Source organism: Sinohyriopsis cumingii, chromosome 4, assembly GCF_028554795.1.
Source record: "Sinohyriopsis cumingii isolate HCF-2022 chromosome 4, ASM2855479v2, whole genome shotgun sequence".
Lineage (NCBI taxonomy): Eukaryota > Metazoa > Mollusca > Bivalvia > Unionida > Unionidae > Sinohyriopsis > Sinohyriopsis cumingii.
The window spans coordinates 126480293-126624471 of NC_142964.1; the positions used below are offsets into that span (position 1 = coordinate 126480293).

Sequence of the window (144179 nt, forward strand, 5' to 3'; positions counted from 1 at the left end):
GTCTCTGAAGCTAGAAAGATTCACTTTAGACCATTTTTGTACCGGTGAGTCTCTGATTTAAATGTTTTCTTTAACCTTTGCCGTATGCCTGTCCCACGCATATATTGATCATGAAGCCATTACACAAAGCGACTATCAAAATAAGTGAATTTTCATCTAAAACGTTGAGGAGATGCGAGTTATTAAATATACAATAATTGTTTCTTGGGGACATTGTCTTGTTTTATCCCGCATGGAGCTCTTGTAATTGTAGAGGTATCGTTATTATAGTGTAGTATCTGTCAATATTTTTACAGTTTCCTATTTCCAACCGGTACATAATGGTAAGATTGTACTGGACTAGCAAGCACGTGCTGGCACGAAATTATTCACGCCCTAGGAGGCTAATATTTATATATCAAGGCTAACATTTATATAACAAGGCTAATGTTTACATAACACGGCCAACGTTTACAGAATAACGGCTAACGTTTATATAATAACGGCTAACGTTTTATATAATAACAGCTGAAGTTTACACAATAGGACTAGTATTTTCATCGTCTGGTGTGCAACAATGCATATTTCTAATTTAGCCAGGAAAGTGTACCCCTTTTTATTAAAACATACCAATGAGATGAACTATGAAGTTATTTAATTGACAAGAAAGGGAAATGACAGCCCAAAAATTTTTTCTTCGTTTAAACCGGAAATCAGCAATAAAGTTTAATCGTATAACAAGAACACTGCAATAGCCATCAGGATGGTGGTTGTTTCCAGGATCAAATGTTTCTGCAATACATACAGGGTTCAACGTATTGTATATTGTATATGACTTGATATGAATTTAAACTTACCTTTAGTGTCGTACCTGCAGTGGTGTGAGAAGAACAAAAATGGAGGGAAAGTCAGGTTGTTCTTTGCAACGTTTTGTGGGTAGGTGGATACGTAAGCACGTAGATACTTGGATAAGTAGGTACGTGGATACGTCAGTGGATACGTCCGTGGAGCTATGTCCCTTTTAAAATATAAACTGAGAAGCAACCTAAATCTTCTGTCAGATATTCTACTGGGAATAGATCATTACTCCCATCTCGTTATGTCAGATATCGGTCTATCGGAATTCAAATAGACCAAAGGCTATCTGGTCAAGCTAAACATGGCTGACCATAAACAGACCTATTTTCAAATGATTAATGTACTTCCTAATAGCTATTTCATCACTGATTCCTATTAACATTACACGAGACATAACGGTTCCGTTCTCGTCTCAATTACACAAATGAATGAATGAAATTCATTAAATTACTTAACTACGTTATTTTCAGCGAATACACACACTCAAATCTTTAGCATACGTGAAATAATCTAAGATCGGTTAATTCAAACGGTATCTCGTAACTCATATCAACTAAAGTAATGCAAGAAATTTGTAGATTCCTATAGCAAACAAAACGACAAAATTGAAACACTTCATCAAACTCATATAAAGAAGATCATTGTACGAATTCAGAGAGATTAACTCAAATACAGTTACACTCATTTCAAGAGAATTGATCTACGGATTTAAACAAATAAATTCATGCAAATATAAACCATCAAATTCAAGCAAATAATTATACTGGTGTCAACGAACTACATGAAATTGACGCAAATACCTGGTGCTTTCAAGCTTTGTTCGCTTCTACGGCCAAAATTGTGTCCGTTGACTTTCCAGACATCCGGTCCCTTTGACCAATGTTTAACGAGAGAATTTCTTCCAAATTTACTCTCGGAGTCCCTTATATTTTCACTCTTGCAGGAAAGATGCAGACTGACTAGATTTTTTTCGATGAGGGCAATTTAACCCCAAGAATTTTCGTGTGGGAACCCAGCCCTTTATTTAGCATAACCAATCAGGATTAAATTTATTTACCGCCCTTTATAAACAGGCACCAAAATTGCGGTCAGCATGACTTATAGAATTCCAAACAAAAGATCTGGAAAATTTCAAATCTGACAGTTTCGATATAAATTCGAATCGAAGTTAACCTTCCCTTTTCTAGTAACTAACGGTTAAGCAAACGAAGGATTAATTAAGAATCACTTCTCTCCCGACACAGACATAAGAAATCATTGCAGTATAGCAATTTGACAAGCACCTGTCCCCATAAATCTAATTAATTGTTCTCTAGCCCCAAGTTAACGCGCTCTTCATAGATGGACAGAAATTTGCATCCTTACAAATTCCAAAACAATAGCAAGCTGTCTTGCCCATGAGTTCAAAAGCAATAACAAGCTGTCTTATCATGAGTTTCAAAGCAATGACTGGCAGTCCTACCAATGAGTTCCAAATGAATAACAAACTTTCCTACCCATGAGTTACAAATCATTAACAAGCTGTCTTACTCATGAGTTTCAAAGCAATGACAGACAGTCCTACCCATGAGTCCCAAATTAATAACAAGCTCCATGATCTCTGACCTTCTGACCAAATTAATAGGGAAGCTACTTATAAGGTTTTAAGAAAAAAACGACCGCAGCAACATTCGAGTTATTTGTTGTACATTCGAGTTGTATGCGGTGATCTCATCCTCGGAGATACGAACGAACATACGGACATTTATGTCGCTGTATCCCCCATAAGATTTTGGTCGGGGAAGATAAAAAGATAAAACTAGGACTTACTGAAAACAGGAGTTTATGAGTGGAATTGACTTATTCACAACAATCGTATTCATCTTGCTACAGCTGCTGTTGTCATCGTTGATGCAGAAAGCCACATTTGACTGTTCTATCGATGTACATAGAAAGATAGAATACAAACATTAGATAACAGGATGGTGGTGCATATTAACATATGTTTTGGTCACTGGGAATAGCAAAAGATTTGGGAAACTCATTTCAGCATCCCATTTGAAATTCAGACAAATTGCGCCCCACGCCTCTCTATTCTTGATACTATCTGAGTTCGTCATCTGCTTATCAGATATGCTGAGTTATGTAAAAATGTTAAACTCCAAGCTTTTTCTCGTAGTTTTAAATAAAAGTTAGTAATGTTTCTGTTTTTCAGTAAAATTAAATAAAAAATATTGAAGTAGAGGAAAGAACAAGAGGCCGTCAACTTTTACCATGAACCATGAACTAGAGGGAGAGATGAAGGTGGGCAATATATGATTATAATATAGAGAGCTGAGAGATCAAAATAAGAAAACTTACAGTGAATTGTCACATTTATCACAGTGTCAATCTGAGTTTAAATTGTCGGAAGTGACATTAGTATAACACACTGCCAATTTGCATCAAAACTGACCTCCCGACCCCCCATCAGAGATCGTGATTTACAATAGCCCTTAATCCTCCTTCCAAGCATGATGTGTATCCGGCGATTTATTGAGAAAATATAGATTGATCATATTAAACTCTATTCCCGGGTCTATGTTATGCCCTTTATCTTTCTTCGTTTCCCATCTACATGCAACAGTATCCAGGCATATATAACATACACTGTATAAATGTAGTTAATATATTTTGCAAGCATGAAAATGAAACCACAATTTATTTATGTGGAGTATGAAATATCCTAAGTTGATCCAATTTAAATTTTTTAGAGGCTTAGTCACGTGTCTTTGAGGCCTGTTCAGTTGCTGTACTTTTTTGTTTACTTTTCTTTGAATGATTTTCAGTACAGAAACTGAATATGTATATATCTGACATCAAGCTACAGGCATTTCAAATATCAATATCCACACACCGTCTATACTCTCGAATAAGTGGAGTCCAACTGCGAACAGGATAGACCATGATCTGCCTTCACATAATGCGCTGGCAGACCAGGGTCTGTGTTGCTTGTTAGACTGATTCCTCTTAACAAACTGCACAAAACCAGTTTTAACCACACATTATGCGACGGCAGGTCTGTGTCTGTGCAATTTGCGCTTAAACTAGACTTATAAGCGAATAACAATATGCATAACTTATTTGTCATAAATACCTACCAGTTTATGTGGTTAACATGAATTTCATCGCAAAACGACTAGCATGTATTGATGCATGTACGTATGTGTACGCATAGATGCATATCAGATGGACTGATAGGAACATAGTGCACGATAACTGCACTATTTTACGTCATTTGATGATATTGTATACAGCTAATTATATTCCATCTTAAGACACTATATAGCTTAGAATGTGCTGATTTTACAATACGTATCAATAAAACAACCAATCAAGCTACCGCTTTACGTCCATGAATTAGACACGGTCATGGTTAAAATTATCAATTTTCAAGATTTTAAACCGGAAACGAAAACAATAAATGTTTCGAATGCCTTGGAGAAAAAAAAAATATGCCATTCGTTTTCACATATGGGATGGACTCAGCTTAACTGGACCACTTCATATGTTCTTTCGACAAATAGTATTAAGTTTGGTTTAGAACATCAATGTCAGGAATTTCATCTTGGAATCAGTTCGTAGAGTCTAAGAGTAGTCCATATGTAAACACAAGGGCTAAAGGCATCATCATTAGCTTACTGAATTTCATTCTTAGATGATTAATATGTCGATACCAGCTTGCAGGATCAGAATGCAGGATCAAAATGCTAAAAAGGCGAACCTCAATCAGGGTGCGTACATTCTTGTCAAATTTATCGACTATCACCCCGTAAGGCACAAGTATTAGATGTGACTCATTTAAAAAGTGATAGTAGTGGTTCGTAACACACACACACACACACACACACACACACGCACGCACGCACTGCAGTACTATATATTTATTTGGAATAGTTCAATTTCCTGAAGCTTTAAGCTGATTTTCATCTTGACACTTTTCGAACTGAACTTTTAATCGGCACTTTATAGATAGACTTGTGCTGACATTCCGTTAAGTCACATACATACATGCATACATACATACATACATACGTACGTACGTACGTCCGTCCGTCCGTCCGTCCATCCATCCATCCATCCATCCATCCATCCATCCATCCATCCATACATACATACATAACATAGCATACATATTTCATTTGGTATTATGGTGTTTTGCATGGACCTCACAGAAATTCTACGCCCAACAGAATCTGACCACGAGATATACTTGTAATTTAATTGTGTAATAATTATTGACATATTTTGGTTCTTAGTCAACGGAAAATACCTAAAATATCTATGTAATTTGTTAATGTTGTAGTGAAGATAATCACATTAAGCCGAAAATAGTTGGCACTAACTGCTCACTGATCAGCCCACGCGAACGAGGAATATATATTCTCTGGATTTCAGCATGTGCGATAATTACATATTTACATAAAGATAGTGCAGTTCTTAGTTAGCTCCCTTGGGATAGGCTTCAAAAATCTTCAGCTCTTAGTTAGCTCCCTTGTGATAGGTTCGAAAACGTTTGAATCACTTTCTCGTTAGAATTGACGCGTATTATTGCGAATGTACCAAATATTCTGTCTGTATTAATTTGTATACCGTGTACGAATTTAAACCAGTCGCTATAAGAAAGGTAATATCTGAATTACACCTACCCTTCCTTTCAGCTCCAAAGTGGAATAGCAATATGGGCATAAATTAAGTCCAGCTAAACAACGTGATTTTTAACTCATCCGAAATACACCCCCAAAAGAATAATTTCATTCTCTTTCAGTATATGGAGTAATCATTTGTATCCTTTAGTTTCAGAACTCAGTTGCAACTGTTGTCTCTCTCATCTCTGAAGTTTTTGATTGAGCTCATGACTCCAGCTACTTCTGTTGTGAGCAAGTGCTTCCAGCTGCCCACATCGAAGTCCAGATCCTTGATGTCTCTCTTGCATATATCTATGAAGCTCAGGCGTAGCGACCTGGCGGCTTTTTGTCATAGGCCAGTTCGCCGTAGAAGATGCCGTTTGGCATGCGTCCATCTTCCATTCAGTGTACATGTCCAAACCATCGTGGGTGACACTGTCTTCACAGTGTGTCCATGCCTGGATATATGCACGCTCCTGGGCCTCTCTGATAGGAACTCTATCCTTCCAGGAGAGGAGGAGTATTTTCCTTCGTAGCTGTTGCGAAAGCATCTTCCTTTTTCTGCCTTTGAGACCCTGCTTATCACGTTTATAAAGTCAGTATGTAAATAAAAGGACCTCCCTCACAACGTTTAACCCGACAGCTGACAAGGTTTACACAAGCAGGTAGTTGGTACCAGGAGTGAGAGTTGAATGTTGGGAGAGAACCAGTGCTTCCTTCCAGCGAGGGGTCCAGCTGCAAGAAAGCCAAATTACTACCTCTCCCCAAACACGCTACAGCAAAATAATATCACATTATCTCAGCATAATAAGAAATACACATTCATTATCGTTAAATGTTCACGCACCAGAAAATCAACGCCACAGCTGATGTCCGATGATAATGATGATTATTTAAAGCAATGAAATACATAAAGTGTAAGACTATAAACTGTAAGACCTAAAGGGAGAGAATACAGAGATAATGTGTTACTAACAAGGTTTATCTGTATACAACAAACACGATGGCATAAACAAGGCTGAACAGATTAAGAAAGAAAAACGTGTGGGTGGCATACATTACGTACTATACAAAGGAATGGATATGATGAATGGAAACCAGGCAAACCTTTGTTACAAAGAATTACAACACAAAGCTGACTTTCGCACATGCTTGAAACCTTGTTACACAGAATTACTACACAAAGCTGATTTACAATTTTAGTGCATCTATAAAACATTGTTACAATTACCACATAAAAAGTTGATTTACAATTTTAGCACATCCTTAAAACCTTGTTACACAGAATTACAACATAAAGCTGACTTTTGTAAATCCTTGAAATCGTGTTACACAGAATTAATACACAAAGTTAATTTAGAATTTTAGCGCATCCGTAAAACCTTGTTACAATTACTACACGAAGTTTTGTTACAATTTTAGCACATCCTTGAAACCGTGTTACAAAGAATTACTACGCAAAGTTGAAGGGTGGAGATATTTTACATTATATGGACGAGATAAGATCCAGTTCAGATTTTTGTTTATTACAGACAACTAATTCATTTCTCATAGACCATACTAGTAGTGATTCTTAATTATATTACCAAGGTGAAATCACCATGAACTAGACATAGCTGGTAATACTTTGATCCAAGCTTAATCTTTAGAGGTCATAAGAATTACATGTTGAGTGGTTCGCCTGACATCATATTAGCTTTGTGCTGTTACAATGACAGTATGCACCTAAGAGATTATTCATCGTTCACAGCAGGGGTCTCAAACACGCGGCATGCAGCTGCATCTGTGGTCCTCAAAACGATTGGCGTCACAATGTGTCATGAGTGAAAACAAAGGTGGTGCGGCCCTTGGACCGTTGAAAATGCCCTCATGCGGCCCTCAGAGTGGCTTGAGTTTGAGACCCCTGGTTTACAGTGTAGACAACATGTATATGGATTGCGTTATAATAATAAAAAGGATAACTATAATCAAACAATTACGTTGGCAGCAGTATTGCAACCCATATTAATTTTGAAGAATGAAATTGGTTTACATAACAATACATTATCGACCATTAACATTGGCTTATTTTATTTTGTGACATAAAATTTACTGCCACAAGCGAATTGGTTATATGTCACATGACTGATCAATCAACCTCATGCGAGATAATAGATCGCTGGATTTTTATCAACTTCTAGGATTATTACAACCATCAAATATCAAATGGAGCAGCAGAGGAGGTGAACAGACCTTTTGCTGGAACGCCATTTTTGAAAAAAATAAAGCTTTCTACGAAAATAAAAAATAAGGAGTTTCTCTAATTATGTTATTTTTTGGTTACTTTATATTTTTTTGTTTTTTTTTTGTTTTTTTTTCATTTAAATTTATATGGGCGTTCGTTTACCCGCCGAATGTTTCATTATTATATCAGTAATGAAATCTTACATTAGTAGATTAGCTAGAGAAAAATTAGAAGCAATCATATCTTCCTGTTCGTTACTCTCTCACACAAAAGCTGCAGGAACAACAAGAAGCACAAGTTGAATATGCAGAAGGTAAAGAATGATTTTTTAAACCTGTTACAAAGGTTACTGAAAGAGTTCAGAAGCTACTGAAGGGCTTCTTCCAACGTGAAAACAAACTGCTGAGCAAATTGAAAAGATAGAAAAAAGAACTAAAGAGATTTTAAAAAATCTTCAAGCTATAGCTGCTTCTCAGCTACAACCGGCTCTTCAATTTGAAGAATAACTCGAAGGCGCCACTGGAGGAGACCCAATTACAAACAAAAAAAGAAAATAAAGAAAAAATTCCATTGTTTAACAGATTTACCCAAAGGGCTATTGATGAAATAAAGGGATATCAAAAAGTAAATGATTTAGATGCATTTGCCGCTGAGAGTTGTAGTAAAAGAGATTGATATTTAAAACCTGAATATGCTCGTATGTTGACCGACTAGAAATTCTGATCGGAGGAAAACGTGCAGGAAATAATTCTCCAGAAATTATCAATGAAATATTTGATATTTGTCGAAGATTATTTACAGGTGGTGTTATAGATCGTGATGCGTATCATTCTCTCATTAATGAAATTGTTGATGATTATTACAGCGACTGAAAATAATTAAATAATCAGCATGTAATTTAAAAATGATTATACACAACGCTCAACGTAGACCTGTAATAGTTAGGGTAGTAAACTCTCGATTGCCAACGTACAAAGCGATTTACGGAGATGGACTTTGTGATGTTGTTTAAGGTTTATTTAAGAGAATAACTCCAAAAGCAATACCGATTGCAAAACAATTAGGAATGAAAGCTATTGACACTATTCGCGATGAAGGTATTGGTGCTGTTGGTTATGTTGCCGGTAAAGCATTTTCATCAATCAAAGAAAAATTAGGTCGTTTAGTACGAAGAAAACCACAGCCAGTAAAATTACCCAGTACTGAAATTATGCCTGCAAATATCAGTAAAATAATAAATCAAGATGTAAATCAAAAACTAACAGAGTTTGCTAATATACCCCAGTCAGAAAAACAAACAATATGAAAGCAAGTTTAATATCATGATGTGATTTTCGTGTTAGACGATAACAATTATAATAAAATGTATATCCGATCCAGCGATTGATATGGACGCATCAATTCTTAAAGATGAATCTATACGCGATTATCAGTACTATTCTTATGACGCACGACAACCAGATCAGCGTGGTAGAATCGAATTACATGTTCAAGATACAAACAGATATTTTTTACCTGCTGAAGCGTTTATTGAAGTAAAAGGTAGAATTTTGCAAGATGATGGTACAGGAGTTGCAATTGGTGATATAGCTGGTTTTGTTAACAACTAAATTATGACGTTGTTCGACAACGCTACGTATATGATTGACGTAAGAAATATTAAAAAATTCAAAAAGACCTTGTTGTTGCTACAACAATATTTGGTCTTGCAAGATAGTCAGTAGATTATACAAGATCAGCTAGCCCATCAATGATGTTTACTAAAGATACATCTAATCATCCTGAACATGTCAGGGAAGTTGTGGGTGATGTAGGAAAAACGCTGCAAATAATGCTGCTACACCAGCAATTGTATCAATCAACGCAAATTACAACTTAGGTTTTGCTATACGCAGAACAATGTTAAATGACGAAGAAGCTTTTTCATGCGCATTTCCACTATCTCATATCTTTGGATTTTGTAGAAATGTCAGAAAAGTTATTTTTGGAGCTAAATATACAGTTGTACTTGTAAGAAAAGCTACTGACAACGATGCAGTCTGGCGTCCTGCTGCTACTCACAATTGTATGGAAAGACTAACAAAACTTTCACCGTGGATTCCAGTAATGACTCCAACAATTGCTGAAGAAGAAAATTTAATTACTTTTATGAATTCAGGTGGAAAATCGTTGCTATCATGGTTAACAATGACCACAGACAGCACTCACAACAGTGTTTCTGGGGTATTTACATGGCATATATCATCACAACAAGGAGTTTCTGCACCGAGGTATATATTTATCGCATTACAAAATGCTGATCGACTAGATTCACAAGAACGTAGCCATATGATATCTGACACTCTTGCAGTTTGTGAAGTTTCTTTACTATAAAGAACCATCTGAGGATATATTGTTAAATTTTGACCGAAATCACGTAGCACGTGCATATCATCGTTTAATGACATTTATGGGACGTGATCAAAAATATAGATACTGGTTTACAAATATCGTGAGCGGGATTTTACAACACTGTATCCAATCTATTATTTTTCAATGGATCATATAGATTTATTCAAACATTCTGTTGTTTATATTCATTTTCGAGTAATCGCAGTTATACTCATCGATAAAGCAATGTTACTTGAAGTCAATGGCGGGCTAATGAGGGCTGTTGACGCACCGATAGAAAACATGCAACATTTTCAGTTGAAAATAACCTATTACTTATAAAAATTACATATCATCATGTTAGTGTTAGTCTGACTCCTGGTCAGATTAAAAAGCTTCAATCAAGTTCAGCAAAGAACTGCGGAATAAAAATATCACTAGAAAAAAGATCAGATCACAGGTGGTCAAAATAAAATATCATTGTCAGAACGTCAGCTCACACATTTCAATAGCGCCAAACAATCAAAAACAGGCGTTAAACCCAATCTTTCTGCTAGTGCGGTTAAAGACTCAATTAAAACAGGTGGCATATTTCCACTTCTTGCAGCTATACCAGCGTTAATATCCGCTGAAGCTCCAGCTGTTGCAAAAACAGTTGCACTTTGTGCTGTTGGAGCTGCTAGTAAAATGGCTTTTCATAAAGTAGTAGGAAGAGGATTTTAAAACAATAGGGAGAGGTCTAAGATTACCAGCATCTCCTTATCGATACGAAAAATGTCTGAGACTTCCAGGAACACTTCGTTAATCTTTCCAATGTCAAACTTTGATTTAATTTACTTGATGCTGCTAATAAATTCAATATAACATTTTTAGAGGTATTTTTATGCGTGATCAATTACCAGAGCGACCAAACATTATTGAAAAACGGTATCATTAATCTTGACAAAAGTTCCGGCCCTAGTACTCATTGGGTGGCATACGCAATTGATTCACGTGGAATTATTTATTTTGACTCGCATGACCTGGCTCCACGAAAAGAATTGTCAAATTACGTGAACACAATAAAAACTCCAGTCTGGCATTCAACATTACTAACACAAAGAATAACCTATCCGCAAATATGCGGGCGTAAAGCAATTGCTGTAGACGACGCTATATCTTTATCAACATTACCGCCTCATAAAATCGTACACGAGTATAGAAGTAGCCGCTAATCGTTTTAAACAGATCTTAAAGTATAATGAGAGATATTTACGAAAGATCTTCATCTAAACAAAACATAAATCCGACGGAATAACTCATAAAAATATAAGTAAACAGATTAGTGATGAAATATCTGAATTATTAAATCTTGCAAATGTAGATCCAAACGAAGTGGTTGTACTTCAAGATAACCAAGGAAAATTAACAACAAGCAATCTTTCATTGAAAGACATTATCGCTAAAATTAATTGAGTAACCGAAAATAGCATAGCTGTGTTTGATAATAATGAAAAAATTAAGCCCGGTGTTATTATGTCAACTATATTGGATAGTATTCATGGTGGAGTAAAACAAAACCGGTGATACAATGACTGGTTCTCTCAATATGTCTAATAATAAAATAACTGATATTGGAGAACCAGAATCAGACAATGACACTGTAACGCAGAAATATATCGATAATAAAAACCTTCCAATGGTGAACTCGTTAGTTTCGGTTAATAATGAAATGACCTCAGTTAGAATTGATTATGTTACTCACGTGAACACATTTTTGAATGTTCCTAAAAGAATAAATGGAATAATTGATGAGTTCTTTGAAAAACCGGCATCTGTTGGTATTAAACTTACCGAAGCCAAATACGTTACCGACAAAGTTGTATATACAGTAGCATTTGAACAAGCATTATGATCATCACTTAATAAATCTATCAGACATAGCGCTGAGGTTGCTGGTATATACAGGCTCTCGGTACTTATTGTTACGACATTTATAATATCAACCACAATTTCTCGGCGTTATCCACTAACTGGATCCTCTGGATTTTATGTTAGTGATGTTGCAGCAAAACGACGAGAAAACATTTACTGTGGAACCTGAAGAAAAAGACTAGGGCTTGATTGATTGATGTAGTCACCTGAAGTACTCAAGGTCCAATATGCGTTATCTGCTAAAGGGTTCAAGATTTAGAAAACAGGTATGTGCATGTGCTGTTGATAAGGGGTATATGAAATATACAAAATGGCCTGCTTGTAAAACGTTAGTGACTAATGTATGTCGTCCCAATCAATAGGAGGCATCAAGACGCCTATTCAGGATTTTCTTCCAGTTGATAAAAAAAAAAAACAATATGTACCGTATATACTCATTTGTAAGACGAGTGCAACTACAAACAACAAAGATCTTGATATGCCGTATGATTATGCGCCTGCAGATCAGAGTTTATGTTGTTTTTTCTACTAATTATTCCTAACAAACTGCACAGACCCAGATTTTGCAGTTGGATTCTACTTGTACGGTACTTACATTCTTCTGTAAAGACGCCGATTCATGACTGATGGAAAACTCGATATGTATTATATTGTTCTGTGGAGTCATTGCTCTTTATGAATTAAAGTTTCTAAAATGTTCTTTTTTTCAGAAGAATCGGAGATAAACACAAAATGACCATGCTGCATCATTCTGATTATAGTCATCTTAGTGTCCTTTGCCGGCTAAATAGATGAAGTTTCTTCACATTTTGAATTTTAAGACGACTGTGAGCCAACTCAGTCGTTAGGTCATGCTTGGATGAAGTGCTTCATATCTTCTATTTTCATTCTAGAGTATTTTTTTTTAATGCTTGCCTACTACGATATTAGTTCAAAAGCAGAACTTTGGAGGAATTAGCACGAAGACGGTTTAAATGCTTGCCTAGTACAGCATTAGTTTACAGACAGAACTTTGGAGGATTAAGATGCGGCTCAGTAGATTTAATAAGATATTGCCAATATGTGATTAGCTTCTAACCTAAATTATCCTTTCATGACGTGCATGGACTGTTGTGCTAGACGTAACCGTTGCATCGATTATTCTCCATGTTCAGCACATAGTTGCAATCTTTAGGTAGGGGTGTGTGTGTGTGTGTGTGTGTGTGTGATTTGAATTTTTTACGTAGCTTTAACAATTTTGCAGTCGTATCGCTACGATGTCTGTGGTGTGGCAGTTTATAACGACGTCTAACACTGGGGCATCATGCCACTGGAGTGGTCTGACTTTAGGTCTGAAAATATGTAACAGAAAGAAGTGAAACCAACAATTTAAGTAAAATCAACAAGTTATTTATTACTCTACAAGACTAAGTGAAAATTCAAAAGACACAGTATACGTTCAACGAATTCCACTAAAAGACTGATCCACTACAGATGTCAAGATATAAATAAATAATGTTATTTATCACTATTTTTATATAAAAACTAACACACAATAAAAGAAGTAAGATGAGGGTCATTATCCCATTAAATTCGTCAACAACATCACTTCTAGTAACTTCCAAGGTCAAAAGACCACGTAAACGTGTTTACCAATGCTATGTATATTTGATTTAATTCTATCAGATTTTATATATATATATATATATATATATATATATATATATATATATATATATATATATATATATATATATATATATATATATATATATATTTCAATTTAATTGTTTGTCAGTTTTAATTTTTTTTTCATTTTTCATTACATGCTATTGTAATGTAAATTTATTCACTAGAGATGATACTTTTTCCAGAAAATAGTTTGACCTTGATTGTTCGTTTTAGAAACACCAGGTCTAGACCCTGACCTTGATTCAAAATTAGTAGGAACCACATAAATTAGTTCTATTTTTATTTTAAAATGATTGGCTGTTGTCAGGGTCATGATGGGTATACGTGTTTAAGATGTAAACAATTGTTTTTAAATTTTATATTTTTTAGAGTAAAATGATTGGTTTTCGTCAGGGCCACACAGGGTATATGTGATCTTTAACAAGTACATAATTTCCACAAGGTTCCGGAACATGATCACGTGACCCCCTTTTTGCGTTTGGAATACGATATAACCATTGTTTTGGAGAGATATTCTCAGTGTTAGTTGGGCTGTTACACTGGAAGTTGTATGTTGTGCTGTTTGGAGTTATTTCAAATTACTTGGATTCAAAAGGATTAATTTTATTTCCCTGGAAAATACGTTTGCTCATGTGAAATTGTTGAACAAGGACAGTTTTTATAAAAATTTGTTCAAATTTCCAAAACTGGAGTGATATTTCTTGTTTCTACAAGGAACTGTAGATTTCAAGACTATGTATTACAGCATACGTCATCGTCTTCCATCTTGGATTCTTCGTCGGGACTCGAATTTAAAATCATTGAACATTTTGTTATTAGGACTTCTAAAATTTTATTCGTGGATTATTTTTGGATTTGTTTCTTTAAACCGTAAGTTCATATTTTTTCATTAATTACAAAATTTTACAGGGATATATATTATTGTATTTTTTTTAAAGCTTTTGTTTAAAGCTTGTTGTTTTCACTCTGTCTTGTGTTACTATTTATTCTATCGTAAACAAGTAACATAATACCAAAGTTATCTTGAAGTGCAACACACAATCATGGAGGTATGTGTGTGTGATTTGGATTTTTAACGTAGCTTTCAACAATTTTTCAGTCATATCGCTACGATGTCTGCAGTGTGGCAGTTTATAGTGATGTCTAGCACTGGGGCATCATGCCGCAGACATGTGGCATGATGTCCCACCCAGTCACATTATCCTGAGACCGGGCTGACCAGTCCTAACACTAACCTCTTAATGCTGAGCGCCAAGCGAGGCAGCTGTTAGTACCATTTTTGTAAGTCTTTGGTATGACCCGGCCGGGGATCGAACTCACGATCTCCCGCATCCGAGGCGGACGCTCTAGCCACTAGGCCACCGGAGCGGTTATCATGGAGGTATGTGATTTTCGTAATGAGTGTATGATATTGATCATTTGAGAGTCGATTTGAACCAGACCGTTGCCAAACGATAACAACTCAAATATATTTCAGAATTACAAATCGTATTACTTTTTTATTTCTTACTATCATGATTTTAGAAAAGCAGCTTTCTAAATTTCAGATTTTTATCGACAATGAATTCCTTAATTCCGAGAGCGGAAAAACCTTTCCAACCATAAATCCGACAACTGGAGATAAAATAACTGATGTTCAGGAAGGCGACAAGGTACACTTCTATCGCCTCGATTATTTTATTGCAGTATATCGCTGAAGTATGAACCATGGTAAATACATTCATATTTCTGAATGACCATAACATCTTGATTAATGTCAGAATAATTGGCGGGTTAGATGGATGTAAGACATATCTTCGATCATCTCCGGTTACAACAGCCGAATTATTAGTATAATGTCCATGCAGCCTGTTGTGGCATTCAGCATTAACTCATATTCTATCCAGTATTAACTTTTCGTGGCTATTTCTGATAATGTAGATCAATGATACCGGAAGTAATGAACATATAGACTTACCAAGAATAAAAACTTTGAACTTTGAAAGTATGTAAAAAAATATGTCACAACTGTTTCTAGTAATATGCCATGTTAGATCGTAGCAGAGCGTATTATGAAAATTGTTAAAATGAAAATAACCGCAAACTTAAGATCAATCTAAGTAAGCTATGCAAAGTGTTCATTATTATTGTGACACTCATTGCAGACACGAAAATTCCTAATGGCACAGAGATGGGAAATTGTTGTGTAACCGTACACACACACACGCAGAGTACTGTTGCAAAACAGTTTAATGTGTTTCCGAGTTAATCAAGCTTTTCGTCAGAGGAAGAAGCATTATAAATGAAGTAAAGAAACAATAACATAAAAGCAGAAGGAACACCTAACAACTGCGTATTTGGAAGTACGGGGTAATCTCCACCCCCATCCACCCGAAACAGTTAAAATACGATATAAAAAAGGAAAACGAAACACCCGGGTGAAAAACGGTTAAAAACGAATAAACGTCATGTACGTTTAGTGCTGTTGTCACAACAGTAAAATGTTATCTTTAAAATATATAATACTAATATAATACTAATAATTAATGAAGGATTGATCTGTGCCATAATATGCTTATCATACTGTTTGATCTGTGTAATACATGCTTATCATACTGTTTGATCTGTGAAATTGCGTGTTTATTGTACTGTTTGGACCTATCTCCAGATTCAAACAGACGAAAACCATGCTGAGCGAAAATCGACGCTGTTTAAGACCGCATACTACAAATACTAAAATATGTATTAAAGATTAGATATCCCTGTCAAGTTTTGCGTGGAGAAGTTAGTAACGGAAATGAGTCATGAGCGCGTTGCAGCGGAATACTGTATAATTAACAGGACTAATAATAATAATAATAATAATAATAATAAATCATGTTAAGAGTAAAGGAACATTTACTTTAGTAAATATTGTCACACAGATTAGAGTATCGGTAATAAATTGATACCTGATTAAAATTTTGATAAGATTGCATTGGGAAGGTTGTCGAATGTGGGAGGCGTACTTGGCGCATGTTTTCACGAGTACTGTTAAATTCTCGTACGAGTTCTTTTCACTTGTTAAAAGTTCTCGGTTTACTAAGCAGTTACAGCGTCATAATCTGGATCGATGTTCGTATGTTCGAATCACACTCGAAGAAAAATCATCTTTATAATGGAGGAAACGTCGAACTTAGTATGGTTGTAAATGAAAATAAAAGTTAAATATGACGATGCATGGTTGCTATCAATTATGATCATGAGCCAGCATAATTCTTCGAGATATAATCTGGTTTGAAACAATCTCAGAGCCTTCTAATGTGTCGTTAACACGCTAGGGGCTCGTCTGTGGTTGTAAATTGTCACCGTAATTGTCACTTATCAAAACACGTTTGTTTACTGTAAGAAATGAGTGTACAGCAGCTTAAAGTCAGCAGCGTGCTTATAATCTCCAATTAATCCTGTACCACCTGAGCGGAGACTCTTATTTTATAATAAGCAATTACTGCGGTATACAAATGATGTTGTAAACTTCACCTATTGAGGTATATATTACTTTGAAAGGATTTATGACCATCTCTAATGCGGGAATCACATTGCCCGAATAATGGCGTGTGTAATGTCACAGAAAAGAGTAAATCACTATTTCGCTTAAAATGCGTCATTTAGATTTGTTAAAGAGGCTCAGAAGATGAGTGTTTTTTTTTCAAATACGTATCCAGAGCTCTTGATAAACTAATCGAGTTAGGAATTTTATTAGAACAGGAACAGCTCACGCGATCAAGCTTATGATAAGTATGAAAAGTCCTGATATTGTACAAGAAACGTTCATGTCCTGCCACCGAACCAAGACATTTAAATGTCAAGTGAGAACTGTGATGACATTAAAGACAGCGACGATTGCTAAGAAACTAATTAGAGAGATGCTTACAGCATTATAATACAACCATGACATTCACATCCGACGTCTGTTATGATGTATATTATGAACTGACATACAACGCCGAAGAAGCTACTCAGTGGAAGCACTAGGAAAAAGTCTCCGAAGTCATTGCTAAAAACAATGGAGGAACAACTATAGAGAAAATTTGCAAGTACTCCGCCACTTTTGACGTGGATGGATATAAATAAAGTCTCGTTGTGTTAGAGTCAGCGCTGTACTCAATAACGGGTCATTTGAGCTTATATGAGCGGACACCATGATGGAATTTTTTTTTTATTTAGGCTCGCAAACCAATGGCATAACCATGGAAAGAACAAACATGTTTATTTGCAAAGGGCTGAGTTTGAAATTTGTATTACTGAAACATCAAAATATGTGTGGTCGCATGATAGACTCCTTAAATTCCAGTAAATGGCCTAGATTGTACCATCCTGATTCAGATACCATCATATGCTTATGAGGAGATTAAACGGCGGAGGCTGGAAAAATTAACCTTTTAAATAAAGATGCAGCATATACATAAAAAATTCAGTAACAATACGACGCAATCAATTCAAAGGCAAATGCTTGGGAAAACACGAACTCTGCGGCAGAACATGCCATTACGAATATTGTAAATCACAGCTGCTTGAGTCATGTGTTGATCACGGTGCTGGTCACTGTTGTAAAAGACACAGAAGTCAATGAAAAAATAGACAGGACTGAAATGACTGATCATGTTAAAGTTTAAAATATGACAAAAAGTTATTGACGGAAAAAGCATTTAGACAATGATTTCACTTAATAAGCCGTCATGCTGGCTGCGAATGTTTCAGGAAACTCGCGTGAGAATGTGGGATATAGATACAGAGAGGCACATCAAAGGCAGATGTACTAACATTATTATTACTCCCGCCGGATGAGCTGCTTCTAACAGTTAAACAGCTTCGCGAAATAACAGTGCAGTGCAGTATTATATTAAGATTTTTGCACGAAAGAAGCGGACCGAAATAATACAGATGGCTGGTGATGAACAAGAACGTCACCGCCGTATTGCGCGTACCATTAGTACTGGGACTACCGAAAAAGCACAATGACGAGTGTTACATAAACGTTGTTGTGATTTAGAAGAATATCGGGCAGTAATCCCGATCAAATACTAGCAAGGTATAGTCGCTATACAACTTCTTTCAAAAAGGTTCACACGAGCAACTATATCAACATTATAGCGCGCGGACGAGTATAGCGGTGGCTCAGTAGTTACTGCGCTGGACTCACGACCAAAAGGATGCGGTTTCGAATAAAACCATCGGACCAGTCTGGGTCACCTACTGCGGCGTGTCATTGGGGAAGAGATCTGAACTACAACTGCCTCGGCACTAAATAATCTATTTGTGTTGATGTGACGTAAAGCACCTAACCTCAACAGCGCGCGAACATCACTGCGGTCCATATGGATATTGTTTTGCATGAGCATTTGATTATGCCGCTTAACCGTGACAATGATGTGTTTAAAATCGCAAATATGTGGATTCATAGTGTTGTGATCTTAAACTGCAAAGACAGGTAGACCATTTATGATGAAATTCATAAACCTATTGCAAAGAGTCTAGAGTTGCTAGAAATACACTCAAATCTAGGATCACGATGTATTCTCGATAGATAAGTGGAAGTTCAATTTAATATTTCCCCGTTTGAGCCTTTCCACGAGTCGAATTATATAAAAATGCTAGCATATATTCCGCGGAGAACAGTGATTATCATAGAAAACAAAGACGATCGATGTTCAGAATAGGCGATTTTGTCCGCGTCGTATCCTACGAGCGAAAATACAGAGCAACCACGAAAATACGGACCGTAGCTGGAAACAGAATTCCCTCTACATGTTACTGAGGCCTTACCCAAAAGGTTTGAAGAACACCGTTAATGTATTTGCTTTCAACTATTCCCACATATGCAAAGCAAGCGGACCTAGGTCGATTTGTTATTTTTGACGATCATATACGGTTTGGTGGTGAGGTATCGCTACGTGTGGATAAAATATTTTCCACGAATGATATATCGGCACTGTAAGTACGAGAGAGAGGATATCCTCATGCAGACGTTTAATGGCTGTATATAGAACATAACAGCTGATTGACACTCATGACTTTACTTCCGTGTAATCAGTGAAAAAACTCAGCGAACAGTCATGCCAGAACCCGGAAGAATGTTATAAAATTCACTTTTGTGCAATGAAAAATGAAAATTCGTACGTGTAAGAGGACTTTTGATCCTTCAGTATTCCCGTTAATTCCACCACGGTGATTCAGTCAAATTCGACGCAAGATGCTTAACAAGTCCCATGCCGGCTTTGATGCGACGGATCCTCTGGGCCACCAATGTTGTATGGTAGCCAGAACTAAGTTGAAGTGTTTCTTAAATCGTTCAAGTTACAGAAAATGGATCCGACAACAGCTCTTCTTAGCAGCTGACATGAATATAACCCGTGACGACACAGGCGAGTATTCCGCGGGAACGCATTGATAGGTATGTAAAGGGTCTATAAGCTCCACCAATGAAAAAGTACGCGATCACTTCCACACCACTGTTGCACACAGATGAGCCGCACACAGCGCATGCAATTACAGTTCCGAATTTATTAAGTCGAATAAAAATCCCTTCATAACCTGCATAATAATTATGGCATTTAATAATGCAAGGAGTTTCAACGGTACGAAATACGCCAATAAGTCTCATCCCCAACAACATTGAAAAAATAAATGACATTTCGATGGGGACATCTGAAGTTAATTGACTCACTGATGTTACTCAATTCCAGGCATGATTAACTAGTTAGTAAGCTCGGTGCAGGAAGACACAATCATTTTACAATCATTCATCGATGTGGTGGCGCTGCTAATGAAAGTTCCAGGTTTGCCTTGCTCTCTACTTTATAGGTATTCTATCCCTACCAATAAATGAGCGATTGGGACTCAGTTTCCACACACTGAGGGATTCATTCATCGCTGTCTCGTGAAGGCATTTCTAGCTATGTCTACGCGTACGAGAACAATGTCTCATGTGCGTTTGATAGTAAAACCATTGGCGACTATCACGATCTGTATTTGCGTACGGATGTGTTACTGATCGCGGATGTAATCGAGATGTCTAGCAATACAGACATGTGGGTTGATAACCTCGATCCTTCGCGTTACCTTTCTTCTTCGGGATTAGCTTGGAACGCATTAGTGTACAAATAAGTATGGCCGAGCGGAACTGTTGACCGATCTTGATCCACATTTTTGTTAGAACGCAGAATCGTGGTGGTATATCTATGATGAGTCACCGCTACGCTAGCAGTCTTCTTATTAACATATACGACTCAAATAAATCAAACAGTTACAGAATGTGTCTTGACAAAACAATAACCATTTTTGAGCAATGATGCAGCCCATGCCACGTGGATATTTTACATAGATCGATGCCATAACTGTGGATATGCACAAATTATATGTGGGTACAAATATAAAAACGACATATTGCACTTTGATGAAATTTGAACTGGAGAATCAAGACGAGCTCTGCAACACCCACAATGATTGTCGCTAACCAGAAAAGCGCTGTCGCTGCTCCGCGAGTGATTTTCACCATATCAGTGTGGAATCGTTGATGATTCTGGACACAAGTTTACCGAATGTGTAAAGCTTGTACCAAATCTGCGTCGCAAGTTCAACTATGTGGTCCACGTACGGAAATACTGTTTTATCTGCGACTGGGTATAGATATACCACAAATCCGTCGGTTACACAGTGTTACCAAAGTGCGTGGATGGCTCCATGCATCGAAATAAATAGCGAGCTAACAAAGGCCGCGACAGATGACTTTAAAAAGATTTCCTTAAATACATGGACAATGCTGTTTTCGGAAAAACGATGAAGAGCCTGTGAAAAGTAATCCTCCTTTACCTTGTTCGGGACAGCGAGCAAGATAAAATTCGCAAGCTTATTTCTGACTCCGCGTTAGGGTCACGGAAGTTATTTGACAGCAGACTCATTGCTGTGCACGGTAAAAAAAATCCAAACTGAAGCTGACGAAAGTTATCTACGTTGGTGCGTCTGTTCGGGCTTATCCAAGTTAGAAATATACGAGGCCTATTATGACTAAAGCAAACCAAGATACGGTGAGGACATACGGATGTTGTTCACGGACACGGACTTATTATAAATGCACATTTCAAGCGATGTTGTGTACGGAGACATGGCTTAACCTGAAAATTGAATTTGATATCAGCGAATATCACTGAGACCACCCACTATTGAGGAATATTAACACAATAGTAGTGGGAAAATATAAGGGTGAATGCGCAGGCAAACACATAGAGGAATATGCGGACTGAGTCCCAAAATGTATTCAATCCTAATTGGCTCAGTCAGAAATATTAAAATCGCCAAATGAGTTCCTCGAGTCATAGTTATAAAAGACATAAAACCCACCATGTATGTAGAGTGCCTTCGGGAGGGCCGTAAATTCGTGCATATGGCAAATCTTCTTCAGTCTACGAAACATTGCAGGAGTGTATCCCAATGCACTAAATTAATTTTGTCCGCGATGGATACCAAGCGGTAAATTTTCACGGATGGCATCAATACTTGCGCGTGCTGGCAAGTGTTGATCGCCAAAATAAATCTTGGAGGTAATACCGTATTACCGTTGTCACGGAATTGTATAAATCCTTTTATTTATTAAATACATGTATTCGGTTTCCTTTTTTGTGTTCAGTGATACCCAAGGATGATTTATGTATATCGTACAATATTTCAAACTAGTGAGTTCCGTTCATCCTATGACGCACGTGCGAAGTGCTTTCAATGGGAAAAACTGAATGCTTCCAGCGCACAGATAATTTATGACGACTTCGTCTGTTATAAATGCCTCACCGTAAGATTAAATCTTCACATTACGGAACATGTTGTCAGTGAGCGGTCTACTTTGACGACTTGCACATCTTCAGCTGTAGGGGTATGTGAATTATTAATTTCTTGTGTACAAGTTATAAATATTGTACTACCAAGTTAAATTGTGTATGTTTGCTATGTAGCTTCGGTTTAGGTAGTGTAATACAAATATTTTCTATTCTGGTTTGTGACCGAGCAAGGGATTTATGTTAGCAATATAAAGCTGCGTTTTTAAGAAACGTTTAATACCTTAGGATTCTTGTCGGGCACAGTTAGGTTTACGTCTGAACCTGTTTGTTGTTTTGTAATTATTGTGCCGATAATGTAATCTGTATTACCTACCGTATATAACATCATTACGTTTTATCGTATATGTCCATGTCATGCATAATAGTGCACGTGCTAGATGTATTTTCAGCTGGCCCGAGTGACCGAAGCGATTCAAGTTATTGGAGTAATCAGAGTCGACGTAGTGCCAGCTGCAGAGCTAACCATATAAGTCGACCATAGCAGCTGTGAAGATTAACCATAACAACTGTAGATCTGAATAAACGGTGATGCTGGTCGAGTAGTAGGTGATCGGGCGTTGCTGATCGAGATTGGTGTGCGCGCTGATTGCTTGATTGACCAACCTTGAATACTGACGGCTTGATTGGCCAGTACGACTGGTAGCTAAGTGTGCTGGTAACGGAGTGTGTAATTCCATACATGCAATATTTTAGCCGTGGGCTAATTTTGGGGGTTTAAAACCCAGCGTGGTTTTGGAACTGTAAAAATAATTTGTATATGTGTCCCTTTTGTTTACATAATTTCATTATTTGAGTGAATACATTTAATATATGAATAAAATACTACGAATCTGCGATCTGTCGCATCCGAGGAGGACGTTCTAACCACTAAGCCACCGGAGCGGTCCTGCGGCTATTAAAGCGAAAATAATCTTTATGGAAGTGTGTTGTTGAATAGTTCCACTAAAGCCTGGTCTATGTCTATTGACATGTCCCACACGAACCCCGCACCGTATGTTTTGCTAAGAACACAGCAACAGCTCCTAGAAAGTGTGTGCTCGGGTACACCTTCAACAGCCGTTGCTATGTTTGTGGTGAACGTGTGTGAACATGTTTAGGCGCGTCTGCCACAATTACTGTAGTTTTGGACGTCCGTGGTTCGGCTTCCATCTGTTGACAACATCAAGAATGGCTCCCAGTACACGATCATGTCGAATAGCAAAAGATCCGCCTGATGAACTTCGCTGTAGGCAAGCAGATGTGCTCATTTTGGCTAACCATGTTCCAGTAACCCCGTGGGTGATATTTGCCTAACTCAGTAACGTTTCATTAGCAGCATGACCATTCCAATAACTACAACGACTCTATTGTATAATGGTCAGTTTCTTATCCATGTTTATTATATCGTGACTTGGCCTCCAATGATAATCTTAGCCTTCACACCAAATCTGATGATCCATCTGGCAATTCTTTCTCTAACACCTGGCTCTGCGATCGCCTTCAAGTCATGGCTGAGATCCAGGTCGGCGTATTGAACACACGAATATCAATTGATGCTTTGTACGAGAGATCATGCCGCTAAATGCAGCATCTACTCGGTTTGCATGTTCTCCTCCGTGCTTCGGTCGATAGGTAGAAGCAAGTTCAATATATATAAAAGAACTATTGTGTTATAAAGCAGTTGACATTTAACATGGCATTACTAAATACAAAATCTCCCACTTTACCGTCATTGACTACTCTGAGCTGACAAATCTCAGACCATCCAAGCAGAGTGACATATTTCCAAACGCAGTTTCCACGTTGATCATTGGCCCCACCAGACTGGGAAAACCTAATTGCTGTTGAGTCTGATCATGAGGTGGTTAATGATGGATCAGTTGTATGTGATTGACCCATGGGCGGACGACCAACAGTGTTATAATGTACTCGAGGGTTTTTCGAAAGCGCTTGCATCATCTAAGACGTCATCTTCGTCCACCATTGACTTATTTTCAACTATCTATGAAGCGTCTGCGATTGACTACCTTAAACCGGAACATAATAAATTTGTGTCTGGCAATGTAATGTTTAAACGATAAGACATCTGCGCAAGAATATTTTCATGACGCCGACATAAAAAAACACGTGACACATTGATACGCACATTTGCCTAAAATAATAAGAGACAACTGCAACATCTTGATGATATTTCGTGGCGTTGACATTCGTGGCCTTACAGTCATTGGACATGGTGTGCGGCTGATCACTCGTGGCACGAGTTTCGGAACTTGTTGGCGCAATGGATCCAGGTCCCATATAGTTTCCTCACGATTGACTGTAACAGCGGGGGAGGGTAATCAACCAGGTCTTGACACGAACATACACAACAATTTAAAAGACTATGATAAATATGTCATAACATGTCTGCTATACCATAGCAGAGAATGGTGAATGACATCTTAAAACTGCAAGAAAAACCTGAAACTAATCCGTAATATTATAACCAGCCGCAAACTCGCCAAAGATATGTTACATTCGCTACAGGCTGCATGGGAAGACATCAGTGAGGCTAAACGTTTGCACCACTGATCCAGTGCATGAGAGAAACCGCAAAAGAGGTGACGAAAGTCGTAGAACCATTGCATTGACCTGAAAATATTCTATTGTTTGCTGTGCTAGAAAACTATTAGTTGAAAATTATTTATGTACACACAGTGTTATAGAGCCGCGGAGACATCAGTGTTCTCCACGTTTATCATGTTGCACAACAATAGTAGATCAATAAATGGTGGAGAGTCAAATCGGACGATGTATTTTTCTCCAAGTATACTCATTCAAGGTAGTGTCAGATTTAAGTCGCTCAAACATTTCAGTTACAATCTTTGAGGCCTGTACTATAAATTCAATGTTACCAAACTGGAGATCGCCCAGGTTCTTTTTATATTTTCGAGGCCGATCCGTATTATCGCTCGATGGATGAAACGCCGACAAGATCGCACATACAAAACGCTGGTTTTCATTGCTATTCACATTTATTACTGCACGGGCCGGTTACACGTTAACGTTGAAATATTACTCGATTCGCGAAACACAAACGTCTGCGCATGCAGTATGAGTCTCAGGTGGACTCGTACAACTTTCTGAGTATCGATGTAAAACTTTTTTTCAATTTTATCAATGATAGTCTTAATATACCTACGATTTAAGACTGTAGGGCGCTACTGCGAAACAAAATGCGTTAGTGTTTGATCCTGTGATTGGAACCTTTAATTGCCGCGGAAAGCGACACAGTAAAGACTGCAAGAAATGTAATATTTATCTTAGATTCAGCGGTGTCTGCGTTTTGTAGTATTGATGTGATTCCCGGACAACTAGTTCAAAGAAACTTCTCTGCGTTTTTACCTGGAGCACATTCGATTGGAACATTTACCCGATAATCTAGTAAATAACGAATACGCATTTGTAACGTAAAATATGGAAATTTCCGGATTATCGATACAAGTTTTATAGTAATTTTACACTTTGGTCCCCGATTTTTATTTCCGGATCCGGAACGCCGATTTCTTGATTAACGGAGTAAATCAACGTTTAGGAAATTCCGTTCCCGTTGAATTATATCCGGGTAGAGAGATTTCCGGATAAATGGAGTCCGGATTAACTAGGCTCCACTGTATATACGCGTGATACTTTTACCGTTATGATGAAACTTTTTCGTTTTATCCTCAGGTTTACTAAATAAATTCTGTTCCGCCGTAATATTAATAAACAAATCGAAGTTTCACGACTTAAATTTCCTCCCCAAAGTTTTTTCGCAGAACATTATTTTTTAACATCTGAAGCTGAAATGGGTTATTTGGTATTTTAGATTTACATTTTAATACGTATCTTCCCTAGGTCATCATTCCTGCAGCAGGGAACGGGACCAACGTGCACAGGGTTCAAATGATTTTGTTCTTCGGTTTCTTAGTATTATTTGAGGTTTTTGCTCCAGGAATTCAGCACTTTCTAGCAATTAGCGAACTCAGCTGAAGTTCAAATACTGTACCCATAGTTACTGTACCTTAATTGTCTGGCTATATGTTGTACCTATTTAGTATATATGGTTCACAGTAAAAACCATCCGGTTTTATTAAAGTAGCCAGGTGGGCTTAAATTTAAGTGTCTAATTAAACATGTGTTCTGTATATTTGATTTAATTTAATTATTCGTAAGTTTTAAAATCTTTTTTTTGTGTTAAATTTCATTACGTCAAAGTAATGTAATTTTGTTTTCTAGGAATTTGATATTTTCCAGAAATTCGTTTGACCTGACTGTTTAATTGTAAACACCGAACATTGTATCTTTTGATGACCTCGTTCCTGGCCTTGATTGAGACTCAAGCAAACAACTTTTTGTTTAATTTTTAATGTGTGAATGATAATAGTGAAATCGAGGTTGTACTGTATGTAATACGTGACCTTAGACGTGTAGATACCTTCTAAACCATTCTGGAATATGATCACGTGACCCTCAAACCGGTATCTGTTTTGCGCATTATTTGTCTGTAACCTTTGTCTATAGAGAAATAATCTCAGTTGGGATTTTACCTTAGACACTGGTAAAGTGTTTGCGACTAGTTTAGAGTTATTTTAATTATTATTTAAATTGTTTGGATTCTAAAACATTCTATTATCTGGAAATATTTGACTGCTCATACAGGATTATTGGACAAAGACATTTCTTTAAATTTTATTCGGAAATTCAAAGGCCTGAATATTGTTTGCGAATCAACAAAAACTGTAGACATCCGTAATATAAAGACTACAGTATACGTCATCGCCTTCCATTTTGGATTTTTCGTCGGGACTCGAACTTGAATTCATCAGGACATTTCATTACCAGGACTTCTAAAATTTAATTCGTGGATTATTCTTCTACTATTTTTGGATTTAATTCTTAAAACCGTAATTTTTTTTTCATTTTTACATTTTTTCCCCAAGGAAATAAATTATTTGTTAAATTTTTCAAAGCGTGTTTTCACACTTTCTTTTGTAACTGTTTATTAGAGCCTAAACACGTAACACAAGGACACGTTTCTTCGAACGTAGGGGCCTTTCTAACCAGGCCTCAAATCTTGACATGGTTTCCTGAAGATTTCTTACTATGTCTGGATTTTAAGAACCTTCAACACAAGATTTTAGCGGTAAAATACTTTGTCTTTGTCATCATTGGTATCACTTTCCTCACCATCGTCCTCTGAGAACTAACATTCTGTCCAAAATATTGTTGTCAATGTCAACTGACTCGGTGGTAGTTACCGTGAAATGGCGATAAACTGCCCCAAAAATACTTACAGTTCTCCCTTGTTATCCTCAACGGTAATAGTGTCCATTTTAACCCAGTACGAGACAACTTGTAAAATTACAAATGTGTGTTGACATTTGGGAACAATTTAAATTGTGTAGCAAGAAATCATTCCCGGTATTTTATAAATGGACTGTTGTTGAATACTTAAAGTTGTAAAAGTTGTTTCAGTCTGGTTGTGAGGTCCGGAAAGTTTATGTGTGCGTCGATAGGGAATCGCATTACAGACTGAAGATCTGTATTGAACACCAGATTTCCTTGCTGTTGTTGTTGTGGGGTTTAACGCCATTTTTGAGCACACTATAGGCTATACATGGCGGCCAGTATTAATAGTGGAGGAAGAACCCGGGAAACCCCTGGAAAAAACCACCGACCCACGAGAATCTACCAGCAAGCTTTCTCACATACCCACACTGGCTGAATCCGAAACTCGAACCGGCGCAGACAGGTGAGATGGCAGTGATCCGTAACGGAGAGTGCTTTAGACCATTCGGCCACTCGGGGCCCCGATTTACCTTGTAAGATGAAATTTTGTATGCAACATATATATATATATATATATATATATATATATATATATATATATATATATATATATATATATATATATATATATATATATATGCACTGTCTTGACAGGCGGACATTGATAAAGCGGTGAAGGCTGCATCTAGAGCGTTCGACCACGATTCAACATGGCGGCAGATGGATGCCAGCAAGAGAGGCCTTCTTTTGAACAAACTGGCTGACCTGATAGAAAGAGACAGGCTTTACATAGCTGTATGTAAAATCAATCAGTGGATTGTATTACTCCATCAGTTTAACAAATTAAATCTTTTCACGACCACAATACTATGTAATTGCAGCCATCACTTTAGTGCGATTTTTCTTATACCTTTTCTTTTTTGAAAATAGAATAAACTCCCAAAATAGACAAAATAAAATTCTCATGATAAATTTCAACTTTATTGAATGTAAAATACATTGAGACAAACGTGATTCGCATGAAAGCGGCACCTACGTTAGAATAATTTGAGATCTCTAGTATACTCATTAACTTCACTAAACATCACGTTTATTAGTGGTAAATATCAACAGTATCTATGGTTTGGTACACATGGTTTTATTTTCTTAAATACTTGGATGTTATTTTCATTTTCATTCTTGAGCAAACTTGCAACGGTAGTTACAAATTATAAAAAGCGTAGACAGTAAATTTGTAATTTGTTTATTAACAAATGTAAACATTCGGAAGATACTTGAATTTGTTATTTCAGATTTACATATTTAATTATTATTTTTTTTTACAATTTTCGACCGAAGTCCTACATAAACAAGCATAATGTCTTGTGCCATTAAAGAGCTATGTCTGGTTTTAATTTATGAAAATTAGTTCCTCTGCCGTATGCATCAAGATTTCAATTTGTATTAACTGTATTGCTCGGTTCTTATCACATATACAAGGACATTTCTATATATTTTGATGAGAACGCAAACCCGTTAAATTTTTCTTTACATTTGTTTAGAACACAATTCACCACCCAATATTTCTGCAAGAGTTTGGAAGGTTCTATCTCTCAAAATTCTAATTTTTTTGTCATAACTCCCTGCATTTATTCCTGGTTCAAAACTTTACTTTCTTCCAGAGCCTGGAGACTCTGAACAATGGAAAACCCTTCAAGGACGCGTTCTTTGGTGACCTCGATATGTGTATCCGAACTTTGCGGTATTATTCTGGTTGGGCGGATAAAGTGTGCGGGAAAACTATACCAATCGGTAAAGCCATACTCGGATCCGGTAATAACCGAGTTTGTTGCAGAGGATAGAGAGATAAAGCGTTGTTCCAAATGAGGAGGACTGAAATATCTGATATGAAAGCATGTAAAAAGCTCTAAAGATACAAAATGACCCATGTTTATTAACGCGAGGGATATAACAAGCAAAGGTGTGAGTAATGAACCAAGTCAACAAGTTAAAAGGAATATTTTCATCTCTTCATAGGAACTATATTGTCAATGAAAAAATCTTTACATAGTGCACAGTACGGTAACGTATCATTAGAGCACAAACCATTAGAGCTTATCACGCTAGAGCGCGAAAAATACTTTTGTCCTACTAGAGATAATCTTATTAGGGCGCATCCCATTAGAGCGCGAACAATGAAAAACACATTTGTTAACTGTAACTTTATATTTATTTTAAATGGGTTGATTCAGAATATGGCTATTACCAGTTATCAGTTCAATAGCATCAATGCTCCCATCGTTGTACATTACCGTCAGTCTCTGAATGCGTTTTTCAATGTCCAAATATTTCTTGTTTGGACGTACCACTTCTTGTCCTGCAGTGATTTGCAGTCGTGTAACGGCGGAACTTTCCTGCTCATATTGTACATATTTATAGGTTACTGCATTTGTATGGGAAAATATGAACGAGTTTTTTTTTGATGGAATACTGCACGAACTTGTGAGTGCAGTATATCCTTCCGACAAAACGAGTTCATATTTTCCCATACAAATGCAGTAACCTTTTTATTATATGCTCATTTTTTTAATTCTACCTAAGGTTTAATTATATAAACAAAATACACTACAAGAAACAACGTAAATGAATGAATGCCGTATTCGAAACTAAATACACAAGCGCATATTTGACATTACAAAATGATATCATTATTAATGCGCACATATCTCCGCCCAGATAAACTTGAACTTAGTCGCGCGGTCGACATAACTTTCGAAAGAAAATGGCGTGTCTTGTTAAAATTGAAATTTGCAGTCATATTGTGAATGAATACGCATTGCAACGACTTTTCCATTCCATTTTATCTGGAGTGAAATATATTTTGGTATTTTGTTTCGATTCGACGAAGGTTTGTGATTTTGGACTGGATTCATCTGTGCAAATTATACATGAAATACATCGGATTGAAGTGGCGCGGGAGAAGCGTGTTTACGTCTGCAAATGTGTTTCTGTTTCTGTCATTGGATGTTTGAAATCATAACGTGGGAAAATATGAAGTCTTTCAATTGTAATTTTCAAAAAGACGCTATGGAATTTAATGTGTATTTCATTTTGAGTGCAGTAAGGAGGATGCAGTTGCACTTATCATCGAAATTACAGCACACTTTCGAAATGTGTAATCCAGATTGAAAACCTATGACATGACTCATATAATTCGGATTTGCAGAATTAAGAAAAAAACATTTTGAGGAAATTCAGGATGTAAAACTAAGTATATTTTATTTTGCCATTCTTATCACCAGATAAAGAATACAGTATATGCCTTGTCACTTGTATGGTATTTGTAAGGACATAATCGTCCGTCTTTTATATAATGTAGCTAGCCTAAATCCGTAACATTGTATCAACACGGAATGTGCCAAAACAGCTGGGGTTTTTTTTGCAGTCCACGAAACATGTTTTAGTTCATTCAGAAACAAATTTAAATAACCACAACGTAAAGAGCCTCTTACGCGAGTGTATACGATTTGTTTACAAATCAAAAGCGCTGGTGTCTACGTCATTGTTTGTTTACAGTAGGAAGTAGTTCCTTTATTCACGTGAATGCTATATGTGTATTGTCGCGCGCGTTCAGTATTGGGGAATATTTAACGATTCTGACAATGTAAAGTTAACGGGGAAAAAAATGAGCATATAATAACATCAAACGTGATGGCAATTCAATCTTGCTGAACTTAATTTTTTTCTCCGCGCCCTATTGTGAATGCGCTCTAGGGAGATTTTTCTGCGCTCTAATGAGAGTAAAAAAATTTCAGCGCCTCACTGAGCGGCACTCAAATGGGATGCGCTCTAGTGAGACCAAACCCACAGTGCATACTTACTAGATTTAGTATTTATTTCATCAACTTGAATTACTTGTAGAGACTTTTTGTCCTTAGACCCTGCAAAAGCGAAAGCCAGATGTGCCCTACTGTATGGAGAAATATTCGCATCTTCTGATAGGAAACTTTAACAAAGGAATTTGTAGCCAATTTACCGCCACTATGACGTCATTTATTGCACCAATAAATAACCAAGTCCTTAAATGCCCGGATTTCCGTCATTACGAACCTGTGTAATGTTTATCATCTTGCTTCAAAGCAGATATCATACTTTATCACAACTCTGTTGTGTAATTTGGGTTAATATATTCATATCATAGTTTTGCCTATATGTAACAAAGAATTATGGCAAAGGGATCAGGATTAATTTTGAAAGCCATTTCTCTACACTAGACTGCTGGTTAAGTAAATAAAATCAGTATTTTTCGTCATGTAATAAACAATCTTACAACTGTTTATTAAAAATGAATATTTTGAAACTTTTAGAAAAACTTGAACATTTTGCTCACCAAGGCTCGTAAAAGATTATCGGACATGTTTCATAATTTTCATACGAAATAAACACTAGTGTAAACGTCTCTACATTGACATGCGTTCTTTTGATTTCTTGTATGTGAAGACGGCACTTTCTTCTGCTATACGAAACATGAACCAGTTGGAATCTGCGGCCAAATTATTCCGGTAGGTCGCCTGTGTATCTTTGCTACCTGTCATAACGGAATAAAAAGTCAGGTCAAAATTATTTGCTTTGTTAATTAGATTGCTGCGTGATGGATGAATCGAAGACATGTGAGTTTAATTTCCAAGATATTCCTATGTATCATTAATTATGCCACGTCAGTAGGCATTAAGTACACGTTTCTACATGATCTTTGCATGCGTGAAATTCACTTTTAATATTAACCGTATGTGAACAACATATCTTCTATGGACACTTAATGCGCTATCAGATCAGAGTCTATGATGTTTGTTCTACTGATTATTTCTAACAAAACTACATGTACAGATCTGTCGGTGCATTATGCGACGGCAAATATGGGTCAATGCTGTTTGAGGTCGGATCCGACCTCTAAGCGAATACATACGGTACAAGCAATTGGTCATCAAAAAAAAATATTGTTATTACCATAGTTCCCACATCTCAAGCATGTAGTCTCTTCTAACTACTTCGGGTAGTTGTAAGTTACTAAGATTATTGAAGGCAATATTCTAGTTTCCTAAGTTCCATGTTTTTAAAAAAATAAAAAACCCACATTAGATTCATAAACTAAAATGTAAAGCTATCATCCTTTCAACATGTTTATCAACCGTCGTTTTCAGTGGAACTTTCCGATACTGATGGCCACATGGAAGCTGGCACCAGCCCTGGCGTGTGGGAACGTAGTGATCCTAAAACCTGCAGAACAGACTCCCCTTACAGCGCTGTATCTGGCCTCACTTATCAAGGAGGTATGCGTCCTCGGCTTATTTGGACTCACAATCACAATTTTCCTATATAGTCTCGACATTTGTTTACCAGTATTGAACTTTCCATCGTGTGACAGTCAGTACAGATTGTATGTAAATCTAAAATACCTTCAAAGATGACTTCACGGCGAACTTCTTGTCATAGGTTCATCGGCATTTCATTGAGGCTGGACTAGGCAAAACAATGTGCAATGAACAGAGATTTCACTTCCGGAACATCACCAAATCCTTATTACTCACTGTGCACTGTCGTCAAAATACACAACCAACCACACCATAAGTTCATTTCAAAGAATAGCAATTACCTTTAAGTCCATACAAGGTATGCTTAAATCGATTGTATCTCGAACAAAAGGAGGCGGGGAAAATGTTCTAAAAATAGACTGGGACTACATGCGTGGGCACTGAACCGTAACTAATAACCGATCCGATTCCATTTACTCCAAATACTGTTTTGAATGCTATAACGAATCGTTGATGTAACTTTTATTCCATGTGAAAGACCGGAAAAACCTACACTAAATCAAAATGGAGCAAACAAGTTGTGAAGATGGAGTACGTATGCATATATCTATATCTCATCTCTCTATCTCTGGTCTTTACTTTTTTGTCCCCCCCCCCCTTCGTATGGACGAATGGATGGTTTGGATGCTACTTATTTTGAACAGACACAACACGCACAAAAATTAAGATGCTTTAATGACGAATACATTTTTGTATTGCACAATGGTAAAATGAAAACTCTGTTAAACCGGTCTTAAATTCTTAACGTTCTTAAGAGCACTTAAGTTCACTGATACTTCTGCAATGAATTATTCACTGAGTATATACACCCTCCAATGGGTTATTCGCTGCATTGGTACGCGGCTTGTTACAAAGAAAATTAGGAGTATCCGTCTATGAATCGAGGGTTGAGGGGTCTAACCTTTAACAACATAACACAAGGGAAGACACTAGTTCTTACCGCTCGGTAGTTCCAACCCTGCTAGTTCGTCTGTTAATTTCCAATTTAAGCTTGCCTTAATCAAGAATAGTTCAATTTTCAAAACAACTCGACACAGGTCGTTCAGTGCATGGCATACTGGAGAAAATTCAACAATTGTTCGCCGATTTTGAAACCTGTACAAGCAGTGGGAAGGAAGTGCCATTTTGCATTCGGAAAGTCTTGGATTTCACCACTGACCGAGCGAGATCAAATCTCGGGCCATCTTCATAGAGCATTTAAGATGTCTTGGATTTCACCATCGACTAAAAGGTAAGATCCGAACAATCTCTAATCTAAACCTAGTTTTGTCAATGGTGAAATCCATGACTGTTTTTAAAATTGAACTATTCTTGATTAAGGCTAGCGTAAGCTGGAAATTAGCTGACGAAACTAGGGCAAACTAGCAGGGTTGGAACTACCTAGGGGTGCAGACTCGCGTCTTCCCTTGTTATATTTTTACAGGTTAGATCGCTCAACCATCGATTCATAGACATGTAGCATGATTGGCTGGCGCTATCTCCCGTGAGCAGTCTCAACTCGGCCTCAACTCTATAGGGTTGGAAGCGACTACAAAACAAAAATAGTGTCGAGTTATGGTATAAGGTTAATGTGTACATTACAATAAGTGACTTACGTATAGTGCCTTCGTGCTCTGGTTTATACAAGAGCTGACTTTATGTCCCGTCTACAACTATTTTTCTATACTAAAAGAACGCAAGCCTAACATTTTATTAAAGCAACACAATGACAATAGGAAATATTTACGTTGCAGCTGACCTATACAAGTAGATTGCAACGTAATATAGTATATTCAACGTACTAGCCTAGCATACTTGAATATAAATTACAATCAATATATTTGATAAAAATAAATAGTATGTAGGGTATAAACAATGACTTGTGCATAACAAGTAGTGAAAAACAATCTGCTAGAATGAGTGTGTGTGACTTGGACTTTTAACGTAGGTTTAACACTTTTTCAGTCATTTCGCTACGATGTCTGCAGTGTGGCAGTTTATAGTGATGCCTAACACTTGGGCATAATGCCGCAGACATGTAGCATAATGTCTCACTCAGTCACGTTATCCTCACGCAAGGCCGACCAGTCATAATGCCAAGCGAGGCAGCTGTTAGTACCATTTTTGTTAAGTCTTTGGTATGACTCAGCCGGGGTTCAAACCCACGACCTCCCGCATCCGAGGCGTGCTGGAATGAGTTCTAATGAATAAATCAGAATCCTTAAAGCAACTTCTATTCAACAAGAACAGAAAAAAGAATAAGCTTTACCTCCCAAAAGTATAATTTCCAGCTGTACGCAGTTCCAGCACTTTTCCCGATATTAGTCAAAATGCTAAAAGAAAACAAGAATGTTCACCTTAGTCTGGCCGCTCTAAATGTCCAGGTTTAGTTCTTGTCCACAGTAATTGTACATGTGTCTGCCAAAGTTTTACCTTGCATATGGTCACTTTATACAGACCCGTTGCAGGTATCATGAAGTGCACTATTTTCTCGCTTGGTGATAACTACCACACCACTACCACGGTCATATTGCTTATGCGAGTTTGTATTCTACAGTTAACTTCGGATAATGAATTTTTAGCACAGTCGACATCAGATAATATATTTTCAGGTTTTTATTATATTGAAACTCTAAACTTTCTTAATGCATAAATAAAAGAGGGAATATTTTTGTGACACAATGTTAATAGCAATCGTCAATTTATTTTGTTTTCTCATATAATGTACAACTTAATCTAATTTCAGGCTGGGTTTCCACCTGGTGTTGTGAACGTTGTTCCTGGCTATGGTCCCACAGCAGGTGCCGCTATTGGCAGCCACCCGGACATCAATAAAGTGGCGTTTACTGGATCTACCGAGGTAATGGGCTGCTGAAGCTTTGGATTTAGGTCTTATGTCGTATGCATGCACGGCTCGTAAAAGCTCCAAAAAACATTTAGGTCCCTAAGTTGCCACATAAACATGAATTCACAAGATTTTCATTTAGCTGCAGAAAGCTGCAGTAGCTTAATGGTTATCGTGCTGGAATGTATGCTAATGATCCCGGATTTGAATCCTGCCCATCAGCTCGGGTCGGCTGCAGTGACTTGTGTATGTGTAAGGCACTTTACTCACATTGCCTTGAAAGTATAGCATTTAATGTGTTGATGTGCTGTTAGCACCAAACAAGGCAAAGAAGTATTCATTACTGCTTCTCATTTCAGATCAAACGTAGTCCCATAAATCAGCTTCCAAACCTGTACTGATATTGGTGGACTGTTTAGGTATAATCTCAACCATTCATTAAATCGTGAAATTTCTTGCGGCTCTTGAGTTACGGTCGGTTGATGTGTGCTTTCCATGTTATGTACAGAATATTTCCGGATCAACCCTTATCCATGACAATTTGTAAATCCACATGGAATAATAGAATCCTACCCCTTGTCACCATTTCAAATTCCATCACATCCAGTAAGAGATAAAATGTCCTTCCCGCTCATTTGAAAGTTTCGGCTGCTTCCATCATGTGACTCAGGTTGAACAAGCTTGGATATTTCATGTGACTGTCACATGCAGCTAGGAAGGCAGCATATCTCTCTCTGTATATAAATATATCACAGGTAAACCTTGTTTAATATTATCCGTTATAGTGGATAGAGCGTTCACTTAATTTCAAACACGTGATTAGACCACCAAAAAGTAGCTGGTAATATTTGTCGACTCCAGTAACATGACCAAAGCAACCCAAACTTTCAAATGAGTGAATGTCCGGGTGATGAATAAAAAAAAAGTCCGGGTGATGAATAAAAACAGCTTGCAGTGAGCAATAACTCATTGCTTAAACTCATCGACAGGATATCAGATACAAAGGTTATTTTATTACAAAGCAAGCCAACCCCGGAAACTGATTTTGGATTTATTTAAGTGTGTCAATTTTTTTATGAAGTCGGCCGACATAAGCTAGCCAACTTTGGTTCCTTTGGATACTTTTAAGTGTGTCGATTTCTTCCTTCTTTTTTATTATTGCAAAGTCGACCGACATATGGAAGCCAGCACTGATTCCTTTTTACATGTATCAACGGGAATTTTAAAAATAAAATGAAACAATGGAACAGTTTTGGAAGCGACACAATCTAGTGCTTCGTGTACGCATATCGATAAGCGACAGAGAGGATGAACACACCACTTGCTTTAAAGTCCATTTATGAAAATAAAAACTCCATGGAGTTCTTTTCATTTTTATTGCATCCTCAACAACATTGACAGGAACAATATCATTCAAGACAAGATTCTGTTTTGTCAGGCGATCTGGAATTTCAACTTCAATATTTTGTTTACATGTATCTGCTGGTCGATAACACCTATTTTTGATGATATGGCAAGAAATCTTACAATGTCATTGTACATAAAACAGTTTTTTTATATTCTGAAGCCTCTGTTGTCGGTGGGGAAACGGGAACAAAATTAGTTCCACATCAGATTGATAAAAATTAACTGATATTTCCAGAATAACAAACTACAAGTTTCAAGGATAACAGACAGGGATTATTATTAAGAAAACAAACACTAAATAAGGAAAAAGTAGTTCAATGACAGAAAATCATGGGGAGGTAAGTATGTTCTGACCCAAAAAAGTAGTTCCTGTAGTGAAAAAATATTGTTATTTTTTCAATACAGTGAAATATCAATATTATTTTAATTAGAAAATCAAGTAATTCACTGCTTAGCATAAAATAATTAATAGATAATGCTAAAAAACGATTATTTTATTCTCAGAGATTATTATTCCTTGATAAATATATATTTATTAGAAAAATCGGTTTATATCAACAGTAGTAGTGAAGGGGGGCACCCTACGGACAATGGGAATTAGCATTACAGGGACCCCTGGGTCACTCTACGGACAAGGGAAATTTAACATGGAGAAAAATCGTGGGTCACTCTACGGACAAGGGGAATTAACATGGAGAAAAATCGTGGGTCACTCTACGGACAAGGGGAATTTAACATGGCAATAAATCGTGGGTCACTCTACGGACAAGGGGAATTTAACATGGGATTTTTTTTAAAAATTTTTTTTAAAAAAGGGGTAGGCAATTCAAAGACTATCTCTTTTCGAGAAATATGGCTGGCCCTGAAAAGGGCCTTTGGGTTTTCTTCTTCTTCTAATTTCTTCTTTTCCTCCACCAAGTTCTTATTTTATCTGCTACACTCTTCTTCTCTTTCTTTTTTTTCTTCTCCTCCTCTTCTTTCTTCTTCTCTTCCTCCTCTTCTTTCTTCCTCTTTTCATTTTCTTCTTCTTTTTCAATTTTTTCGTTCCAATTGCGTATTCTTATTCTTTCCTCTTCATCCTCCTTCTCCTCCTTGATCTCTTTCATGACACCACTAATCTTGTCCTTTGCTTTCCTTAAATTGTTAATTTCCATCTTTACACGATGGGGACTATAGGAATAATGGTCTTCAACCAGTCTTAATAGCATCTGTTCCATTATTCCTAAGTTGTCTAAAACGTCTTGCAAGGTTTGTAATTTGTCCATTTGGTTTGACGCCATCTTCTTTGTATTCTTTGCAGAATGGTTTGAACGACGAATACTGTGGGTTCTTATACGAAAAGCGCGAACGTGAAGGAAAACATCCCCCTAAAACATAAAATGGATCTTACCTAGATGATGACCCAACATCGCGCGGACGTGAAGGAAAACATCCCCCTACTTTCTCATTTCATATAATATAACCCTAACTATACTCTCCACATTTGCTAAAAAACCCATAATCTACTATTCACACAAACATACCTTAGCTCTTACAAACACATACACTTCCACTATTAATAAAGAGTTAGTGTTTATATACACACTACTCTACCTACACACATTGGCAAATCGATCGTTATTTCTTTTCTAGAGTATTGGGTAGCCCTGAAAAGGGCTGTTTTTTTTAAACTCCAGATGCACCTATCTAATGGTTGCACCGTCCTGGCCTGGCGCCGCACACGCATCTTCTTCCCCAGTCTTCTTTCACCTTTCTTCTGGGGAGCGCAGAGGGAGGATGATTCGCTTCAGCACCCCAATCCTCTGTTTCAGGAATATTAAACGACATCATCTCTTCTCTTTTCTTTTCCTCCTCTTCCCTCTGTCTTCTCTCCTCTTCTTCCTTCTTTATTCTTGCTTCTTCTACTATAGCCTCCGCTGATAGTTCGTTTACTATCCGCCTGGCATATTCCAGGTGCATCTGGAGTTCTAACAGTTTCACTATTCTGCTAGTCATTCTTCTGGCTGTGTTGATCAATCAACAAGGGTAGCTGGACTGCCGAACGAGTTTCAATTTATACTGAAAGCGCGAACGTGAAGGAAAACATCCCCCTAAAAACATAAAATTCATCTTACCTAGATCATGACCAAAAAAAAAACAACAACGCGCCGACCTAAAAGAAACACTCGCTCACTTTTTTATGCTACCCATCACTTCAATAGACTATCCACATACGCAAAGCAATCCAATCTAACCTAAAATATACACCTCAAACAGCCCAAAAAACAAACATCATTTTAATCTACTATCCACACCAACCTACTTTATCACTTACAAACACAAACACACAAACACATACCCTCACATTTTTTTTAAAAAAGAGTTAGTGTTTATTTTCACACTACTCCACCTTCACACATTGGCAAATTAATAGTTATTTCTTTTCTAGAGTATTGGGTAGCCCTGAAAAGGGCTGTTTTTTTTTTGTTTGCTATGGCATTCTTTTTTAGTTTCTAAGAATGCGATGTCCTCTGATTATAGACTTTCTGGCAATAGGTCTGCTTCTTCGGAAAGAGAAGAAGAACTCTTTGGTGTCGATACGGCAATCGACAAAGCCTCTGTCAGGTTCAGGTTGCTGCTGCTGTTGTTGTTGTTGTTGTTGCTGTTTTTGAAGTCTGTACTTCTCTGTCCATTCTTCTTTCTCCCTGTTCACTTCTTCTCTGAAGAGCTCTTCTATCAGGTCTTCAGTGATTTTTAACATTCTCACGTTCTCTATTTCTTCTGGCTTCGGTATCAGACTGTGTCTGACCCTATGCAAATTCACGTAGGCTTCGTTGAGCTTAGCTAGTTTGGAGCACATCTTCGTAGGAGGATGAGTCGACAATGGATGGTTAGACTGGAAACAACCCCGGTTCTTAAAGTGAAAGCGCGGACGTGAAGGAAAACATCCCCCACACGGTTTTCGATTCGCAACGTTCAGTGATTGTCATGAGAGGGATAGTAAGAAATGAAAGAGCATCAATTCAACATTCTTATAGCTAAACAAAAGACAAAAGCATTTTTTCAAAACACAACATTTTTTATTCAAAAATCACTTAACACTAAACAACAACTCTAACATTTTTAACAATAATCCAACACTATAACATCAAACAATTTTTTCAAATCACAAACATTTTTTTCTCAATGGACAATCTATTTTAAACAGGGCTGACAACGTTGTGAATGAAATTGTGATTTCCACTGTTGGAAATCATTAGGCCATTGATGGACACTACGTTTCCTAGCTTGAGACAAAAGATAAGCATAATGGTCACAAAACCATCGATCTACTTTCACATCGTTTCTAGCAGAAGAACGAGGATCAAAATGAGTCACTAAATGTTCTAAGGAATAGCCCAGGCTGCGATGATGCAGAAAATACACACAGTACTGTCCACACACCAAGGAATCTGTGCCTTGTAATTTCACGTTATTGAATCGGGTAGTCTGAGCATTTCTTCTCATAAAGTCGATGATATCGTCTTCCAAAGGGGGCAATCCGTACGAATCGAAATATTCCACACATCCTTCTTGAGGAAAGTAAACGGCTACCCAGTGGGTTCCTGGGAGATGACTTTCGTCCGTGTTGATCACGTAAGCTTGATGGTCTTTAGGTTTGCGATGAGGGAGTTCATCTTTAGCACAGACGACAGGATTCCAAGAAGCCGTATACGAACTGTGGTTCAAAAGGTAATAAAGTTCCCAGGTATCCATTGATTTGTGTTTGTTTTCTTCTTCACAGGTAATAATAAGTCGTCAATTCGATCCTGACTTTTTGCTTGAAAATGTCTGACGAATAAACGGTTATTCGTTCTGTTTCCTCACTCTGATTCAGGAGAGCTTCGATACGATGGATCTCTTGAGTGGTTAATGCTGGACAAGAATGTTCACGCAAGTCTTTATACCACTGGTGCAACACGTCTTTATTCGAGATGAGACTCCAAGCTTCGTCCAGATACTCGTCCAATTTTTCTTCTTGACTTAACATCAGGCATTTATCGTGTTGAATTTGACTGGGATGATCGTTTTGACATCCATAGCAATTTTTCTTGATCAATTCCGTCATTTTGTCGACCAAGTGTTTGGCAAAACAGGAGACTAAATGGGCTTCTTGTTCTGGCCATCTCGACTTCATCAAAACTTCTTCGTCTTTGTCTTGAGATTCTTCTCCTTCCACGGTCTCCTTACATTCCATCTCCAAAGTTTCTCCACTAGGTAAAGAGGGATAACAGTCTTCCATGGCTTTCTAATAATCTAGAATGACTTCTCTCAAACTGTTGATTTCTATGGTATTATCGAATTCTGCATACAGGATGACGTTCACTGTCTGTTTCAGTTGTTCTGCAAACTGAAGTTCCACACGAATCTGGCCGGATTTTATAGGGTGGAAATGTCCCTCGTCGCTGCCTTGGTCTGGAGTGAAATCGAAAGCCCACAAAGCATAGCCTCCTGCATAATCCTCATACTCAATGCCGTGACTGGTGTTGGTTCCTAACTGACCGGTGGCTTCGTACAGGGACAAGTACGATCTCAAGTAATTCATCTTCTTGTCACTAAAGTCAGGTTCGAAAGGTCGGGTACACAAGGTCTTGCCATCACGACTGACTTCGACTTTCTTCACGTTGAAGTGTTGAAAGTTGAAAGGATTTTCTTTGAAGGCTCCGTTGAAGGCTGAATTCGTGACCATACCAAGGATCAAACGTTTGGGTAACTGTCCTTGGAACAGATGATCTTCGGTTATGGATTGTAGTCCAGCAGAAATGGTGAACGTTTTCACTTCCACACGTCGGATGGGATACTTGGCGGTTGTTCTGCTCAACGTTTGACTGATGTCGTTACCCACTTTGGGTAACACTTCCACGCGTCGTACGTAGAGTTTGGCCTCCTGGATTATGCTTTTAGGAGCCTTAGCAGGATCAGCAGCTATCAAATGGAAAGCGGCACTGTTGCGATTCAGTCTCAAGCGGACATTGACCCCGTTCAGCAAATATTTCTCTTGCAACCACATGTCCAAATGCAAACGATCCATCAGTTCTAAACTCTTCTTCTCTAAGATTTTGCTTTCTCTTGCCTCAAAGCCGGAATTGCTTCCATCTGTTTTTTCGAACTTGCCCGCTTCGTCAGCTACCCACAGCACACAGGCATTGAGATGACTATCCTTGGCATCTATTCCGTACGTCAAGAGATTTTCCAAGTAGGCACGGTAAGGGTATGTATCCATGCTGCTGCTGACTAGTTTGTTATTCAAGTACAAATCCACTGAGCTGAACAAGGAATGCATGAAATTGTTGACGGGAGCTATTTCGTCAGCGTCATCTACTCCACTATCATCTTTTTCTAGAACTTGGACTTTCAAGTACAAGTAACTGCTATTCAGATCGATGTAATCTTCGGGCTGCCCCTTGATTTCAAACTCGATGGGAGCGGAATCGGTCAGTGAGGAGATGGGATTAAATTCCACCCACTGGGATTCTTGCATGGTCATCATGGTGGGGGGCATGGCAAACAGATCCAGTTCCGTCTTGGAACAGGCGCAAGACTCTCGGTGCATCATTTTTTGTTGTTGCTGTGTCTCAATAATCGAAAACGTCTAAGTCTCGAACGGTTCTTCTTTTCTTGGCCTTTCTCGCTTGAAGTCTGGTGAAAGGGTGTTTTCTTCGTCGTCTCTTTCTGCCTTGTCCTTGCTGAATGCTTGACTCGGTAGCGTGCAGGGCATTTATAGGTGTGTCTCGTCGGCCTAAAATGTCTTTGCCCGTTTGCAGCAAGACATTTTTGCCAGCCCTCATGAAGGCTTCTTTAGGGTTTTGTTTGTCGATGATGACATTTTGGAGAAATTCTTTGCCTTGTGTCAGTGCCGCATCTTTCAAGGCGTGCAATCCGCGTGTCACCATCGGTTTCAACACTGGGGCCACCGAACGAAAGGCCGATTTTAACATGTCTCCTAAACCGTGTCCTCGCTGTCGAGCCACCCCTCGGTACACTGGATACATGACTTACGAGTCGTGAGAGAACCGTTTTCGAAAATGGAGTTTCACCGTGACTTTTCCTTTGGTGAATGGAATATTTTGTCCCAGATCTCCTTTTATAGTAATGTTGACCGTGTCCAAGTACGACTTGCTGACGGGTAAATAGTGAGGATGGACAAATTCGCGGTGAACGTGGTAAGTGTTTCCACCTTCCTCGTCAGCGTTTGTGGCAGAATCCACTTTGAAAGGAATGACACGCAGTAACGGCACGGAGGTGTGTCCCACCACGTTGTACTCCACCACATCGGAATACACGAAGATCAAATTCAGTCCCTGGTTCAGTTCTACCGGGAAACGAAAATACCTCGCAAAAGAGTCGTTGTCATGAATGACTGCTAATTCGGGGCTTTTTTTTCGTTCTCCTATCTTCCTCATCTCCGTGTCACCGCCCAATATGTCAAACAATTCAGGACAAAATAAGAAAGACATGAATTTTTTGGACCCCTCAGAAAATTTCATCAGAAAGCGACGAGCTATTTTGTGGTATTCCAGGGTGACACTTTTTTGGACATTACTCAAAGCTTTATGGAACACGCCATTAAACCTGGAGGCTATGGCGCTGACCAAATGATCACCACTGAAATAATAGCCTGGGAGAATGGACAAGTTGTAGGTCCATGTTTTAGTTTTGTCATCATAGGTTTTATTGGTATATGTGCCAATCTTATCCAACTCATCTTGCAATTGTTTGTCATAAACTTCCACCTTAAACCAATTTTGCTGGGCAGTGATATTGTGGACTTGGGTTGGGTGAATCATTTCTACTAAAGCCACTTCCCAATGGGCTTCGTGATCTAAGGGGATGGCTTGAGGTAATTTGGCCGTGTAACAGCACAACGTGTTGTTGGGAAACACCTCCATGGAACTGTCACTGGGTAAGGTTAAGTAAAATTGGTTTTGGTGACTCATAATTCCAGAGTTCTGTGGCTGTCCGAGGGAATATTAGTGGATGTCAGAGGTGTGTCTCCGCCCAAAATGGGGTTCTGATTGTGGTTGGAGTTGTGACTGGCACTGGCACTGGACACAACGTTCCCGTTCGAGGAGAATTTCAGGGAGGGATTGGGAAGCAGGTAACCGATGCAACTGCTCAATAAAATGGTCCACAATTGTTTGTCTCCTTGTTGCAAACTCAAATTGGCGATGGCTGCCCCGATGACACAATACACCACGAAGATTTGGCAGAAAAAGACGATTTGCGTTTTAGGCACACGTTCTCCACACCACACCCACAAGGGTTGTTTTTGTAAATCTTGCACAGAAGAACTAGGGGAAGAAGGAGTGGTCGACGTAGCTGCGTCTGATGTGTGAAAGGGCATGATGGTCACTTCTTCTTTTTATAGTCGATGACTTGCGAAGCGTCGATCCAAGAATCGAAACTGGGTGGATATCCTTTCCAACGTACTTTGACTTCTTTGACACGTCGTTTGCCCACTTTACGGGTTCTGCGTTCGAGAATGCTTTCGATGTCGTACACTTCGTCTTCTTTTTTGGTGACACGTTGTAACTCGGGCAAATAAAACGTTCCTTTGAGTACTTCTCCGTTCATGTCTTCCAATTTATAGACGGCAGGATGACGGCCATGCACTCGTCCAGTGACGCGAAACAATTCGGTCGTCCAGTTAGGTAAGTAACCTTTGTCGAAAGTGCGTTTGGTTTTGCCAATGCGCACCCAATCTCCTACGGTCAACTCTCCACTTTTCTTGGGGACAGCCCTCGTCGGGGACGTACCGAACAGGCGCTCGAACACCAGCACTTCGTTGTCGGGAGTCACGTCTTGCGGGGCACGTCCGATGCTTCGATGGAAAGATTGGTTGTACGCTTGCACCAGGTGCGGTAAGATGTCGATGTACTTCAGAGTGTGGTGATGCGTAAAATATTTCCACATGCGTTCTTTCAAAGTGCGTTGAAAACGTTCCACGATGCTGGCTTTGGTTTCGGGATTCTCGGTGGTAAAAAAATGAATGTCACGTTTCTTTAATTCTTTTTGGAAAGCTTGGTTCAGAAATTCGGTGCCTTTGTCCGTTTGCCATCGAAGAGGGCGACGACCGCTTTGTTTCAACACCCGTTGCAGGGCTCGCACTAACTCGCTGCTGGATTTGGAAGTCAAGGGCACGACCCAGGCAAATTTGGAAAAGACGTCGATGACACAAAACAAATATTTGTAACCACGATTGTAGCTGGCCAAATGAGAGACATCGGCTAAATCGGCTTGCCATTGATGATCGATGCCTTCCACTCGGGTGCGACTTCTGGCAAACTTGCGTCGAATGGGTTTGTGTAAAGTGTAGGTAGCTTGTTCTTGTAACCATCGTTGCACTTGAGGTAAACGGAGACTTTTCAGTCGCGTTTTGGCAGCACGATACAATTTTTGAACTCCTGCGTAACCTGCAGGATGGGAGGGATCGTAGTAAATGCTAGCTAAGACTTTTTCCATTTTTTTTGTGTTGATTGGTGTCTTAATAAGGCACCCACTCTTGGAAGAGGCTACTCTTTTTCTCTTGGGGTATTTTCTTGGATTGCAAGGCTTTGCGTGTGCGGCCAGCAATAGGTGTCGAAGAGGAGGAGGATGTCTGAGCAGGGGATATCGGTTCTTGTTTCACTTCTGTCTTCACTTCTGTCTTCACTTTCTTTTTCTCTTGTGAGGAAGAAGGGGTGGCCATCATCTTTTTAATCCATCCAATTCTGGAGGTAGGTGGTGTTGTTAACTTGCGTACTTTTTCTGGTGGAGTTTGAAACCCTTCTTCTTCTTCTTCTTTTCCTTTTTCTGTCTTGGTCACGGGTACTGGTGGTACTGGTACTGGTACTGGTGATGGTGCTGGACTTTTCATCAAGGTCTTAAAATCTTTCAGAGTGGGTAAAGCTGTTTCGTCTAAAGCTTTCTGGTGAAAGAGTTGCAGTCTTTGCAAGAGGTGACCGTACTTTTGAGATTTTTCTGTTTCGGACAAATCTTGGCGATCCAGCAAGGATTGCAATTCGTGTTGTAACTGGGACATCTCGCTCAAATTGGGATTGGGAGGTAAATGCGGGGTGCGTTGTTCTTGCCACCGATGGTATTCCATCCATCGTTTGTAAGGCACTAAAGCTAGTTTTCGTCCTTCCATGGGGTTGTCAGGGGTGAATTCTGAGATCTTGGGACTTCCGAAGGCCTTTTTATCTTGCTCCCATCAGTCCTCCCAACATGGTTCCCAAGACTCCTTTCAGTATGGGGCCTAACAAGAGAGGTAAAATGCCTCCACGTTGAACCAACATCTTCTTTTTTTGACGAATGGGAATTTTCTTTTGAACCATTTTCCGAAGAACGTGACGATGTTTGCCTAAGCATTGTTTCTGGTGTTTGGACAAAGGGATCGTGCCTTTCAAAACGTTCAAACAACATTCGCACACGGTATCGATGACCTCTTTGGAGGCTGTTTGAATGAGTTTTTTTCGTAGGGGTGGAGAAGCTTTGGACAGGACAGATAACAGGTCCCCATGTTTGGCTAAACGTGGTGGCAGTCCTTTCCTTTTTTTTCCTTGGGGTTTTCTGGAGGGTGACATTTTTTTGCTTGTGGGTTCCGGGACATTCACCGAACAGACACTAACGTCGATGACTTAACGCACACCCTTTTATCTTTTTTTGGGACTATCGCTTTGTCATAAAGGTAACAATGTTTTTCCGAAAATCGCCAAGGAATCCTCCCCTTTGTTGGCGCCTCTTTTTCTTGGAACGACTGTGTCTTTTTTTAGGGTAACGTCGATGCTTGGCTAAGCGCTTTGTCGGATGACGCGTCTGCCTTTGTCTCTTTCTTTTGTGGCTTTTTGGAGGTGACATCTTTTACAAGTTCACTGATACCCCGACTTGGTCACAGGTCTTTTTATACTGGAACGCGTCGCCACTGATTGTCTTTACGTTTTATCAGTTTGAGGACAGGCATGACACGTCGTGCAGGGGTACGTAACGGACTAAATCGAGCCAGTTCTTGTTTGGACAAATCCAGTAAACTTTGTAACATGCCCGATCTTTCTTGGACTTTGATTTTGGGAGAAGGTACTTTGTGAGCAGCAGCCACTGCCGCTAAATGGGAAGGTCCTGCCACTGGGGAAGTTCTTTTGGGGGTCATCAACGGAGAAGTTCTTGGTGTAATCAACGTCTCCAAGTACTCTTCAGTTCCTGGTGACATCAACGGAGAAGTGGACAAACGTGAGGCTGCCGGAGACGCTGTGGCAGGTCGTGGCTTGCGAGTGTAAGGTTGCGTCCTGGCCGAAGTGCCTCTCTTGCGACTAGTTTTCTTCTTCTTCTGTGGACTTTTCTTTTTCTGGGGACTTTTTCTCTGTTTCTTTTTCTGGGGGCTTCTTTTCTTTTTCCGGGGTGATGGTGGTGGTGTCTGGTAAGAGGAGGGTCCTGCCACTGGAGAAGTTCTTCTTGGGGACTTGGTCTTTTTCTTTTTCTTCTTGGGGCTTCGTTGAACTTTTGTCTTAGGGATAACTTTGGGGGCATTAGGATCCCATCTTAAGAGTGAGCGAATGATGACCCCTCCTAGAGTACCGCTCCCTCCAGGTTTCAAAATGATTTGTTTTTTGGTTTGAGTGTCGATGCGGGGATCGGCCAGTTGGACCAAAGCGACTTTGTTTCGATCGAAAAAGCGTTGGGTTTGATGAGGAATCTGAATGATTCCTTGGAGTAATTGACGTGCCGTCACCGTGAACCATCGTAAGACTTCTTTGAGACTAGCTTCTAAGACACGGGCTCGTGTTTGTGGATCTTTTTCTCGACTGATGCCATACAAGGCACGAATCAATTTGACGGGAAGATGCGACTGAAGGGACGTCATGTTCACACTGTGTGAGACAGACGAAAAAGGGTCTGAGGTTTTTATAGATTTTTTTCATGGGAGGAGTGAAATGAAGTCGAGGACGGAGACGTGTACAGGACAGGCCCTCCGTCTTGGCACCAGTGGTGAAACAAGTGGGTACGAAATCGCAAATCCTCGGGGGTCGTAGGTTTCAAATCGACGAGTAAATAGGCGTGTGGCGTTTGAGTGGCATCGTCGTACGCCTGAGTCAGCCAAGGCGTTCCTAACTGTTTGGCTAAGACTTGCACTTGCGATTTATCTCGAGGGCTTTTAAACAAGACCACGTAATGCGCATTGAGACTGATGGTGCGATGGGCTTTACTTTGTTGAAACAAATTTTGGGTGATGTAAACGACACTGGCATTACGGTGATGCCCTTTGCGCGTGAACCACAGTTTAATTTCTTCTTCGTCTTCTCCTAACATGTCGTCGAAAATGACCAAATGGGTTAGACGGGAGTCAGAGACGATGCCATCGTCTTCTTTAGGAATGCCTTCCACAAACACGATGGAATCGCCTTGACTTTCTCGCAAGAGGCTGTACGCCGATTGCCACTCTTTGTAACACCACACGATCCGTTGAGGGGGTCGATCGATCAAATGATGTTTATGTTCGATCAAACGTTTGACGAATTCGGTTTTGCCTGAACCGCTAGGTCCAGCAATGAGCATGTTAAAGGGATGGCGAAGATACAAAGCCTCCCAACTGGCACGATCTAAGTGTTCGTCGATGACTTTGACAGTGGAGGAAGAGGGAGCAGAGACAGCAGAGGTAGCCATGGTATGAGAAATGTCACTTGTGACACGAAAAACAAACAAGACAAGAGTTTATATACTTTTTCAGAACACGTTTATTGAATGTTTTTTTTCAAACATGAATACGAAAGACAAAAATAAATACAACCCAAATAGTGATGTACAGGAATATAAAACACAGCAAAGCGATCAAAGTGAAATATAAACAAGTGTCTGTACAACATGTTTTGGTTAACCAAGATGTCCTAGGGACAGTGTGTAATGTTCTTACAGTTTCTACATGAGGTATTGTCACACAAGTGTCCTCCCGGAATGACCTTTCAGGCATGTCCATGACAGTTCTGTCCTGAAGCGAGTGGTTGTTCTCGGTGACGGGTTCTTCTGGCACCGTCACTAACACGGGTTGAAAAGTAACTTTTTTCCTTGAACAACTCTTGTGCATACTGAGCCACTTCTTGGGTCCAAACCTCAAAACCCCCCTTTTTCCAATCACGAACATCTGTCCAATGAGGGTGTAAGTCACAAGCTACACACACATCGTCATACACGTCTTGGGTCGCTAAAAGTTGACGAATCTTTTTTTCCTGTTGAGGTCGAGAAGTATCCAGATGAAAACGCAAGGCTTTGAACAAAAGGAGTTTTTCGTGACCATTTAAGGCCATGGAGGTGGTAAGTACTGATCGTAAAGAGTCCACAAAGAATCGGCTGGTAAACGAAATCCCAGAAAACAAGTCACTAAGACACACACCACTTGTCGTCCAAAATTGAATGGATAAAGTTCTTGTAATAATTGATGGTAATGATCCACGGTTTGAATATGGTCATTGAGTTCCTTCCACGGAATCTGTTGGATGACATGTGACATAAACCGTGGCATGGCAGCCTCTTTTTATATTCTCTTTTTTTCGGATGCAATAGACGTACTTTCTAGCCAGAGATCTTCGTTCTCCAGTAGGGAATCTAAATCTTGCATACTGTAACCGAAACGTCAGAGTTCGTTTAGGTGTTTCCTCTTCCTCTAAGTAGATTCCACGTAAAATATGTTGGTAATCCTTTAACTTGTCTTCCTCAATGCATTGCACTAGGTGAATCTCGAAGTAACCATAATCATGAACATGTCGATCATTAGCGACCTCAAAGTTTTGAACAATGTCTGACCATTGAAAGAATTTCTGACGAATCAGTTCTTTTATACCATTCAAGTACCAGTGGTTAAAGATCTGGTGACGTATCGGATGCAATTGTTCTTTACGTTTCACTTGTATTTTGACCAGCTCTCGGTAAATCCTTTCTCTCAACTCCACAGGCAAAGCACGAATGTTCTCTTGTAAAGTATCCATGAATAGGTCATACTAAATCCTCTTTGGTCTGACACAAGAAATGTACTCTTTGCACAAACATGGTTTCACTTCAGTGTCGAATTTAAATCGTTGAGTCACGAATCTACACATTACAATTCGTTCAGAAGTTTCCTCTTTCACCAAGTTGACATTGCGTGAAAGATGTTGGTAATTCGTTAACTCTTCCTCTGGAATTCGATGCAGTACGTTTACAATGTAGTAGATAGAATCGTCAATACCAAACCATTCCTTTTTATAACCAGGAGGTCGTTGATCAATGTCTGTCCAATGGAACACTTTCAATTGAATCAGTCCTTGTATAGCCTGAAGGTACCAGTGGTTCAAACACCGGTGACGTATCGGATGCAATTGTTCTTTACGTTTCACTTGTATTTTGACCAGTTCTCGATAAATGCGTTCTCTCAACTCCACAGGCAAAGCACGAATGTTCTCTTGTAAAGTATCCATGAACAGATGATTATGGTAAAAAGTTTCTTCAATGTCTCGGTCCCACTAAGGGTAAGTAATGACAATTCGGTGACCATCGAGCATGTTCAACGTAGGCCGAATCTTGCGGTTCCCAGTGGTGAAGTGACACACCGCAACTGAAGCACTTGACTTTATCTCCTTCGCCCAAGTAGAAAAATCCGGCTCTGGCTAATTCTTCGGGGGTCGGTCCTCCCAGATACTTTGGCCATTTTCCTTTGAACGATTGAAGACGATTTTCAAAGTCGCAGTATTCCGACAAACGCACAGGAAACGAATATTCGTCTTTCACAGGTTCGTTTCGATAAGGGTTGGGTGACATGAACAGGAGTTTGCTCAGGGCTGGATGACATCCGTAGGGGGGTAGACGTGAAGGTGAACATTCCCCTTTAAACCCGGTAAAATGTCTAAGAGGACGAGCGGCATCGCTTTCGCATCCCTCAGGTTTGACACGCACAGCATCACTTTCCATGACAGGGGCAGTGAAAACAAAGTTCCCATGATGCTTTACGGCATCACTCAGGTCACAACGTGCAGCATCGGTCCCATCGCAAGGCTCACAATCGCACTCGTCTGCAAACTCCGTTACGCAATTACAATGGTAACCACATGGACAATCGCAGTTTCCTTCCGGACATTTTCCGTCGCAATGCATGGGTCTTATCCATCCAGTATTAGTCACACTAGAGGAAGATACAACTTTTTTACAATCCCCAAACTGGAACGATGTCTTTTTCAAAGTATTCATCTTGTTCGCTCGGTCTTGGTAGTCACAATGAACTATCGATCTTGACCATAGCCCTTTTTTATACTAGTCTCAATGCAGTCTCCAACTTGTACATCTTTCCTTTTTTACGTTTTTTATGTCCTGTTCTGGAAGGTACCGTCTCTAAGGTACCGTCAACATTGTACCGTAGTGTGATGGATGGAAAGGCCATAGAAAGGTAAGGGCAATTCGGAGACCATCGAGTATGCTCCAGAATAGCTGAATCTTTATAGATACATAGATCCATTCGTAACTTCAGTCCGCAAGCGAAACACTGTACCTCGTATCCCAATCCTGACTCAGGTCCCAAGTAGACAAATCCTGTTCTAGCTAAAACATGCGAAGAAGGTAATCCTTCCCTATCCGTAGGCCATTTCTGAAACGTGTCCAATCGACGGGCACAATCACAATAGTCAGGTAAGAAGACTGGAAAATGGTAGGGTTTGAACTTGGAGTTCTCATCGGGTTTCTCACTCGATTCTTGCTGTGGCGAAGTCATCTTTCTGGTGGGTGGCTATCCTCTTACAACCAATGTTTTATACCAACGTGTCCATACGGTAAGGTGAAATGATTGGGAAGTCGAACTCGCTTCTGGTATACAATTTGATAGACTTTTTCCAAGGGTCGACTGACGATGTGGTGAGTGGGTAAACGTACAATCTTGTTAGGTTGATAGGTGGTCACTTTAAAGTTTCCATCCTCTCCCGATTGCAAGGCTTCTTTCATTACCCCAAAGTTGACCACTCGACTGGTACGATAATTCAGAGTCAGTCCTTTCACTTTGCACGTCGTGTGCACTTCTCCTTGTTTGTCACGGTATTCGTAGCCGTAATTTTTGGGACCGCCACTGACAAAACTTAGAATCTTGTCGTCGGGATGCTCGTCTGTCCAGGCTCCTAAACGGTCTCCTTCGATGCTAGGGTGATGTTGAATCGGGTGATGGATGTAGATGCAACTGTCCGTGTCAAAGTACAGGACGCGTTCTTCTAACAGTTCTAAAGCTTCGTACAATTTTAAGCGAGCATGGGCTGTCACGTAAGCCGCAATGATGACATTTCCAAAAGGGTCGTCTTGTACAAAGTCCAGATCTTCTTCGTAATTGACCAAGATCAAATTCTCTCGAACGACGTCCACGTGTTTCATGTATTTGGTTTTGTCGTGAATCATCTGGAAGTAGCGGGAAGGTTCTGTCAAATATTCCGTCTTGGGTAAACACGGCCGTTGTGCCATTTTACCCCACAAGCAATTTAACATCACTTTGGCAAACGATCGCCTGCCTTCGTTTTTCTCGATGTGGTCTAAAGTGATGCCTTCTTGTTCGTAATATTTCTCTTTGAATTTTATTTGGTCTTGGGGAGTGTGACACCAGGAAGGATAGCCGCTAGCTTCTTGCTTCAGTTTCAAAAAGGCATCCACGTAGTCTGCGAAAATGCCTTTCTGCGTGGGGTCACCCTTGCGATACTGTTGTGTCTTGGGAAAGTGGCAAATTTCGTACACTTCTAACAGTTGGTATCCCATGTCCAGAGCTTTGAACAATTCCACGCTGACCCAGGTTCCCGTCAAGGCCCGTTCTTCCTGGCTGTGCTGACAAGGCTGGTCTTGGTTGCACGTTTCGGCACAAGTACGGCACAAGGGAAACATCAGTTTGCCTTGACAATGGTGAGGTAAGACGGGATGGTATAGGTTCGTGGGAGGCAAAACTTTGCACTTGATCAAGCCTTCGTATTGTCGAATGTTTTTCAGGTCGATGTGTTCCGTCAGCAATTGCGGGTGCCCTACGGGAAAGCGACAATATTTGCACACGTAGGGATACAGCGAACACACGTCCAAGTATTTGATTTCTTCTCCTTTCTCTTCGTCGGCTTGGTACAGCAAACAGGTGGCATTGGTCCTTCCTCCGTACAAACTATCCCTCGGATTCAGCGGGTCCACGAACTGGTAACTTTCCACGGCACGTTTAAACTTGGGATCGGTTTTCATACGGTGATCGTACTCGTGTTCCCACATTTCCACCACTTGGTATCCTTGCTGTTCTAACTTTAGGCGTCGCTGACAAGTGTCCTGGTACAAGTCTTCCATGGTTCGTTGCAAAAACTGATTTTTAGTGCCACGGTCAGGGTAACAGACGGGACATCCGTGAAATAAGCAACCGTTAAACTCGTACACGATCTTGGGGTTTTCTAAGTCCCAGCCATCGACCGAATACGTTCCGATGGTCTTTTCACCCCCTCCGTTGCAGGCATGCTGAATCCACTTGTCTTCCTTGTCGCACAAGTAATGTAACCAACGTAGGGCTTTGACCGAGTATTGACGTTTGACAAAGTGGGTCGTTTGAGGACTGATGACAGCCACGGTCTTTTCAGGCATGAATCGTTGTCGATACACTAAGGAACACGCTTTGGCAATGGTGCAAGCTTCTTTCAAAGGATCGACCCCTCCGTGTTCCATGAACAGTTCTCGAAATTTTCCACAGCAACGCCGTAAAATGTCCACGTCGGAACGACAATACTTCAGCATTTCTTCCTGAAAGTCGAAAGGGTCCGAGGCGTGAGCCTGGTACCAAGCGTAGAAAGCTTCTCGTTGTTCGGTACGCATGTTGTCGGGGTCGTAATAGTGAGCCTCAGGTAAATGGGGTAGAACGGCATGTTGATTGGCTTCCGTATTGAAAAAGTGTGGAAAGTACCCTTTAGCCATTTCTGTCATTCCAAACGTTTTAGGCATTCGACTCAAAGGCATGGCCAAATAGCTCATCGAATCTTTAAACTGTACTTGTCCCACTTGCATGAAAATGATTTTGGCCCCGTTCAAAGTCACTTTAGGACGTTCGGTGCCTTGTTCCGTATAGTACCTCAAAAGAAACTGTCCATCGTATCCGGAGAAATTGTGAGCCATCACCGTGGCATGACGATGACAATCTCCGTAACGTTCGATGTCCTCTTGGCTCCACGTCTTGTCGACGGGGTCTAAGACCCATTGGGCAAAATCGGCTAACGTGTTTGGTCCCCGAAAGATTTTTTCACGCCCTCCAGGAATCTTGCTGCAGTGAGGGCAATGACTGAAGATAGGTTCTTGAATGCACTTCTCGCACGCTCGATGAGACACGCAGAAATTAGGAATGTGAATGCCAGTCTCTTGCATGCATTCGAAATCGAAAAAGATGAAATTGCCTTTCTTCTTGTGACCGTCCTCTTTCTCTGGTGGGGGTTGGTATTTTTGCACGTAACATTGGTGTTCCAAGTCCACGATGTGGTGACAAATGTGACATTTTTTCTTTCCTGAACATACGTGTGCCTTGGTATTATTGGTACGTATGACTTGTTCACACGTAGAGCACAATCTCAGCAGTTGACAAGCACATTTCTGCTGTGAACCTTGCGTCTTCAAATGTTGTTGGTAACATTTAGGGCTGACAAACGTGCGCAGACAAGTGGAACAAGGCACTGGTTCTTCGCTCAGACAGGGTGGAGAGGCCAAACATCCTGAGCATTTCCATCCACAATGTTTGTGTTGCTCTCGATTATTATAACCATGGTCACATTTCTCACAATAATAAACATATCTCAGGAATCCAGTGATACTGGTAATGGTATCGAAATGGTCATCGTGATGATAAAGGTGAATGTATTTTCCGTCCTTAAAGTCTTGGCCTCGAAACAACAGAGGTCCGCGCACTTCTTGAGGGTGCACTTTCAAGGTGTAGCGTGGAGCTAGGGCATCTTGCAATTTTTGCATCTCAGGAATGCCACAGGGTGTGTCTTTGGGCAGTCCGGCTTGTTGTAACAGGAGTTCTGCTTCGTTTCGTTGTTTGGCTCGGTCGGAACGTTGAATAGTGTCCCAGGTTCTTTTCCATTCTACCGTGTCGTTCTTGTTGGCATAGGTTCGTCCCACCACGATGGCACGGGCTAAACACATCTGGTCATGAGGGTTGTTAATTCGGACGAGACTCGTTTTGGTGTTGCGAAGGTCGTCCACCAATAACATCTTTTTGCGTCCTGTCCCTTGAGGAGGAGAGACGTGGGTCATGTCCAGTGTGGCTTTACCATCGGTGATGTCAAACTGATCGTTAGATTGTTGTACGTGTTGAATCTTGTCCATGACTTTGGAAGCAGTCAATTCTGCAGGGGTGCTAAACTCGATCCAAACAGGGGATTTCAAACCGTCGTGTTGTATGGAAAGTCTCAAGCGATCGTCTTCTTTGGGTTGACATTGCTGCTTGAGTGAAGTGAGCAAAGAATCCCACACCTCGGTGATGAACCCTTCTGCTTTCTCTAACGGCACTTCAGCCTTGAAATCTTTAAACTTCACCGTGTATTTGTAAGCCGTGGTTCTAAATTTTCTAGAGGAGCGCTTTTCCGTCTCTCGAATGGAATAGTACTTTTCAGGGTTGACTAAGGGTGGTGAACTTGGTTTAGAGGGTTCTGATTCTGGTTCACTCATGTCCTCTTCAAAATCACTGGCATGAATTTGTGCCAAGATTTCAGCCCTGGTACGAGGCGATAGATCACGTTTCTGCCTCTTACTTTCTTCTTCTTTCTTCTCGAATGAATGGGATCGTTTCATCTTGAAAGCAAAAAGTCAAATGACTCAAGTTCAAACACCATAAACTACTTTATAGTCATAGCAAACCAGCGTATATAAAAGGGTGTGTGTCTTGTCCTTTCACTATTCATTTCACTCTCAAACCAAGCACAACGATGGAAGAGACTGACCAGATGGAACGTTTCGTCAGAGCTTTGCGAGGGGTCATTAGAAAATTCTCTTCAGACCAGCCTACGGACTACTCTCCTTCCTTTAGAGATAAAAGTCAAGATACTTGCTATATCTGTCAGAAGAAAGGGCATTGGTCTTCAGAGTGTCCAGACCGTCAAAAAAGAAAAAAAACAGGGGATAAAAAAGACAAAAGTCAAGATACCTGTTATTATTGTAAAGAAAAAGGACATTGGTCTCCAGATTGCCCAAAAAAGAAACAAGAGGAGTCAGAAGAAAAGAGGAATTCTTCAGAGGAAGAGAGGGATTCTTCTGAGGAAGAAAGAAGACAGGTGAAGAAAAAGAAACAGGAGAAAAAAAGAAGAAGGGAAGAAAGCGAGGAGGAAGAAGAAGAAGAGGAAAAGAGTGTGACGGTGAAGAAATTCAAAAAACAGAGAGACTAAACAAGGAGAAAAGAAGAAATTAATGAACTTTTCATTAAAGTGTTGTGTTATAAATTGTGAATTGGATTGTAAAAAATGGAGAAAAGAATAAATGAATGATATAAGGTAAGTGTCTTTGAGTTGTGATTTTAAAATAAGAAGCTACACTCACGCACTCATACACAGACACGTACTAAAAGGGTAACATGGGTGAGTTTTTTTGAGTTATTGGCAAATTGAAATTGTATTTCTTTTCGAGAAATGTGGGTGGCCCTGAAAAGGGCCTTTTTTCTTCATGGTGTAGGGGTGAGTTTAAGCAATCAATTTTAACTGCCTTAAGCCTTTGCCACGGCCAAGGCCTACTTCTGGACTGCGTAATGTTGATGATGATGATAATGATTGGGTTGAAATCACTAAGGGTGGTACGGTAGGCTTAGTCACAGGGTTGACGTGTTTAGCTCGGGAAGGTCGTATTCTCTTCGGTCGTGATAAAGAAGTCTGATACATTTGTTTCAGACTTCTTAACTCCGCTAAAATGTCCAACAGTACCGTGACCGTTTGATTTTCACCCTCTTGTTTCTTTGCTGCTACTTCTTCTTGCTGTTGTTGCTGTTGTTTTTTTCTTACCTCTTCTTCTTGTTGCTGTTGCTGTAGGAGAAAAGTCTGTTCCGCTTCCTTTTGTCGTTGTATAAATTTCTCCAATTCTTCTTTCTGTCTCTGTCTAAAATTCTCCACTTGCGGTAATGAAGAAAGTAACGAAGGTTCCGGAACAAATTCTTGCGAGGAGAGAAAATCCACAAAATCCCAATTCACCTCTTCTGAAAGTAAGTCCGGGTTCCCTTGGGCAGTCTCCCCTGCTGGTGCACCCCACTGGATCGTTTTCTGAGTTTCCGTCATGTTGAATCACTGTCGCATAGATTGACTGCACACAAGCGCTAGCGAATCTATATTGACTACGTGACGTCACAGACTGCTCTCTTCGGATTGGATGCGGCTGGCTGAATTTTGTAACGCGTGTTCGGATTGGTAAATGAACTCAATCCGTTTCAATCCTTCCTCCGCCTATAAATAAGCGCCGTTGACTGCATTGATTCACCTGTTCTCGTCGCTTGAAGATGTGGACTACAGTTGAGTCATCCACCCTTGTGTCTTCCATGATGTTTCGGACAGACTTGCTCATGTATGTCCGATCGAAGTGGACCGTTGTCCACAGGACCAACACCAGCCTGTGGATACGTAGGATCTACGTTGAAAGACAAGGATGCCTAAAAAGAGTGCTGATGTACGGACCAACAGTGAGACGTAGCCTAAGAACAAGAAGAAGACCAATGCGGTGCCATTTATGTTAATGAATACATTAACATAAAACCCAAAGGCCCTTTTCAGGGCCAGCCATATTTCTCGAAAAGAGATAGTCTTTGAATTGCCTACCCCTTTTTTAAAAAAAATTTTTAAAAAAAATCCCATGTTAAATTCCCCTTGTCCGTAGAGTGACCCACGATTTATTGCCATGTTAAATTCCCCTTGTCCGTAGAGTGACCCACGATTTTTCTCCATGTTAATTCCCCTTGTCCGTAGAGTGACCCACGATTTTTCTCCATGTTAAATTTCCCTTGTCCGTAGAGTGACCCAGGGGTCCCTGTAATGCTAATTCCCATTGTCCGTAGGGTGCCCCCCTTCACTACTAACAGTAATCCAACATTTTAATTTTATATATTTGCATCTGATGATGATTTTGAACGAGCTGCTGATAAAGTTGATAATGAGCATTCAGTCACTGAAATTATACCGGAGTTTAGACTAAGATATCCGATTTTCGATATTGATTCATATTTCAAGCTAATACATACATAAACGATGAGGATAAATTAGGTACATGGACAATTACTGATAGACACTGATATCATTAATTATTTTATGAAGTTGTGCTATTGCTCGCGGTCACAAATCTATCTTTTCAAAACAAATAGTGGATATCATATTATATGTAAATCTACACCTGTATCATTAGAACGACAAAAAGAACTAACTAAAATAGCTAAAAATGATAATCCAGAATGGCGTGTAGATTTACAGGCTGGACTTCATAGTATAAACGAGATCTTATAAACCGAGTAAAATAACAAAATGCAAAAGACGTATTTCGCATGAAAATGTTTCTACATCTGAACTGCTTGCATGTCCAACTCGCATTCAGCACAAAGAAGTAAACTACACTGAAAAAAATAAATAAATTTTATAGTCATTATTATTCTGATGATATATCAGATGAAGACATGAAAATAATTTCTGATGAATTAAGCGGAAAACCTGACCAGTTACTGGGTATAGTTTCACGTAGCGTTAATTTGTATAATGTGAGATGAAAACCCAGCTATTATTGCAACATTTGCGAAAGAAATCATAGAATTACTCCTAACGGCTCAATCGATGGCAAATGTAATAATTGTATTATAATTGTAAATTTAGATCGTTATATTGTAATTTGTCCGAGTTCCAGGAACGGTTGACGTACAATAATTAATCGTGGCGAAGAATCACTCGATGAAGAAATAAAAATAATAATCCGGAGGTATCAGAAATTGTTGAGAAATTACATCAACATCAAAGAGAACATGATTATGTAAAAAAAAATTGTTAAGATTTAAGTGCAAACAAAATTATCCAGGGGTCTTTGTCACGAAAACGCCAGATTATAAATATACATCAAGTCCTGTTCATGAAGGTGTACCTATTTAACCTAATGGTAAACGACCTTGATCTCAATGCAGCCTCCACAAAAATAAATTTGTCACAATTTGCAGATGATAGTGGCATATGGAGGAATGGAAATCCTGCCAATAACACAGTAGTTAAAGAAATCCAGCAGAGCCTATACAGCATAGGGAGATGGGCGGACAAATGGGGTTTCAAAATATCTCATGAAAAAACTGTGGCAATCATATTCACCCCCAAACGAAATAACAACCTAGTCTATCCAAACTTCTATATACAAAATCAATTAATCAAATACGTACCAGTAGTAAAATTCCTAGGAATTTTCTTTGACAACCACCTCACATGGAAACAGCACATTGAACAACTCGCCCAGAATTGTAACAAAGATCTCCATTTACTCAGGAACATCACAGGGACTGATTGGGGATCCAACCAGGAAACCCTCCTCACGATATATAAAACCCTAATTAGATCAAAACTGGATTACGGTTGCCAAGCATATAACTCGGCTAAGCAACCTGTACTACAAAAAGATGACACTATCCAGAGAAAAGCCTTACTATTATGCACAGGAACACTCCCCTCAACATCATTAGAAGAACTACAAACACTAACAGGAGAACTACCCTTAAAATTACGTAGGCAAGAACTGCTCCTCCGATACTCCATTCGATTAGATACCCACCCAGACAACCATCCCACCAAAATAGCTATAAATAAGTGTAAAGTTGTCTTCAAACCCAAAATCAAACACCAAGTGGCAAAGTAATCCTTGAACTAAGAGAAAAGATACCTCTACTAAAAAAACAGGTAACAAACAATACAGACCAGAACAAATCACCATGGTTACAAAAACCACCAAGGATTAACATTGAAGCTACCAAATTAGGCCATAAAGAAGGACAAGAAAACTTACTAAAACCTGTACTGGTAAACGAAATCAACCAAAAATACCCGGACTATGTTAAAATATATACCGATAGATCAAAAACTGACAACCCACCAATAACAGCAGCAGCAATAGTCATCCCTGAATTCAATATACAAACGGGATCCAGATTACCTGACTACACTGGTCAACAGTGAAATCATTACTGACTTGAAAAGGCCCTAATCTGTAGTATTTTGGTGTGCCGAACACGAATATAACCGTGAAAAATTTGTATTGGCTCTCGTTTTGAAGATATTCATATACCTCATTTTCTATGTTTCACTGTGTAAATTTCTCCAGTAGGACTGCAGCAACATCCGGAATAATGATGTAACATTGCATAATACCATCATGCTCACATCATCCACAGTTGATTGCATCATTTTCTGATGCAATGCAATACTAATGCCATGCGGCTGCTGAAGTAAGTTGACGTCAGCAGTGTACTATACATGTGTAGGCCTATTATACTAATGCCAGGCGGCTGCTGAAGCTGACGTAAGCAGTGTACTATATAAAGCCCAATCAGATAGGTTCAGCATTTAAAATATTTTAGACGTTGTGCGAGACAGTTCAAGCTACTGTTACATAAAACTTATTATTTTATCCATTTACGTACAATAAAGAACAGTAATGCCTCGAAAGTGTGTTAATACCGCGGACAATTTTTGCTATATTTGTGGGGAAGTGACATTTGCCAACCAGAAGAAAAGTATCAATTCTCAAGTGAAGAAGGCATATCATCTTTACTTCGGATGCAAGGTTGGTGACCAAGTCAAGCCTTGGGCTCCGCATATATGCTGTGCTACATGTACAACACAGCTTTCACAGTGGTTGAATTGCAAAAGGTCATCAATGCCGTTTGCAGTCCCAATGGTGTGGAGAGAGCCAAGCAACCACCTAAATGACTGTTACTTCTGCTTGGTTCCTCCTCTTTCCGGCGGAATAACGAAGCGAAAGAAGTCGAGAATAGTCTACCCAAACATTCCGTCTGCATTGAGACCAGTTCCACATGGTGAGGGACTTCCTATTCCAGAACCTCCAGCAGAATATTCTCTTGATTCATCTGACGAAGACAAAGGTGAGTCGACCTGTTCTTCTCCTGGTCCATCAGCACGCAGTGATCCAGATTTTCACTGTGGTGCATCATCAACCCCACACAGAATAACACAGGAAGAACTAAATGACCTGATTCGTGATTTGGACTTATCAAAGAACAAGGCAGAATTGCTAGGATCAAGACTCCAACAATGGAATCTTCTAGAAGAAGATGTCACAATTACTGCATATCGAAAGCGCCACCAGCAATTGGAGCCTTTCTTCAGAAAGGAAAGTAATCTGATATTCTGTTCCGATATTGAGGGCCTCATGAATGCTTTAAAAATCACTCATGACCCACAAGAATGGAGACTATTTGTGGACTCTTCGAAACTGAGTCTCAAGGCTGTGCTTTTGCACAATGGAAACATTCTTCCATCTATTCCAGTAGCGTATGCTGTCCACATGAAAGAGACATACGATAACTTAAGGCAGCTACTGAATTCCATTGAGTATAACAAGTACAGCTGGCACCTCTGTGGTGATTTGAAGGTAGTTGCCCTTTTAATGGGACTGCAGCAAGGATATACAAAATACATGTGTTTCTTATGCGAGTGGGATAGCCGAGCAAGGGAAATGCACTACATGAGGAAGGAATGGACTCACAGGCAGAATGTAGCCATTGGAGAGAAGAATATCCAACACCCAGCTCTGGTTGAGGCTCAGAAAATCTTGCTACCACCCCTTCACATCAAACTAGGTTTGATGAAGAACTTCGTGAAAGCCATTGACCGGACTTTGCCAGCATTCCGATACCTGCATGAAAAATTCCCTCGACTCAGCGAAGCAAAGATTAAAGAGGGAGTTTTTGTGGGTCCTCAGATTCGAGAGCTTTTCAAAGATGACCGGTTCAACAACTTGCTGGAAGGTGACGCGAAACAAGCATGGAATGCTTTTCGCCTAGTTTCTACAAACTTCCTAGGAAATGTTAGGGCAGAAAACTATAAGGAACTAGTAGAAGACATGTTGATGAAGTATAAGAAACTTGGCTGCAATATGTCTCTAAAGATTCACTTCCTTCATTCCCATTTGGATTTCTTTCCTAGCAACTGTGGTATTGTTAGTGATGAACACGGCGAACGTTTTCATCAAGATATCGCAACAATGGAACAAAGATACCAGGGAAAATGGTCCACTACAATGCTGGCTGACTACTGCTGGACACTCCTCAGAGATGCTCCCGAACAGCTGTACAAGAGACAGGCGAAGAAATCTAAGATGTAGTCAATGACTTGATTTTTTATAGGTAGGCTATTACAGTTGACCTTTTACTATTGGAATGCATTTCGTTATGTAAACATTAATTTCTTGCAGATTACAAAAAAACTAGAGCCAATTTTGCAATTTGACTGTCATATTCGTGTTCAGCACATAAAAATTGATAAGAATTGACTAATTTTATTTCAGTAACATGACTTTTGTAAAAATTTGTTGTCCAGTGCTATTGCTCCATTTACACCACTGAATTCTGGGCTATACTTGAATCACTACAATGGATCAAAGACAACCAGATACCTAAAGCAGTCATTATAAGCGATTCCCTAAGCGTTATCAAATTGATCCAAAATCGCAATACACACTCTAGGGAACAATTCCTCGACAGAGCATGCCAATTAATCGACGATATCACCACAGCACATCAATTAGTCGAGCTCATGTGGATACCGTCGCACATTGGAATCTCTGGCAACGAAAACAGCAGACAGAGTTGCACAAACCAAACTAGGAGATCAAAACTCTATCAAGCTTAACTATAGCTCTACAGAAGCACTAAGCTTCGCACAAACATATATAGACCAAACATGGCAAGATTTTTGGAACTCCTCCACAAAAGGTAAAAAGCACCATGAAACCCCAAAAAACGTAGATAGGAACATACAGCTACCTAAGGGTACCTATTTAGAACAGAAAACCATAAACAGGATAATAACTGGAAAAACTAAACTAGCAAGCAGTTCTGGAAGGTTTATAGGGCCCATACCAGCAACCATTAACTGCTTTAACTGCCACACCACCGAAGATCTACACCACGTATTCAATATATGCCCAAAATATCAACCCTCTCGGAAAATATTTATCAAAAACCAAAAAGAGATTGGATCACCACACACATACCCAGAGTTACTTATGGACTCTAATAAAAATAAACAATCAGCATATAAAAATATAAATAAATTCATAGACTCAGCAGGACTTAGGAACAAAATATTATTACTATCCCCACAAAACCAAAAGACCCAGTAACTAGCTAAATAAATTTAGAAGCCACCACATAAAAACCCATTACATATCATTCAATTTTATAAAAAATATTAATAAATAATTCACTTACGAAGCACCTATCAAAAACTAAGGAAACCGCAAAATCGCATGTCCTAGATGTCTTTAACGAACCGAGTAATCAGCTAGGACTCCGGTCCTAGATGTCCTTAACGAACCGTGTAATCGGCTAGGACTCCGGTCTCTTGCTAAATACAGTATAAATAACATTCAGTCTCTAAAAACATTAATAGATAAATAACTTAAAGAGGCAATATCTAAAAACTTATAAATAACATAACGTAGGAAGCACACCCTAAACACCTCGACTAGTAATACCATAATAACCTTGAAAATCTCTCTTCATACATGATTTCTACTAAGAACCTCTATAAACAGCATAGAACATCCCCCCTTTTTAGAACATTTTGAAGAAGAACAAAAATCGACAAAATAAAAAAAAAACAAAAAAACAAAAACAAAAACAAAAAAAAAAACACCAGGCAAATGCAACAAGAAATCAGCGATGTAAAGCAAACAGGGCCGTCCCCGAACTCTCCTTCCCACTAATGACAGCCAACCATTCAAGTGTAAGGGACCTTTATGGACCCACAGATTGAGGCCAAACTATCAGGGTTCCTTGAATCCATAAAAGCCTGGGGGAGGTGGCACCATTCCCTTCCTCAGGAACAACTAGCAGGCTGCGGTGCAGTCAGAAAAAAGTGGCACATGCACAATTGTGCGCACGCCACTATAATTAAACTCCACAACAACAAGGTGGACCTGGATGTCAAGCAATTTACAACATAAACTACATTGATGGATCTGCATGTGGAATGGGTAAATCTGAGGCTGCGTGGAAATCTATACCAGAAGGTCAATCTGCTCTCGCCATTAGCTTTAGAAAAACATTTACTGAGAAAATAAAAGCAGATCATAACAATGAATCTTATATGGATATGACTGGCGATATAATATTCAAGCCTAGTGATAAGCGAAGAATTATTGTTCAGGTTGAATCATTTCACAGAGTAAAAGGTGTTCCAGATGCGTTAATAATTGATGAATGGCATGGAATACGACGACAACTATTTAAGAATGTTCAATTATACAAAGTGCACTGGACTAAATTTTCATCATTAGTAAATACATATAGTCTTGCTATTGTTCTTGACGCCGACGTTAATAAGGATGATTTAGATTTGTTAAGATGTGCAAAGCAAATATGAAATTTGTTATCAGTGATTATAAAACCGATCCTGATACAAGATTCATTGTTGAAAACTCGCATAAAGATACAATACAGTCACGAGGATTTCGCGTGCGATATTATCATCAGATAAAATAGTGAACAAAAGAAATTAGACTTCGCCGATGTGAATAATGCGTATAATGATGTAGATGTCGTTATTCATAATCATACACTCGAGGCTTGAGTTAGCGTAACAGATCCGAGATTTACTAGTATGTTTGTGTTTTCATACGAATTAGGGTCAGTAGAAGCAACAAAACAAGCATTATATCGATTTAGGTGTCTCGATGAAACTCATTATTCAACAGTAACAAAATCACATCAAGGTAAACTTCCTCTAAATTGTGCAGACATTACAAAACTAATAATTGATCGTGAAACATTGATCGCTGACGAAGTAAAATTACGAAGAGTATCAAAATTCTGATGAACTATCAACTCCATGTGGAGTCGCGTATATGATGGATATTGCTGAAGAAAATAATTCCAGGAAATTCTTTACCCCGAGATTAATTACGATGATGAAAGATACGGGATATGAAATTACACAAACTCCACCAGATGATTATGATACCTGGTTTTCAAAACAAAATACGAAAATCAACCATGTCGGTGCTGACAGAGTCGAGGTTGATGAGTTTCTGAAGACCAGTATCGGTGATCGAATGAAACGCAAACAACTTAATATTGATAAAGCCGAAGAAACCACAACGAAATGTTACAAATACAGTCCAGATGAGATGTCAGAACCATATGCCGCAAAGAAATAATATCTAAACAATCTATTTCAATGTAACGTTGGAACGTTACCAGCGGATGAAATTGAAACACTGTACAAGAAGTCCAATCGACTAAAACCGGCCCAAAAAACAATTGTTGATACATTTAATAACGGTCGTGTGATAGACAATAAAATGTTTCAATCAGATTAAAAAAAAAAGCCCGCGTGAAAGGACAAATAGAACAAGAGATTTCCTGACCATGTTAAATCTGCTCGATATAGTTCAAGATAATGTCGGCGAAAATTCAGTTACGATATCCAGAGAGGATTTTAAAAATCGCATAGAAGTAATGATACACGTTAAAGATCAACTGGCTAAATATAACAATCTGATCAGGAATTGGCTAAACTTATTTCCTGAGACCAGAATTCGATCAATGAAATTAACAATCAGGAGTATCATAGAACAAATCAAATTGATTTAAAAGGGATTTGGGGCGACTTTAACGTATAACGGTAATAAAAATACTAATCGAATTGATTATACTCTAACATGAACTGTTTGGCCGAAATCTGACTTTATTGATGATAAAACCAGGAGGAATATGAAAATCGATTGTCAAGGATTCGATGGCGGAAATGATATCACAATAACAGATAAACACTCAGAAATATTAAATTTTCATATATGGAGTGTCAACAAATGGTTTAGCATGTTCGATGAACAAAATATGATGTGATACATATACATATACTGTCAATAATTATTGATAGAACAGTTATTTGATCATTTTAAAGCTTCTACCATTGGTGAGGAAAGTGTAAAATTATTTATAATATTATAATTTTTTATAGTTTCCTCAGTCATGAAATGTGTGCATGAGGTTTAGTATGTTTGATGAACAAACTATGACGTGACACATGGACACATACGGTCAATAATTATTGATATAAGTTAATCATTTAAAGCCTCTATAGTTGGTGAGGACAGTGTACACAGTTATAATCATTATAGATAATTATATACTTTCCTCAGTCATGAAATATGTGAAGTATTTTTGTTTAAAATTTACCAAACGCATTTATATTTCTTGATTTTTAAGGATGACCGAACTAGTGCCAGATAACAGAAATTTCCTTGACTGGATTTAAGAAGTTTGTTTATTTGGGGAAAATATTTCACGATAAAATGACATGTGTACCTCTCCCGCGTGTTTAATTGAACAATATTCCGCGAAAAATGACATGAATTATTTTACTTTGTTTATTTGTGGAAAATATTTTGCGAAGAAACTCATGAATTTCTTTGTGAATTATTCTTCACAAACAAAAACAAGATAAAGTAATTTATGTTATTCTTTGCGGAATATTTTTAATTAAATATGCAGGGAAAAGATTACACATGTTATTTATAGTGAATTATTCTTCACAAACAAAATCAAGAAAATGTAATTCATGAATTTCTTTGTTCTTCGCAAAAAAAACCAAATATAAAGCAATTCAAGAATTTCTTTGTGAATTATTCCTCACGAACAAAAACAAAAACAAGATTAAGTAATTCATGAATTTCTTTGTTCTTCACAAACAAACACAAGATAAAAATAATTCATACATTTCTTTGTTCTTCACAAAAAACAAGATAAAAATAATTCATGAATTTCTTTGTGAATTGTTTCTCATTGAACAAAAACAAGATAAAGTAATTTATGAATTTCTTTGTTAAATATTCTTCTCATTACTTCAGAAAAAAAATATTTCACCAGCAAACATAATCATTTTTTTCTGAGCAAAAAATAATTATTTATTTATTATGATAATATTTGATCATTGACATATTTATTTTCTTCGAATAATTTTTTTCTGAACAAATATTATATGTGGAATTTTTTCAATGGCCAGGATTAAGTAATCAGGGTACTACCCAGTGGAACTTCTTGAGCATTACAACAGCAGAGAGGGTGCGACCACAAATAAGTGTCCCACTGGGTAAACAAAACATATACAAATTTAGAAAAAAACACGAACGATAAAGATAGAGTAACAAAATAAACTAACACAGTTAGAGAAACTCTCGGTTTTTGGTTAGAGGCTTCGGTTTTGTCATTACGATTATATTTTTCATTTTTTTGTATGAAGTTTATATCTTCATAAATGGATGAAATTGAAACACTGAAACAAGTGGTCTGTTCATCCTCTCTGCTGCTTGATATAAGGCTGAACAGCAAATTAGTTTTCAATAGTTTCATCTAAATGTTTCCTATCCATAGTTTATAGTGTCTTATTTTTCGACAACAAGAAGCATGTATTTCGTCTTGTGGGGATAAATATACGTCATTTCCAGTTGGCGTATACTTTTATTTCGAATAATTGAATTAGTATTTCTTCTTTGCACTTGAGAATTTTGCTAATTCTTTTGTGCGAGTATACCAACATTTAATCATGTAATGCAAATCTGATGTAAAAAGAAAAATGTTCGAGTATTGCCAGTGACCTTTAAAGACTATTGCATAAAGCAAAATCATGAACTATTGGAAAATATTCCATCACAGAACTTTGGTCTAAACGAGATAGAAAAATACACATACCACATTATTTTTTCTTTTAAGTATAATTTATATTATATATCTGTATTTAATGTAGGTCGGAAAACTGGTCATGGAGGCCTCGGCTAAATCGAACTTGAAGAGAGTCACATTAGAACTCGAAGGAAAGAGTCCAAATGTCATCTTTGCTGATGCTAACTGTACTACTACTACTACTGCTACTACTATTTCTACTACTACTACTACTTCTACTACTACTGACGCTACTGATGCTACTTCAACATATAACACTATTTCACTACAAACAACACTACTACAGATGATGTTGTTTTGTTGTTGTTGATGATGATGATGGTGGTGCTCGTGGCGATGGTTATGCTAATCAAAGACTGGAGAAAAATTAGATCATTTCAAAATAAAACTGAACATTAAAAAAGTATGTAAGTATAACCATTCAACTATTGGCTCATCTCTGGAATACACAATTGTTGAAGAAGCTGAATAAACGTTTAGTTAAATAAAAAACTAAAAGGTGTGATGAAGATTTCTTACAATGAATCCCCTGTAATTTAATGAAAACATTTTATGTCTATTGCTTTCTTGCAACGTCGCTGTCTTTCTCTTTTAATTAAACGTCTTTCTCACTAAAGTAATTATTACCCTTCTGTTGTTTTCATGACCTCTGATAAGCAGCATTTAATTTTTAGCAGCCTTGTTGAATGAGATTGGTCGTTGACTGATGCAGAATCTCTTGTACGCCGTACTAATACTTATTTGTTATCATCGAATATTAGACATGCTGATCAAAAAGGCCAAATCACCGAAGGTTTTGCGCTCCATATGACCTAGAAAAAATAAAATCAATGAGGGTTGGCGTTCCATATGACCTAGAAAACAAAAATCACAGAGGGTTGGCGCTCCATATGACCTAGAAAAAGTAAAATCACAGAGGGTTGGCGCTCCATATGACCTCGAAAAAGTAAAATCACTGAGGGTTGGCGCTCCATATGACCTAGAAAAAGTAAAATCACAGAGGGTTGGCGCTCCATATGACCTCGAAAAAGTAAAATCACTGAGGGTTGGCGCTCCATATGACCTAGAAAAAGTAAAATCATTGATGGTTGGCGCTCCATATTATCTAGAAAAAGTAAAATCATTGAGGGTTGGCGCTCCATATGACCTAAAGAAAGTAAAATCACAGGGTTGGCGCTCCATATGACCTAGAGAAAGTAAAATCATTGAGGGTTGGCGCTCCATATGACCTAAAGAAAGTAAAATCATTGAGGGTTGGCGTTCCATATGATCTAAAGAAAGTAAAATCACTGAGGGTTGGCGCTCCATATGACCTATAGAAAGTAAAATTACTGAATAATTGTTCCCTATGACGTAGAAATTTTATTTCGGTATCATATAAATCGATTAATTTAAACCTTTGTAGAACTGAATCGGGTATCGCATAATGGTCACAAGTAATTTCGTAATTTCGTTTGGAGCATGTAGACAATGAAGAAGTTACTATTCTTTAATCACAGTATGATGGCAAGTAAAGTCTCAGAATGACCTATGTAGGCAATGAAAAAGTTACTATTCTTTAATCACAGTATGCTGGCAAGGTAAAGTCTCAGGTTAAATAGTACTTTTGTAGATTTGGACATGCGCATGTTTAACCAGGCCCCAAGGTTTGACTCAAAATTCTGACGTCTGATTGGTCAGTACTTTATTGATAACCAATCAAACATCATAAATGTGGACTGAGTCTGAGTTTAAGCATGAGGATATTGGAATAATTCCATTATTATTTCAGATTGAGATTATTTGTATGCATTCACAGACAAGAATGTTTGCACGTTCATAGGTACTATATGATTTTCACGTTCCCAGATACTAGATGATTTGCATTTACCCACGAACTAAAAGGTTTGCACGTACCCAGGTATTAGATGATTTGCATGTACCCATGAACTAGATAATTTGCGTGTACCTATGTAGCAGATGATTTGCAGGTACCTATGAACTAGACGGTTTCATGTACCCAGGTACTAGATGATTTTCATGTACACATGTACTCGATGATTTGTGTGTACCCACGTACCTGCAAGTAGCTAATAACGTATAGCTGCATCACCTCAATGAACTATTTGTACAACTGAAAGCAGAGTCCATTGTTCTTTTATGATCTTTAATAAAGCTATTATTCTGTGATTGCATATCGCGTGTAAAAGCCAGCTACTTCTGCTTATTTACCCCCATTTCAGTGGACGTAGCAGTGGAGTGGTCTCATCAGGCACTGTTTTATAACATGGCTCAGTGTTGTACGGCCGGATCGAGGACATACGTACAGGAGGACATTTACGACAACTTTGTGCAGAAAAGTGTTCAGCGGGCCAAGGCCAGAACTGTTGGTGACCCATTCAACCCGGCTAATGAATCAGGACCACAGGTGGACAAATTACATCTTCTTTTCACAACAGTTTTATTTATTAAGCACTGAATATTTCACCAGCAGGTTTTAAGATTTGCTTTCATTTGCATCCAATTATTTCGCACAAGTCCTTCAGTTTTAGGTTAGAATCTATCTTCCAAACGAATGAAAATATAATATCTAGTTTTGATGTATGAATACCTGGCTTTTACATTGTGTTAAGACACACAAGAATAATTCCTGTGTTCATCACATACAATTAAAGCTACTGGATGGACTTTACTAGTGTTGTTGTTGTTGTTATTGTTGTTGTTGTTGTTGTAGGGTTTAACGCCATTTTCAGCACAAGATAGGCAATACATGGTGGCCAGTATGACTGGTGGAGGAAGAACGCTGGAAAGCCCCGTGGAGAACCAACGACCCACGAGAAGCTACTGGCAAGCTTTCTCACGTACCCACGTTAGCCGAGCCCGAGACTGGAACCCCACGCAGACAGAGGTGAGATGGAAGCGATCCGTAACGGTGAGCGCTTTAGGCCACTGGGCCACTTTGGGCTCCCTTTACTAGTGACTTGCTAGATATTGTTTTTGTAAAGTAAGTCTTACCTTCTAATCCAGATCGATACTTTCCTTTCTTTCCTCTCCTTCTTAAGTTGCTAAGAATATATCTTTGTAATAAATTTTGCGTTGAAACCCTGATAAAGCCTATGTATGTTATTCAGAAGACAATTCGGTCGCAAGAAATATCATAAACTGAATAGCGTGACCATAGGAAAGTCAGTATATTAAAGAAACTTTTAACTTTGAGATTGAAAAGAACGTTTAATGTAACTCGGTATAAACATTTATGTCTGATGTTCCAATGGCACCGGTCAATTTGAAATGGACGTAGCTGAGGACGCCATAGCGGTAAACACCGAGTTTTAGCTTCCTGATTTGAAAGTTCACGGTTAGAGCTACTGTGCATGCCGTTAAAAAAATCCCCGAGCGCTCAGATCTGAAAGTTTCCGATAAGATAGAATGGTTGATATAACACACGGAACGAAGAAACTCTCATTTTGTGCTCCTATAATTTATCTGCATATTCGCCAATTAAAGACTTTAAAGGGGTTCTCAAGCAGACGACAACGCACGTTTGTAGTAATGGAAGATGCATTGTAGGACAACACTCCATCACTGTCTTCTAGGTTTCCTCGGAAAGAAAGTTTGGGGATGTGTTCAGTGAGTATGGTGAACACATCTACGAATTTTCCCACTATAAACGGAGCTTTTGTCAACGATGCAGATATACAGAAAGAAAACCCAAAAGAACGGACATTTTAGGGTTGAAAATGGAAGTTATGTTCTATTCCTCAGATTTCCCAAAATAATGTCCTTGGAAAGCTGGTGTCTTACATAGACGAGGACAAAAGGAAGTTGTTTGTTTGAAAAATCTACGTAGTCGTTTTGAATAGTTTTGCACCAAATGAAGGAATAACTGCTGAAAAAATTTAATGTTAGCAACTTCAGATAAAATATACAGTCTATCACAATCATTAAGGCAACTAATAATTTATCTTCACATACGCATCATTGCAACCTTTTATAAGTGGAGAGACGAATAACAGATATCAAGTGTAATATCTTGCCAGTGATAGATATATATATATATATATATATATATATATATATATATATATATATATATATATATATATATATATATATATATATACACACACATATATATATATATATATATATATATATATATATATATATATATATATATATATATATATATATATATATATATATATATATATATATATGATATACTGTGTAGCCACATTATCCCTAAAGCGATTCACACCTCTTACTTATTGAAATATTAAAAAGGTGTTTTTTTTTCTTCCAGAGATTGACCCCTGCTGAAAAGCCCTAATACAAAAATAAACAAAGGATATTTTCGTTCATACCGTGCAAGGGGATTGATCTTATTTCAGGTAAACGAGGAGCAATTCAACAAAATTTTGTCCTTAATAGAAAGTGGAAAGAAGGAGGGTGCCAAGCTAGAATGTGGAGGTCAGAGAATTGGCAACAAGGGATTCTTCATTCAGCCAACCGTTTTCTCAGATGTCACCGAAAACATGCGCATCGGCCGCGAAGAGGTGAGCCACTGTTTAGCGCAACAGTTTCCGCAATATATTGTATGGTGTGAATAGATGCTATTATCAATCTTAATTTCCCATAGGAGGCAATTTAAACAGAAAGAAATGATACGATCTAACTATATAAGCACGACTGGTAATTATTTTGAGGAAATTCATTTCCAACTATTGAAAATAATTATTTCTATAAAGAAATAATTATTCCTCATTTGGTTCCATTATCTTATTTTCCAAATTCCTCATTTGGTTCTATTATCGTGTTTTCGGGGCTTTTCTGGGAAGAATAATTCATATTTCAAATAATATGGCACAAACTCTGTATCTAATTATAAAATATGCATACAATTTAACTAGGTATTTAGTGTGTATCTCTCAATGTTTTATTTTATTGCTCCGATAAGTTTGACAATGACACATTTTGGCTCAGTTTGTAGTTATGACCTGTGTTTTGATTAAAAATTCTTTGTCTTCGTGTTAGATATTTGGACCAGTACAGCAGATTATCAAGTTCAAGACCATTGAGGCAGTGATTCAAAGAGCTAATAAGACTGAATACGGCCTGGCCGCTGCCATATTTACACATAATATCGACTTAGCTCTCACCTTCTCTAGCAGGGTCAAGGCTGGCACAGTTTGGTAAAACTACTAACATAAAACAATATCATCATAAATTACAACTTATTTTCCTTCGTCTTTTTCCTTTATCTATTTATACTTACTTGGACCGCAGAAAATACGCAGCACTGAAAATGTCCAAAATTCTAAAATGTCAAACCGTCCTCACTGAATACAAGACACACATGTGAACCTGGCTGACATCTGCCTGGATGACATCTGCCTAGTAGGCAAAACCAATAACAGTTGTGGCCAAGAAATCTGGTTTATTATAATATTTTATGTAGAAAGTTCTTCCTTTTCTGTTGATTAAATATATTATAAACAATTTTTTCAAGTTTTGGTAGAGGCGCATAGTGTTAGTACCCTTGTTCTTCCAGTCCATCCGTCACTCTATAGTTGTACTGATTAGGTCATTTCAGACACTGTCCAAAGCCGCCTTCGTGCCATAAATACATTTCTAGTCATTTGTTAAATCTCAATCCATATTTGATGATAGATCATCATTTTTATACTACTGAATCGTACTTGTGCCAGGATGCGTTCTGTGAAATTTAGTTACATTTTCTTGAGCGCTTAATGAAAAATTTAACGGCTATTATGTTAAAAGATTTGTCCTCAAATTTAGCAACAGTCTGTTGAGCAATTTTTGAAAAGTTATTAAAAGGTCATTTTATTTTTTGTATGGCGGCCATATTTGTAATTATTCTTCAGCATAATGTATATGCAATGCGAGACTTCGTATCAGAGTTCTTCCTATCAAACTGTGTGAAATTTAGTCTCGCGTTTTTTGTTGTTGTTGACAGGTTGTTGCCAACAAGTTGTTGTTGACAGGTTGTTGTTGACAGATTGTTGTTGACAGGTTGTTAAATAAATATTTTTAGTTATGTTGACCAGCAAGGACATTTATCGTCAGACTTTTTACCATACGTTAAGGTCATAAGACCTTAAAGTAATGTGAATTTATTAACATTATCAACTTTATTGCCAAAGTTATGACTGCTGAAGAAACAAAACAAGACGACCAACAGATTGATAACCATGACGGTACGAATCATCATTATTTTCACTGCCACCACCACCCCAATGACGAGAACAAAAGAAAGAAAAAGAAAACTAAACTACTATTTGCTTTACGCAGACAGCTTGAATAGGCTTGCATTAACGAGGAGTCCTCAGAAATTAAAATCAATGATTATATATAAAAATCTTGTTAATGTTACCAAGCATTCTCCTGTATGATCCATATAGCACTTTCAGCTGTTTGGTGCATATTGGTATTTCTTTCTTTCTGCCTGTCTGTTTCGTTATATATATATATATATATATATATATATATATATATATATATATATATATATATATATATATATATATATATATATATATATATCACCTATCTTTTGATCAGGGTGAATGCTTACAACGTGTTAAGCCCATGTGCTCCATTCGGAGGCTTCAAGCTGTCTGGCATTGGGAGAGAACTGTAAGTTAACATGTTATAGTATTTAACATACACTCTAACGCAACGAAGCACTCGCCACAACATGTGAACCACTCAAAGAAAATCTAAATAATACAGGGTGTATTCGACTGCAGTGACCGTGTATGTCCGGGTAGGTATAATGCTATCTGTGTCTGTTGGACTGTCATGACCATGCATGTCCGGAAAGGCATACTACTATCTGATCGGACTGCAATGACCATTCTTGTCATGATAAGTGTAATACCATCTGAGTCTATTTGACGGCAATGACCATGCTTGTCCACAGAGGTACATTACTGTCTGAGTCTGTTTGACTGCAATGACCATGCATGTCCGGATAGGTATAATGCTGAGTCTGTTTGACTGCAGAAACCATGCATGTCCGGATAGGTATAATACTATCTGAGTCTGTCTGACTCCAGGGACCATCCATGTCCGGATAGGTGTAATGCTGAGTCTGTGTGACTGCAGTGGCCATGCATGTCAGGTTAGGTATAATACTACCTGAGGCTGTCTGACTGCAGGGACCATGCATGTCCGGATAGGTATAATGCTGAGTCTGTTTGACTGCAGAAACCATGCATGTCCGGATAGGTATAATACTATCTGAGTCTGTCTGACTCCAGGGACCATGCATGTCCGGATAGGTATAATGCTGAGTCTGTGTGACTGCAGTGGCCATGCATGTCCGGATGCAGGGACCATGCATGTCCGGATAGGTATAATGCTGAGTCTGTTTGACTGCAGTGACCATGCATGTCCGGATAGGTATAATGCTGAGTCTGTTTGACTGCAGAAACCATGCATGTCCGGATAGGTATAATACTATCTGAGTATGTCTGACTCCAGGGACCATGCATGTCCGGATAGGTATAATGCTGAGTCTGTATGACTGCAGTGGCCATGCATGTCCGGATAGGTATAATACTACCTGAGGCTGTCTGACTGCAGGGACCATGCATGTCCGGATAGGTATAATGCTGAGTCTGTTTGACTGCAGAAACCACGCATGTCCGGATAGGTATAATACTATCTGAGTCTGTCTGACTCCAGGGACCATGCATGTCCGGATAGGTATAATGCTGAGTCTGTGTGACTGCAGTGGCCATGCATGTCCGGATGCAGGGACCATGCATGTCCGGATAGGTATAATGCTGAGTCTGTTTGACTGCAGAAACCATGCATGTCCGGATAGGTATAATACTATCTGAGTCTGTCTGACTCCAGGGACCATGCATGTCCGGATAGGTATAATGCTGAGCCTGTGTGACTGTAGTGACCATGTATGTCCGGATTGGTATAATATTATCTGAGTCTGTTTGACTGTAGTGACCATGCATGTTCGGATTGGTATAATATTATCTGAGTCTGTTTGACTGCAGTGACCATGTATGTCCGGATAGGTATAATACTGAGTCTGTTTGACTGCAGTGACCATGCATGTCCGGATTGGTATTTTGATATCAATACCAGGAAGAGTTGATAAATGGTGAGAAACTATCTAGAGTCTGTGAAGCACATCACAAAGTAAAAACACTTTGCAATAATCTTAATTGAATAATTCGGAGGTAAAATAAAAAGTTCAGTGAAGTTCTTCTTAAGTCACTTTGTTATCGTAACAAATCTGCCGCTGTGAAGATCGTGCTTGTAGTGTTCGTAGAAATGACTGTCCTTGTCTTATCGTGGTCAGATTTACACTGTACGACTTTACCCCACCCCCAAAAGATGCAGTTGGCTTGAAATTATGCTAATTTCATATAGAATGTCCGCAGCCTGGTAGGTATGTGGATTAGATCGTCAAAGGTGCAAGTTGCACACCCATATTTGAATCATCAGATTAATGTTGGTCGTAGCCAAAACCTAATAGATCAATGGATATATCGTTAAAAAGGTAAGTTTACAGTCACCTGTATATGAATCCAAAGATTTCTGTTAGCTGGATTTAAAACCTAAATCTAGTACATCTATGCATATATCAATACAGATTCCAGATGCAAACCTGTGTATGAACTCAGATTCATGTTAATGACAGTACAAGTAGTATCTTAAACAATATTGATCTTTCCATTATTAAACATTAATATTACCTGGTTTATCTGTGTTGGGAATTATAAATGCTCAATATTAAAGTTTTATATGTAGAAAGATACTTGAAAATATTAATTATTCCTTAATTATGAAGTGCTATCAGACATCTGATTGTCATGTTAATACTGTGATGTTTAATATTACAAATATTTACATTTTTCAGTATTACCAATGTTTGTACTTAATTATTGTAACTATTATCTTATTAATTTAACACTTAATTAATTGTAACCATAATCTTATTATCATGCTAATTTAATACTTAATTAATTGTAACCATTCTGTTATTACCATATTAATTTAACACTTGATTAATTGTAACCATCATCATATTATCATATTAATTTAACACTTGATTAATTGTAACCATTATCATATTATCATATTAATTTAACACGTGATTAATTGTAACCATCATCATATTATCATATTAATTTAACACGTGATTAATTGTAACCATTATCATATTATCATATTAATTTAACACTTGGTTAATTGTAACCATCATCATATTATCATATTAATTTAACACTTGGTTAATTGTAACCATCATCATATTATCATATTAATTTAACACTTGGTTAATTGTAACCATTATCATATTATCATATTAATTTAACACTTGATTAATTGTAACCATTATCATATTATCATATTAATTTAATACTTGATTAATTGTAACCATTATCATATTAATTTAACACTTGGTTAATTGTAACCATCATCATATTATCATATTAATTTAACACGTGATTAATTGTAACCATTATCATATTATCATACTAATTTAATACTTGATTAATTGTAACAATTATCATATTATCATATTAATTTAACACGTGATTAATTGTAACCATTATCATATTATCATATTAATTTAACACTTGATTAATTGTAACCATTATCATATTATCATATTAATTTAATACTTGATTAATTGTAACCATTATCATATTAATTTAACACTTGGTTAATTGTAACCATCATCATATTATCATATTAATTTAACACTTGGTTAATTGTAACCATCATCATATTATCATATTAATTTAACACGTGATTAATTGTAACCATTATCATATTATCATACTAATTTAATACTTGATTAATTGTAACCATCATCATATTATCGTATTAATTTAACACTAATCTTAACCCTTCTTTATCTTCTTCCTACTGAACAGGGGTGAATACGGATTACAACAGTATACTGAAGTCAAAAATGTGAGTAATTAAATAAATAAAAGTCTTCAATGTACGACATTACTCTGCTTTTTTATTTATTTATTTATTTATTTACTTATTTATTTGTTTATTTATTTATTTATTTATTTATTTATTTATTTATTTATTTATTAAATCTGAAAATATAATGGTCTCTATGTAGTATTTAAGTGCCAGAAAGTCAACTAGTCTTCAAATTAAAATGACCATCTAATAATTTTTGTGGTGCGATTTTTTTTAACAGGACGGTGAAGCTTATCTCCTTTGTAATTACTTGAATTTGAATCTTAAACATATACTGAGATTACGAAAGCAACGAGAACGTTTCAGAACTGCCAACTCAGCATGTAATGTACACGCTTTTAGCCGAGCGGGTAATATTCCAGCCTATACAAGGCTGTCAAATGATTTAGCTATTTCTCCAAGAACGCTCGCATATTGGCTTATTTGATCTAGATACAATGTGTTTGTTTTATTATTTAGGTGGTAATCAAAACTCCCACAAAGCTGTAAAGAATGACCCACGCAAAGACTTACAGATTGCTTAGATGCCACTTCAATCATTGAGATGAAAACACGTGTAGTAAACGTACCCGAGATGCATTTTGAGTAACCGGCATCAACAATGTCTTTTTCGAATAAAATCGGATCTCTGAACTCGCTTGCCATATGATTTTACATCAGTGAAGAGCTTGTATAATTTGCATCGACTTTTTAAACATGTGAATACATGATAAATAATAAAGCACATCAAGTTTCTATGTTTTCTTTCAAATTCTACTCATTCAGGTAAAGTCGTCACTTTACAAAAACACACTAACTGCATATATTTGGATTACACTATAGATAAATCCTATGAAATAATACACTTTCTGGACAGCAACATTAAGCCTTTTTAGCATTTCCCGATATATTTATTTTTAGCCATCGGTAGAGGTAGCTGGATAACATATTTAGCCAGCCCTGAATGATCCTGGCGCATTTGACGCATAAGCAGAGAGAAGATATTGTCACTTGATTACTAACATAATGTTACACAATACGTCACTCTCTTGGAAATACTTGAATAAAAGAAAATGCAATGGTTGGTATACATTTCTGTACTAAAATACATTTATTGTCACTTATTTATACGTATCACAAACTTCACAAAATTACAAAGTTATTGTGCATGTAACTATTCAGTTTCATGCATCTGTCAGAAATGGTATATATATATATATATATATATATATATATATATATATATATATATATATATATATATATATATATATATATATATATATATATATATATATATATATATATGGCTTTTGAAGTGTCGGTATAAAGCAAGTTTAGTATACCAATAGTATAGGTAGATCAAACCGTGATTTGCCCGTAGAGTATACATATACACAATGATCATGTTACTGCAATCGCTTTTACATCATTTGCATAGTGTACAATATACTTTAATTGTATGTGGTGTAAGTGAAGCATGTATTTTATGTATGTTTTAATATACCGCCTGTATGAGTTTTACATAAACAGGAAACGACAGATAGCATGTGTGTGTTTGTGTCTGATTTGGATTTTTAACGTATATTTAACAATTTTTCAGTCATATCGCTACGATGTCTACAGTGTGACATTTTTATGGTGATGCCTAAAACTGGGGCATCATGTCGCAGACATGTAGCATGATGTCCCACCCAGTCACATTATCCTGACACCAGGCCGACCAGTCCTAACACTAACCTCTAAATGCTGAGCGCCAAGCGAGGCAACTGTTAGTACCATTTTTGTAAGTCTTTGGTATGACTCGGCCGGGGATCGAACCACGATCTCCCGCATCCGAGGCCACCGGAGCAGTAGGTAGGTAGGTAGGTAGGTAGGTAGTTAGGTACGTAGATAGATGGATGGATGGATGGACGGATGGACGGACGGACGGAAGTAGTGAATGGAGACGATTCAGCGACAAGGGGACTTTAATGTTAAAATAGTGAGTTTGCCCTTTGGCGACAATGGGAATTTAACATGGGGAGCACAGGATAGGCATTATAGCGACAAGGAGAATTTAACATGGGGAATACAGGACTGGCATTTATAGCGACAAGGGGAATTTAACATGGGGAGCACATGATATGCATTATAGCGACAAGGGAATTTTAGTGTTAAAATAGGGAGGTTTGCCTAAAAGCGACAATGAAAATTTAACATGGGAAAATTTTGAATGCCTTATAGCGACAAGGGGAATTGAACATGGGAATAGATGGTGGGCCTGTATAGAGACAAGGGGAATTGAACATGGGAATATATGGTGGGTCTATATAGCGTCAAGGGAAATGGAACATTTTTTTTAAAAAAAAGGTAGACATGAAAGTGAATGTCTTTCCGAGACATGGGAGTGGCCCTAAAAAGGGCCTTTTTGTTTTATGTTAACATACCATACTGTTAACACAGAGGGCACCACATTGGTCTTCTTCTTGTCCTTAAACTCTGTCTTACTTCTGGGCCATAGATGATCACTCTCTTTAAGCAACCTTGTCTTTCGACGTAGATTCTTCTTTTCCACACACAGGTATCCGTCCTTTTGACAATGACCCACGACGATCGAACGTACATGGGTAAGTCAGTTCTAAACAGAATGGAAGAGACGAGAGTTGAGGATGCTACGTCGGTCCACATCTTGGTGACGAGAACAGGTGAAGGAATGAAGTGAACGGCGGTTATTTATAGGGAGAGGAAGGATTGAAACGGATTGAGTTCATTAATCAATCCAAACACGCGTTACAAAATTCAGTCACCATTCGTCCAATCGGGAAAGAGCAGTCCGTGACGTCACATTCCCTATATAGAGACACTAGCGTTTGTGCGCAGTCAATTCAAGCGACACAGTGAGCATAAACATGGCGGATTTTGTAGATCTTCTATCGCAAGAATTTGTTCCTGAACCAGTACCTTCATCACCTTCTCCTCCTTTACCACACGTGGACCGTTTACATCAAAAGATTTAAGTGAGATTCTTGGACGTTACCCTGAGTGGCAGTGGTCAGAAATTACTTACTATGTGGATTACTTTTGCGTTATGAGAATGTTGTAAATTGTACTGACTGACCTATTCATGGATACTTTACAAGAGAACATTCGTGGCTTGCCTGTGGAGTTGAGAGAACGCATTTACCGAGACCTGGTCAAAATACAAGTGAAACGTAAAGAACAATTGCATCCGTTACGTCACCGGTGTTTCAACCACTGGTACCTGAATGCTGTAAGAGAACTGATTCGTCAGAAATTGTTTCAGTGGTCAGACCTTGTTCAACACTTCCAAGTCTCAAATGATCGACATGTTTGTGATTTTGGTTACACGTCTCCGTCCTCGACCTAACCCCGCCAAACAAAAATCTATAAAAACCTAAGACACTTTTCGTCTGTCTCACACAGTTTCAACATGACGTCCCTTCAGTCGCATCTTCCTGTGAAATTGATTCGTGCCTTGTATGGTATCAGTCGCGAAAAAAATCCACAAATACGTGCTCGTGTCTTAGAAGCCAGTCTCAAAGAAGTCTTACGATGGTTCACGGTGACAGCACGTCAATTATTGCAAGGGATCATTCAGATTCCTCATTAAACCAAACGCTTTTTTGATCGAAACAAAGTTGCTTTGACCCAACTGACCGATCCTCGCATCGACACTCAAACCAAAAAACAAATAATTTTAAAACCTGGAGGGAGCGGTACACTAGGAGGTGCCATCATTTGCTCTCTCTTAAGATGGGATCCTAATGCTCCCAAAGTTCTCCCCAAGAAAAAAGCCAAACGAAGCTCCAAGAAAAAAAGAGCCACGGTGTCAATACCAGGTCCCCAAGGAGACCCGTATCTCCAAGAACTTCTCCAGTGGCGGGGCCCTCCTCTTTTCTTTCACCACCCAGGAAAAAGAAAAGCCCACATAAAAAACAGAGAAGTTCTCCGAAAAAGAAAAGCCACAGAAAACTAGTCGCAAGAGAGGCACTTCGGCCAGGACACAACCTTGCACTCGCAAACCACGACCTGCAAGGACGGTGACCGCGTCTCCGGTAGCCTCAGGTTCATTCACTTCTCCGTTGATGACACCAAGAACTGAGAAGTACTTGGAGACGTTGATAACACCAAGAACTTCTCCAGTGGCAGGACCCTCCTCTTTAGCGGCAGTGGCTGCTGCTCACAAAATACTTTCTCCCAGAATCAAAGTCCAAGAGAGATCGGGCATGTTACAAAGTTTACTGGATTTGTCCAAGCAGGAACTGTCTCGATTAATCCGTTACATACCCCTGCACGACGTGTCATGCCTGTCCTCAAGTTAATACGACGTAAAGACAATCAGTGGCGACGCGTTCCAGTATAAAAAAGGACTGTGACAAAGTAGGAGTATCAGTGTTTTGGTGCTCCTGAAGACTCAAAGATGTCACCCTCCAGAAAACATCCCTCTTCTGAACCCCAAGGAAAGAAAAAGAAAGGACTGCCTCCTCGTTTAGTCAAACATGGGGACATGTTATCTGTCCTGTCCAAAGCTTCTCCACACCTACGAAAAAAATTCATTGAAACAGCCTCCAAAGAGGTCATCGATACCGTGTGCAAATGTTGTTTGAACGTTTTGAAAGGCACGATCCCTTTGTCCAAACACCAGAAACAATGCTTAGGCAAACATCGTCACGTTCTTCGCCAAATGGTTCAAAAGAAATCCCCCTTCGCCAAAAGAAGAAGATGTTGGTCCAGGGTGGAGGAATTTTGCCACTCTTGTTAGGCCCATTGCTGAAAGGAGTCTTGGGAACCATGTTGGGAGGACTCGTGGGAGCAAGATAAAAAGGACATCTGAAGTCCCAAAATCTCAGACCTAACCCTTCACATCCAATGGAAGGACGAAAACTAGCTTTAGTGCCTTACAAACGATGGATGGAATATCATCGTTGGCAAGAACAGTGGACCCCGCATTTACCTCCCAATCCCAATTTAAGCGAGATGTCCCAGTTACAACACGAATTGCAGTCCTTGATTAACCGAAACAGAAAAATCGCACAAGTACGGTCAACTCTTGCAACGGGTGCAACTCTTTCACCAAAAAGCTTTATACGAAACAGCTCTACCCACTCTAAAAGATTTTAAGACCTTGATGAAAAGTCCATCCCAAACACCATCACCACCACCACCACTATCACTACTACCATCCCCAGGGGTCACCAGAGACGCTACCCCACGAAGGTCTGAGGAAGAAGAGATACGAGAAGTTTTTCAAACACCGTCAGCAGCTCCCATTTCTAGTAAGATTGCAACATCCTTGTTGACCCCTTCTCCCACACCCCAACGAGAAGAAATGAAAGCTTGGGTTAAAAAGATGATGTCCACTCCTCCTTCGACAGTAGTGAAAAAGAAAGAAGGGAAACCAGAAGTGAAAAAAGAAAAGAAAACCAAAGTCATTCCATTGCCACCTCCACCACTACCTTCGACTTCTACTCCCATAGCCCATCGGACACGTAAATCCGTTTCCAAAACACATTTTCGTCCCGCCCAAAGTAGCATCCTCGAAGAGTGGGAGCCTTATTAACAAACAAAAAAAAAATGGAGAAGGTGTTAGCCAGCATTTACTATGATCCATCCCATCCTGCAGGTTACGGAGATGTTCGAAAATTGTATCGTGCTGCCAAAACTCGACTGAAAAGTCTCCGTTTACCTCAAGTGCAACGATGGTTACAAGAACAAGCTACCTACACTTTACACAAACCCATTCGACGCAAGTTTTCCAGAAGTCGCCACCGAGTGGAAGGCATCGATCATTAATGGCAAGCCGATTTAGCCGATGTCTCTCATTTGGCCAGCTACAGTCGCGGCCTCAAATATTTGCTTTGTGTCATCGACGTCTTTTCCAAATTTGCCTGCGTTGTACCATTGACTTCCAAATCGAGCAGTGAGTTAGTGCGAGCCCTGCAACGGGTGTGGAAACAAAGCGATCGTCACCCTCTTCGATGGCAAATGGACAAAGGCACCGAATTTCTGAACCAAGCTTTCCAAAAAGAATTAAAGAAACGTGACATTCATTCTTTTACCACTGAGAATCCTGAAACCAAAGAAAGCATCGTGGAACGTTTTCAACGTACCTTGAAAGAACGCATGTGGAAATATTTTACGCATCACCACACTCTGAAGTACATCGACATCTTACCGCACCTGGTACAAGCATACAACCAATCTTACCATCGAAGCATTGGACGTGCCCCGCAAGAGGTGGCTCCCGACAACGAAGTGCTGGTGTCTTATCGTCTGTTTGGTACGTCCCCGACGACGGCTGTCCCCAAGAAAAGTGAAGTGTTGGCCGTAGGAGATTGGGTGCGCATTGGCAAAACCAAACGCACTTTCGACAAAGGTTACTTACCTAACTGGACCACCGAATTGTTTCGTGTCACTGAACGAGTGCATGGCCGTCATCCTGCTGTCTATAAATTGGAAGACATGAACGGGGAAGTTGTAAAAGGAACGTTTTACTTACCCGAGTTACAACGTGTCACCAAAAAAGAAGACGACGCGTACGACATCGAAAGCATTCTCGAACGCAGAACTCGTAAAGTAGGCAAACGACGTGTCAAAGAAGTTAAAGTACGTTGGAAAGGATATCCACCCAGTTTTGATTCTTGGATCTACGCTTCGCAAGTCATCGACTATAAAAAGAAGTGACCATCATGACCTTTCACACAGACACAGCTACTGCGACCACTCCTTCACCCAGTTCTTCTCTGCAAGATTTACAAAAACAACCCTTGTGGTTGTGGTGTGAGGAACGTGTGCCTAAAACGCAAATCGTCTTTTTCTGCCAAATCTTCATGGTGTATTGTGTCATCGGTGGAGCCATTGCCAATTTGAGTTTGCAACAAGGAGACAAACAATTGTGGACCATTTTATTAAGCAGTTGCATCGGTTACCTGCTTCCCAATCCCTCCCTGAAATTCTCCTCGAACGGGAACAACAGGAACCTTGTGTCCAGTGCCAGTGTCAGTCACCACTCCAACAACAACAACAACCCCATTTTGGGCGGAGACACTCCTCTGACTTCCAGTAACCCCTCGGACAGCCACAGAACTCTGGAATTATGAACAATAACAACCAAATTTACTTAACCTTACCCAGTGACATTTCCATGGAGGTGTTTCCCAATAACACTTCGTGCTGTTACAGGGCCAAATTACCTCAGGCCATTAAATTAGATCACGAAGCCCATTGGGAAGTGGCTTTAGTGGAAATTATTCACCCGACCCAAGTCCTCAATGTCCTTCCCAATCAAAATTTTTTTCCAGTGAAAGTTCATGACGAACAAATGCAACAGTACTTGGATACCCATGTCAAATATGACAAGAAAACCCCTAGCACAAAAACTCAAAAGTCGACCACCTATCACTTGTTCGTTCCTCCAGGCTATTATTTTAGTAGACAACATTTGGTGAGCACCATGGCTACCAGGTTTAATGTCGTGTTTCTTAAAGATCTGGAGAGTGTCAAAAAAAGTGTCACCCTGGAGTACCATAAAGTAGCTCGTCGCTTCCTGATGAAATTTGACGGGGGTAAAACGATTTCCATTTTATTTTGTCCTGAATTGTTTGACATGTTGGGCGGGGACATGGAGATGAGGATGACCATGATGAAGAAAAACGAATTACCAGTCATTTACGACAACGATTCTTTTACCAAGTTTTTTCGTGCCCCGGTAGACCTGAACCAAGGACTGAATTTGATCTTTGTGTACTTCGATGTGGTGGAGTACAACGTGGTGGGATACACCTCCGTACCGTTACTGCGTGTCATTCCTTTCAAAGTGGATTCTGCCACGAACGCTGACGAGGAAACACTTATCACGTACACCGCGAATTTGTAAATCCTCACTATTTGCCTGTCAACAAGTCTTATTTGGACACGATCAACATTGCTATAAAAGGAGATCTGGGACAAAATATTCCATTCACCAAAGGAAAAGTCACGGTGAAATTCCATTTTCGAAAACGGTTCTCTAACGACTCGTAAGTCATGTATCCAGTGTACCGAGGCGTTACTCGACAGCGAGGACACGGTTTAGGAGATATGTTGAAATCAGCCTTTTGTTCGGTGGCTCCGGTGTTGAAACCGATGGTGACACGAGGATTGCACGCCTTGAAAGATGCGGCATTGTCACACGGTAAAGAATTTCTCCAAAATGTCATCATCGACAAACAAAACCCAAAAGAAGCCTTCTTGAGAGCAAGCAAAAATATCTTGCTGCAAACGGGCAAAGAGCTTTTAGGCCGACGAGAAACACCTATAAATGCCCTGCACGCTGCCGAGTCAGGCATTCCTACTTCCCTGACGCCACAGCAAGGACAATGTAGAAAGAGACGACGAAGAAAACACCCTTTCACCAGACTTCACACTTCTAAAGCTAGAAAGACAAAGAAAAGAAGAACTGCTCGAGACTTAGACGTTTTCGATTATTAAAGTATTGAGAAAGAGAAAAATGATGCACCGAGAATCTTGCGCTTGTTCCAAGTCGGAACTGGATCTGTTTGCCATGCCACCTACTATGATGACGATGCAAGAATCCCAATTGGTGGAATTTCATCCCGTCTCCTCTTTGACGGATTCAGCTCCCATCGAGTTTGAAATCAAAGGACAGCCCGAAGATCACATCGATCTGAATAGCAGTTACTTGTCCTTGAAAGTGAAAGTGATCAAAACGGACAACAACATTCCCGCAGACACTGCTAGAGTAGCTCCTGTTAACAATATCATGCATTCCTTGTTCAGCGAAGTGGACTTGTACTTGAATAACAAAATGGTCAGCAGAGGCATGGATACTTACCCTTATCAAGCGTAGCTGGAAAATCTCTTGACGTACGGAAAAGAAGCCAAGAATACTCATCTGGATGCTTGCGTGGTATGGAAGCCTGACACAGCGGGTAAGAACACGTGTAACGACACAGTCCTGACAGAAGATGACAATGATCACAATGTGGGGTTTAACACACGTAGAAATAAAATTCTGCAAGGACATAGTTTAGAATTGATGGATCGTTTGCATTTGGACATGTGGTTACAAGAAAAGTATTTGCTGAACGGAGTGGATGCCCGACTGAGACTGAATCTTTGCAGTGCCACATTCCATTTGATGGCCAATGCCAACGAATACAAAACCATCATCCAAGAAGCCAGGTTCTACGTGCGTCGTGTGAAAGTGTTACCTAAAGTGGGAAACGACGCCAGTCACACGTTGAGCAGAACGACCGCCAAGTATCCGAAACGCCGCCTGGAAGTGAAAACTTTCACCATTCCCGGAGGACTCCGATCCAAAATCGAAGATCATCTGTTCCAAGGTCAGTTACCCAAACGTTTAATCGTTGGTATCGTAAGCAATGCAGCACTCAACGGAGCCCACGATTAAAATCCATTCGGTTTAAGCATTACAAAGTGTCCAAAATCGAAGTCAGTCGCGATGGCAAGACCTTGTGTACCAGGCCTTTCGAACCTAAGTTTGGTAACGAGAAGAAGTCCTTGAGATCGTACTTGTCCCTGTACGAAGCCACCGGACAGTTAGGAACCAAAACCAGTCACGGCATTACGTACAAGGATTATGCAGGAGGCTATGCTTTGTGGGCTTTTGATTTCACTCCAGACCAAGGTAGCGACGAGGGACATTTCTACCCTATAAAATCAGGCCAGATTCGTGTGGAACTTCAGTTTGCAGAAGCTGAGACGGTGAACGTCATCCTGTATGCCGAATTCGACAATACGATAGAAATCAACAGTTTGAGAGAAGTCATTTTAGATTATTAGAAGCCATGGAAGACTGTTATCCCTCTTTACCTAGTGGAGAAACTTTGGAAATGGAATGTGAGGAGACCATGGAAGGAGAACCTCAAGACAAAGACGAAGAAGTCATAATGATGAAGTCCCTAAGGCCCGAACAAAAAGCCCATTTAGTCTCCTGTTTTGCTATAGTCCTGGCAGAACAAATTAATGAATTGATCAAGGAAGATTTCTATGGGTGTCACAACGATCAGTCCAGTCAAATTCAACACGATAAATGTCTGATGTCGAGTCAAGAAGAAAATTGGACGAATATCTAGACGAAGCTTGGGGTCTCATCTCGAAAGAAGTCGTGTTGCATCAGTGGTATAAAGGCTTGCGTAAACATTCTTGTCCTCCATTAACGCCTCTGGAGATCCGTCGCATAGATACTCTCGTGAACCAGGGTCCGAAGTCGGAGCTAAACGCCTTTTACTTGTTAGACATTTTCCAAGAGAAAGTCAGGATCGAATTGATCACTTATCATTACCTGTGAAGAAAAAAATCACACAAATAAATGGATACCTGGGAACTTTATTACCTTTTGAACCACAGTTCGTATACTGCTTCTTGGAATCCTGTCGTTTGTGCTAAAGATGAACTCCGTCATCGCAAACCTCAACAAGGACGACAGTCATCTCCCAGGAACCCACTTGGTTGCCGTCTACTTTCCTCAAGAAGGATGTGTGGAATATTTCGATTCGTATGGATTGCCTCCTTTGGAAGACGATATCATTGACTTTATGAGAAGAAATGCTCAGACCACACGATTCAATAATGTGAAATTACAAGCCACATATTCCTTGGTGTGTGGACAGTACTCTGTGTATTTTCTGCATCATCGCAGCCTGGACTATTCCTTAGAACATTTAGTGACTCATTTTGATCCTCGTTCTTCTTCTAGAAACGATGTGAAAGTAGGTAGATGGTTTTGTGACCATTATAGTTATCTTTTGTCTCAAGCTAGGAAACGTAGTGTCCATCAATGGCCTAATGACTTCCAACAGTGGAAATCACAATTTCATTCACAACGTTGTCAACCCTGTCAAAAATAGAGTGTTATTTGAGAAAAAATGTTTGTTATTTAAATTGGATTGTTAATGTTAAAATGTTATGGTTACTTGTTAGTGTTAAGTGATTTTGAATAAAAATGTTGTATTTGAGAAAAATGTCTTTGTGGTTTGTTTGGCTATACGTATCCTGATTCATGCTCTTTGACTTCTTTCTATCCCTCCCATGACACTATTTGAACGTTCCGGCTCGAAACCGTGTAGTGATGTTTTCCTTCACGTCCGCGTTTGACTATAAAACAGGGGAAGTCTCCAGTCCGACCATCCATTGTCGACTCATCCTCCTACGAAGATGTACTCCAGACTAGCTAAGTTAAACGAAGCCTACGTGAATTTGTATAGGGTCAGACACAGTCTGATACCGAATCCTGAAGAGAAGAAATTAACAGGGAGAAAGAAGAATGGACAGAGAAATACAGACTTCAGAAACAGCAGAGAGAGCAGCAACAGCAACAACAGCAGCAGCAGCAGCAACCTGAACCTGACAGAGGCTTTGTCGACTGTCGTATCGATACCAAAGTGTTCTTCTTCTCTTTCCGAAGAAGCAGACCTTATCCTGGGAGAAAGCCTATCGTCAGAGGAGGGCGCAATCTTAGAACCTAAAAGATTGCCATAGTTTCAAGTTCACACACAAAAAAACAGCCCTTTTCAGGGTTACCCCATACTCTAGAAAAGAAATAACAATCGATTGCCTATAATAAGTTAAAAAATAGAAGTGCGTATATAAACACATGAATTCTTTATCTTGTTTGGAAAGAGTGTGTGTGTGTGTGTGTGTGTGTGTGTGTGTGTGTGTGTGTGTGTGTGTGCGTGCGTGCGTGCGTGCGTGTGTGTGTATAAGTATTTTATTTAAGTGGCTTGTCAACATTTTTTAGAATAGTGATGGGTAGTATAAAAAGTGAGTGAGTGTCTCTTTTAGGCTTGCGTGGTTTGGTCATGATGTAGGTAATATAAGTTTTGGGTTTTAAGGGATGTTTTCCTTCATGTCCGCGCTTTTCCTATAAATAAGAAACTGCTCGGCAGTCTAGCTACCCTTGTTGATTTATCAACACTACAAAATGAGCAGAAGGCTAGCTAAACTTTTTGAACTCCATGTGCACCTGGAATATGCCAGGCTCATACTGAATGAGCTGGCCGCAGAGGCTATAGTGGAAGAAGGAAGGATGAAAGAGGAGGAGAAAAGAAAAAAAGAAGAGGAGGAAAAGGAGAGAGGAATGGCTGTACCACAGCCACAACAAGGAAATTTCAGAATCCCAGAGACAGAAGATTGGGATTCTGAAGCCACTCATCCCGCCTCGATTTGCCAATGCGTGTATGTTGAGTAGTGTGAATATAAACACTCAATCTTTTCCTAGTGTGATTGCATGTGCTTATGTGTGAATGTGTATGTGTGTGTGTGTTTGTTTGTAAGCGTTGAGGTAGGTTTGTGTGAGTGGTAGATTATTGGGTTTTGTAAACGATCACGTACGTTTGTGTGAATAGTAGATTATGGTAATGATTTTAGCTGCTTGCGTATGTGGATAGCAGATTATGGGTTTGATTTTAAGCTTCTCCTGTGTGTGGATAGTAGATTATGATTTTTTATTTATTTATTTTTTTTTTTTTTTTTGCTGCTTACCGTGTGTGGATAGTATATTTGGGTTTGAATTTGATGCTTATCATGTGTGGATAGTAGATAATATGAGATGAGAAAAGTAGGGGATGTTTTCCTTCACGTCCGCGCTTTACCTATAAGAACTCACGGCGTTAGTTGGTTGGTTAGGTGGATTATAGTGGTTTTCGTTCTTCTGAACATGTACCACTTGTTTATTCACGCATTGCGTGATTTATAATTACTCCTGGGGGAAGGAAAATGAGCCTCATCCCCCAGGCTTTTATGTACTCACAGAGTACTTTTTAATTTAGCCACTCAGGTGTAGGAATAACTAGTCCTTAACAACTTGATTGAAAGGCTAATATACATGAGTGGGAATAGTCACACCACACACTCATGTTTCTTAGTTAGGATTGAAATACCCCAGGTGTCAACCCAAGCAGTATGTGACGCCCGCTACGATTGGTCGGCAGCGATGACGTCACATTAGGACACCTGGTCTTGTGGCAGGTGGAAATCGTTCCACATACTGCCACGTGTACGTTGTCCGAGCGTGTTAAAGGAGGAAAGGTACTCGGAAAGCCAGCCATGGATGTCATGTACTCCCCAAAATGCCAGCCCGTACTTATTCCAAATCATGTCCAGTTTTACTAATGGACAAAATATACCAATAATGTGTTAGCCACCTCTGCAATTAATCAAATCATAAGAGTTATAAATTTTGAATACAATTTTCCGAACAAGTTTGAATTTAGTGTACATAGTGTACATACTTATTGAAATTAAAAACCAATCGGTCAAGTCTAAACGACTTATAGCAGTTGAGTAACGCATGGTAAAAGAGTAAGTGTGAGAATTTAAAAAGCGGTACCAAAACAGATCAATTCAGATGTAAGATTAGTTGATCTAGGAGGGATACCAAGCCAACATGGATCCCTATTAGATATTTACAGGCAATTTTAGTAGCCCTAAGAAGGGCTTTTGTTTTTAGGCAAACGTTCTCCGTCTGTCCTCTGCTTCCCTGCATAGCTGGGCTGTTTGCTTTCTTCGTTAGTTTCCTCTGGAAAGGCATAACCATGAAGTTTATCGATGTATTTAGCCGCCTCGGTCAGCTGGCGTAAGGAGAACTCTGAGGAAGCTTTATAATAGAGCGCCAATTAATGTATTGGATTGCACTGACGAAGTGGCCCGCTTTCTTGATATCATCAATTGCCTTTCCCGGTCCCATATTCCGGTAGACAGAGCCTTCCTTTTTTCCACTCTGTTTAGGTGGTGCAGGTTCCTCAGCTTCATCGCCGCTGGATGATGATACTTCCAGGGCCGCTGCCAGCGTGGAAGTTTCAAATTCTTCGGGGTCGTCTGCCAACATTGCCTGGATTTGGCTGAGTATGTTAGTAGAAATAGCTGTGGAAGCTTGATTTAAACTTTCAGCCAGATGTTGTTTAAGAGACAAGGAAACGGTTAAGAGTAGATCAGGAAGGCAGTATAGATAAAGATTTTTTAAAAAAATTTAATTTTTTTTTAAAATTTTTTTTTCTTCTTGAATTCCTTATTTATTTTGATTCCTTATCTTATTGGTTTGGAGTGAAAACTTGTTTTATGGTTGTTTGTATGTTATTATGGAGTCCTCTTTTAATTAATTCCTATTTTCGTATTTTAATTTTTTGTGGCCTTAATTGGTTTTTATTATTCGGGCTATGAACGGCTGTGTCAGTCTGTGAACCCACGAGACCTAGCAGGCCGTCATAATTCCCAAACAGTGATTTTGTAATATTCGTCCTTAACTGGTTTTTATTATTCGGGCTTTGAACGGCTGTGTCAGTCTGTGAACCCACGAGACCGAGCCGGCCGTCATAATTTCCAAACAGTGATTTGTAATATTTTTGACTGGTCTTTGATTTACTTTCTTAGATTTTTTGATTAGATTGGATTCGTGTATAAAACTTATGATATTTTCGAATGTTAGATTAATATTGGGGTTTGTGTTCATCAAGAATTCTGGGTATGTTGCAGGGGATCCAATATTATGCTGTTTAACTTTAAACTTAGCCCTTTCTTTTTCAAGTGTGTGGCAGTTCTTAAAAATATGCTCTATGTCTTCTGGGACCCTGCAGTGGTAGCAGTTAGGGTTATGTAGTTGTGGTCCTATGTACTGTCCGAAGCTGTTAGCCAGCTTGGTTTTGCCCGTGAGTATTCTATTTATGAATTTTTGTTCACTGCCTTTTGTTTTGGGTGGTTTCCTATTTCTACAGACTTCATTAATGATGGTTTTTAGTTTCCTGCCTTGAGTGCTTGTGTTCCATAATTCCTGCCATTTATTATCAATGAGGGTTTTAGATATGCTATTGAGTTCGCATATGCTATAATCTAGGTTGATGTGAGTGGTTTCGTTTAGTTTTTGTTTAGCTGTTATATCTGTCATATCGTTACCTGGTATGTTAATATGGGATGGTATCCACATAAATTCTACTTGTAAGTTATTATTGTTCAGTATTTTTAACAATAAATTGGTTTGCCTAAGATAGTTTTCTCTTGATTTGGTGTTGTTATTAAGTATTGAGTTTATGACGCTTAGCGAGTCACTTATTATTACCGCTTGGGGTATTTTGTTCTCTTTGATCCATTTGAGTGCTTCAAGTATGGCCCATAATTCAGCTGTGTATATGGAGCAGAGGTTAGGTAGTCTTCGTCCTACTTCAATGTTAAGTTCGGGGATTACGTAAGCTGCTGCTGTTCTGGGTGGTTCTGTTATTTTGGATCCATCAGTGTAAATTTTAATGTAGTTGCAATATTTTGAGTTGATTTCTTCTGCACAGATTGTGTTTAGTCTGAGTTCCTGTTCGTTTTTATTGCCATATTTCGTAATGAGGGTGTTAACTGAGGGGTTGATATTTATCCATGGTTCTTTGTCATAGTGATTTTCAATTTCTGCTTGGAGGTTGTCTATAGGAAGTTGTTCAACTAATTGATGGACTAATTTCCCTGCTGGTATGTTTTGTGATAATTTAGTTCTAAAGGTATGTTGCATTTATTTATAGCTTGCCGGGTGGGGTGTGTGTCGGGGTGTGTTGTTAGCCTGGCTGCATATCTGAGGGTGAGAACTTGTCTTCTAAGGTGGAGCGGCAGTTCTCCAGTTAAGATTTGAAGCTCCACTAGTGATCTGGATGGTAGTGCTCCAGTGCAAATAATTAGGGCCGTTCTTTGTATGCTATCTAGTTTCTTGAGGTTATTTTGGGGTGCCGAGTTGTAAATTTGGCATCCGTAATCTAGTTTAGATCTAATTAACGATTTATATAATGCTAGTAAGGTTTCTTGATTGGATCCCCAGGTGGTTCCTTTAAGGGTTGTCAGGAGGTTAAGGTCTTTATTGCACCTTTTGACTAGTTCGTTTATGTGGTGTCCCCAGTTTAGCTTGGAGTCATAATGCATTCCTAAAAATCGTGCTACTTTTACGAATTTAATTTCTTGATTTTGGATGGTGAGTTTGGTAAACTGATTTTGTAATTTACGTTTGGTGGTGAATAATACTGCTATGGTTTTTTCATGGGATAATTTGAAACCCCATTTATCAGCCCATTTCCCTATTTTGTTTAAACTTGTTTGAATATCGCTGATTACTTTGTGGTTGGAGGGGTTTCCTGCTCTCCATAATCCACTATCATCAGCAAATTGTGAGAGTTCAATTAGTTTTGATGTTAAGATGGTGTCCAAGTCATTAATCATGATGTTGAAAAGGGTTGGGTTGAGTACGCTCCCTTGTGATGTACCATTTTCAAGTGTGTGTGGTTCAGAGTAGGTGTCGCCGACTCTGGTTGATATTTTACGGTCAGCGAGGAAGTTTTCAATGAATTTAAACATTCGACCTGTGATGGCGTAGTGGTTGAATTTGGCTAATAAGCCTTTGGTCCATACAAGGTCGAATGCCTTTTCGAGGTCAATAAATACTGCAATTAAATTCCTATCAGCTTTGCGTTTGGAGTTGAACGCTAATTTGATGGCGGTTTCCAATCGTATTAGTTGATCCGTGGTGGATCTTTTGTTTCTAAATCCGCATTGATTATCGGAGGTTAAATTATTGCTCTCTAGGTGGTGTTTGAGTCGATTGGTGACTATGGTTTCCATGATCTTACAAATGTTGTTTGTTAGGGAAATGGGTTTGTAGGAGCTAATATCGTTAGGGTCTTTTCCTTGCTTGGGTATTGGAATTACTATTGCGTGCTTCCATTTATCGGGTAGTTTGCCTGAGGTCCATATTTGGTTTAGTAAGTTAATAATTGTTTGTTTAATGTTATTTGGGATATTTTTGTATATTGTGTATCCTATCTGATCTTCCCCTGGGCTAGTTTCGTTTTTGGTTTTCAATGCTAGGTCCCATTCGTAAGTTGTAATGTCTTTATTTAGGTTCGAGACTTTGGGACCGAGGTTTTTAAAGAGATTACTATGGGTTCTTTCTACTTTGTCCCTATGTAATTGAAATGCTGGGGTGTGGTTGGTGTTGCTACTCATATCTGAGAAATGCTGAGCTAGTCGGTCAGCTTTTTCTTTATTAGTAATGGCTCCAGCTATTTTTGGGGTGGTGTTAGTTGTCTTTCCTCTAATTGATCTAATCTTATCCCAGACTTGTTTGGTACTAGTTGTGATATTGATATTCGTGCAGTAATTATGCCAAGTTGATTCCTTTGCCTGTTTCATTATGTTTTTAAGGTTTTTCTCCTTTTGTTTATATATAGTGAAATCAATAGAGTTTTTAGTGCGTTTGAATTTATTGAGGGCTTTTTTCTTATCAGTGATGGTTTGTTTGCATTCATCATTCCACCATGGGACTGCTTGTTTATTTGGGTTACCACTAGTTTTGGGTATGTTGGTGGTGGCTGCCTTTAGTATGGTATCAATCAGGTTTTCGTAATATTTATTAATATTATCATTTTCTAGGCTTTTGGTGTCTACTTTGCTTAGTGTTTCATTAAATGTGGTCCAGTCTGCTTTTGAATATATCCATCTAGGGGTTCTTTTTAGCGAGTTGTATTGGACCGTCATCTGTAGGTGACTATTACTTGAAAGTGGTCACTGCCCAAGGGGTCAGTTTGATCCACTCTCCAGTCCGCCACCTGGGTTATTGACGGCGAGCAAATGGTGAGGTCGATGGCAGACATGAGACCGTTTTCTGGGTTAAGGCGTGTTTTTGTACCGTCATTTAAAATGGTTAAGTTAGATTATGCGGTCCATTCTTCAATAAATTTGCCTCTTTTGTCCGTCACACCGCCCCCCCCCCCCCCCATAGCTCGTTATGGGTATTGAAATCTCCACAGATGACGATCTGATCTACTCGTTTATGATCATTTATTTGTTTGTAAATAATTAAGTTGTCTGTGCCTGATGTTCCCCCTGGGTCATAAATGTTGAATATATGTATTTGACCCTTACCTGTATGAATTATGAGGGACTGGATTTCGAATGCTTCGTTGCTACCTGGGGTTGGTGTTATGGTTGTTGTTGTTACATTCGGGATGTTATCTGCTATATAGATGGCTAAACCCCCACCTCCTTGTCCCATGGTTCGAGTTTTGAAGTGACCTAGGGTGTATCCTGGGAGTTTGGGTATTTGTTTGGTTCTACTTGTTATTTTTGTTTCTTGAATGCATATAATATCTGTTTTGTGTTCTAAGTTTTGTAATTTGGCTTTGAGTTCACTGATATTACTTATTAGCCCTCTAGCATTCCATTGCCATATTATAATGTGCCGGTTTGTTGTATAATCCATTATTGGGGGGGGGGGGGTCATTTATTGATTGTTTTGTGTTGAGGGTTATGATGTTAACTTCAAATTTGATTCGATTTTGCTTATTATCTGTGTTATTTTATCCACGATGGAGTGGTGGTTGTTGAAAAGTTCGGCTTTGATCTCTATGAGTAACTTTTCTATTGTCGGGTTTGACAGTGATTTGTTTTTGGTGTTAGTGTTATCTGATTCTTCGGGATGGAGTTGTGAGTCTTTGTGGGATTTGATTAAGAATGTATCTTGTTTATTTAATCTTGTTTGATCTTGTTTGGACCTTGTTTGACCTTGGTTGGTTGGGTGTTTGGGCCGTGGTTGCTTCAGTTGCTGATTTGTTTGGGGTCATGATATGGTGGTGATTTTTATTACTGGGGGTTAGTTTTTTCGCCGCATGATATGGGATTTGCTTGTTGTTCATGATATATATGGTTTGATATTCCTTGATAGTGTTGGGGCATTCATGGGATTTAGGTAGGTGGGGGCCCCTGATGTTGGTACATTTGGGTGTGGTTCTACGACATACACCTTTGTGGTTTCCCCGCATTTGTAGCATAGTTGGGTATATCTACATCTGTTAAAGAAATGTCCCCAGTGTTGGCAGTTGCTGCAGAACCTGGGTTTGTTTATGTAGGTCTCAAGGCGGTGGCGTGCCCCAGAGTGACCTAGTCTTATCATGGTTGAGAGTGGAGAGTTTGATTCTAGTATCGCTGTATTGGTTTCCTGTCCTAAATGATTTTTGAGTTTATACGCCCTATTTATGGGGGTATCACTGTCTTTGAGTTTGGCAGTGAGGGTTTCATTGTTTATCCCTTTATTTTGTTCTGTGAGTTTTAGAACTGCTTTAAATGTGGGGTTGCTCGTGCGGGTGGGGGGTGGGGGGTGGGGGTGGCTAAGTCATTTGTTCGTGTGTTATTGTTTATTGCCATGAGGGTCTGGTTGCTATTGTGTGTTTTGGTTATTATGTTCTTTGTCTCTATTTGTTTGTGTCTTTCGACGTTACCCCTAATGTTGTTAATAATTTCAATTTCTAGGAATTTGGCCATTTGACTGCGAGTGCTGCAGTGTACTATTATGTATCTTGTGTTTGGCCTAAATATTTTGAATTGTCCTTGATGAACCCTAAGGAGGGCCTGTGTGAGACTGTTAACAGTTAAATTTATCAGTTTATTGGAGTTGCTACCGATATAAAGTGTGTGTTCTATGGGGTGGTATGAAAATTTGGCCTGTTTCTTTGGTTCTTTGGGGGTGTGTGAGTTTGAATTATTTTTGGGGGCAGGTTTGTTCTTGGTAAACATGGGTCCCTTCCCTTTACCCTTGCCATCTCACAAGTTAGGTTTTGATTTAGTGGTTGGGTTAGCTTGTGTTTTGTTTTGGCTGCTGAGTAATTGTTCTTCAGTTAAGGGTTTTGATGGTCCAGGGGTCTGACTGTTATGATATTTCGGTTTGTTGTTACTGATATGAAAGGGTGGAGTTATCGTCCCCTTGGGCGCCATTTTGGGTGTTGTTTTTCCTTTGTTACATGAGTTGGGCCCTATTTTCGGTGGGTTTCCTATTATCATGGCTATATGGTTTTTTTTTCGGAGATTGTGCAATGGCCATGTATTTGGGGGTGGGTGGCTGGTCTTGTTTTTGGAGTGGCGATATTGGTGTTTCTATAGGTATTGTATCGTCCAGTTCATTGTTTGCCGATGGATCTAGTAAGTTTTTGAAACTTACAGTTGAGTTGATACTTAAGTCGGCTGCTGATATTTGAATTAGTTCATTTCTCTCAGATGTGGTTAGATGCGGTGTTGTTAAATCATTCCTTTCAGGAGTGGATGAGAAGTTGAGTTTCTTCTCGCAAAGTTCAAGGTGTTTGGAGTTTGCACTGAGATCCAATTTCCCCATGATTATTTGCGGGTTTGGTATCATAGGGGTGGGGGGTTTATGCGATTTCGTTTCCTTTTCAAGCCTATTGTTTCTCAGAATTTGTTTTCTAGTGTTAAAGTTAAGTTTGTTTGTGATTGATTGAGACATTCCTACTTTGGTTTTGAATAAGGTTTAGGTTAGTTATTGTTGTTAATAGCGGTTGTGATTAGGAAGAAACAGGGAGAGAAGAGATTCTGTTACGTTCCGTGAATCGGAAAATCTCACAGCGGTTTGCTTGTGCTTGTAACTTGTGAGGATTCTGACCAGGCGTGGTACTAGTGTGTTTCCTAGTGCCTGTTTTCGGGAACAGTGCTAACAGCTAGAGTTGTTATTATGAGAAAAAGGTAGTGGTTAGTTGTGTAATTTGTCGTATTTATTTTCTATGATTGAAAATCACACAATGATATTTGGTGCTTTTATCACGTGTGGATTCAATCCAGTCGGTTCTAGTATGGTTCCTAGAGACTGTTTAAGAGAATAGGCGGCAAACTGAGTAGATACGGAATTTAGTACAAGTAAGGTAAAATATATTATAAGGAGATGTAAACAGCACAGAGTTTTAATTGCCCGCAGGCTTAGTAATTTTCCTACCTTGTACTAAAGTACTTAATTATTATACGAGGTGATATGATCCAAAATGTTAGTCGTTCGCACCATTCCACGGAATAAACAGAGAAGATGGAGGTGACAAAATTATTCAATCTGTTAAGAGATATCTATTTCTGTATAATGGATGTTGAATATGCTGTAGAAAGAATAGAAAATGAATGGAGTGATGGAGATAGGAAAGACTTGTTAACCATTCAAAAGAGTTTAAAGGTAGCCAGAGATCTCATTGTAGGGATGATAGAAGAATAAGTGAATAAGTCGAGAGGATTTATTGACCCACCTTACGTCAGAGTGGGAAGTTTGAAGGAAGCACTGGATCATGTCATCCAAGTCCGGTGCTTCCTAGAAAACCTATTGCATTGGACGGAGTGGAGGAAGGTAAAATGGGGGTTGGACAAGTTGAAGAAAGGGGAAGATCTCATGAGAATGGTAATGGAGGAAGAAGTCAAGAACATCAAAGATAAATGGTGTAAAGAAAGAAAAGAAAAAGAAAACAAAACAAAGGAAGAGTTTGAGCGGCTTAACAATAATTGGATAAAGATACAGACCAAGTTCAGAGCGTTGGGTCATCCTAACTGGATGCCGGAAAATGATGAGAAGGAGAAGAAGAAGAAGAAAGGAATAGTGAAAAAAGTCAGGAACTGGATAAAGAACTGGAGAAAATAAAAGAAGAAGAAGAAACCCAAAGGCCCTTTTCAGGGCCCCTTCAATGCATTGAAAAGACCTTGACTTTCATTGCCTTTCAAAAAAATAAATTTAAAAAAAATGTTGTATATATGTTTATAATCCCACCATCTATTCCCATGTTCAATTCCGCTTGTCGCTATAAGGCATTCAAAAGTTTTCCATGTTAAATTTCCATTGTCGCTATAAGGCAAACCCCCCTATTTTAACACTAAAATCCCCTTGTCACTATAATGCATATCATGTGCTCCCCATGTTAAATTCCCCTTGTCGCTATAATGCCAGTCCTGTATTCCCCATGTTAAATTCCCCTTGTCGCTAAAATGCCTGTCCTGTGCTCCCCATGTTAAATTCCCATTGTCGCCAAAGGGCAAACTCACTATTATAACATTAAAGTCCCCTTGTCGCTGAATCGTCCCCATTCACTACTGACGGATGGTTGGATTGATGGATGGATGGTTTGCTGGAGTGTGATATTTATAAGAAGACGAAGAAGCAGGAGCAGAAGAACTTTATTTCATACCACAGCCCCCAGATATATACAGCACAGCTGAGAAAATTTCAATTAATGCATGAAATTGTTCCAGTGATCTATTGAGACGAGTATCCATTATATTACTAAAAATAGAAAGTATTTATTTACACTAGCATTCATTTCATTTCGCTAAGAATACACCCTTTCCCCTCAGTATTACAATAATGTTATCAACTTTGTTATTGAGGAACTAGCCCGAAACACTGTCAGATTTCAAGCATTAGAAACCATAAGCTTTTATTGTAGCGCACATTAAAATGGAAAATTATATGATGCGTAAAATTTACTTACAGACAGGAACAATTCAAATTCATCCAATATGATTTAAATAATAGAAGGTTTGCGTCAGCCCTGAGTGATCCTGACGCACGTTGACGCACGAGCAGAGAGAAGATATTGTCGCTGTGTATCACTATCAGAACGAATAAAATGACCTGATCAGACATGTTCATTTACATTCAAAAGGTTCTCGTTTCAAGGTCGAACATCATTTACAGACATTAAATTTCATTTTTTGTGTGGCGTGAAATACATACATACTAACCTTTTAGTAACAGACCAAAGATTTTATTCTCAAATGCAAAACGTTCACATATTTTCAACGGTCTATGTAACCTTCCAATATATAGACTGAGCACATATATAATAACAATAATAATAATCAGGACTTTGTATAGCGCCTAATCTTTAGAAGCTCTAAGCGCTTTACAACATTAGACAACACCTATAAGATAAAAAACATACAATGATATGATTACAAAAACAAACACCATGAAATTAGAAAACATTAAAAAAAATGTCGAGAATATTTAAGGTAGGAAACATTATTAGGTCTTTAAGTTTGTTCTTGCAGTCGAAATAAGTGAGTTTTGAGAGCCCTCTTGAATGTGATCACTGTGTCTTTGTGTCTAAGTTCAGTGGGCAATTCATTCATTTCATATCAGCGGACGTGAAATTATTTCTAAATAAACCGCTGATATTTCAGCCAACATTTAATTTATTCAGGTCACAATTAGGCTCCCTAATATATAAATTAAATAGAAATTGTAACAACACATATCCTTGTATCACGCCTTAAATAATAATAATAATAATAATATTAATAATAATAATAATAATAATAATAATAATAATGATAATAATAATAATAATAATAATGATAATAATATTCCTTAATTTGACGAGAATAACACATTTGATCATGAAAAACCCATACACCGTATGATCCTCAATGTTTTAACAGATTATTTTATTAAAATAATGTCACTTACATAGACTCAGGTATACTCCCACACGCATTTACACAGATTTAAAATGGATTAATCATAAAACTATAGTGGTGAATAGGTACATATATAAACAAGATACTATATATAGGTATACATATTTCAGCATGTTAGAAGTCATATAAAGAAAATAAAACATGCACCAATTATCTCTGGATATTTTGAAAATAGTCTGTATTGGGAGGTGTCAATATATCATTACAGCTCGTCAAGTATGATTTTTATAAAATGAGATTTCAATCCAAGCAAGAGAATTTAAATTACCTATCCTCGTGTGTAAGGAACTTGAAAACGTACATGTTGATGCAGTAAAATAGCTTCTGAAATTGTTGGTTATCGACCTAGAACTCAGGAGTTCGTAATTAGCTGTTAATCTGAGATTACGCTCGGTATTTGATGGTCTTAATTCAGGTAGGTTAGAGGTGTATTCTAGAGAGTTATTGTTTAGAGACATATGTCACGATTTTAAAACAACACAAAAATACGTTTGTGTAAGTGGCTACTGTAGACATGAAAACAAAACATTAAAGGGATTAGTGGCACTCAGCATCAAGAGGTCAGTGTTAGGACTAGTCGGACTGGTGTCAGGATAATGTGACTGGGTGGGATATCATGCTACAAGTCTGCGGCATGATGCTCCAGTGCTAGACATCATTATAAACTCCACACTGCAGACATCGTAGCGATAAACTGAAAAATTGTAAAAGCTACGTTAAAAATCCCCCCCCCCCACATTTTACTGATACTATGCTTCTGACAGTATGGGATTTTTGTTAGAGACAGAGATGAAAAGATTTCCAAATATTACAATAATTATTAGAGTTTCCATTTAACATACATGTAATTATTCCTATTCGTGTGTTAGTCTTAAAGAATTTAGACCCTGAGAAAGCCATTTTGTTTGTTACGTTGACAGTTTGTTTCTGTGACATATCCTGAATCTACCCTCTGTTTTCGAATCTCTTAATTTTCAAACAGTTGGATCAAATAGTGTCCCTTGCCTAAATTTAAATATTTTCTATTTTTCAAAATTGTTTTTTATTTAAAAAATTTTATTGTCTGAACTAATATCTACGCAGACCGTAACACCTTTTATTAGGTAACTTTAGAAGCAAATCTATATCTTAAACCGGCTTTGGGAGTCTCTTCGGTTAACTGCATATATGCCAATATGTACGTGATACATCTGATTGTGTCTATAAATTTATTGGAGAAAAACATATCTGCATTTTCTATTCTACTTTTGTTTAAAGTATATTTGATCTCTTTGAGTCCTTTAGACCTTCCTACAATAAAGGCTTGCTTTATTTCAATTACGTATAAAACGTTCCATAATTTCTTGCATTTGATAAGTCTATGATTTTTGTGCTAAATTTGTTCCTTCATAAAATTTGTATTTCCTTAGGCTTTTGTTCTGTAATTAGGGTTTGAAAACTATGGTTTATATCATCTCTGTTCGATTTTATTTTTGTCAGTTAAATTATATTTCTAAATACGTTTTTCACTGACAAAATGCCCTTGTATACGTTGGTATACTTTTCAAACGCCCTCATATCAACACGATCAGTCTGTTACTGATCGATTTAAGGACTTGCACACAAATTTCCATGAGGAAATCTTAAAGGCAAGCGTTTTTGTTGAATTATTCACACTCTGGATCATAATACAAACATCTGAGAGGCTGTTCATTTCTATATGTCGTTCATTCATTCATTTATATGTGTCGTACATAATATTTCGTGAGTACACAAAATTATACCAATCTATTACGCATTGCCCTTGACCTTAGACTTACACCTGTAACCCACCGCCTTCGATGTTTGACTACAGGACTATAATACTGACCCTAACCTTTAAAATTTACACCTGATACGTTGCTTTTCATCGTTAATATGGGACTTTTAATCTTAGCATTTGAACTATGACATTTTAACATTGAACTTTAAACCTGATCATTGATATCTATCATAAATACGAGCAAAAACCTCTGCTATTTCCATTGAATGTCGAACCCTAACTCTTGATTCTATGAGAACCTGACCGAGTGAGGGCAAACCTTTCGTACTGTAAATTCGGAGGTCTGTTGCTTGTCTAGTGTCTTACGTTAAATCAGGTTGATTTGTGCTGAATCGTTTGACAGTTGCACACTGGATATTAACTTCCATTGGAGCCCCTAAGTCGAAACGAAATGCTAGAAACTCCGAAAGTAATTGAATCTTTAGTCATAGCAAGTCCTAACCGAAGAATTTGGTGCACTACCAATCATACAGAGGACCATCAGCCCAACTTACTGTCGTACAAGCCTAAACAAGGTCATTCTAGACCAAGTGAAATCGGCTCGTATTGATAGCTTTGGGTATTTCCTTACACGATGCTCTATTTAAATGTTACAAAAGTGGTGCCGGAGTATTTGCATAAGAACCATTTCCAGTCAAATATTTTTATTAAGCAGGCAGGTCCTTGTCAAATCTATAAGTTAAGGCAAAGTGCAAGATACCAGCTTGATTTTTGTGTGACGTTTGAGAACAGTTTATCTTTTGGGATTTGTCTTCATCTTCATCTTTTACAAACTCCGTTGCTCATCCTTTTCGCTTTATGTATTTTGACTAATATATACTCACATATATTTACAATTTGCGTATCGTCAAAGGAGAAGAACATTATAAGTCATTGATTTTCGTTCTAATATTTTATCCTTAATATTGTACATCTTGTAATTTACAGCTACAGATTTGTGAAATGAATGTTTAATCTAATCAATCAAATCTTATCGACGAAACTTAAATTTTGATTTATCCAATGTATACTCAGTCTTAGTGTATCTGAAGTGTTTATTCCTATTTCCATTCCTTGCTTCTACTTTATCTTCTATGTTATACTAATTTGAAAATATTATTAATATTTATACATTTCTTCAACCATGTTGTTTAATTTAAACAGGATTTTCTGCGCTGGTGACATAAATGAAAGTTTAATGACTTGCCGCGTAAGCACATTTGCTTTCATCTATTATTTCTTCCATGGAAGAGTGCGCCAATACATATCCATAATAGCCGTTTTGTTCAAAATGAACTTTCGGTGCATTTGCTTTTATTGATATTCCACAACTGTATCTCATTGTCTGGTTTCTCATGATGACATATTTCACACTTTTTCGTTATAAAATTTATTGCTAACCCCATATCACAATATAATATTAGAAACAGTTGAAATAGTATGGATCATTGTTTCATCAGTTATATAATTGTTTGCGAGACGCAGCAGAGATAAAAGTGGTTCAGCAGTTGTAAAAATTACAACGTTGGAACACTTGATTCAGAGACCTTTTTGGAAGTAGTCTAGAACCCATGTTGGAAATAGGGAATACTGAAAACGTGGTCTAGAACTTTGAAATAATGTATGTGTTTGTCATTCTGTCAATTTTGATAGTGGAAATAAACATCCACTTTTGTCTTATTTGATTTATTTATTTTAATATATTGCAGTGTTGGACGAAAATGGCCAAACAATCGGACTCATTACTGTGTTAGTATTTTCTGTTTGAGGTTACTCATGTTTGTTACAATGAAAATTAATGTCTGATCTGTTTTTATAATGTCGATTGGTGATTTAAGTAACAAGTATACATTATATAAAAGAATCTCTAGTTAGTGAACAAAGAGTGCGAGTTTGAATATTTTCTGCTTGTCAATGTTTACATTTACACACTTATTCCAATACATGAATCTTTAAATGGTAATGCTTTGTCCACCAAACCTATTGTTTTGATGAATGCATTCCAAACACCTCGGCTGTTTCTCCGAGATATGCCTCAGATATATGCCAGCGCAGGAATTTACAGAAAAAGTCTTCATTTTGGTTCGCTGAACAGTTCTCCGCCTGTCCTCCCCCCCCAACCCGACCCCGGCAATCTGGGCTATTTCGATAATTGGATTAACTGTAGGATTGACCCAAAAGTTACGAATGATCAAATGGTTTGATACATATTCGGTCAATCCTTGTTTCTTAAGTCGTTTCGGTAGTTCGAATGACAGTTATCTGTGTACATTCAATGTACGAACCATGATATTGGCATCAAACTTTGTACATTCAATGTACGAACCATGATATTGGCATCAAACTTTCGAACGTGATATGCGTTGTGTAAATAAAGCAGCGAGGAAAAGATAATTAAGAATAATAGAACATTAATAAAGTATTGATGGATCAGGTTCGCTAACCGCAACCTGCTGCGGCATTGTATAAATTAGTTCCCTTAATCGTTTCAATAATTTTAATTAAATTTACTCATCTTCGGTAAATGAGAATTTCGGTGTCCATTTCCGTTCCACTTATATGGTCACATTGTTCGCTTGGAACATTCGATGAACAGGAGTCCTTATGTGGATTCATTAAATTTGTTGGCATCTCGACGGCGTCGTATTCTGACGTTATTTTGTACAAACCTTCAGCGGAAGTATTATTCCAGCAGCATGCGTAACAGTGTCGGAACTTCGAAGCCGCACTGGCTACATTCTGTACGTAGTTATATGGGACAGCGAAAATACCCCTTTCTGCATATACCGACTGAATGCAATTAGGCTTTCTAGAGAATTCAAAGACTGTTGCCGACAATTCATCCAATTTCTGCATTAAAGTATCGAATTTCATCGAATTTTCAGAGATCCTTGTCGACAATCCATCCAACATTTGTTTGATACCATCCACTGTCATCGAGCATTTGGAATCTTCTGGAACATGAATTCCACGCATTAAATCTTTCATAAGTTATATTTTATTTTTAAAAAATGGTCTTTAAAATATAGGGAAAGAAAACAAATAATTGCTCCCGAATGTGCTTCCATTTTAAGTGAATTTTTCATAAAACAATTTTCTCACACTTAACTTAATACTGAGACTGAAATATGTATTGACAAATATTGAAATCGCATCAATAAATTCAGAATATTTGGTCACTAACGTCTATTGAAAATCTAATAGAATGATCTTGTGAAGGATAACTCGAGCAAAGTTCTTGAATATAAACGTGTTGCCTCTATTCAGTTAGTTTTGACATTTCAATCGTGCATGATGTAAATAGTTCTAGTAATGGATGAGTATTACGGGTAACGAATGGAAAAGAAATTCATACTACCCGTATTGATTGTTAATATCTATTGAAAACAAGTATGCAGTTCACTGCGATTAAAACTTTGTTTCTCAAAAGCTAAAAGAAATATGAACAAAATTAGGCATTAATTGCCAGAAGGGTATTGAACATTCTCATATGGCACTGAAATACTTTTCTAGTATGGACATTATCGTAATTATGGGACTGCGCCCTATATTACTTGAACAAGGATTATGTATAGTGTAAAATCAGGTTATACAAGCAAGGCCTTCGAATGGCATTCTCAAATTCGTACGAAATTGTTGACAATGAAATTCTAATTCTTTTTAATTTATATTTCTAAAAAGGGTGGAAAAATACATATGGGGGCAGATACGGAGAGAATTCATTCATGTATACGCGGACGATTATTTTTTATAAAGTACGCTGTATGAATGCTATACCGGCACAAGACAACTAATTTAGTTTCCATAAACCGTAATTATAATATTTTGACAAATTACTATATTTGTATGTTAAGTTCAGCAAATATCGCTTATATCGTATGAATGATCTATACGAAAGAAAACTTTTAAAAGGATGAAAATGATATTCTGTGGGCCTCGATTTTTAAAAATATTTCCTTGTATGTGTCTATTATCAAAATTCAGCACGGTGAGATCTCCCTGTTTACATCCAGTAATATCTATGTGGCGACAGTGATACGGTTCAAATCTACTGCGTTCAATTTACCCATACGCAGACTTCTTTTTATTTTCATCCAATCAGCGACCTTCATTCCTTTAATAGTATTTATTATACCACCATACATAGGCTGATTCCATAGGTCATAAAATATTTAGTTTCCAATGAAGATATGGCAGTTGCGAGAGAAGAATTCCTAGATTTTTATTGTCACAACGACGAACACTAACAGCTGAAATTAACAGTATGTTTTAGTACGAGGGAAGACCAGAAAAAGAAGAACATTTCAAGAAAACATACCCATTAATATCAGTGTATTTTTTTTCCCGATCATAATATTTTCACCTTTGATGATGGTTTCTCCTGACCTCTTCGCAGATAATGGATAACTCATTTTCGTCTTCCTCATTTGAAATTTTTTATTTTTCCTTATATTATGTTGGCTTCGAGGAAGTCCTCCCTGCAATTGTATAGTTTTCTCGTAGACAGGCAAAGACGAATGATAGATTTTATTACGTTCTGGCTTATATCAGTCTATTTGACAAAAATATATAGAAGGCACGAAGACCCAAGTTGTTAATATTGCTCTTTAATCGTGTGAATTGATCGAAAGAAATTGCAATTACTAAAGACTTTGACTTGACTAAGTACCAGATGAAGAAAAGAAAGTGTGAATATTTTGGCTCAGATTTCCTGTAAAATATTTACAGTATTATCAAAACAGGTTCAACGAATTACTATAAATTCATACAAGATTTAAGAAATATTTGACATCATTAATCCAAGTTCTCATTTACCATACATGATCATGACGCATGATGTGTTGTATGTACGGGGATTACCGCCATACTTATAGGCGTATATTCTATTCGTATATGTTATATATTCTGTTCTGCAGTGGCTATGTGTATAGTATGCACATTCTAGGTTACATCTTTACATCTCCCAATATTTATAACAGAATTTGTTAAGTATGTTTAAAGATTACTGCAGTTTTGTGTCTTCAGATTCCATGTGAGTGAATTTATGTGCATTTTTAACATTACACACATTAACATTTTGAATTGTGTCTTGTTAAGTCTAAATCTTGTCTTTGCAACTGGCAGATTTTAGTTTATAGAAGACACGCTGGTAAAACGTTCGCAAACCGAAAGTTACAATGTAGCGCATTGAGGTCCGTGAATTCACCATCGAGTTATTTACATTCAGTATGCACTAATAAAGGCGAATTAGCCGAAGCGAAAAACCTATAACGCTCTTACATATATCTGCAAAACCAACACATAATTTAAAAAAAATTGACGAACTTATAATTTGGAATGAGCTATATTTACAGACAAAACAGATGGACGGAAATGAGGACATAACTTAATCCACAATGGAGTGTGTTCTAGATTATGTTGTATCAGTATCCAATGTTCATCCGATTTTTGTGAGATTACAATGAACAATCCCTGATCCACACCAGCCTGGTCGTTACTATTACAAGCATGTTCCAAGGGATTTGAGATCCGTGGCTATGTTTTCCATGCTTAGAATCTGCAATATACTTGATCCAGGACAGATGTTAGTCCTCGGCGATTAATGTAATATCTCTATATATTGTCAACATAAATCATTACAGCAACGTCCCGTTATGAAAATAGATATCACTGATTACAATATTCCAACATGAATTACGCTAACATCTTACTTATAACTTCACTTTGCTACACTGGAACTTGTACTGTGTTATGCAGTTTTCTGTCAGGGTAACTAACATGTAATTCAATGACTTGTTAGAATGTAGAGAGGAGACACAAAAATAGAATCGTGCAATATACAATGTTGACTTGTGTAATATTAAAATATGTTGTTACGTTTAGGCTTTTACAAAATGTAACAAGAAAAGAGTGAAGGCAACAAGCTTTGTAAAATTTAACACGTAATTTATTTCCCAAGAAAAACAAGGTAAAAATGAGAAAAAGGACTTAGGTTTTACGAATCAAATCCAAAAATTATCTAAGAATAATCCAAGAATTAAAAAGTAGAAGAACTAGTAATAAAATCTACTAATCAAACTGAGTTCGAATCACGACGAAATCCAAAATGGAAGGCGATGACTTATGCCGTGGTCAGCATAGTACTGATGTTTCAACAGTTCTTTGTTGACTCACAGAAAATAATATTCGAATGTTTGATTTCTGTGTAAATTTTTATAATTGTCCTTGTCCAAGAATTAATTTAGAGCACAAGTATTTCCAGGGAAAAATAATCTATTGACATCCAAATAATCTGAAGAAAAATTAAAAATTCAGCTCGAACGGGTCATAACAAAACACTTTTAAGTGTGAATGGTTTAAAGCCCGACTGTCCAAATTCTCTGTAGAAAACAGTTATACACTAATTTAAGACGCAAACCAGATTACCGTATGAGGGTCAAAATATCATGTTTCTAGAACAAGATATAAGCTTTGTACATGCCTAACATCACGTACTCTCAGTATGGTCTCGATTTCACTTTATGAATTTTACACTGAGAAAGAATTTTTAAAAATTGTTAACTTCCACTCTTACTGACTCTGAATCAGGGCCAGGAACTAGGTCAGCGTTATATACAAAGTTTCTATCATTAGTTGTGCGCCAAGCAAGGCAGCTGTTAGTACCATTTTTGTATGTCTTTGGTATGACTCGGCCGGGGATCCAACCCACGACCTCCCGCATCCGAGGGGGACGCTCTCACTATATGGCCATCGGTGCGGTCATCATATATATATATATATATATATATATATATATATATATATATATATATATATATATATATATATATATATATATATATATATATATATATAAAACACGTCTTTGGTTTTATGTTTATGTGAGTGTGGGCACATGTCTATGCATGTGTGGTGATGATAGTGAACAATCTAAGTCCATTTTGGTTTGTAAGTGTATTAAGTGCTTCAAATAAAACATATATGTTATTTTCTTGTGATACAATTTGAATTTCCAGTCATTTTCTATAGATTTGTAATAAAATTTAACGTTATTATATATTGGAAGAGTTGCAATTTATATATATTCTGTTTTGTCCAAAAAGAGAATACATATGGGTCCATACAAATTGTGGGGATGAAGTCAAGTTTGCTCTATAAGTTTATTAGATAATCTGAGTATGAAGTCAAGTTTTGATCTATAACTGTGTTTGATAATCTCTCTACAAAGTCAAGACAGACACAATTTTGTTAAATAATCTCTTTATCAGAATATCGTGTTCAGCTGGACAGACCACAAATGTTAACATCATTATTTGCCAACGGCATTAGAGATCTATATTTGAAACACAGTCAAGAATCAAACAAGAATCCCCGATACTTTAACAAAGGAGATCCCATATCTTTAGAGTGCTATTGCTTTGATTCTTGGTCTATTGGCTTGTGTGTTGCTTTGAGATTTAAATTTTCTTACCCTGTCTTGAACGCAATTTCCCGGCTCCTTATCAGAATTCAGGCCATTGTCCTCAGTGTCATCTTTCTCAGTTGGCTCATCGCTAGAGATTGCATCTGTCTCCAAATCCGAAGCTTTACATGTTTCCAAGAAGAAACTAGTTGAGTCTCCATACGGGTCATTTAGACCTACAAAGAAGACGAATACATAAATAGTTTGCAGAACCTTCAGGAATGTAAACAGTCACATGTGTTATTTAACTTCATTGTAAAGTCTTTTTTTCTTATGAATGCTAACACCAGTAGCCATTCAAATCTCATCATCATCGGAGAAATAATCTTGCAATAAATGTCAATAGCCAATCATTCGGTTTTATTACTTTTGGTGGCAGAAAAAGAACCTCTAAATATTTCTACGTCTTCCTTAGACAAGAGAATATATTTTAAACAATTGACATTATAATATTTCAGTCAAGAAAAAATCACCATGGTAAAACCAGATAATGCAATATTATCTTGTTGAAAAAAATGTGTTTCTCAAATAAAATATTATTCTGTAGAAAGACGTTATAAAGTTTAAAGAAAAAAAATACCAGGTATAAATCAATATTCTTGACACAAAATAATAATTCTTGACACAAAATAATATCTTCATTAAACAAGATATCATTTTCTATACGGACTATTTCTTGCTGAAGCAAAATATTATCTTAAACTGGCATACATTGAAGGTCTGTATATTAAAGGGTTTAATGAATATAGTCTGGTATTTATCGTGGTTTAAATGTTAGCTATCCACTCAAAAGAGAATAAAGTCTGGATGATTGAACATCAACATTGTAAGTAAGTAAAATTTACACTTCGATAAATACCAAAACATGATCAATAATCATAATCATTCCGACCCCCCTCGTTATCAAATTAGCGGATGTTCTTCACTATCATCGTTACAAAATGCTCTAATATATAGCCCCATCACAGCTCTTCGGTTCACTTCCTTCTTCATGGATAAGGACTAAGTGTATCAAGTACTCTGTGCTAGTTAAAATGACCTAGTCAACACAGAATCGTAACACATGGTTTGATGAGGGTGACATCGGTGTTGTTGATATTATAAAATGATGTAGATGTTTAGTAATCATTATTTTCGCTTTCTACTCATTTCGATCTTTGAAAACAAACTTGTGTCAAATTTTATTGGAATCCACTGCTCTTAGGTCATATTACCATAACATTGCATAAAAGGTAATCGATGTCGTTTGTTGAAGAAAAGAATGCAATAATTTATGGTGTATAGTGCCTCGTAAAGCTTCGCTTGGCTGCAGAGGTGATTGTCGGAGCTCAACTAGGACTGTGATTGAAATTTTAAATTCTGATCAAACATTTTATCTGAGGTTGCCATTTTTAACACAAGTCACAGTGGTAATGGAGATTGGCTTGTTGATGGTATTACTAGAGCGTTGATATAAACAAATCGTGACATTCGGTATACTGCAATCTGGTTGAGATCCAAAATTAGTCCCCAGAAGTGTTCATAGTAGTAAATCTTAACAAAGAAACATTTGAAAAGTTTGAGACCTGCTCTGAGATTAAATATTGCCTTGATATGTGATCTTCAACTTAAGATAAAACAGTGACACTGGTATGTGATGAATGTTTAAGAATTGATAAACAAGTACACATACTTTGATTTGACTATTGTCATCTGTGAGCGTTTCCATGCAAGACTTTATTTTATTAACCTAAGAAAATATTTAATTGCATTGAATCTAAATTTCGTTTAAAGAAGACAATTGTCATTGAAATGAGTAGCTATTTTGTTCAAAACAATATTTAATCTTATTTAAATAAAATATATAAATGTGGCAATATCACCATAACGTCGGGTAATAGTTGGAATGATTTGCTAGTAACGAGTGAATAACGGATACATTTTATCGGGTGATTAAAAAAAACAGTATTGTCAAGAGTGGGTAAGACAGGAATGTAAATAATATAGTTTTTCATCCAAAAGATGAAATACTTCCGTTACTCACTAGGACAAGTACATTTGTATTCTTATTTAAAGCTGGAATGTATTGGTTAGCAATATGTATAGCATATTGGAGTAGTCGATTTCTTTCGGTATCATTTTGTGTTTTGTATATATTCACACGGAAAATATCATTTGTAGTATAATCATCTTTGCTAATTCAAGGCAAAAAACGCAAACACAAGAAAAATACCGGTTAAGAAAAGAAATGTAAGTACGTTGCGGGATATGAACCAAGTAATCTTGCTCGAGAGGTGTCCATACTTAACGCTTGACGAAACAAGTGACAAAAATGGAAAATCAAACGTTTTGATCATTATGTTCTCACGTCTACTGAGGGCAGTGAAAAAAGTATTTGTCTTATTTCGCTGAAGCGAATTATCAAAATCAAAATTATGTATTGAAAAATCCTCTGCTGGAACAAAATTACAAAAAATAACATTGCACACTGTAACAATACAAAGCAATGTTAAAACGTGTTTAGATTCGTGCCTTTATCTATAACAAAATTATAAAATCTTTGTCTTGTAGAATTTAACAGTCTTTAACATAAATTGGTTGTAGATGATAGTTTTTAACTGGTTACGAAAAGTTTAGGCCTGTTGAATTTATTTCTATATAAATTAAACCCAGCGAAAATGTATATAACATTTACTATTTAAGTGACGAAAGGAAAGGGATTAAACTTACAGTCACTGTCTGTTTGAATATCATTATCCACTTCTTCTTTTGAGCTTTCATTTCCAGTATCTGCAACGCACATGAAACTATTCTAAAGCAGAAAAAAATCAAAATAATTGTGTAATTATTCTTTTCTTTTTGAAAAATAATCTCAGTTAAGAGTCCAATTGAGCCTATTGTATTATTATTTAGATTTGCTCTGAAAAATTAGGAAAATAAAATAATGCATCATATGGCAAACAAAAGTAAGTGAATCAGTCTGACAATTGTTTGTATCTACTTGAAACATTATATGCTGCAGTTTAACATATAGCTATCTGTTTTGCATCAGTTTGAAACAGATGAAAGATTGTTTTAAGTATTTCCAACTCAGCTTTCTATGGATGTTTTGGACCACTTCAGAATTCATTTACAGAAAACACTTAAATAGTACTTTCTGTTTTTACTTTCAGTAGATCTCTTTATGTCAGTTGGTATATAGTTCGTACATTCTGTTCGTATTAATCATGTTTTTGTTTATCAGGACTATATTACACAATCAACACTAAAAGTCACATGGATCCTGCAGTAAAAAGCGTACATAATCTATATATTGTACAACTATGTAATTATTACTTTAATTAAAAGGTTATTACCTGAGGTTCTTTGATCGATTACATGTGTCGCAGTTCATCATTGCCCAATAAACACCACAAGGACTTCATTCAAAGATATTCAACAATACAGATAATTGAAAACAGAGTTTCTTATTTCACGAACTCTTAATCTTACCGTCACTGGCAGTCTCCCATTCTTTTTCTTCTTGCGGTTCCTCTGTAAGAAAAATAAATAAGATAGTTTTTGTAAAATTATGTAAACATATTTTTAATTTTGTATCATCTTAGAATTGTGGTATTTTTTTAAAAAAAAAATATTATTTCCCTCCCCAGACACCATTTTCGATTTGAGTACTAATTAAAATTGATGGCCTTGCCATCAAAACATGCAAATGTCAGCAAATGTGAAGATGGTGGCCAGAGCCATCTGTCCATTTGACTAACCTTCACGTCATTTAACCTCTGTATATCATGTTATTGTAATAAGCGACGAGAATACAGTAAGTAATGTTGAGACCTCAGGTGGTGTAAACGAAAAAGAAACACAAAATATCTGAATTGTGACAATTATAGAACGGATCTGAGATTTAAGAAATTAATATGCAGTGTGATTTGTCCCTGTCCTGCATCAATGTTTATTTTACTCAAAATTTAAGAGAAAAGAAGCTCGAACATTTCTGCCGAAATTAAAATCTACTAAACTCTAACGATTATTTCACAAATAATCCACTAAACATTTTAAAAATATTTTTGAGTACGTTATAATTTGACAGTGATGAACAGACGCAAAACACATTGTGATATAAAATTATGAGAGAATAAACTTAATTGGGCAGTATGGATGGCATCATATAGAATTTGCTACTGGCATTTACAAGAACAACATAAGCAAGACAGCAGTATACATGTTTACATTCAGATAGGAAAACTATGTATTTATATTGTAAATACGATTCTAGTTGTAATATTAACATTGTATATCCGAAACAATGAAATATACTGCGAAATATAACCTGGAGAGGTAAATGTAAATCTCTATATGATTTTGAAAATGTGCAGTATGTCATGTGAAATTTCCAACAGAAATAACTTTGTAATCAGCGTGCAGTCTTCGTCAATCACCAAGAGAGACAATAATCTTTTGCGATGTATGTAATACAGCTTAGGAATTTCTGTTGTCAATACAATAAACTAGAATCTGGTCTTTAACACCCAACATTTGGTTCAACTCTATTTTCGAGTTTGAACATCTGCAAATTAGAATTAGAATTATTCATCGATTGTACTATTTTTAAGGGAAGACAGGCGGTAATTAGAGGCAGAATAAACATGGTAGCGAACAGATACCAAGTCTAATCATGAATGTTGTGATGGAGATGAGAGAAATAAACAAGCAAATTTAGAGATCCTGTAGAACACGAAAGGTCAATGTCAAATCATGTGTGTTGGCTATCATGAATTTTAGATGAGCAACCAAAATAAAATTGCAACGGCTAAAGGACCATTTAACGATGTTGGAACGTAACGTGTTAACGGGCGGTAGTTTAAAATCTGATTTGGAGGTACCAACATGCTTATACGCGTATTTCAAAGAATATTTAACATTTGAAACGCTCTTTTCACAAGAAAATGATTTATTAACGTTACAGAAGAAATTAGTCACCGGTCCCAAAGGTTAAAGAAAATGCTCAATACCTATTATTCCCTTTAAAAAGTGTGTTATAGATTATCTTGTGTGTGTGTGTGTGTGTGTGTGTGTGTGTGAGAGAGAGAGAGAGAGAGAGAGAGAGACAGACAGACAGACAGAGAAAGAGAGAGTGCGTGTTTGCGATCTGGATTTTTAACGTAGCTTTAAAAAGTTTTCAGTCATGTCTCTACGACCAGTCTTAACACTAACCTCTTCACTCTGAGTACCATGCGAGGCAGTTGCTAGCGCTATTTTTGCAAATCTTTGGTATGATTCGGCAGAGGTTCGAACCTGCTACCTTCGGCATCGACTATCTTAATTTAAAGTTTCCAGTTCATTTGGGAATACAAACTGTAACAATTCGGAAAGTCATACAGTTTCATCAGGACAATACTACATGTAATTCATCAATTCATCCAAATACTACTCTACCACAGAAGGATAATAATGAATTTTGGTACAGAAATTGCATTAGTAGCGCAGAGTATAAGAAAAACAGATGGAAAAGCTATGCAACAGAATTAGGATAAAAATGTGTGCTGAAGAAAAGAATTTTTTCAGATGCCAGAAAGTTCAATTTCAAACACGACATTTATCGATATATAATTGGTGTTGGCAATTAAACCTATTACGGAGGTTTTGCAATGTTTGAATTAAGCAAGTGGCAAGTGTATGAAATCTCTTAAGGGAGCTTCAGAAACGGGTACGACGAAAATGTGAGATTGCTGCTAACTGACACAGCTTGGTCATTGATTTTTGCTGAAATGGAGAACTTATAAAATGACATGAACTGAACATCAAGCTTTAAGAAACTAGCTACTGTCGTTTCAACCTGATTTTCCTACATTTATTCATGTTTATTTTATTTTTCTTGTTTTCTAGTTTTGGGTACATATGGTAAATCATCTTCTGCAACTCTACCAGAGCAATAGTATTGGCGGTAATCTTATTATTTAAGTTAAGAATGATAGTGATAAATTCATTTATTAACTTGTTCATCTTTTGATCGTTTGTTTATTTCTAAAGTCAGTGAACTGGAATTGTAAATTGACATAATGTTGATATACTGATTTAGTTTCTTCAAGTCACTTTGTGATATATCGGACTGTTCAATATATGTTTAATATGTAGCACGTATCAATCAATATATATATATATATATATATATATATATATATATATATATATATATATATATATATATATATATATATATATATATATAATTTCTCCAGTATGCTATGCTTGTACAGCATTAGATAAAGTATTAACCTCTATTGAGCTAGTCTTTTGCATACAAAACATGTGTGTGCTTTTTTCATAGAACTGACTGTGCAGCTCTTACATTTTTTGGGGCAATTTCAGTACCAGGTCGGCTTTGGCATTATCAACGATTCTTTTACCGATATTTTCTCATAGTATTTGTCTGTGTTTATGCTTTTCTCTGTTCGTACGGTTTTGAATAGTTGCCTCATTTTCAGTCCCGTGATCCCTGTTTATCTTCGTTTAGCTATGTTTGTTAAAAATACGAACTCGATTGCCCATTTATTTATCTGCTTATATATTTGATTTTTCGTGTTACGCTTTACCATTTCACTTGCTGATTCGTGATAATTGCAGACATAATATTGTTGCATTCTCATTTATTGCAATCACATAATGTTTATCAAAAACATTAAGTGGTTAAATAAGTAACTTTATATTTAATAGTATTAGTCTTGAATATAAATATTTATTAAAGTTATTTGAACCGTCGGTTAGGAGCGCCAGTTCCAAAAACATGTATGCACATCCCATAGTTTGTGCTTATGATTCCACTGATGTAAGTAATAAATATTTCTGTTTTCAATTATATATATATTGAAAGAAATTGAAATGACATGAAACAATTTATACACAAAGAGTTTGCTTCTATACTATGAAGTTCACTTGCCTCCACGAACATCTGTCTTCTCTCTGGATATCGTTCTGCCAGGGCTGTACAAAGAGTACAAGAGTCAAGTATATAATTATGTTAATCTGAAAATTAAATGTATTGATATTATGTAAATTAGATTATGACACTTATGTTAATTAATTCTATTCCTCATTTGCATAATAGATGATAATGAGATCATTGTTTTCCTTCTTTCTTCTTTTGATGAGGTGTACTATTTATTAGTTTTTTACTTGGTCAATTGTTATTATTTGATAAGAGCTGGGAGAAAGGATACATATCGCCTGCACGACATGAAACTGGCACGTGTGGAGCCCATACTTTTAAATAATGTAGGAAGTGCAAGAAGTAAACCATTTGCTACCAACTAGAAACATTCTAAATGCAGAAACGTGTAATGGTCCATGCAGCAGCATGAACGACCAATTAGCACTTGATATGATAGCATGCAGTCTTTTGGAGCACAAATAAATATATTGTAAGTGATGATCTTCCAACAATTATAACATACGATAATGGGAAAGATGGCAGGAGTGCATGCATGAAAGTGGTGTCAGGCTCTTTTTTTTATTCGCCACCTAGAAAAAAAGGTCTGTTTCGACAAGTATTATTGCTTGTGAATTTACTAAACGTGATATTTTGAATTTTATTTTCTGAACGGCTCAGATTTATTCGAACATTACGAGAAGAGTTCAAATCTTACCTGCCAGCATGCGAAGGTAAAACTACTTTTGCACCGTTACATGGAACCAGATATGCCGCTTTTGTATGAAATCTGCTGGGATATAATTCTCTTTTGCAACCTAAAAAAGTGAAAATCAATACAGTCTTATTCAGGTTTTGGATAAAATTATTTTTATTTTGACCCAGCGTTTCTTGTTTTAGTCGAAAAATTTTATCGCACCGGATTATATTGCTTATTATCAATGAACATTCGCTAATGTAGTCTGTTCAGGAATGGAACTCTAATTACAACGCATGCGTACGTGAAGGCACAATAACTTGCTCTCATTATCTCTTTGACAAAACATTATATTTTGACATGATATGTAAAGCAAAGAGTAAACTAATTTCTTATTAAATATGTCTTTAATCGGCATACATAATTGACTTTTATGCTTGTGAGCAGTGTCCTTGTTTATGTGAAAAGAAAGTTATTGACGTGGTTGCTAATATAACCTTACCAAACGTCATGCTTGATTCTGCTAGGGGTTTAAAATGAATATTAGTACTATTTAGAAAAAAACAAAAACGATCGATCAGGAATAGTGTTTAAATTCAGCAATAGATACATTAATACAATTTCAGAGGTCTGAGTAATGTTTTTGAAATGGTGAAGATTAGTCAGATTGATATATATCCTCAGTCACCTCTATCACATCGACAAACGTTTAATTTGATGGTGAAGCCATCCATATCAATTAGTAAGGTCGTAGAATATGGTGGCCATTTGCATAGATCCATCTGGCTATAGTTGACACCGGATATTGCTCACCAAGTCCACTATAGACAACATATAAAGAAGGTTTTATTCGACTATTATTAATAGACCTGAATATAAAAATTTGCTAAACATTACTTTCGCTGTCTGTTCGGATGACCAGTTTCAATAAACGCATCCGAACGAATTCACGTGATTTCGTTTTTGTTTATGGTTTCAATCTTATCAGCAACGAATCTCCTTTTATTTTTATAATTTTATGTAAATGTTAAAGCCATGAAAAGACCCAAAACAAATTATATACAATGTTTTTGCTTCTCTAATATCAAGATTACTTGCCTCCACGAATATTCGTCTTGGGGATGGATACAAAACTGGCCTGCCTATAAAAACAGAAAAAGAGGTAAGTAAATTCCTACATCAATATGAAAATTAAACGGACTGGTACATGAAAATGAAGGCGTGGCACTAATATTTTTAATGCATTTCTTCAGTTATACAGTTCTTACTTATGTATCTGTTGTTTCTTTTGAAGATGTATTCTTTCCGCTTGGTTTCATACTGTTCGATACGAATTGAGAGGAAATTGTTGTTTGGCTCGTACGACATCAAATTGGCACGTGTCCATAATTGCAAACAATATAGAAAGTGCAACAAGTAAACCATTTGCCACTAATTAGAAGGAATCTAAGCTGAAGAAACTGTTATTGGTTCCTGCAGCAGTATAAACAGCAAACTAGCAACTGACATAGATCACCTGCAGTCCTTTTGGGGGTAAAATAATGTTTTGTGTGAGATGAACTTCAAAGAATTTTACCTCGAAAGATAATATGATGGATGGTAGGGGTGTGTGCATGAATGTGAAGCTGGACGAGTATATTATTTGCCATCTTGAAGAAACACGTCCTATTAAAATATCTTTTTGCTTGTGATTTCAATAGAAGTCACACTTTGGTTTAAACGAAGTTCCAAGTAATTATATAAGATTCGTTTTTTTGTGTGCACGGCTTTTAATTCTTCCACCACAACAATTACCTGTCAGCATTAGAAGGGAAGCAGGGTTTTGCATCGGTACATGGAGCTTGATCTGCTGCCCGAGTATGAAATCTGTTCCGTTGTCGTTTTCTTTTGTGAGCTAAAAAAGTGAACATTTATCTAAGCCGGTGTCAATTCGATTCAAATAAATGTTTTGAATCGACACAATGCTTAAATATTGGTTAAAATTACATAATTTATTGCGAATGGACGGGAACTGACAACAAGAGCCTGCTCAAATTGACCTTGGCAAATTAAGTCGTTGACAGCTATGAAAGAATAGGCAAATAGTAACGCAGTTTCTTATTAAATACATTTTGAACACACACACATACACACACACACACACACATATATATATATATATATATATATATATATATATATATATATATATATATATATATATATATATATATATATATATATATATATATATATATATATATATATATATATATATATATATCTCTGTGTGTGTGTGTGTGTGTATATATTTGTGTGTGTGTGTGTGTTGCTCTGAGTATGCAGAGCGGCGTAGGAATATGTCGAGGTCGTCAGGTAAGATTCTCTTTTGTCGTAACAACCGAGTTTTATCCCCAAAACGAAAGAAAACACTTTTACTTGATATACCCATTTTAGATATATTTTTTAAATTTTTGATGTATATTTTTAAAAATCGAATTAGGCATTTGACGTTTAATAAAATATTTATTGTACAACCCTCTGAAGAATCTCCATGTACGTAACCGATGCTGGGGTTAGATCTATACTGTACGGTTGAGTCATCAGTATTTCAGCATTGTAGATCTGGTAATTTACTCTTTAGCTTAGAATTTAATAAAGATGTACGAGACATGTGAATGAATTTTAACTGCAGTCACAGGCAAGTGGATTGTTATCTTATTTATAAAATGGAACATATGTGCTGGACCAGCAAGTGATCATTCTTTCTTTTTACACCCTATCAACTAAATACCCACATTCTATTTCCATTTTTGTTATCTATTGGGTCATATTGATTTTTGACGTACTTTACTGGTGTAAAAAAGTTTGGTGGTACACTCCCAGCTGTTTTTTTGTGTGGATGGTGTATCAGGAGTTTGTTTTTATTCATATGTTAGGACAATTATGCCATCAAAATCACAATACGATGTAAATGAAACTTTCTGTTTATTTCGATACTTTTGAAATTTTATTACAGATAACCTTTCGGGGATTATATATACTTTATGTTCAACATTATTAGGTACAACTTTTGTGACGATTGCAACTCAGAATTATACTTAGAACAACATTTTACAGAAGTACTATTTCCTAGTAATCGTATTTATTTTTGGAGATGTTAAGTTAGACATATCTTTGATCCAACAGTAACGAGAACGTTCCCCATAAACTACAATCAGCACATTTTCGCATGTATGACGTTTCTACACAGGCTTACTGATTAGTGTGTATCTTATCAATCAATCTGTGTACTTTTCTAAGTTGTACTATTCTAAGCTGTACTTTTCTAAGCTGTACTATTCTAAGCTGTAGTTTTCTAAGCTGTACTATTCTATCCCGTACGCGTTGGTCTCTTTCGAATTTTTTCTTGACTATTGGTACAATAGCACACACATGCATCATTTCATTCATATTCGGAACATTGATACTATCTTTTCTTGAAAATAGCTTTCACCCAATCTTATAAACCTATGTAAGAATCGCTTAAAAGTTTATCACTAGCTAAGTTGTATGTAAAATTGTTTGTTCTGTAACTCAAATGGATTCTTTATTTATTTCTTGAGCAATGTTTTGCGTGCAATATTTCGAAAAGTCATTTCAGTAATTTGATCCATTATTCGATTTATTTATTTTGTAAATAGTTCTAGTTCTGTGCTAAAGCATTAGGGCAGCATGTGTATAATAATCGCGCAGTGTTGAGACTATAATTACATCGATTTGAAAAGTTACAGATCTAAACCTTCTAATCTTCCAACGTATTCTTTTCCTTATAAAAAAATTTGATTCTCAGCAACAATGTATACATATTCTGATTAAACGTTCCTCTCAATCTGTCTTCTCGTAGTGTTTCTAAAATAATATGTAATTATTGTGTAGCAATTTTTCTTTCATTTTATGACCAATGTCATTCAGATCACATCTTGTAAAATACCTATGTTCGACATTTTTCTGTGCAATAGTGGGAACATTAATTTTGCAACCATTTTGTGTTTCAATAAAATTGATTTGCAACATTATTGTAGCGAATTCTTTTTCAAAATATTTCTGCAAATAATTCAGTTCTTCATTTCTACTCGCGCGCTTTTTTGTGACATTCGTATTTTCCAAAGACTCAAACTTGTTAAAGAATCATTAAATCTTTGCTATTAATTAATCTAATATTTCCACATTTGGTAACTCATCTTTATAATTTTTCAATCCTGAATACACCTTCCTGTGTAGCGTTAAGAGATAACACATTTTTATAAATTAACTTCATCACCATCAAGTCTGCTAATTTATACATAGTTATGTTTCCTGAGACATCTTGTTAAGCTAGGGATTTAACAATATAAAGATGTGGATGCCCTCATATTGGTGTTCTTGTGTTACTGATACAATCTAAAAGTATGAATCATGCCCCTCAACGACCGCTGTTTGAAAAATTTGGAAAATGGAGATGGGGTGAGAGCGTGCCGTCATATTCACATGTTGTTCGGCATGGGTATATATAAAAAGAATGATAACGAGTTTTAAATGGATAAGTGATTTTCGGATATATATATATATATATATATATATATATATATATATATATATATATATATATATATATATATATTAGAGAGACATACATACATACGTACGTACGTACATATATACGTACGCACGCACACATACACACGTACGTACATAATACACAAATGCATACATTCATAATACAAACACACACATACACGCATGCACGCAAGCACACACACTCACACGTACACACACACACACACATACACACACAAATACATACATACATACATACATACATACATACATACATACATACATACATACATGCATACATACACACACACATACAAGAAGTGTATAAATCATTTAATCATCCCAATAAATATTGCACGAACATTAGAGGGTATGAATTTAATTTGAAAATATATATAATGCCTAACGAGGGTTATATTGAAAAATTGAAAACATATCATAAACAGCTAAACGTTCCCTATGTTTCGTTAAGACACACTGAGAGCATAATGAAATCTATCCACACTTGCAAACACGACACCAAAAAACATCATGGACAATGCCAATACTATCAGGATTTTTCTTATCTTAAATCCATCGTCTCAGTATCCTCCGTGACAGTAACTTAGACATGAAACGAATGCTTTCAGAAGTTTGCCGAAATAATTTCATGAAGCTGGAAGGTAACGAAATACTGGTGGTATTTTAGAAGCTGGGTACGATCAAAATATTAGATTATTTGTGAATGTATGTTGAGATGGAAAACATATACAATGATATGAAGCATGACATTCAGTTTTACGACACTATCCTTTTCAAATTGTTAATCATATCTCCATTCCCATTTATTTTTGTTTTCTCCTCTATCGTTTTGATTACTCCCGTTAACTAATTCTTCTTTTGCATCTCTGAGGGAATATCAGTAATAGCAGTTAATGTGTATTTGAAATTTGTAATGATGATGTTAAATTGATTCATTAACTTGTTAATATTCTGTTTCAATTAATTCATTAAATTATAAAATCTAGTTGGGATTATATGTTGACATAATCTTGATCTTGAAATATTCATCTTTTTTCAGGTCGCATTGTACTATATCCATCTCATTGTTTCTCCTTTGTTCAATAGGATGCGAACACCACTGTATATTGGCCATTTCCCCTGCGCTATTTCTCACAGTATGCAGGACGTGTGCAGCATTAGACACATTTATAAACGTCTGTTTACACAAGTCTTGTTAATGCAAATCTATTTTAGGGATCATTTGTTCATCAAGCTATTTTTGCAGCGGTTTAGTTTCTTGTTAGCACTTTCACTGCCACTTTGTATCATTTCTTTTATCATTAATTCTTTTACCAGCTTTGTTTCGATATTATTTGTCTATGCCCCGTGCGAACATTTTTAAATATAGTATTAATTTTAAGTCTCGTAATATCTCAGTAGTTAAGTGGGATACATTAGGGACAATGGGACTTAGCATTACAGAGACCCCTGGGACAGATTAGGGACAATGGAAATTTAACATGGAGAAAAATCGTGGGTCACTTTAGGGACAATGGAAATTTAACATAGAGTTTGGGTCTGTCTAGGGACAAGGGAAATTAACATGAGGAATAGAGTTTGGGCTTGTCTAGGGACAAGGGGAATTGAACATGGGGGAATAAAGTGTGGGTCTATCTAGGGACTAGGGGAATTTAACATATGGAAATTGAACATGGTGGGTCTGTATAGCGTCAAGGGGAATTGAACATGGTGGGATTGTCTAGGGACAATGATGGTAGAGGGTCAAACACAACAGAGACAGAAACATACATACACTAGTACAAGCGTGAGATTTATATATAAAGCATTACCAAGACCTGAAATCTTGCTGGGGTGTTCAAAAATTTGCATAATTGTAATGATGCTATAAATAGCTATAATCAAGGAAATGCTCAACGACAAAATGGATGTGACTAAAAGTAACGCTAAAATGACGAAATTGTCCCAGAATTTAAAGAAAAATAAACATATCCCCGAAAATTAAGTTACAATGGTTTAGACTAAAATGGATAAAATTAGTAACTACTTACAATATCAACTTCTGTGACGATCGTGGATAAATACCTATGTATCTATAATCAGCTGAAATTCCTATGAAATCCCACTATCTATTTATAGCTCCAACTTGTGGGATTTTCCAAAGGAAAACCCCACTATCTTTTTATAGCCTCAGCTTGAGTGACGTTCCTGTTTATGAATTCTAGTATATATGTATAGCTACAAAATGTGGAAATCCCCAAGTCGATATTTATAGTCTCAAAATTTCCAGCGTCAGTGACGTCACTGTACTGAACACTAGGGGATAAATGTCAACAGTGTTGCAAGTGGCTGACCTGAATACACGCTACTGCAGGTAGGTAGGTAGAGTGTATCTGATAGGGATAAAGTGAGTTTTTATAGGGACAAACAGAGGCCAATACACACACACACACACACACACACACACACACACACACACAGAGGGAAGAGGAAAAAACAAACCCCAAATATACTATCAATACAGAAGGGAGATAACACAAACCCCAAATAAACTATCAACACAAACGTACGCGAACGCATACAAACCCCAAATATACTATTCACACAACGTCGCTAACGCATACAAACCCCAAATATGCTATCCACACTCGGGAGGAAGAAGAAAAAAACAACCAAATATACGATCTACACAACGTACGCGAACACACACACACACACACACAGAGGGAAGAGGAAAAAACAAACCCCAAATATACTATCAACACAGAAGGGAGATAATACAAACCCCAAATAAACTATCCACACAAACGTACGCGAACGCATACAAACCCCAAATATACTATCAACACAGAAGGGAGATAATACAAACCCCAAATAAACTATCCACACAAACGTACGCGAACGCATACAAACCCCAAATATGCTATCCACACTCGGGAGGAAGAAGAAAAAAACAACCAAATATACGATCTACACAACGTACGCGAACAAACACACACACACACATACACACACACACACACAGAGGGAAGAGTCAAAAACAAACCCCAAATATACTATCAACACAGAAGGGAGATAATACAAACCCCAAATAAACTATACACACAAACGTACGCGAACGCATACAAACCCCAAATATACTATTCACACAACGTCACTAACGCATACAAACCCCAAATATGCTATCCACACTCGGGAGGAAGAAGAAAAAAAAACAACCAAATATACAATCTACACAACGTACGCGAACAAACACACACACACACATACACACACACAGAAGGAAGAGGCAAAAACAGACCCCAAATATACTATCAACACAGAAGGGAGATAATACAAACCCCAAATAAACTATCCACACAAACGTACGCGAACGCATACAAACCCCAAATATACTATCAACACAGAGTGAAGAAGAGAAAGTTTTTTGAAAGCACCTAAGCCCTCACCTGCAATGACCAACTCTGCCAAACACCTACACCCCACCCCCACTCCCAACACTACAAAACCCATTTAACCCGTTATTTTATGGCATCAGTGTGTGATTTAGGAAACATCAAGACACAAAATGATGGATGAATAGACTGACTATTGTTTACCGACTTGCATGCCTAAAGAGCGTGCGTGAAGGAAAACATCCTTCCATTTCAATTCTAACTAAAACATGATCCAGAGGGATAGAGGAGGTGAAAGAGCACAATTTCATAAAGTGTGAGTAAAAACAAAACACGCCATCCTTATTATACAATGTCAAGACCAAGAGACACTTACGTTTTCTTTCTGGTCTATTCTCTTTTAGAAGGTAGTATGAAATTTCACATCAGGGCCAACGCATCGGCTCACATTGTCAATTTTTCCATTTCCATGTCTTTACTGGCACAAGTTCTTCATCATCTTCAATTTCTTCTTCTTCTGAATCCCTCTTCTCTGTTTCGTCTTGTTTTTGTTTCTTCTCTTTTCTCGTAGGGCACTCTGAATTCCAGTGTCCTTTCTCCTGACAACGATATTAGGTATCTTGACTTTTGTCTCTCTTTCTTAGACGAAGCAGGTATTCTGGAGACAAATACCCATTTACCTTTGCAGATATAGCAAACTTCATTAGCACTTACACACTTTCGTATGACTCTCATCAAATCAACGATCAAAAGAGTAAGTTTTGTTGCCACTTTCGCATGTGAATTATGCTTTCGTATGACTTTTAGCAAATATTTGACCAGCAGGTCGATCTGTGCTGACTCTTCCATCTTCTTGATCGTTTGAGAGCGGAATGAATACTCTGACGCTAAGACACTCTCCTTATATACAGAGACCTGCTGCGTATGAAACCTAGTCAAATGTAATTTTGCAATAAGATGAAACGATTTCATTGAGGAAGTAAAAAGCAATGATGTACCGTATCGCCTCACACAAAACCTGAAGTGTTAGTTCAAATCCGTGTCAGCGATTTCGAAGACGACATAACTGAGCTTTAATCAATGGTCTCCAATTATGCCACAAAACCACGAGTCCTGATTCACGCCAAAAGAAATTTCGTTCGGTCCATAAAAAATAGTATCATATCTGAGAAACGCAAAAAGGAACTTCCAGAAAACTGAGAAAGATGGCTTACACCTACAACGTAAATGTATGAGTTCAAGTAGTGCGTAAAACTTAGTCAAATTAAATTTTTATAGTCAAGACGAAACGATCTCTTTTCGAACAAGAAAGCAGACACCAAGCGACAATGGCGATCCGTGTCACACAACACTTTTCAAAATGTATATTATCAGAGGTTTGTTCTAGCGATCTGCACGGTTAAATTAAATGTTGATGTATTTTGCAATAAGACGGACACAATTTCCATGGGATCGCCCATGGTACGAATGTTCGTGCATTAGTTTAATTTTTAAAAATATTTTTTTTATATAAATCGCCTATAGGATAGACCCAGTAAAGCATGGCCATTCTCGTCACTGTCTGAATAGCTACTCAAGTCAATTCGAAGCGAACGCGGTAAGAAAATAAGTATAGCCAATGAAATGGCTTACAACGGGTGATGCATTGTTTTGTTCTAGGACTGTGTGGCATAATAATCCCTATGTTCTTGCGTTGTTACCATTACAGTGCAGACAGACTGAAATGTGAACTTACAAGCCCTCTTTGTGTGTGTTGTACCATTTCCTCTTACCACATCAAAATACTGAGCGTCACAGTATTGGTTCGCGTTTTCAAACTGACCATTTTTTTATATCTCACTTAAACATTTCGACATAAACACTCACACTCACATCGGTAGAGTCAGAACAGACGTGTTACAGTATTGAGGGGCATGTTATCTTTTCGTTTTCAAACTAATACATTTGGGGCTTGTATGAAGTAAAGAACCGAAAGTACAGTGAAACTCAAGGATGATGACCCAATCTGTCTGTCTATTGATGCGTGTATTTACTTAAGAAGAAATATGACCTCTAAAACACAAAGAGATACGGCAAGCATGATTAGATCAAACACAACGATGTTTTCCTTCACGCCCGTGTAATTTAGAGTTTCAATCGTCTTTGAAGACAAACTTGGTCTCCTTTTGTAGGGCTTGAAATAATAAAAGAAACTGAAAAATCTTAAGCACTTTGCTATAGATAATTTCATCAACAGACTAAACAACATAAATACCGTTACAACAATAGAAAGCCTTAAATCTTCTATCAAAAAGAAATGCATGAAAAAAATTAAAGATTAACGATAACTAACCAATGAAACCGAATTTAACAAAGGCAATGACATGTGAAGAAATGCCTCTCACTTTGGAAAGGTAGGCGAATGTACTCTGTCATGCACCATCAACTTGAAAAAAATTATAAACAGAGAGAAACCTGAATTCAAAATTCAGTTGTTTCTTTTTCTTCAAAATTGTTTCGTTTCTTTTTTCTTTTTTTTTTGGAACAAATCTAAGCACTAATATAGAGTGGAAAAGGGAAAATGCACATACAAGCTTTGATATTTCTGAAAAAATGAGGGGATATTCCTAACGTTCATAATCACCTATATATGCTTGGACTTGTCTGTGACTTATCCACAAAACAAGATGTACATATTTCTGGTCAAGCTGCAAGTGTGTGCGTGTTTTTAAAAATGGTAAAAATGGGATATACAATTTTCTCGTGACACTTATAAAGTGAAGAGTCTGTGCAAGTGTCAAAAGCCAAAGTCATATAAGTTTTGTATTTTGTACGGCTTGTAAAGATTTCCACTTTAGAAAATGTGAAGTATCACAAGTTATTATCACAAACAGAAGTGGAACATAGGGGCTTGCAAGAAAGAAAATAACCCAGACAGTTGGTGTCATCAAGAGTGCTAGAGACGGTACCCGAACTTGCTTGCTTGCTTACTTGAATTAAAGTGATTTTCGCTCTAATGGAGCATGTATCACTGGTTTAATAACGCACCGCGTGATTTTTAATTACTCCTGGGAAGGAAAGAGAGCCTCATCCCCCCAGGCTTTTATGTACTCACAGACTACTTTTAAATTTAGCCAATCAGGTGTAGGACTAACTAGTCCTTAACAACCTGACTGAAAGGCTTTAAAAATGAGTGGGAATTGTCTCACCACACACTCATTTTTCTGTCCGAGCGTGGTAAAGGAGGTAAAAGGTGCTCAGCAAGACAGCCATGGATGTTAAGTACTCACCAAAACGCTAGCCCGTACTTATTTCAAATCAAGTCGTGTCACCAAAAAAGACGACGTGTACGACATCAAAGGCATTGTCAAACGCAGAATGCCTCAGTGCTAACTGGCTAGGTCTGCATTTCTTGCTCCCGCTGCTGTTGCGTATATTTCTTCCCTCCACACCGAGTTCTGGGCCTAATTCTTTAAATTTCGTTGTACCCGAACTTACATTATCCATATTATCACCAACAAAAAAAAAAACAAAAAAAAAAAAAACGCACAGACCTAAAAGAAACACTCACTCACTTTTTACAGAACATTGCTATTTTTAAAATTTTGATAAGCGACGGAAACGAACAACTTAGAGTCACACTTTCTAACCAAGATAAAGAAATCATGTGCTGATAGACTCACTTCTGTATTTTTTCTTCTAACTGACTAACATATCATAGGCACTGGAATGTTATTTCTTTTCGAGAGTATGGGGTAGCCCTGAAATTTTTGGGGGGAACTTGAAGCGATCGCCATAGCTTCAAGTTCCCCAAATTTTTTTAAAAATTCCCCCCTATGTTCCACTTCTGTTTGTGATAATAACTTGTGATACTTCACATTTTCTAAAGTGGAAATCTTTACAAGCCGTACAAAATACAAAACTTATATGACTTTGGCTTTTGACACTTGCACAGACTCTTCACTTTATAAGTGTCACGAGAAAATTGTATATCCCATTTTTACCATTTTTAAAAACACGCACACACTTGCAGCTTGACCAGAAATGTGGATAAGTCACAGACAAGTCCAAGCATATATAGGTGGTTATGAACGTTAGGAATATCCCCTCATTTTTTCAGAAATATCAAAGCTTGTATGTGCATTTTCCCTTTTCCACTCTATATTAGTGCTTAGATTTGTTCCAAAAAAAAAAAGAAAAAAGAAACGAAACAATTTTGAAGAAAAAGAAACAACTGAATTTTGAATTCAGGTTTCTCTCTGTTTATAATTTTTTTCAAGTTGATGGTGCATGACAGAGTACATTCGCCTACCTTTCCAAAGTGAGAGGCATTTCTTCACATGTCATTGCCTTTGTTAAATTCGGTTTCATTGGTTAGTTATCGTTAATCTTTAATTTTTTTCATGCATTTCTTTTTGATAGAAGATTTAAGGCTTTCTATTGTTGTAACGGTATTTATGTTGTTTAGTCTGTTGATGAAATTATCTATAGCAAAGTGCTTAAGATTTTTCAGTTTCTTTTATTATTTCAAGCCCTACAAAAGGAGACCAAGTTTGTCTTCAAAGACGATTGAAACTCTAAATTACACGGGCATGAAGGAAAACATCGTTGTGTTTGATCTAATCATGCTTGCCGTATCTCTTTGTGTTTTAGAGGTCATATTTCTTCTTAAGTAAATACACGCATCAATAGACAGACAGATTGGGTCATCATCCTTGAGTTTCACTGTACTTTCGGTTCTTTACTTCATACAAGCCCCAAATGTATTAGTTTGAAAACGAAAAGATAACATGCCCCTCAATACTGTAACACGTCTGTTCTGACTCTACCGATGTGAGTGTGAGTGTTTATGACGAAATGTTTAAGTGAGATATAAAAAAAATGGTCAGTTTGAAAACGCGAACCAATACTGTGACGCTCAGTATTTTGATGTGGTAAGAGGAAATGGTACAACACACACAAAGAGGGCTTGTAAGTTCACATTTCAGTCTGTCTGCACTGTAATGGTAACAACGCAAGAACATAGGGATTATTATGCCACACAGTCCTAGAACAAAACAATGCATCACCCGTTGTAAGCCATTTCATTGGCTATACTTATTTTCTTACCGCGTTCGCTTCGAATTGACTTGAGTAGCTATTCAGACAGTGACGAGAATGGCCACGCTTTACTGGGTCTATCCTATAGGCGATTTATATAAAAAAAAATATTTTTAAAAATTAAACTAATGCACGAACATTCGTACCATGGGCGATCCCATGGAAATTGTGTCCGTCTTATTGCAAAATACATCAACATTTAATTTAACCGTGCAGATCGCTAGAACAAACCTCTGATAATATACATTTTGAAAAGTGTTGTGTGACACGGATCGCCATTGTCGCTTGGTGTCTGCTTTCTTGTTCGAAAAGAGATCGTTTCGTCTTGACTATAAAAATTTAATTTGACTAAGTTTTACGCACTACTTGAACTCATACATTTACGTTGTAGGTGTAAGCCATCTTTCTCAGTTTTCTGGAAGTTCCTTTTTGCGTTTCTCAGATATGATACTATTTTTTATGGACCGAACGAAATTTCTTTTGGCGTGAATCAGGACTCGTGGTTTTGTGGCATAATTGGAGACCATTGATTAAAGCTCAGTTATGTCGTCTTCGAAATCGCTGACACGGATTTGAACTAACACTTCAGGTTTTGTGTGAGGCGATACGGTACATCATTGCTTTTTACTTCCTCAATGAAATCGTTTCATCTTATTGCAAAATTACATTTGACTAGGTTTCATACGCAGCAGGTCTCTGTATATAAGGAGAGTGTCTTAGCGTCAGAGTATTCATTCCGCTCTCAAACGATCAAGAAGATGGAAGAGTCAGCACAGATCGACCTGCTGGTCAAATATTTGCTAAAAGTCATACGAAAGCATAATTCACATGCGAAAGTGGCAACAAAACTTACTCTTTTGATCGTTGATTTGATGAGAGTCATACGAAAGTGTGTAAGTGCTAATGAAGTTTGCTATATCTGCAAAGGTAAATGGGTATTTGTCTCCAGAATACCTGCTTCGTCTAAGAAAGAGAAACAAAAGTCAAGATACCTAATATCGTTGTCAGGAGAAAGGACACTGGAATTCAGAGTGCCCTACGAGAAAAGAGAAGAAACAAAAACAAGACGAAACAGAGAAGAGGGATTCAGAAGAAGAAGAAATTGAAGATGATGAAGAACTTGTGCCAGTAAAGACATGGAAATGGAAAAATTGACAATGTGAGCCGATGCGTTGGCCCTGATGTGAAATTTCATACTACCTTCTAAAAGAGAATAGACCAGAAAGAAAACGTAAGTGTCTCTTGGTCTTGACATTGTATAATAAGGATGGCGTGTTTTGTTTTTACTCACACTTTATGAAATTGTGCTCTTTCACCTCCTCTATCTCTCTGGATCATGTTTTAGTTAGAATTGAAATGGAAGGATGTTTTCCTTCACGCACGCTCTTTAGGCATGCAAGTCGGTAAACAATAGTCAGTCTATTCATCCATCATTTTGTGTCTTGATGTTTCCTAAATCACACACTGATGCCATAAAATAACGGGTTAAATGGGTTTTGTAGTGTTGGGAGTGGGGGTGGGGTGTAGGTGTTTGGCAGAGTTGGTCATTGCAGGTGAGGGCTTAGGTGCTTTCAAAAAACTTTTTCTTCTTCACTCTGTGTTGATAGTATATTTGGGGTTTGTATGCGTTCGCGTACGTTTGTGTGGATAGTTTATTTGGGGTTTGTATTATCTCCCTTCTGTGTTGATAGTATATTTGGGGTTTGTTTTTTCCTCTTCCCTCTGTGTGTGAGTGTGTGTGTGTGTGTGTGTGTGTGTGTGTGTGTGTTCGCGTACGTTGTGTAGATCGTATATTTGGTTGTTTTTTCTTCTTCCTCCCGAGTGTGGATAGCATATTTGGGGTTTGTATGCGTTAGCGACGTTGTGTGAATAGTATATTTGGGGTTTGTATGCGTTCGCGTACGTTTGTATTGATAGTTTATTTGGGGTTTGTATTATCTCCCTTCTGTGTTGATAGTATATTTGGGGTTTGTTTTTGACTCTTCCCGCTGTGTGTGTGTGTGTATGCGTGTGTGTGTGTGTTCGCGTACGTTGTGTAGATCGTATATTTGGTTGTTTTTTCTTCTTCCTCCCGAGTGTGGATAGCGTATTTGGGGTTTGTATGCGTTAGCGACGTTGTGTGAATAGTATATTTGGGGTTTGTATGCGTTCGCGTACGTTTGTGTTGATAGTTTATTTGGGGTTTGTATTATCTCCCTTCTGTGTTGATAGTATATTTGGGGTTTGTTTTTGACTCTTCCCTCTGTGTGTGTGTGTGTATGCGTGTGTGTGTTTGTTCGCGTACGTTGTGTAGATCGTATATTTGGTTGTTTTTTTCTTCTTCCTCCCGAGTGTGGATAGCATATTTGGGGTTTGTATGCGTTCGCGTACGTTTGTGTGGATAGTTTATTTGGGGTTTGTATTATCTCCCTTCTGTGTTGATAGTATATTTGGAGTTTGTATGCGTTCACGTACGTTTGTGTGGATAGTTTATTTGGGGTTTGTATTATCTCCCTTCTGTGTTGATAGTATATTTGGGCTATGTATGCTTTCGCGTACGTTTGTGTGGATAGTTTATTTGGGGTTTGTATTATCTCCCTTCTGTGTTGATAGTATATTTGTGGTTTGTATGCGTTCGTGTACGTTTGTGTGGATAGTTTATTTGGGGTTTGTATTATCTCCCTTCTGTGTTGATAGTATATTTGGGGTTTGTTTTTTCCTCTTCCCTCTGTGTGTGTGTGTGTGTGTGTGTGTGTGTGTGTGTGTGTGTGTGTTCGCGTACGTTGTGTAGATCGTATATTTGGTTGTTTTTTTCTTCTTCCTCCCGAGTGTGGATAGCATATTTGGGGTTTGTATGCGTTAGCGACGTTGTGTGAATAGTATATTTGGGGTTTGTATGCGTTCGCGTACGTTTGTGTTGATAGTTTATTTGGGGTTTGTGTTATCTCCCTTCTGTATTGATAGTATATTTGGGGTTTGTTTTTTCCTCTTCCCTCTGTGTGTGTGTGTGTGTGTGTGTGTGTGTGTGTGTGTGTGTGTGTATTGGTCTCTGTTTGTCCCTATAAAAACTCACTTTATCCCTATCAGATACACTCTACCTACCTACCTGCAGTAGCGTGTATTCAGGTCAGCCACTTGCAACACTGTTGACATTTATCCCCTAGTGTTCAGTACAGTGACGTCACTGACGCTGGAAATTTTGAGACTATAAATATCGACTTGGGGATTTCCACATTTTGTAGCTATACATATATACTAGAATTCATAAACAGGAACGTCACTCAAGCTGAGGCTATAAAAAGATAGTGGGATTTTCCTTTGGAAAATCCCACAAGTTGGAGCTATAAATAGATAGTGGGATTTCATAGGAATTTCAGCTGATTATAGATACATAGGTATTTATCCACGATCGTCACAGAAGTTGATATTGTAAGTAGTTACTAATTTTATCCATTTTAGTCTAAACCATTGTAACTTAATTTTCGGGGATATGTTTATTTTTCTTTAAATTCTGGGACAATTTCGTCATTTTAGCGTTACTTTTAGTCACATCCATTTTGTCGTTGAGCATTTCCTTGATTATAGCTATTTATAGCATCATTACAATTATGCAAATTTTTGAACACCCCAGCAAGATTTCAGGTCTTGGTAATGCTTTATATATAAATCTCACGCTTGTACTAGTGTATGTATGTTTCTGTCTCTGTTGTGTTTGACCCTCTACCATCATTGTCCCTAGACAATCCCACCATGTTCAATTCCCCTTGACGCTATACAGACCCACCATGTTCAATTTCCATATGTTAAATTCCCCTAGTCCCTAGATAGACCCACACTTTATTCCCCCATGTTCAATTCCCCTTGTCCCTAGACAAGCCCAAACTCTATTCCTCATGTTAATTTCCCTTGTCCCTAGACAGACCCAAACTCTATGTTAAATTTCCATTGTCCCTAAAGTGACCCACGATTTTTCTCCATGTTAAATTTCCATTGTCCCTATTCTGTCCCAGGGGTCTCTGTAATGCTAAGTCCCAGTGTCCCTAATGTATCCCACTTAACTACTTATCTCTTTGTATCTTGCATTGCTTGTAGATGGATCTGAACTTAATTTTTCTGCTGGAAAAGCAATTAAAAGTGTAAGGATCACCTATTTCTAATATGTCAAAGCAACTTAGTGACCTCCGTTTATACGTCTGATTTTAAAATACACACTGCTTACATATTTCATAGATAATGTTAAGCTTTTTCATTTCACCAGCTGACACCACAATATTGCATATAAAACAGTGTATCGTCCTGTTTTATTACAATTTCATAAGTTTGAGTAAAGCATTTGAAATAGTGGAGAGTTGTCAGGTTGACATATGTCATCGGTCACCTTTATTTCATTGACTAACTTTGTATATGTTGATGGCGTCACCATCCATAAAATTAGTACAGACGTGGATGATAGTGGCCAGCGACAGAAGTACATCTGACTATAGATAATTTGGTGCCATGGTTTCCATGGCACCAACTAAACTATAGTGAACCTATACAAATATTTTATTATTAATAGACATGCATACAAATCCGTGCTTAAACTTGTTGCTCAATCTGTTTAGATGACTATTTGCAATAAATGCATTGGAACAAATGCACATGCCTTAATTTGTGCACATGTTTTTTAATTATATGTAAAATTTATAGTCATGCAGAGGACAGAAAACAAATTATAGTACAATGCTTTGACGTCTGTGTGCGATCAAGATTACTTGCCTCCACGAACTTCCGTCTTGTCGCTGGATTCGAAAATGTCCGGGCTATACAAACAGCAAAGGAGACAAGTAAATACTCATGTTACTTTGAGAATTAAATATCTTCATAAATATAAATTAGCGTGTGACACTAATGTTTCTTAATGTTGTTGCTCACTTTATAGTTCTTAGTTATTCAGTTATTTGTGGTTACATTTGAAAAAGTACTGTTTATGTTATTTGTTTGGTTTATCCGATAGGCATCGTATGATAGAAACTAGAATAATGTGTAAGTCTCGCCTGCATGACATTACATTGACACGTGTGGTGTCCATAATTGCAAAAATGTGGTATCTGCAACAAATAAACAATTCAACACCAATTAGAAAGCATCTAACATGCATCAACATGCATTGGTCCTTGCAGCAGTATGAACAACCGGTTTCGAAATTGACTTTGATGACATACAGTCTTTTGCAGCACAAAATAATGCATTGTGAGAAATAATCTTCAAAGAATTTTACCTCGAAAGATAATGTGAAGGATGGCATGGGTGCGTGCATGTAAGCGCTGTCAGTCACTTATATTGTTGTAAGTATTTGTATGAGATGGTTTTCTTTTCTGAAAGGCTATAATTTCTTTCAAAATGATGATTACCTCTCAGTATTTGAAGGCAAAAAGAATTTCGCATCGGTACATTGGGCTAGATCTTTTGCCCTTGTCCGAAATATGTTGTGTTTTCTTTGCCCTTTGAGACCTGAAAAAGTGAAAATCAATTTGAATTCAAATAACTTTTATTTTTGCCACTAAGCATAAGTATTGAAACCAGACAATTGTTTTGCGGCTGTACATGAACTGACAGAAAGGTCATTCTTTCATTGACCCGTTGACAAAACTCAGTAATGATATAACAGATAAGGCAATGAGTAACGTATTTTGAAACTAAATATATTCTTGACGGATTCGTAAATATTTTCTTAAGTTGTTGCTAATATAATCTTGTCAAAGGTCATATTTGGTTCACAAATAATGAGTCTAGAAGGGGAATCAATAGTATGTTTAAAAAAACTCGGAGATAGAGCATGAATAAAATTTTAATTCATCTACAGTCAAAATAAAAATTACTCTATAGTAGAAGTCACACAGGTCATGTACGCATTCAACACTGAGTATTTTAGTCATGGGTGACAATTTTTAGAATTTGATTCTACAAACCTTTAAGTGGCAAGTATACACTTTATTTGGATTCTTATACATCCACAATCTTTGCAAGGTCATTATTTAGACGCGCCGAGAAGTGCCTACGGCAAATTCAATATTGAAGTACGTAGACAGTTTTGGACAAAATGAACCTAAAGGCGTGATTCAGTTCAATCCGGATTGAATGTCTCGCGCTGTGATGTCACAACTAAAACTACGCATATTGATAAAGAAATTCGTACTTCCCTATAGTGTGCCGATTCCACTCTACGTGTTCTTTACTTGACCCAAGTTTAATACATGGCCACCATTTTAAAAGACCATTGAGATCGATAATTTTCGTCTGGAAGTTTCTTGGTGACAGTTAAGGTGCAGATCATTCAAAAATTAAGATTGAATAGATTTTGCTTAAAGAAAATTAGTGTTAAATTTTAAAAGAATAATTCCTATTAAATTTAAAATGAATAAATGCGTATGCATGACCAATGTGACTTTTACTTACAGTATGATTAGTTAACATGTTCGTTACACTATGAATCACTTTAAAGAAACAAAAGAAAAACGTCTTTCACGAAGATCAGAAGAACACCGATTTCAGTAATATCACTGTTAACTTTATACAGATGACTATTGCTTATGGCTAGATCTAAGATGTACGCATGCTAAAAGATCATATGGAACAGGTAGACTGTTCAACACGGATTACAATCAATATGTGCAGTGAGCAAAGCAGACATGTTCTTTTCTATTTAAAATTGTATAATAAATTAAATTTATTATATGCTCATTTTTTTCCCCATTAACTTTACATTGTCAGAATCGTTCACTATTACCCAATACTGAACTCGCGCGACAATACACATATAGCATTCACGTGCATAAATGAACTACTTTCTATTGTAAACAAACAATGGACGCAGACGCCAGCACTTTTGATTGTACACAAATCATGTACACTCGCGTAAGAGGCTCTTTACGTTGTGGTTGTTTAAATTTGTTCCTGAATGAACTAAAACAGATGTTTCGTGGACTGCCACATACCAACTGCTTTGGCACATTCCGCGTTGATACAATGTTACAGATTTAGGCTAGCTACAGTATGTAATAGACGCAAGATAAGGTCCTTACAAATAACATACAAGTGACAAGTCATATACTCTCTTCTTTAGCTGGTGATAAGAATGGCAAAATAAAATATACTTACAGTTTTACATCCTGAATTTCCTCAAAATGTATTTTCTTAGTTCTGCAAAACCGAATTACATGAGCCATGCCATAGGTTTTCAATCTGGATTACACATTTCGAAATTGTGCTGTAATTTCGATGATAAGTGCAACTGCATCCAACTTACTGCACTCAAAATGAAATAAGCATTAAATTCCATAGCGTCCTTTTGATAATTGCAATTGAAAGACTTCATATTTTTACCACATTATATTTCAAACATTCAATGACAGAAACAGAAACACATTTGCAGATGTCAATACGCTTCTCCCTAGCTTATTAAATCTCATGTATTTCATGTAATCGTCACATGCAAATCCAGTCCATAATCACGAAATTTCCTATAATCGAAAAAAATACCAAAATCTATTCATTCCAGATCAAATGGAAAAGTTGTTGCAATGTACATTCATTCACAATATGACTCCAAATTTCAATTTTAACTAGACACGCAATTTTCTTTCAAAAGTTATGTCGAGCGCGCGACTAAGTTCAAATTTATCTGGGCGGAGTTATGTGCGCAGTAATAATGTTGATTTGTGTAATGATGAATATGCGCTTGTGTATTTAGTTTGGAATGCGGCATACATTCATTTACGTTGTTTCTTGTAGTGCATTGTGTTTATATAATTAAACCTTAGGTAGAATTAAAAAAATGAGCATATAATAAAAAGGTTACTGCCTACTCGTTTTGTCGGAAGGATATACTTTACTCCCAAGGTCGTGCAGTATTCCATCCCAAAACTCGTTCATATTTTCCCATACAAATGTAGTAACCTATAAATCCTGCGTGGAACTAGTTACGATGTTAACAAAAATCCAGTATGCAATACAAATGAGTTAAAAGACGATGAACGAATAACACATGGACAAGGAAAAACTGAAAGGAATGTAATGTAACTTACTGGTAAATTAACATACGTAAGATTAAACGAGTTAAATGTAGCAAATAATGTCTGTCAAAGTTCCTATAATTTAGTTATATATTTATTAAAACCATTTTCTACTTTCCTACTACGAAAATATATTAAACCTGAATATATAAACCAACAATTCTTTCGAAACAAAATATTCTCAAATTATGATCTTGGAGGAATTCTAGTTTAAAAACAATAAACAAATAAATCATTAATTTATTTCGAAAAAATTTCTTTCTTTTAAGTTTTAGACCACTAGGACTAATTTTAAACTCTCAAGTGAAGATTCAAGTTATGATACTGATCAAACGTTATAACATTTAAATAGCATACGAGCAAGCGAAAACCTATTTTAAAAAACAGTCTGCTCTAGATTTAATAGAGACTGAGTATAAAGGATTTTGTTTATCATTGCTTTTTTATAAAATGACCAACATTTTTGTTTTTAAAGGAAGGTTTTTTATACAAAATAGTTAAATAAAACCAATACCATAATAATAGTTAACATTGTGAAAAATTAGTTCACAGGTTACGGTTATTAATTTAAATGGCGTATATCAAAGACCCAGTACTTTGTTTTTTCATTGATGACTGTTTTAACTGAGATTTTCTATTTGGACTGCAACACATTTAACTAAGCTTTCCAACAGTAGCACATGCTATGGAATGTCTGAATCGTTAATACGTCACAAATAAAATTAAGTAATGAAAGACTTTCTTCGAGCACTGGCGTTTTAAATGGCATTTTATACAAAGGACAAAAAGGTCCTGCAATTTAAAAATAATTTACTATTGTACATATTGCAATAAAAGACGAAATTGTTTAACAAAATTAAAAAGAAACATGAAAATGAAATGTTAAAGAGATTGAAATATTCTTATCAATGCTAACTAGAAATGCAACCAAACATTAAAAGTGTTTTATTTTATTTTCTAGATAAAGACTCCATTTTAAGGTGAAAGAGCGACACTATCCATGGTTATCTTAGCTCATAATGATACAATCTGATGAAATTTATCTCTCGTCTCTCTTTCTTTTACTTCCAATTTGAATCTTTATGCATTTCAAACTTTAAATCATATTTAATACACATTTTTCAATACGCTTACGTAAAATCTTATCTTTTAGATTCCTTGTGAAGGGAAAAGTTTGATTTCCACAAAATGCTTGTATTTGTAATCCATTTAATTCATCATTGGAAATTTCTAGTATTGTTATGTACCTGTGGGATGCTGAATATATTATTGTTTCTCTGTCTCTGGTATAAAAAGAAACTGAAAATGTCTCTTAAAATCGTCATCAGTCATTAAAACCTATTTTATCACAAATTCATGTTTTGAGTCTATTGCAATAGAAGTAATATATCAGGCTTTTCCGTTCTTCTATTTTCCTACAACCGCCATAATTAAATATTATAAATTTTACTGTTTTATATTTCAAAGTTGTTAATACTATATCTGAATATATTACAATCTTTCTCTTAAGAGAAATGTTGTGCTTTTAGTTTAATCTCTTTTCATTGTTTCTGTACATAATCTTACGACAGTACTTTAAGATTTTCCATTTGTTTTCCACAGACTGGATTCTTCGTGATTTTAAAGAAACATATCACAATATTCAATATTGTTTTCTTATAAGTTACATGCTTAGAAAAGTGCCTAACTTTAATTTCCATATTAAGTAACATATTTTAGCTTTACTGTAGTAAACTTATATTTATTTTTAATCGGCCTGATTAGAAATCCAAGCTAAAAGTTGTCGCTCCATTTTTGTTCCAACTATTTCGATGACAAATTTCAATAAATGTATCCCAACAAATGCACACACCAAGTTCATTCTTATGATTTCACTCATATTAGCTTAAATCTTTTTTATAATTATATTTTAAGTTTAAAATGATTGTAAACGCAGAAAATAAATTATGTAAAAAGTTTTAACATCTGTATTATCAAAATTACTTACCTTCACGAATATACGTCATGTCGCTGGATATCGAAATGACAGGGCTATGCAAAGAGTAAAAGAGAGGTAAGTAATTACTTATGTTAATCTGAAAATTAGACCTATTGAGACACATGAATTTGTAATTTGGCGCCAATGTATTATAATCCTGTTCTTCATTTTCATTGCACATGAGTTATTTATTGTTTCTTGTGAAGAGGTTTAGGCTTTAGTATTTGTTTGGCTGACTCAAAAAGTTTTGTATGTTAAGTATTAAGAGAAAGTGGCATTTATGCCTTCATGACATTAAAATGGCACATGTAGTACACAGTATTGAATAAAACGTTGGAAGCGCACGAAATAAATCATTTGCTAAAAATTGGGGAAAAAATAACACGCAGACGCTTTTGTCGGTTTCTACAAAAGTACGATCAGTATCAAACAAGCAACAAAATAATGTATTGGAAGAGATGAATTTACACAGCGACATAATGTAAATGCTGGTACGGGTGCATGCATAAATGTGATATCAAGTGCTTATTTGATCCAGCGCCTTGTAAGAAAACCTCTGTGTTCGTCATTTTACTACAAGTGACGTTTCGATGTCGATTAGTTGAGTTAAACTAGTACCTATCTGCATCGGTATTAGCACAGTGTTAAACTCGTACGTATCTGCATCTGTATTAACACAATGTTAAACTCGTACCTATCTGCATCTGTATTAACACAATGTTAAACTCGTACGTATCTGCATCTGTATTAACACAATGTTAAACTCGTACCTATCTGCATCTGTATTAACACAATGTTAAACTCGTACCTATCTGCATCTGTATTAACACAATGTTAAACTCGTACGTATCTGCATCTGTATTAACACAATGTTAAACTCGTACCTATCTGCATCTGTATTAACACAGTGCTGTGCAGCGGAACATGTTACGAAATCCTCCGTCCTTGTCTGAAATCTGTTGAGATTTCTTTGTCCTCTGCGACCTAAAATATGTGAAAATGAATCCAACTTATTCAATTTTGAATTCAAATACGTTTTATTTTAACACAGATTTTAAATTTTCAAATGTTGATTTAAGTGACTGAATTTTTATCAGTAAGAGTTTGAGTACGTAAAATCATCCCTAAACATTCGCTAGCAGACTCTCTCTCTCTCTCTCTCTCTCTCTCTCTCTGATAAATAGAATGCAGAAATGTATTCCGCTTACATACACATCCATTTAGTGATGGAACTTTAATTAAAACGGGGTTGTACATGAAGGGGCAACGATAACTTGTCTGTGTTGCCCTTTTGATAAAACTCCATTATTTCGTTGGCTAAGGCAAAGAGCAACGTATTTTCTTATTAACAATGTTCTTGACCGATATAGATAGGCAGATAGACCGATTTTTATGTATGTGGGAATGGACTTGTACGTTTTAAATAAGTATAAAAAATACAACAAATTTACCAATGTTTCTGATATCCGCATTGCTGTGAGATTTTATCTGGCTACGCTGTGCAGGCACTGGGTTCGTTACACATGTTGTACTTGTATGTCCCTGGACCTCACCAACTATGACCTTACGTACCCCACGAACACGATCAAATTCTTTACTCACTGGTGTTCTGATATTTCGACGATATTTTGCAGATGACAGTTGGCTGTTTTCTTGAGATATTCTCGTGTCCGTTCTGTCGAGATGGATGCTCGTCTGCACATCGCCCTTGTATTGTAGACCGTATTTGAAGCCAGTCATGTAACACATCAGACAAAATGCGAAAACGAAACATATAAAAATGAAAACCAGAGCTACAGTAGATGACAAGATATTTCTCAGGGACTCACACGAGCCATGTTCGCATGCCAATTTGAATTCAAAGTTTGTCGGAGAAAAAAACGCGAAAGACAACGTGATCAGCTCTTTTTCCATCCTCAGAAGAAAAAGTTTCCGTTTCTAACAGGAGGACAAAGATTTTCTGGACTGAACTCCACGCACCACAAGACGGATCACTTCTATCAATGTTTAACTGATAAAATCTAGAAAGAAATGAAAATTATTTTTGACAATAATAAAATGGATTTTGAGAAGAGGAAAATGAAAAACCGTTTCACGTACAAGAATACATTGCTAATTAATGAAACATATTGATAATTTAACAAATTCCATTAAGATAGTACGGCAGAATGCATTGAAATATATACAAGGCAAAGTCTAGATAAGTCTAACCCATTTCTATAAGTAATAATTTAGTATGTACGCAACATAAATTGTTGGTTCTTCTAATTAAATAAACTTCTGATATTCAGTCACATTATTTATGTTATAATGAAGAAATGTAGGTCTTTTCAAAACATATATTTAAGAAAAGACCCACAAATTTGAACTCTGTACGAGTATTGTTTAAGAAGTACTAAGAATCTGTGCTCTGAGTCTAAAACTTGTCTCCAATGTTTGAACGATTTTTAATATAAGCATTGCAACCTTGGTACTCACAAACCATCGCCCAGGTGGCTCTCTCGTCTATCTCGAGACGCCAATGTAACCACAAGCTGATTTCTACAACTTTCTTGTAGAAAACCCTGCTGTTCTTTATACCTCGTTTTTCTTTCAATGAATTCAAACAATGTAACGGAAAATAGAGAAAATCGAAATTTGAAACCTTGTGCTAACAGAACAGGCGCTGCCGTTGTTAATATACCATAGTTTGTTGCAAAACTTCAGCACATCAAAGCCTCAAATTAGAACTCAAATTGAGATTGAATTAGAGGTCCATCGGTTTGAACAAG

The 144179-nt window shown here is 37.4% G+C and overlaps 2 protein-coding genes and 1 long non-coding RNA gene across 4 annotated transcripts in view; 1 reads left to right on the top strand and 2 right to left on the bottom strand.

Moving 5' to 3' along the window:
• Positions 1-15211: 15211 nt before the first annotated feature.
• Positions 15212-78791, top strand: LOC149802060 (aldehyde dehydrogenase 1A1-like). The gene is made up of 13 exons (XM_089956885.1): positions 15212-15314; positions 28455-28595; positions 29462-29612; positions 32280-32341; positions 32981-33109; positions 35877-35990; positions 68357-68459; positions 70515-70699; positions 72666-72830; positions 73309-73466; positions 74857-74931; positions 78204-78247; positions 78727-78791. Exons 2-13 carry the CDS (start codon positions 28521-28523, stop codon positions 78789-78791), a joined length of 1326 nt encoding a protein of 441 aa, XP_089813011.1. The 5' UTR covers positions 15212-15314; positions 28455-28520.
• Positions 78792-100202: 21411 nt separating this feature from the next.
• Positions 100203-142206, bottom strand: LOC149802061 (uncharacterized). Its single transcript, XM_089956465.1, has 13 exons — positions 142103-142206; positions 141418-141461; positions 136770-136869; positions 136135-136178; positions 120161-120260; positions 119465-119508; positions 118388-118487; positions 117682-117725; positions 114237-114278; positions 113475-113534; positions 110775-110941; positions 107622-107781; positions 100203-106257 (listed from the first exon to the last, which is right to left on the bottom strand). Exons 2-13 carry the CDS (start codon positions 141434-141436, stop codon positions 105815-105817), a joined length of 1323 nt encoding a protein of 440 aa, XP_089812591.1. The 5' UTR covers positions 141437-141461; positions 142103-142206; the 3' UTR covers positions 100203-105814.
• The window catches only part of LOC149802062 (uncharacterized), a 31902-nt gene continuing 29926 nt past the window's right edge, over positions 142204-144179 (bottom strand). For both annotated transcript variants that reach the window (XR_016420777.1, XR_016420778.1), the window contains exons 2-3: positions 142860-143429; positions 142204-142392 (exon numbers count right to left, since the gene is read on the bottom strand). This is a non-coding gene — a long non-coding RNA (uncharacterized LOC149802062). The remainder of the gene's footprint in view (positions 142393-142859; positions 143430-144179) is intronic.

Bases quoted from the DNA above. Each gene is read 5' to 3' on its own strand.
- LOC149802060 (XM_089956885.1), top strand. From the start codon at position 28,521: ATGGATGCCAGCAAGAGAGGCCTTCTTTTGAACAAACTGGCTGACCTG. The intron at 28,596-29,461 runs GTATGTAAAATC...ACTTTCTTCCAG, and splicing joins GAGACAGGCTTTACATAGCT to AGCCTGGAGACTCTGAACAA. The intron at 33,110-35,876 runs GTATGCGTCCTC...ATCTAATTTCAG, and splicing joins TGGCCTCACTTATCAAGGAG to GCTGGGTTTCCACCTGGTGT.
- LOC149802061 (XM_089956465.1), bottom strand. The intron at 136,179-136,769 runs GTAATCATCATT...CTGTTTGTATAG, and splicing joins TTGCCTTCAAATACTGAGAG to CCCGGACATTTTCGAATCCA. The intron at 120,261-136,134 runs GCAAGTAATCTT...TCACTTTTTTAG, and splicing joins CAAGACGGAAGTTCGTGGAG to CTCACAAAAGAAAACGACAA.